The following is a 139,453-nucleotide window of genomic DNA, read 5'->3' as shown; positions in this document are numbered from 1 at the left end:
ATGTTTGTATATTTATTTAGTGCGATGGGCTGGTTTCTTCATTATCTATATGTGGAAAATGCCTTTTTACATTGTGATATGGCTGAGGAGATCTACATGGAGTAACCACCTAGGTTAGTTGCTAAAGGAGATAATGTGGTATGTCATTTACACAAGGCTTTCTATGTACTTAAACAATCTCTTCGTACTTTGTTTCATAGATTTAGTGATCCGATTCTCGAATTTGGATAAAGCGGTGTAAGATAGATCATTCGGTTTTGAGCTCTGTCTCTAGTGGTATATGTGGATGATATCATCATTACTAGTAGTGATGGTATTCAGAAACCCAAGCAATTTATGTATATAGAATTCAATACTAAAGATATAGGACGTCTTTGATATTTTCTTGGTATTGAAGTAGCCTACTCACATTTCAGTATCACTTTATCGCAACGGAAGTATAGACTTGACATTCTTGGTGAGGTTGGATTTCTTGGAGCAAATCCCAATGTAAAACTTGATGTGTAACATGGAGAATTGCTATATGATCCAGCGAAGTATTGGAGATTAATTGATAAGTTAAACTATCTTACAGTTACAAGACCTGATAAATCTTTTGATGTTAGCGTAGTAAGCCAATTCATGAGTTCTCCTATGGATATTGTACTTCGAATCGTCAAATATTTGAAGGGAGCACCAAGTAAAGGACTAATGTTTCAAAAAATTATGGTCATCTAAACACTACAAGCTTCTCTAATGCTGATTGGGCTGGATATCCTATGCATAGGAAATCTACTTCAGGCTATTGTTTATTTTTTGGAGGTAATTTAGTTGAATGGAAGAGCAAGAAACAATCTGTAGTATCTTGATTAAGCGTTGAAGCTCAATATCGAGCTATGGCACATGTGATCAAGTATTCCTTCAACGCTTTTTTTCAATTCAGTTCGTTTTATCCACATATCATGTCTAGTGTAAGAAGGCTTACACAGTGCTTTGGTCGTAGACTTTGGAAAAAAGTCGCACCCGACGGACACAAACTGAATACTCTAGTTTGAGGAGAGTACTGAAGTATATTTATGGATATTAATCCGTAGTTAGTCTGAGGTCATAAATGAAGAAATTAAGATTCTATTAGCGTCTCTCATATTCTATAAGCATAACCAAAACAATGTACTCTTTTATCAAGTAATCGAGAAAATGGTAACCTTGATATTTTTTCTCTTTCAGAAGATCCTCGTCTTCATGGAGCCGGCAATGAGCCCGTTATTTTGCCTTCCAGCTTTATTTGTTTCTTCGATAGAATCGACCATTGTAAGCTAGGAACTTAGATTTCCGAATGTTTACCAAGAACGGATTGATGTGAATGTTTACCAAGCATGGATTGATGTCGTCAATGTTCACGCACAAGGGGGCAGTCTTCTGCTAATTGTGAAGGGATTAGGCTACTGGTGATCCTGTAATGTTAGCTTATTTTCATCGTGTCATTCATCGTCTGTTGGCACTCTTAAATCATGTTTGTTCTTCGATACCGACAGTCAAGAAAAATGAATTTTAGTTTCGCTAGTTTCTTTTGTTTCCCTTTCTTGGATTGTCATAGATTCCGTGCTGCTGCGCCGGCACATAGGAGGCATCGACATCTGTTGTATGAACGAGGATTTTGTCCAGAATATCTTAATCTTACAATCCAAAGTTTTTGGACTTGTCGATGGAGCTTAAAATGATTGCACTGTCACCTCTAACCTCAAGTTCCAGTTTCTCGCTTTCATTCTGCTCTGCTTCTCATTCGTATCTTTGGTTTCTTTGATAATCCCGACACTGTGTTCAAATGGTGGAGTCTTTGCTCTTTCCTTTCCCTTCTTCTCCTGCAATTCTTTTCCTGTTTAGTCGATGCTCAAGCTTTCAATGCAACTGCAGGCCTTTCTACTAAATGGATAGCCTATGATTATTCTCCACTGCTAGGTTGGGGGGGTCCTGGCCATCCATTCTTCTGAGAAGACAAAACAGCTCGGGCACGGCATTCGCATGTGGCTTCCAATTGGATGCCGTCAGGAAAATCTGCTATTTCAGCATTTTTATTGCTCGCACAGTCAAGAATTTTGACCAACTTGTAGATCTGATTGAGGTGTGGTCTGCTAATCGAAACAATCCGGTTGGTGCCAACGCGACCTTGGAGCTCACGGTGGAAGGAGATTTGGTATTGACCGATGTTGACGGGTCGGTGGGTTGGTCTACCAACACTACGGGTATGTCTGTTGTGGGCATGAACTTGACAGACACCGGCAATATTGTGCTGTTTGATAAGAATAATGCCACAGTGTGGCAATCCTTCGATCACCCTACAGACTCACTTGTCCTTGGGCAGAAATTAAGCGTGGGGCAGAAATTGACCCCGAGTACTTCCTTAGTGAATGGGATCGAACAAGGTTTACTTTCACTTTCGCTCACTCCTAGTGGTTTATTTGCCCGGATAGAGACTTATCCTCTGCAGGTGTATCTCCATGTTAACGTAAATTTGCCTAACACAAGCGATGACTCCAATTATATCGAAATTGCTGGAGGAGATTTGGCATTGTTCATGGACTCCACAAGAAATGGGTCTGTGCTTTCTGTTACCGGTCCTGGTTCTGGTGCATCTGTGCAGTACATGAAGTTCGAACCCGATGGACATTTGAGATCATATCAATGGGATGAAGTGGGGTGGAGTGTAAGAGATGATCTTTTTGAACCATATCTTGGGGATTGTGGTTATCCAATGGCTTGTGGTAAATATGGAATTTGAAGCGTGCACGGGCAGTGTAGTTGTCCAACATCAAGGGAGGGGATGAGCTACTTCAAGCCAATAGATGATAGAGATCCTAAACTTGGGTGTGTCGAAACTGTTCCTTTGTCTTGCGAAGCTTCGCAGTTTCAAACCTTTTTTGAGCTTAATGACTATTCTTACTTCACCTATGGCACAGACATTCAAATCATCCCAGATCTAGCAAATACAGATAAGGAGAGTTGCAGAGAGGCCTGTGCCTGCAACTGCTCATGCACAACAGCATTTTACCTGTATCATTCTGGTTCGTGCTACTTAGTGTCTCCAGTAATTTCGCTACTTATAGATGAAATTCCTTCCCGTTCCGTTGCTTTCATTAAAGTACAGAATACCTCTAATGAAGTTCCTTCTCCCTCTCCTAATACCAACGAACCTCGTGTTTCTCTTGAAATGAGCAAAAAGTCAAAACACTCTCGAGGTAATAATACTCAGTTATAGTGCTGGATCCGTCCTTGCCTTGATTATTCTTAACGTAGTTTCGAATTCTCTAGTTCTCTGGAGGCAAGAAGCCGATGAAGTTGGAGAGGAATACCTAGAACAACTGCCTGGCCTCCCTACAAGGTTCACTTATGATGATTTAATAGCCGTCACAGAAGTGTTCAGTAAGAAGCTCGGTGAAGGAGGCTTTGGAACCGTCTTTGAAGGTACTCTGAGTGACGGCACAAAAGTTGCAGTGAAACGCCTTGGCGGATTACGCCAAATTAAAAAATCTTTTCTAGCCGAGTTCGAGACTATTGGTAACATTCATCATGTCAACCTAGCAAGACTCCTTGGACTTTGCTCCGAGAAGTCTCACATGCTGCTAATCTATGAGTACATGTCTAGGGGTTCTTTGGATGAGTGGATCTTTCACAAATCTAAAGGGTCGTTCGTGCTTGACTGGAGAAAAAGGAGGAAGATCATCTATGACATAGCCAAGGGCCTAAACTATCTCCATGAAGAATGTACATGGAAGATAGTTCACATGGACATCAAACCGCAAAATATTCTCTTAGATGAAAAATTTAATGCTAAGATTGCTGATTTTGGCTTGTCTAAGTTGCTTGATAGGGGCCAAAGCCAAGCTGTGACTACAATGAGGGGAACTCCTGGCTATTTGGCCCCTGAATGGCTGAGCGCAACAATTACGGAGAAAGTAGATGTCTATAGCTTTGGTGTGGTAGTTTTGGAGATAGTTTGTGGAAGGAAAGTATTTGATAGCTCTCAGAACAAGGAAGACATGTATCTAGTTGAAGTTTTTAAGAGAAAGGTCGAAGATGGCCGATTGTTGGACATGGTGGACAACACTTGTGAGGATATGCAACTAAATCAACCCCGCGTGGTCAATATTATGAGGATTGCTTCATGGTGCTTACAATGTGATTTTTCAAAGAGGCCTTCCATGTCGATGGTCATCAAGGTGTTAGATGGGTCAATGGAAATTCCAGAGGACTTAGATAATGACTTTTCGCACAGCATCTCGATGAATTTTCATGTAAGTATTGGTCAGGAGAATATTGATTTTTGTGCTACAACTTCTGTAATACCCTCGGTTCTATCCGGTCCACAGTAATCTCGTATGAAAATGCTACTTATGATTCTGAATGTTGTCATCGGTTTGTCGAATTGGACTGTGATATTCTTGATGTGCCCGATGGTATTTCTGTATGAACTCAGATGAATCTCAGGAACATTTTAGTGGCTGAATTGCATCTACATACTGTCAAGTGAGATTTAGTGGAATCATCCAAACCTCGTATGTTAAAGTGCTTAAAGTGAGCTCAGGAAATGCAAGAGTCATACGGCATGAAGGAACTTAACGTGGCGAATTTAGTCATCATCACTGCCTGGAATTGCCATAAATAATAATCATGTAGAACTTCGCTGGCCATGTTGTGCATCACTTGAAACATTGTGCTATGATGCAAGACAGAAATGCCCGAATCTCTTTGTTCGTGAAGCCGGTTTTGGTTCCTACAATTTTCTGGTGTTGATCTCATTATAATGTAGGAGTCAGAAGGTGTAGCACTACCCTTTTCTCCCCCTCCAGTGAAACTGCAATCTAGTCATCTTATTAGTAATGTAATTGACAGGGTGATGCACTCGAAACAAGAGCTCGACGCAGGCGATGAAACCAGAATAAACTTGAGAGAACTCGTCAAGTTTAATCGGGAAAACTCTTTCAGAGAAATTCACTGATAAAATACAAAGATACACACTATAATCGGAAAAACTCTTTCGCTACTGTTTACCACGATGAAAATGTCGTTTTTCCTTCCGACTTCCTCCTCCAGGGATTCCCCAATCTAGAAGCATGTCAAGTGCTCTGTAGTTCCTTCGAGGAGATATTTCTAGAAGATGGGTCTGGCCATGGGGGAGCCACTCCCCATGGAGAACTAATTGGTGCGGAAAAACTTGTTACGACACTTGGAAATTTGAAGCGACTTGACCTGTATAAGCTGTGTAACTTGAGGAGAGTCTAGACAGATGGCTCCTTGATGGCTGAAATAAAAAACTCTTTCGCTACTGTTTTCCTATTAATTTTCCAAACACAAGCAGTGACTCCAATCATATTCAAATTATGGAAGGAGCTTTGCATTGATTATGGATTATGCACAAAATGGTTCCTGTTTTCCGGTTTCAAGTGATCTGTGCAGTACATGAAGTTCTTGCATTTCCTATCATGTGAGGATGTAATGCCTATGTTCAGCATACCCTGCGGCCGGACTAAATCAGCATTTTGGCTCCCATCGCAATAACGGCCTTTGGTGAGGCTCCAAAAGTTGGAATGTGCATTCCAGAGGTCTACCCAAGGAACGCCATTTTATTCCTTAATCCCGTAAAACAAACATGAAGTCACAACAAACACTATCGATTGTTGTTTTTTTTTTTTTTTTGGGTAAAGAAACACTATCGATTGTTGTTGATATACTACAACCCACAAAATCATGCCGCATCAGCAAACTGTGTTTAGTCAAATGGATCGATCCGCAGGTCATGTTCACTAGCCATAAGCATTCCAGTGCACAGGCAGGTAGGGCACATGACCTAATTGCACCACAGAAATGTAGTTAGTCAAAATACCGGAAGCAAATACAATAGAGCTTTTCCTACTTTTATATCAAGTTTGATGAGCAACAACGAAGCTGATTCACGCCTTTCACCACACTTGGTTAGTGAGTTAGATGATGAAATGCCAATGCCTTTTTTAATAGCCCACTAAGTGACAGAAACTTAAGGCATGTTCCTATTAAGCAGTCATTAAGCCTAAGTTATCCTAAGCTAATGCAATTAAGCAACAGTTAAACCTTGGAACATAAAGCTCATGTATAAGATCCAAGAAAAAATGTCTATGTCTACCTTCCCCGCCCCAGAGCAGTTTGGACACCTCTCAGTTTTGGGAACCTGAAGAGGGCGATCTGCAGCACCAGTCACCAGAATGGGGTTCACACTCAAGCACACACCGCTTGCTGAACATCTGGCACAAGCCAAGTATCCTGCCATAAGACCACAGAAAATGTGACAATAATACAAGTCATTTCACAGAGAGCCAGAGAGAGAAACCATATATTTATAGGGGCAAGCTATGCCAAGGAAAAACTCAATACTCTCAACCCTAGGATCATATTTGGACTTATTACAAGATCTTCATTTGATTTGACAAATCAATGAACGGAGCATGCATTTGGTGGTATCACGTAATAAATCACACTCAATCTTCATAAAGGACCCATCTGATTTTCCATGACAAGCATTCAAATCACTAATTCAAATCAAATTTTAGAACTTTATGAAAATAGTGAATGTTCTCTTTATCTTTAAATGCGGTATTGCTCGAACAGCACAAAACCATATGCTAGTAGCAATTTGCTAAAAGTGAAAAATGTCCAAATCAGGTCAGAAGTAACTGCCGCAAGGAAGTAACACTAACATTCACATTAGCAGATATGCTGTTTATTGACAAAAGAACACTTACCTGTTCCATGGCAATATTTACACCTTTTTTTCTCTTGTTGTTCAACATTATTAGCTTCCATCAACATCAGGGTTGATATGACACCAACAGCCCCGCCAGAAAATGATGCTACAATAGGGTCGACCTGACTGATTCACCAATAGGTTATATCAATAAACCAGCAGAAGGAATCAAGAGTCACATCCCACATGTTTGTTTAATGTAAAATTACAAATTTGAAAAGCAGAGGTTTCATCATCTCCATTATTAGCTTCATATGTTGATCAAGTACCTTAACTGCAAAGGCAAGTGCATATTACGTATGAAATCTTCATATGAGGTACCTCCCAAACCTAGTTTCAGCTCCAGCTGGAACGTAACATAAAACAGGTCTCAGTGTTCGGCACAATCACGCTTTAGGTAGAAATTGACAAGTGTAGCTACTTAGCTCCAAGAAGTAAATCAATCTTTTAGTATCTTACAGTTGGTGCAATGAGGCCACCAAATAGGATGATCCCACCTATGAATGATAAGCTTGTCAAGTAGAGCTGTCTCAGTGTCTTCTGTGTCTGTCAAACAAGCATAGATATGTTAGCACTAAAGAAAAGCTAATAGCTGGGGTACCATGGTCAATGAGAGAAATGGAAGAATGAAGAACATAGTGACTAGTGAGGCATTTCTCCCGTATGTGATTCATAACTAATATCCAGGATGTAATATGATCATTTTTCCACAAAAGAAGAATGTCAGACTAAACAGAGTTAGACTTGGAAGGTTCCTTTTCTGGAACTTCTGGAGAAATATTCTCGCAAGCAACTGGTGCAGGGAATCTTACATGCTCCAGGCAAAATAAAAAAGTACTGTACTTTTTAGACCTTGATAGCTCAAAACATTCTCTCATTCACCAACTGCATGTGCATGCAAGCAAGGATGCTGGATCTAGTGGAGCCCATGAGCGACCCTGCTTGATCCAGGATCTTTCTTGTTTGCTGGGTCGACAAGGCACCAAGTTTGAGCCTGACGCTTAAAGATCTGTCAATCAGGTAATACCTACCAAGTGAGGGAGAAAAGGGATGGAAGATGGAATATCAGGCATCTCATCTGCTTCCTCCTTGCCGTTCTCGTTAATGACTTTCACACTCTTTGTTCGTTGTTGAACTCTCAGTCTCCTCACCTAGGACAATGGAAGCCAAAAACGATAGGAAGCCAATACACTACAACTTGATTGCAAGTACAATCAAGTTAACAGCCACCACAAAACCTGACAAGCTTGAAATGACAAAAGAATGCATGAATAGAGTCTTTGAACATTTGAAGAAACATTACCTCCTCCATGAGAAGAAAAATTTTATTACGCCTACTCCTAATGCTGTCTTGAATGTCCTGCAATTGCATCTGCACGAAATCCTGCAGAGTCTCGGGCCCTTCTATGATGCAGAAATTGCTGCAGAAAACTATCTTGTGTTAGGAACTATAAAGTAGCAGCATTAACAATCACCTTCACCCATGAAACTACTGTTACATACTATGAAAAGAACAGCAGAAAGAAGATAAAAACTTTTCAGAAGAGAGCCACTCGAGGTAGTCACAATTTCAGCAGAAGAGACAGCACTCGAATATCTTCGTTCTGCCATTTCATATATATAAACCCATTTTCCCGTATTAAGCAAGCTTCATTTTAATCCGACCCATAAAAATTTTCACAGGATAAAGACACAACAAGAGGCAACAATGAGGGTAAATTGATGAGAATCTCAAGAAGATCAATCCATTCGTAGCTCTAGGGAAGGAAACTGATCATTTCTGCAAAGATTACAGGCAAACATAAGTCCAATCCTCGTTTAGGCAAGGCCCAGAAGGAAAAGACTACGACTGGGCAGTCCCACTGACAGGGAAAAACTCGTAAATTGAGGATCAGGAAAGAAATGAAGCAAAAATTGAAACCAGAGGGGACGACGAACCTCGAGCTCTGATCGCCGGAAGCATCCCCAGAAGAAGAAGAAGAAGAAGAAGAAGAAGAGGAGGAGGAAGAACAAGCGATTCGGAAAGGCGACGCGTTCCTCGGTAGAGTCAGTCGTTGGGGTGGTACTTCACGGGGAAACGCGAGGAACGCAAGGAAGGTTTTGGTCGGAGGGGGGTTGGAAGGAGAGAGACGCGACGAGGGAAGGCGAGAACAGATAGAGAAGCAAGTCATCGTCGCGCTGCCGTAATTCTCTGCTTCTGCTTCTCGCGAATGGCAGAGAAGGCAGCATCCAGAGCAGCTCTGAGGTCTCCGCAGTGGAATCTACTGGACGGAGCCGTTAGAGCAGGAAGCATCTCTCTCTCTCTCTCTCTGTTTGTGCTGCCTACTCTCACGCCACGACAAGACCAGACCACCCGACAAAATGGGGCAACCGGGCAAGGAAACAATTATTATTTTTTTTTATTAATATCAGGAAAAACCTCGTATTGATACATTTATGATAAATTCACTTTAATTTATTTTTTTAATTATGAAAAATTTCAAACTGATACACGTGTCAAACTATTTTTTTGATCACCAAAAATCCTAAACTATTATATATGTGACATTTACCCTAAATTAATTTTTTTAATCACAAAAAACTTCTAATTGATACGTCTATGACAAATTTACCCTCCGTAAAATTGAGTTAATATCACGAAAAATCTCAAATTGATATACCCGTGACAAACAGAGAGTAAAAACCTTAAACCGATATACCCATCAACTACCACGTGTCATCCAACTCAGTAATTTGATAATTATATTTAACTAAAATTAACATATGATAAATTTATCACATGTATACTAGATTGGAATAAATTTGTCACAAGTATACCAGTTTGAGTTTTTTGTCGTTAAAATATAGTTTTGATTAAATTTATCACGAGTGTACCAGCTTGAGATTTTTTGTGACATTAACCTTTATTTTTTTCGATTTTGGCCATCAAGTTTTATAATTTTGTGCAATTAACAGCTCTCGAATTGTAGATTTTTTTTTTACAATCAAGTCGTTTTCCCACAATTCTACTCGCAAATTGCAAGTTCACGGCAGCCAAAAGCCGAATGTTGAAACAACCGGAATCAATGAGGAAAGAAAAGCTATTGAAATGCTCAATCCTAGCTGGGCTCATTGCCCTTGCAGTTGGATCGGGGCAAATAGATTATCTAGGAGGTTCTTCACCATATTGCTTGTAACGGGGTACCGAAAGAGAAGGGTTTTTTTTTTTTTTGTTATAAAGGAGGAGGGAGTTAAGTAGAAACATTCGACGAGCACAAGGGCTTATATATGCGAGAACGATGACTAAGTTCGAAGAAGACACCACATTACAAGTCTTGGTAAGGTTGGTTTACTTAAGGAGAGAATAAAACGTGAAGGGGTGCTGAAGATTTCTCTGAATAGATCAACATGAATCGAGCTCCAATGGCGTCCTTGGAAGGTCGAGCTCGGTACTTGTTGAAAGTTACCACGTGTGCCAGACAAAAAGAAGGCAGAACAGAAGGAAATATGATCCAATGAATAGCACCTCCTCCTCTGCTTAACAGCATCCTGGTCCCAAAGATCACAGACAATGTGCAAAATTGTTTTTCTTCTCATGTTCTTGGCTCTCCAATTCAATGCATAAGTTCAAGCCTAGCTCTTATTTTCCAAGGGTAAAAATATGCTTGCTTTACAAAGTCAGAGACTAAACTTAACGAATCTAAGGTCCAACTACTTACATAAATGAACTTTTCTCGTTGAGTTTGGTTGTTCTCTGCATATCCCACCAAAGGCGTGGGCGAATAGGCATAAGTCACGGACGACAATGCAATTACGTTCTCGTGCTGATTCAAGGATCCCAAACTTCTGACCCTGCAGATGAAAATCGTGGTATAGGCATTCATAATCTAGCAATTTCAACCGACTTCTTGAGAGCAGCAAGAAGACTTCTCATGATTCTCGGCTCGCCGGGGGGAGGTTGATCCTTCAGCTGTCCGTTTCTTGTGGCTTGGAAGATCGGGACTGAACCATCAGTCGGTGGGAAAACCAGGCAATCTATGTATACAAGGACCTCGGTTTTCCCATCTTCAATTGTAATGAATCCTAGCCTTGCTCCTCCAGGTATTTTATCTACCTGAACCATGGAAAGTTAAATCCTTGCTCATGAAAATTTTAGGCCAACGACAAGATGCATCATATTGTCTAGGCAAATAAGTTGGACTGAACATATAATCAGCATATGCATGACAGTCACCTAATGCACAGTCTAAAGAAGGAAAACCTTGTGTCGCCATATGTCGAGAATAAGAGTTTTGGTACTCCCAGAGAGTTATGACAGAATTGCATTGGGAGGCAGAAGGCGGTCCAAGGACAGAGAAGGAGAAAAAACATACTATAGTGAATCAGATTTTGTCAGAATACCCACAAGAAAATACTTGATAACTAAGAGGATTTATCGCCTTCATTGAGGTTAGACACTGAATCCATCCAAAATGAGTTGGATTTCCAGAGCAATAACGAACCTTCAAAAATGAATTTACAAGTCGCCCTTTCAATGGCACCAGTCCATTTCTTCCTCACTGCCATTTTAAGATTAAAAACGAAAGCTAAAACATGTCGAACATGATTAAATTGCTTTAAGGACCTGATGACTAATGAGCAGCATGAATCAATACATGGCATTCCTAATTGAGACGTCCTAGAAATAGAACTATACACACGCTTTTGCAGAGGAGATCATCACCATCTTCTCTTTCAGGATGATATCTGGCACCTTATTAATTATGGGCCATCATGCAATTCAACCGAATAGAACAGTAACCCGAGGACAGTATGCCGAGGCAAAATGATAAGTCAGGGGGCAAACCTGACCTTGAGAAAGAGTTATACATGATGGTGCTCAGCTAGTATTTCGGTACTCCATTGAACTAAAAGTACAAGCAACAGACAGAAACATGAAAACTCAGATACCTTAAGAACTTACCGACCTTAAGAGGCATCGGGAGGGGCAAATTTGCTCCTTGGCAAAGACTGTTCGCCCACTGTTACATTGTCAATTGGTAACAAAACAGAGTTCAGCTCAAAAGGGACACTAAAAGATCAAGTCCACATTCAGTTGTAACTAATCGAATTGAAATAAGCACGTTTGGACTGTGATGAGGTGATCAAACAAACACCAACGATCCCAAAGAACCAAAATACACTCCCAAGTGAGGACATTGTTCAATTCTATCATTTCGGACTTCGGTTTCTCCCCCATTTCACAATTTATTGCGAATACCATATCCTAACAAAGAACCAAAACTTCATACGAGGACTTGTGTTTGTCGACCAACTTCTTCATTATCTATGTAAATTCTATCTCATCGGTTTTCACAAACGCGAGCCGGAATTTTGAACCATAACTACAGACGCAGAGACTTCAAACGCGGAATCACTGCACGGTCTCGTATCAAAAGACACTGGCGGTTATCATCATCATCATCACCAGTACCTGGAAAAGCAGGGTTTCGAATCTCTGGAGATCGGTGTCTGGGGGCAACTTCATGGTACCCAGAGAGACTCCGTCGTCGTCCCCATCGGACGGAACGATGCCCCTTTCGCCTCCCGGTGAGGCCCTGGCGACGATGCTGCATGCCGACGCCGTCCGGTCTCTGCGGCGAGACAGCGAAGCGATGAGCCTGAGGGACGAGCGAGAGGACGGGGAGGACCTGATGGGCCGGAGAGGAGGGAGGAGGAGATGACGCGGCTGATGCTGCGCTTGGGCTCGGGTGGTTACGGTGGTCGTGGAACTCGTGAACTGCGAGCTACAAGCCATGTCTCTTCACAGCGAGAACGAGAGAGAGAGAGAGGGGTTGATGCTCGGCAATGTGAGTGGATAACAAGCGGAAGCACGTGGTGGAAGGAGCAACGGCGAGGACCAATCTCGAGTCAGAAATGTTCAAATAATTTTACATTTTGGAATGACGCCAATTCCCAAAGAAAGAACTCGTGGAGATGCACGTAAAATTTATTCCAAAGATAATAACATAAATGACCCTTAAATTTTGACCTAATATATAATATGATCTCAAAAATTTTAATTTGACTAATATGATTCTAAATTTTAACCCAATGCTCAATGTGGTTCCTGAATTTTTATATAACCAAGTATTGTTTTTGAACTTTTGGAACATATTCAACTTAATCACTTCGATAGAATGTTTCTATTAATTCAATTTTAGGGATGACATTAGACATTTTCTTACAAATTTAGAGATTAAGTTGAACATATTCTAAAAGTTCGGGGATCACAATCGACAAATTAAAAGTTTAAGGATCGCATTACACATTAAGCTAAAATTCAGAAATCACATTAATCAAATTAAAAATTTAGGAGCCACATTACATATTAGCTAAAATTTAGGGGTCATTTGTGTTGTTTTTTTATGTATTTAAGTCTACGTCATAAATTCTAAAATCACACGTCATACGAAAACCAACCCAAAACAGTGAATTCAATTCTATTCATTGAATTCGACCAAAAAAAAAATTCTATTGATAGAATGTATTTCCGATCGTACATCTATAATCAATATAAAGACCTAAAACATGACAGCAATGGCAATCGTTGTCAATCACCTGCAAATTTATCTGACAAGTTGCACCATTATTTTATTTTGTGTAAAAGACGATGTTATTATAATAAGATATAGGATTAATATCACAAAAAATTTCAAATTGATACATTTGTGACAAATTTACCATAAACTATTTTTTTTATCACCAAGAACACCTTAGACAAATTTACCCTAAATCGGTACACGTGTGATATATTTGCCCTCCGTTAATTTTCGTAAAATTTTACTATCAAATTGCTGAGTTGGATGACACGTGGCAATTGTTGAATATACACGTTTGGAGTTTTTACCCTATATTGTATTAATTTGAGATTTTTCGTGATATTAATCTAATTTAACGGAAATGAACAATGAGTAAATTTGTTACATGTGTATCAATGTGGGGATTTTGATGATCAAAATAATTTATTTAGAGATGTACCAGTTCAGGATTTTTTGCGGTCGAAAAATATAGTTTAGGGTTTTTCGTGATATTAAGCCTAAAATACAAAAAAGTGCACCATTTTGCCATTAAAAATAGGTTTTAATCATGAGACTATTAAAGACCATAGTTCTATTCTCCATTGATACAAAGTGTTTTTCTTTGTTCTCTAAAACTGCTTGAAAAATGATTCTACGATTCTTAGGTAGAATCGGTGGTTCCAACCTTGAAATTGAGAATCGAACTGATCTTATCACGAATTCAAGTTCACGGAACAAGAAACTAAACCGATATTCCCTAAAACTAGGTCGAAGCCTGTTTGGTTCCATTGCCCGATTGAATCTCAACCCAAGACAATTCTGCGGCGCCCAATCCTCAGCCTTTCGATACTGTCCATGATGTCTCCTCTCTCTTTTGGGGTAAGACACCCAAAAAAAAAAAAAAAATCACCTAAAATAGGAAAAATATACTTTTGCTCTCTTTCTCCCTCTTTATTTATTTTTTTTTATAAAAAATGCTTTCATGACAGTTTGTTCGTTATTTCTGACAATCGATGTACAATATTATTACCATGTGTTTTTGGCATAAAGCACTCATTAATTAAAAAATCATGATGTCGAAAATAATGACAAGTCTGTCGGACCGTCATAAGTAGCAGTTCTTTTTTTTATTTGGTAGAAGCATAGGATACAACCATACAATTAATCATGGATTTTTTTTTTTTTTTCTTTTTTTTACCACAGACCAACCATTGGGTTTAAAAAAAAAGGTGAACAGTCATTATGTAAAAAAAAATACAATTCTTGAAAATGATTTATGAATTATATCAAATTTATACATACCATTCGAATTGTTATAACCTCTGGCAGATGATTCAGCCTCTCTAATCTCATCCATCAAAGCTCGATACAGCTTCAAACCTTGAAACTACACCAAATCATACTCGGCAACTCAAGCATGCCCTTAAAGTGGATCTCACTAGAAGTTCATGTAATCCGAGGATGGTTGACATGAATTGAGCTCAAGATTTGTCGGGTCCATGGGATAATAAAAATGCGAACTCTTCCGATCTCGTGGCTCGGCCCCTAGACGGTGATACCGCCACCTTCGGGGACGCGATCTTCTCTTAGTCGCTCGTGCCAGCAGCGGAGAGTGTTGTCCTCTGCAGCCCCGTCGAAGAAGGCGACTTATCGTCCGCGCTGCACATTTGATGCCGCGGACAAAGCCAGCGACGATTCCCCGCTTGACAGATCCTCTTCTTGGAGGGACAATGCAGCTACGCGCCCTCCGGGTTCTCATCGCATCCAACGTTCCTTGCGGACGCATCGTGCTCGTCTGGTCATCTGTGCTGATGTACATGAGCGAGCGATCGGCTTGACATGTTTTTATCTTGTAATTTAGGGTTTTATAGTACACGCCTGCAAGGTGAAGGATGCCGGCAAGAAGCTGAGACTGGAGAGGAACAAAAGGACGGCTTCGAAATGGATTTGATTGGGATTAAGGTAATAGTATTGTCCGACAAGGATTAACCTTATGTGTGTCAGCTGAAAGGATAAGGAGAATATACTTTAATAGTTTAATTCATTAAAAGCTAATTACGGGATTTAAATCCGTTAACGTTGTTCCGATGCTTAGAGAAAAAGCTGCCGGTTCAACTATGTTTTGTACGTCTCAAACTCATCGCTCCATCATAACTTTGATCCATGCACATCACTAAGTGCAAGCAAAACAAATAGCTAAGTGACAAAACGGACACAAACTATTCACAGGCTTGATTTGATTGTATCCTTAATGAAAGATTGAGGGATTCTAGAGGTGTCAAATAGGTAGGTCAAGTCAGATCAAGTTGAATATGGTCCGACCAACCCATCTAACCCCGTTTTAATCCATATTTAATTACTCATATCGACCTGACCCATAATTGACCCATACTCGACTCGACTAGTTTGACTCATATTACCAAAATTTGAATTTCGACAGAACTGTGCAACCACAAACCATGCCAAAATTTGATCTATGAGAAAGCTTTCATCGTTTTAGGAAGAAATGAAGTTAAGAGTACTGTTAGCCGGTTTATGAGAGTGAGAGTTACCACTAGGCTGGTCCCCGTGGGTAAGGCCTTGACCGCCCAATGCAGCGGGGATGAAAGTATAATCGTTACAAGCGAATCAAACGTCGGCAAACACCGCTAGAATTTAATCAACAATGCTGCACCCAAGATAGAGTAACGTGTCGAAACTTAATCGATGACGCTAATCTGAAAGTTATAGTTAAGGAAACTAAAGTACAGTAGATGAAATTAAACATAAAATAAATTTGTTTGATTTTGGCCGGACAATCTTCAAAGAGTGATGTGGCTTTTTAAAGCCTACAATCGACGGTTATCAACGGAGGTTATAATCAGAGGTTACAAAGGAAAGTTATAAGTAAATGTTACAAGAGAAGTCACAAACAGAGATTACAAATGGTTACTGAACGGTTATAGGGACGGTTTCTTCGATTCCACTACATTGACGGCTTTTTTGACTGTATTATGTTGATGGTTTCTTCGATTCCACTTTGTTGGCGGTTTCTTCGACTCCACTTCTTCAACGGTTGCATTCGGGATTGACTCGACTCTTTATCGATTCCTTCAAATTGTATCTTCATCATGTTGTCGATAATTCTATTCATACAAGACCAAATTTTGCTCTTATATAAAAAATCGGCTATTTGTTGGTGCAAATAGATCGGTCATTTTTTGGTGCAAACAGGATGATAAATATATATTCGTTCATTTATTTTTGTAAGTGATACAAGCGAACTTGTTTTAAGAACATGTGTTCCAGATTATACATTTTCAGTGAAACAAAGGGAACCTAAGAACTAATCTACTAACTTACATCTCTATGTCCTTCGTTCTCTTCTCACGTCATCGCTCTCTTTAGCACTCATTTTCGAACACATCTTCCTCTCCATCTTCGATCATAATGCTAACTAGTGAGTTCTTTTTTTTAAGAATATCTAATCTAAATGTCTTGAGAAATTTCGTTGGGAATAGGATGAACAATATAATCACACTTTGAGGTGTGATAGCACTTTCTTTGCGGAATTATTTGTTCCACAACGTTACTGATGGTTACCGGCAAAGATCCTCCAGGATACAACAGAGTCTCAAGCGAGATTATTAGATAGCAATTATAATAATTCTCCAAGAACTCTCTAGGAAACAATCGAAAAAGAAGGTTGTATCTGTTTTAAAAGAAACAAATATCTCAAATTGAAGAAGTAAATTTCTGAAAAAACGAATAGAAAGTTGAATATAGAATGAGAATATAACACATTTTTTCATATCCGAAAAGTAGTTAATTCTCATACAACTTTTCGTGTCCGAAAATAATTTATTCGATCACACATTTTCATTATTTGAAAAATAGTTTTTTCTCATCTAAAAGTTGTAACTTTTCGTATCTAAAAAACTGTTGAATTAGGTCTCAACTCTTCATGTCCGAAAGATTGCAACTTTTCGAAAGTCGTAAGAAATTAATAAATAAATTGAAATTAAGAATTATCAATAAAAATTAACTTCAACTCTTGAGTGAACAATCGCACTATTTCGGTAAAGTTCAACAGTTAATTATTATTATGATTTCAAAAAAAATAATTGCTGAATAGTACCAATTTCGGACCAAGACCACGCAAGTGTGCAAAGTGTTAAGTGCATCTAATAATCGCATCAAGATCACACAATCACACGCCGGTATAGTGGGATCTAGCCCACTTGCCCATTTCTTTGTTTTGAAAGACCTTGTAATCTTCTAACTAATAAAGAGATTTGCACTCTTCTTTCCATATTATGTAGGATTGGAAAAGACAACTTTTTATTTGTTGTGCAAACAAACTTCAACAATCCTCCACTTTGTTTGTAAAACAAAATTACAAAATAAAATTTCTCAAAAAATACAGCCAAAATTTCCATGAAATTAATATACCTACATAAAGGTCTATTTCGAGTCAAACCTTTATTTAGTGCAAATATCTCAAAACTCTATCAAATTTACAAATAGCTTAGCTTTAAACTTGTTACTCTAACTAATAGAATCGGATATATCGCACATATACTAAATTCTTGTTTCGGCGAGAAGTTTATAATTACTCAGCACTATTATGACCTTGTGCTTATTCCTATTTTATGAGATATCTAAAAAGCAACCCCAACTTTCGTAAGAAGCGGCACTATTTTTAAGCCCATATAGGTGAAGTATTACCACGTATTTCTATTACTAATAAACACATTACTAGATCATATTAATACTTCATTAAGAGTATATCTCAGCCTTTAAAACATAATAGACGATACTGACTTCCCATGTCCTATCTAATGTCGATATCAAACAATCACTTTTAATAACTTATTTTTACCCATTAAACCTTATAACAAGTGATGTGCTACTATTAGGTCGGGTTACCATTATTAGTGATTTTAATCAAAAGGTGCAGCCCTATTTTGTTTGAGGCTTACCTTTACCACATTTCTTGAAAGAGCATTTGTAAAAGAATCCGCCAGATTCTTGCTTGACCTCATGTAAGCCCTATTTTGTTTGAGGCTTACCTTTACCACATTTCTTGAAAGAGCATTTGTAAAAGAATCCGCCAGATTCTTGCTTGACCTCATGTAAACAATTGTTATGGTACTATTCCGAATCAAGTATTTCACGTGCTCATGTCTTAGACTAATATGTCTAGACTTACCATTATAAATACTATTATAAGTCTTTACTAAAGTAACTTAACTATCACAGTGAATAGAAATATGAGACATAGGACTAGGCCATAATTTGATGTACATTAATAAATTTCTTATCCATTCAGCCTCTTTTCCACTTGCTGCTAAAGCAATAAATTTGGATTCCATAGTTGAGTGAGTTATGAATGTTTATTTCTTGCTCAGCCAAGAAACAGCACATCCACCTAACTTGAAGATTCATCCAAAAATGGAATATTTATCTTCCACACTAGAAATGCAACTAGCATCGTTGTATCATTTTAATACAGCTAGATAATTATTATAAAACAATCCCAAATTTTTAGTTCTCTTAAGATAACCAAAAATTCTGGTAATGGCATTCCAATGTCTTATACTTGGATTACTAGTGCATCTACTCAACTTACATATGGAAAATATAATAGCAGGTCTAGTACAATGCATCGCATACATTGTATGGGTCTCCCAAAGGCAAGTACTTTCCAGAAATATCGTAGTTTATTAATGTTGTTTTGTTGCTAAAAAGATGAGATGCCATCGATAAAGTGAATTGAACACCGGTTTTCCTTTTTAATACAGCTCATGTCGTGCGATCCTCCTTGATAGTTACGGCATATGTAAATCCCATAATTTTCGAGTCATGAATTTGCTTTTGTAGATGAGAAAAGCACGGCATGAATATGTGAAACCAAACAACGAAGGCTATCCTCGAGTGGGAAAAAACTCGAAATCCTATTGGTTAAGTTAGAAATGGAAATCAAGATTAAGAAGATGGCAACTTTAATTAAGACTCGATGAAACTGACTTCATTCGGTAACAAGACGACTCCGACATGCCAACGAAAAGCCTGCCGAAAGCTTAACAGCTACTATTGTCCCATATATTATGGCAGCACGTTATATTTGAAACAGTTCATTTGAACTTTACCGACGTAGTTTTAAGTGAACCTGGAGTCATTGGAAAGCTAAATCGACATGCTTAAAAAAAGAACTCTCCTCCAACTCAAAAGATGGCCGGAGATGAGCGAAAACTAATGGCAAACTCAGTAATTCGAATTCGGTTCTAGCAGCAGGCAACAAACTTCAAAATTTTACCCTGACCTGACCAACCCTTAATCACATATCGAGAAACCAGCTGCAAAAGAATTAAAAATTTCACGGGCATCAGTCTCTTGGGCTATCTCATTCTTTAAGGGGGCCCATTTGTTGCATGTTACGTACTGTCGTGGACTCGCGGTGGGTGGTTGATGCCCGGGCAGCGCCGCCGCCCTGTCGCCGACGAAGGCTGTCAAACCTCACCAGGACCGCCACCGCTGTCGTTCCATCAAGGCTGGGGCCTCTGTCCCGGCCTTAGTCGAGTCCCCTCTTCAGCTGCGGCGTCACTACAGCGCTAGGGAACCAGATCTGGTTGTCCTAGCTCCGGCGCCTGGGAGACCACCATTAACGCGGTCGGTTGCTCGGGCATTTTTGTCGGGCAAGATTAGATTTGGTCATATTGCTTTGAACATCTCGAGGGAGCCCAGAACTCGATAGAGAAAATGCAAACGGAGGTTCGTTCTGCTTCTTCATGCCGGAGCCATAGACTCGCTATCTGGTCTTCATCTAACTCACACTACGCTTGAAGCAATCCAAATGCCACAAGCTCTCTTCTTCCTTCTACACCCAAGCTCTTTCTCTCTCTACATCCAAGCTCTTTTCTCTCTCTTGAATGTATGCTCTTTTTCATTTCAATCTCTGGTATTGAATTTGTTCTTTCGTGTTTCCAATTTCTAAGCTTCTTTCCTTCAAACTGAGTTGGAGATCTCGATATGAGAGAGACACTGAGACGACATGGGTGGTGGTTGCAGGCTCTTGGTCGCGGTGGCGGAGTTCCTTATGGGCGGCGATGGTGACCGCACTTGTGAAGAAAGGAGCAACAAGAAGAGCGAAAAAATGAAAAAAAAAAAAAAGATATTAACAAAGAAGCATTTTGTATAAAAAGAAAGGCTAATATCACAAAAGAAAAATCATCCGATAAATTTACCCAAAATTAATTTTTTTTATCATAAAAAACTTCAAACTCGTACGCTTATGACAAATTCAGCATAAGGTAATTTTTTTACCACAAAAAAGTCTAAATCGGTAAATCTATGACAAGTTTTCGTTAAGTTAGGTTAATACCATGAAAAATCTTAAACTGATACATCCGTGACAAACGGAAGGTAGAACTCCAAGTCAGTACACCCTCAACTGCCGAGTATTATCTATCTCGGCAAATTGGTAGTAAAATTTATCGGAAAGTAATAGAAGACAAATTTGTCACGCGTGTATAAATTTGATACTTTTGGTAGTAAAAAAAAAATTAATTTATGGTAAATTTATCATGAATATACCAGTTTAGAGTTTTTCGTGATATTAACAAAAAAAGACTTTCGAATTAGCAAACGTGGCACTTGCTTGGATCCATAGTCCGATGCCTTCCTACATCAACAATATAAAAGAGAAAACATTAAAAAAAATTAAGCATTGTACTATTTCGTAACTTTTACATCTTACTTCTATTGTTTGAGTGCTGTGCATTTATGGAAAATATGGTATATGATATACACGCTATAAATAATTTATAGTAGATCGATTTCCACTTTCAAAGTCAATAAGTGAGATGAGAAAGTAAAAGTGCCAAATCGTTCGATTCTGGTCGGGTTCCTCTCCATGCCCGATTGGACCCGGACGCGAAAGCATCATGTTTCTTTCGACTCGGCTCTAGACCCTATTCAAATCTAACCAAATTGGCTTTGCACTTTTTACATATATATATATATATATGTGTGTGTGTGTGTGTGTGTTTTTTTTTTTTTTTGTGTAGTACAACAATTAAAGTAAGCGGATTTTCACTTTCGACTTGAACAAGTCGGATCAAAGAGTGGCCCATAGGGGTTGTGGCCCACGGCAATTCCGGTCCCCATTGACAAATTCCGACCTCACGGGCCCCACAGCGGGGCCCACTGAATACTTACTCATAGAGATTGGAAAAGATAGGCGAAATTAATGATCATTTTGACAGCTGATCTGACCCGCCCAACCCCTTTTAAAACAATAGAAGTGGGAAAAAAAAAAAGGAAATTGGCGAAAAGCCCTTGGAAGCAACGTGTCGCGACGGTACTGGTCGGAGCGCATCGAGTTCATGGCGTACGGGACAAAAACCCCACCGCTAAGAGAAAGCTTGCCCGTAATGCCGGATAAGGCTCTTCGACGGCGACAATTTTGGCACGTGGGGCCCCCGACCCAGGAAAAAGGGAGAGGGAGAAAGTAGATAAACTTTTTGCAATTCAGGTCCCTATAGTCTTAAGAGTTCGCATCTCGGTCCCATTTTCTCGGGGGAATTTTGGAGTCTCCCCCGCCGAACTCCGATTTTTTTAAAATTTTATCCCACCAGACCATAATTGAGATTTGTATTCGACACACCGATGGTGTTGAAGAATTCTTCTTTTTTTTGCTTTTTTTTCCTCTTCACGCCAGCAGTCTCGGAATTGAAATGTTAACCCGCCTCTGGAATTAATCTACTTGCTAAAAAGTGAGGATTGTATTTGCGTCGTTAGGCTTGTGTAGTTACACTTTTGCGTTGTCGGCGTACAGAACAAAAGCCTCGATAATTATCGAGTCAACATTGGCTAGCGGAATGTGACACCTCCCTACATGTTTCACGTGTGTGATTGAGATCCCGCATCTGATCTTCATATCTGTAGGCCCATTAAATGCAAGTTCATGTATTTGCGAAGCGTGGGTAAACATGTATGGGTTTGTCATTAAATTCTTATCTCGAGACCAACCAAAAAGAGGGACCATCGGCCATCATAAATGCGACATCTATGCGTATAGATTTTTGTGGTATACATTGTCAACTCAATATGGATAGCTTGAGGAACTTTTACTTCTCCTGGCTTAATATAAAGGAGTTAATACTGACACTGAACACTGATTATCTCCTTTTTTTTCTATGATAGATCCCCCTCCAATTAATGCGATATTGATTTATTGTGACAATGAGATTGGTAGAATTACAACAAGCTATTTACTAAGTTAGATAAGGAAACTTTTCTTCTGTTGCTACTATCCATATGTGTTTATATGGCGTCTCCATATCGACTTATTTGGGGAGGCCACTGCTACATGTAGTTAAATTGATCTTAGTGAGATTTTTTAATCTAACATTACGAACTTGTAAACTTTCAAGTTTCAACAGTTAATATCGAGCAAATTCAATCTAGAAATGTGATGAGAATTCTCAACTAAACGAGTAGCGCTTGGGCTATTTTTGTCATCGGAGCAAAATACATGTAACAAAAATGAATCCCCGAGAGAACGATATTAAAAATGCACAATTTGTGGTAAGGCACAAGCGTCTCATTATAACGATCAGAATCAGTAATTTGCTTCACAACTTTAATGGAAATTCAGACGACAAGGGAGGACTTAAATGTGGTGCGCCATGAACAAGTATGGTACAAAATCGTAATTTTGCATAGTACAAGGATCAAAATTAAACTTCTCCATTTGCTTTCGAAAAACAGATAAAAGTGCAATTTAAAGAAAGAAAGAAAGAAAGGAAAAAGGCGAAAAGCCGAAGGCATCGGCCACGTCAGAGCGGATAGCGACGAGCGGGCCCCACCTGCACCATTTTATAATTTCAATGATCTCCTTCTCTCCCCTCTCTGCGATGCTATCTGCGACTCGTCGCCACATTAGCCCACCCACCGTGAATCAACACGAACACGCGCCAGCACGCGCGCACGCACAGCCTCTTCTTCTTCCTCTCTCTCCCTCTCTCTCGCGCGATATAACAACAGCAACCACCTGGTCCTTAATGCCGATCTCGTGACGGAAATGGAATCCACCGGCTTCGGCCACCGCCGATCTCCGTCCGGCGATCGCTTGCTCGGCGTCTTCCCATTCTCGCCGACTCCCGATTCCGCCTTCCCCGGAGGCGGCGAGCTCAACGAGGCCGAGGTCTGCTTCTCCGGCGACTTCCCAGAGCCGAGGACCCGCCATCGATCGGCGCTCTTCTCCTCCGACGCGGCCCTCTGGGCCGGCGGCAGCAACAACCGCCATCTGTTCTCCCGGCAGCTCCAGGGCAACGGCATCCTCGCCGCGCTGCCCGGGGGAGCGGGGCCGCCGAACGTCGTGATCCCCTCCATTTCGTCGTCCCCGTCGAAGCCGATCCCGCCGTCGGTGCCGAGGCGGCACCCGGCGGCCCAGGAGAGGGAGTACTCGCAGTCGATGCCGTGCAGGAAGTTCCAGCAGTCGTCAGCCCCGATGAACGTCCCCGTCCCCTTGTCGGCGATGTCGAAGCAGGGGAAGAACAGGTTCTTCGAGGTGGACAACGATTTTGAGGACGACGAGATGCTTCCGCCTCACGAGATCGTGGCTAGGGGATCGGGCATGTCGCCGAGGACGACTTTCTCTGTGCTTGAAGGTGCTGGGAGGACTTTGAAGGGGAGGGATTTGCGGCAGGTGAGGAATGCCATTTGGCGCCAAACTGGGTTCCTCGATTGACGCCACTGAAATTGAATCCTATCGTATGTGGAGATGATACTTTTTGTTGCCTTGGGCGTATAGGACTTGGTTTATGATGAGTATGATTTTGTTGATAAAAACAATCGTGTAAAGGGTTAGTGAAAAGGGGTAATTTAATGGCGTATGGCCAATATCTATGTTGACTCTGTAACTTTTGGCGGTGAAAAAGCTTGATTTTAGCCAGTTCTGCGTGGTTTTTTCTGATGACAGTGTTTAGCATCATTCAGTCTCAGTACAAGTTGTCCGCGGTATAATTTGGTAGGTCTCTGTTAATACTTGAGGCTCAATGTACAATGTTTCTCCAGACAATTGGATAGAATATTCCATGCGAGGAATGTAAGAAAGGTTCTTCGAGTTTAGAGTGTGTACGGTGCTTGCTTTCTGATTATGTTGCGTTTGTGATGCTTAACCTCGCATCCGAGTTATCAATGTTGATGCTGCTAAAATGGATAGTTCCTTGGCGCAATCTAATCTTCTGAAGATCATTTTTGTTGTGTTCCTGTAATTTTTTTCCTTTTAGATGCTCATGGAGACTGTTGTTAAGCTTTAGACAAGTAGATGACTGATTCCGTTCTGAAGTTAGATTTGTTTCTGTGCATAGTTAAACATTCATGAAGGGAGCTTGTCTGAACCGACTGAATCTTCAGTTACCAATCTATGCCAAAGAAATGCAGGGAAGACTCTTTGAAATGTTTGTAGCTAATGTTGCAATTCATTTTTGTAGCCTTTGCAATGTTTGGCTTACATTTATCTTATGTATGTCATTGTCTCTGGAATCCTCTTGGGTTTATCGCAACGCAGTCCACTTCCAAGTCAGTCAAAAGAAGAGAGAAAAGAAAAATATTAAAAAGAAACATTCTCCAAGTTGCTGTTTTTGATTTGATGTTTGAAGCCCTTGACTGCTAGTGCGATCGTCTGAGGTTGTATTGCATAATCCAGAGGGAGGTGAGTTTGCTGACTCCAGAACTACAAGTTGATGTTATATCTCTTATGATTGAATCGGAGATTTTATCTCCTATATTTTATTCTTCTTTTCACATTTTTTCTCTACCCAATTTCCTGTGCGAGAGATGGGTTTAAAACTGACCTGCACTTAGCGGTGGCCATATCCCTTTCGAGTGCTGTCTAGACTCACTATGACTCTGTTATTGAGTTACTGAAGGACATGATACCTGTGCAAAAGAATAGCAGCTGGTGGTCTGTATTCATCAGAATAGATGACTTCATTGTGCACTAAGCCTGAAAGATTTACAAAGCATGCCTTTGCATTCAGGAGTTTATCACATTTCTGCATCACCAAATTGCCTCTGGCAAAATCCCTTTGTTGATTGTGAGCTTATTCATGGATTCTTTTGGTGTGATTTCTGAAGCAGTTGCTTCAATAAGCTGATTTCTGAAGCAGTTGCTTCAATAAGCTGCAAAACATTTAGCTTGACGCTTGGAGCCAAAGTGGCAGTCTAGCGAAGCTGAGGTAGAGAACAGTATATGTCTTTTCCATACATTAATTCTCCAACCCACTAGTGGAGCTTTCTATCTTTGTTGCTTTGTTAAGTTTTCGTGGTACATAGGGAAGCACTAATTCATTGCATTTGTTGCAAGAGAGACTGTCTCTCTTTGCTTTCTTTTTCTAGAATCAATCTTATTGACTGATTTCTCATTTGTCATTGGTTAAAGCAGGGGACTTGTGTTGACATTGGTTCAAGAGCAGAATGCTTTAGCTTTTTAAGGGCATTATTGAAACTGCATATGTTTGAATTTTGATCATTGTGCAGGTGACCCTCTTCCAATTTGGGAACAATGAACGCCTTGACTAGCAGGCAAAGGGCATCGCTTGATGTACGGACCTGCAGTCATTTCGTTGCTGTTTTTTCCAACCATTCTAGAGTTCTATCAGATGACTGTCTAAGTCCTTAGGAACTCCCCGCCAGGAGATCTTAAAACGACAGAAACCCCGGATCTTTTAGTTTGACTGAACCTAGGACAAATGGTTATCTTTGTTGGCTCTGGAGTTGCCGTGAAGTTTGCTCCTCTTAGTTTGCAGAAAGGATGAAAATGAAGTTGTTGACCTGTAGTCTGAACCGAATAGCACTTCAAATCCGATTCCTACTTTGCAATTGCCAGATAGGGTCGGGAAATTGCAGGGTTATGCACCTCCATCTGCTAGGCTATCAAATCTCTCTCTCTTGCCCCGTATCTTGCTTCCCTACAGAGTTTCCCCTCGTGTATAAAAGAGAGTTCTTTGAGCAAACTCCTGCTTGATGAGCATCATCTTGCCAGTAACAAAGAACTGGATTGCAGCTCGCCGGACGCTGTGCAATGATAATCTTGCTCGGAATTGGCGGGCACTTCTATAAATCCCCGAGGATCCTCGGATATCAGTGGCTCGAGAGATCATAAAGAACCCCTCTGCATTATAGAAAAATAAGGCGGTCGCAGCTTCGCTGTCGTTTAAGAAATATATAAAGTGCCTCGACTTCATATACTATGCACGTATTAGACTAGTGAAAAAAACATGGAAAAGGGATACTTGTGAATATTGAAATGTTAAACCATAAATCGGAATCTTATAATTATGAGAAGTGGATATGCATCATGAAAATTCATGGATCTGAAGGTCAAGACAAATGAAAATTACATGGGAAAGTGTTTCTTCAAATCCTTCCTATTTAGCTCCCATCTTTGTTTGGTAACTCATATCCTCTATTAGGTGGGTTGTTATTGTCATCGTTGCATCATTACATGTAAACGTCCCTATCTATACCTATAAGAGAAGGATTGATTCTTCTTCAAATGATGCCAATTTTGGTGGTATGTATCACCATTTATGATTATGACAATACTTCTCTTTTGGTGGGGCCACAGTTGATGAGTTCTAAACGGTGATTATCTAATATGTCGTTATGAACTTCCTCTTTCTTTGTTGGGGAAAATAAGACGTATGCCAATCCATGAGAGATCATTCAAGAAAGGGAGTCATAAAAAACAAGTATAAACTATTGACATTTGAAAAATACAAAGTGGACAAAAATTGCAAACTCTTGAATTATTATTAGACTTTGGAAAATGGATGGCTTAGATAAAATTACCAAAAACTTCTAAACTTAATGCAATTGTGTTAATTTAGTTCTAAACTTTTTTTTGCCAATTCAATCCTAAATGTTTTTACGTTTTGCCAATTTTGACCAGAAATAGCTAACCTGGATGCCGGCCGTCGTACGTGGCATGATCGGCGTTAATATGGACAACTTTTAATAATATCTTAACAATTTTTGAAATTTTCTTATAATTTTTTTCTTTTTCTATTTTGTCCCTGGCTTAGGGCCGGCGAGTCCAGAAAAAATACAAATAAAAGGGAAATAAAAAAGTAAAAAAAAAATCAAAACAATTATTAAAATATTAGTAAAATTTGTCCATGTCAACACCAGTCGTCCTATGTGGCACAATCGACGTATGCATCCGCAATTTTCGGCCAAAATTGTGAAAAAAAAAGTTTAGAATTGAGTTGACATTGCAATAGGTTTAGGATTTTTAGGTAATTTTCCGGATGATTCATAAATATTATGCTAACAATAATCGCTTGTATCGCTAACAAAATGAATAAACATAAACTATTTTCATTGCCTACAGAAATATCTAGATATGAATTGTTATTTATAATGAACATGTTCTTCTTTGATTAATTACTTCAAATGATACAATCATACAAGCGATCACTTTAAGAAAATATTTGTCCAAATAATTCATAGCGAACAGAGTGTAAGTTGGTGTTCGAACTTTCAAGTTGAGCAAGTAACTCAATGCTGCAAATTAACTTAGGTCCTGTTTGGTAAAACTGGAAAATAAGTTTTGAAAATTCAAGTGATCAATTGTAACTGTCAAATATATTAAATGCCGAAAATAGAATCTAAAAGTGGTTTGGTAATAGTTAGAAATTGATGATTTAACATGACTATTATTATTTTTTGTCAAACATAGAAAACAATCACTATTGGTATGTTTTAGCAATGTATTTGGGAAGATTCTAAGCGTGATCAATTATTTTTTCTGTTCAATGAATTAAGTAATTCTTCCCTTACTTATCACATTAAGTTTTTTGTTTCACTTAATTGAGTCCTTTAAATCCATCTTAAGTAAGATTAGGGAACAAGTTTAATTTCATAAAGTGATAAATTTTTAATTTCGGCGCTTAACAATATGATCAAACAGACCCTTAGTTTCTTAACCCTATTTGCATGATTCTTTATAAAATTTTGTATGTCTAAGCTACTAAAAAGGCGAACTGGATTTAGATGCCAATGTAGTCTTAAACCTATTGTATAAATGCCAATTTAGTCCTAAACTTTTTAATTTAATCAATTTAGTCCTAGACCTTTTGACAATTTGTCAATATAATCATTCCGGCCAATTTTGGCCTCCAATCACCGAACGTGGACATCACTATCCTATATGGCACGATCGGTACCGATGTGGCCAAATTTTTGCATTTCTTATACTTTTTTTTTAATTTGTTAATTTCTTTTATCCTTCTAAGGCTCCCAATGGACAACAAAGGTCACCGGCCCTTGCCTGTGGTGGTCGACGACCCACGTTAGACTTAGGCTCTGTTTGGTTCAGCATTTGGCCAAGAGACTTTGAGAAAATGCAAATACCTTTCGGCTAAAGGCCTTTTTCAAAATGCAAGCAGTGTTTGCTAAAGTGTATTTTAAAAACACATTTAAAAAACAACTTTGACGAAAATGTTGTTTGGTGAAAAATGAACTTTGTAAAATATTTTTTCTTTTTGAAAAAAAGGCGGCGGCGGCGACGGCGACGACCGGCGGTGGCACATCGGCGGCGGGCAGCCGGCGGCGGCGGCGACCGGCGGCGGCGACCGGCGGCAAGAACCGGCGAGGTGACCGGCGGCGGCGAGCGGCAACCTGTGGCCGCGGTGGCGGCAAGTAAAGGTGAAAAAATTAAAATAATAAAAAAATTAGTTGCATTTCGCCAAAGTGCCTTAGCCCCAATGCTCATTTGCAATGCTCTGGAGTTGGAGCTAAGGGACTTTGGAGAGCATTTGAGATGCAATTGCATCTTCCCAAAGTGAGTCAAAAAATGAACCAAACACTATTTGCATTTGGCCAAGGGACTTTAGAGCCCCAATGCTCATTTGCAATGCTGAACCAAATAGGGCCTTAGTAGGAAAAAAAAAAGGAAAAAAAATAATAAGAAAAAATAAAGTATTTATAAAAAATTAAAAATTTTGATTAAAAAAATTGTTCACATCAATGGTCATCGTTTACATCAGTAATTTCCAATCAAAATTACCCAAAAGAACTACATTGCAAAATGTTAAAGGTTTAGGATTTACTATTTATTTGGTAATTATTCGGTTAAGGATTTGGATCATTCTAACATAGAAGTAGATTAGTGCTTTCAACTTTGTTCTCATAGACCGGATATTTAGTTTTTTCATTGTCACCTTATTAAGAGCACGACAACCTCGCTCTTGTGTCATGTCATCCCCTTTGCATTCCCGAGTCAAGGGTTTTGCGATCTGTGCGACAGTATTTCGTGAAGTGGGGAAAGATGGCCCTCTTAAAAAACTAATGCAAGAATAGCTTGATTCACTGCACAAAATGAAAAGGTCATAGTCTACAACTTGTGATACTTCTTATAAGTTTTTGTTTGAGCAATCAAATAAAATCAATCGCTTGAATCGCCAATGATTAATGAAAAATTACAACATGGTTTTGATACTTCCGGCTTGATTGAAAATGTTGTCCTTTGATGAACTTTTTTTTTTTAATCAATTTATTCCCCTCAAAGTTCGAAAAAGTGAAACCAATCCATCAAAATCTATCCTCTCAGCTTGGTGTACTTTTGAAAGAGATGAACCAAATAAAATTCGAAATCTCCTCTGTACGTTAGTACTTGTTCTTTAGATGAAAGTATACAAGGACCAAGTGGCGACGTTTGCTGATCGATTGATAGCCATCAAATTATATAGATGGTGACCCCGAACCGATCCAACCCGACCTAGACCGAATAGGAGGGACCCGAGATCAATGGCAACCGAAATTTGGTTTGAGACTAAAAGCAACCGGCGGCGCGAATCTTTAAGTCGAACTTAATGTGATGTCCAAGCCTACCCATGACGGAAAACTTGTTGTCCAAATTTTTCGAGGCGGGCAGAGCTTTTATAACTAAACTGCCTTTACCCAAATCCGGTCAAAGCATTCTTTGCACCCCACATGGGTAGGGCGAGCCCGTGGGCCGCTAGACCAATCATCAAGTTTAGTGCCGACAACTTGACAATTGTCTTAGGACCGATTGATGATGTCTTGCGATGGAATGGACTGTATGAAGACCGATTGATAGGTCAAGTATCATCTTTGGCACGACAACTAAACACTTAAAAGGGGCAATCGCGGACGAACCATTAATCACTTAAACTTTGTTTGTTCCGTTTGGAATAATTTGCCCATGATGCAAGCGATCATTTTTTAAAAATATTTTAAAAATTATTTATTTTTCATGAGACAAACGCATCCTTAAGTTAATATAACTGGCTCAAATCCAATTTATAGTACCCCGTTATAGACATGACCAAATGGAACCGGGAGCCCGGAACCGGCCCGTTGACCGGGCCCGCTGTTCCATAATTGTCGGAACCGGCGGTTTCGGGCCAATTTCAACCCGTTTAAGTTTTTTTTTTAAAAAGTTGGGGGGTTGGGCCCGGTGGGGAAAGACAGCTCTTTCCCCACCGCCCGTGGCCGCCTCCCCCCCCCCCACCCCAAAAGCAACGGCTCTTTGGGCCGTTGCATGTGCCAAAAAAATTTTTTTTTTTAGTTAAATAACTCTCCCCATCTCTATAAATACCTATCACCCCCTTTCATTTTTCTCACAAATCCTTTCAATAATTCTCTTAAATTCTCTCAATCCCGCATCAATTCTTTCAATCGGATTTCCGATCAATTCTCTTAAAAATTGCAAGTGGAAGCGTAAATACTGGAAAGACAAAGATTGCGATGGGAGATTCCGAGTATCCTATTCCTGGATATAATCCTCGTGAGTATGCATGTTGGGAAGACGACAACGATAATATCAACGTTGTTCCTATTCCGACCGTCGAGCACGTCCCAACACAAGAAAGTCTTTATTTTCCTACCGGTGTCGAAAAAATGTTGACGGCGAATGAGCCGGAACGGAAGAACCGAGAGAGTACATCCAACTTGTGGCTGCACTTCGACAAGGTACGTGATAAAAACGAATGTAAGTATAATTTAAATTGTAAATATTGTTTGCAAACATACAAATTTACGAAAGGAGACGGCTACGGAACATTTTGTCGGCATCTAACGAAAGAACATCCAACGTAAGCGAGGATTGACGCTAGACAACAACAAATTTTCGGGTACGCCAATTATAATAATCATCCTTTATTTCGTTACACTGATGTACTTTATAAACAAACATTAGTTGAATATGTTGCCCTTGATTATGCTCCGTTTACTACTAGTGAAAAGTTTAATTTGAAATATTTGATAAATACTGTGTTGATTCCGCAAGCACCAACTATTTTAAAAAGTACTCTTAAACGCGAACTTTTGCATTTTTATAAAAAAAAAAAAAAATCTTTAGGAAAATTTTTTACGGAATTCAATGGACATGTACATTTAGGTAGCGATATTTGGAGTGATCCTTGGTAAATTTATTCTTATATAGGTGACGACTGGACTATTCAAAAAAGACTTATTGCATTTTGAGTTTTTGATAAAAACATTCTTCTCATAATATTTATAGAATAATTATGCAAGTTTTAGAAGAATATAATTTGATAAATAAAGTATTTTCAATTGGTTTTGATAATACCGCCGCAAATACCACTTCTATTCCCGAATTAGAAAATATTTGCAAATCCTCTTTTGGCGGACAATTTTTTCATATTAGATATGCTTGCCATGTTTTAAATTTATGTGTACAAGATGGTTTACGAACTCTTGAGACTTCTCTCCCCCAATAAAAGGTGCAATTAAATTTTTATGAAGTCGTGCCCATTTTATAAAAACATGGGGAAAATTTTGTAAACAACATGCAAAAATGGAAAAAATGTTTCCAAAATATATTCCGACTCGTTAGAATTCTACCTATGAGTTGCTTCTTCAAACTTTTGATTACAAAGATTTATTATGTATGTTTATTTCACAAAATATTCCCGAAATTACTTTACTCCTGTAACATTGGGACGTTTGCAAAATTTTTTTAGATTTTTTGAAAATTTTTAATGATAATACTAATACTTTATCTGGTATTTATTATCCTACTATGCATTTATTTTTAATAGAGTGTGTTAATATTGGTGGTGTTTTTAGTGAATATGAAAAAGATACTGAATTAGATCGGACTATTTTAGTAATGCGAGAAAAATGATTGCATTATTATTTCAAAATTCCTCTTATCTATTCAGTTGATATTATTTTTTATCAACGTATTAAATTAGATGATTTACTAGATTATCTGAATGTGTATTATTATGATTGTTTATATTTGGAAGATTCAATAGATATTTCAAATATACAATGAGATGTTAAAGAATCTATAGTAGTATTATATGGAGAATTTTGTAATAGATATGATTTAAGTGATTATGGATCTTTACAATCTATTGCCTCACGAAGAGAAACTGGTAGTTCATTTAGTAGATGGTACAATATGCTTAAGAGTAGACAAGAAAAAGGGGCAACATGTAGTATTTCCGAGTTAGACAAATATTTAACCACTCAATTTAAGTTTTGTGATGTTGAACATAGTACAGATTTTCAAATCCTAGAGTGGTGGAAGAGTCACTCAATCGATTACCCAGTTCTCGCCCTTATCGCTCGCCAAATATTAGCAATCACTTCATCAACAGTTGCATTTGAACAAACATTTAGCATTAGAGGATTAGTTTTAGACTCTCGCCGTTCAAGATTAGTCCGGAGTCTGTGGAAGCTTAAACTTGTGTTGACGATTGGACGAACGCTAGATTTTAACACTAAGAGCTGGATTGAGAACACGGATTTTTTAGTGATGATTGTGGATATACTATCGCCACGAGTACCACAATGGGTAGCGACGATTGACGATGAGGTAAGTTGGGGTTATCAAAGGTAAAAAAACTACATGAAATTTGATTCTTCTATTCCCAAGAAGATATGTAGGCGCTTAATGATAATTCATTAAGTTCAAACCTATTCCTCCTCTCTCTCTTTTTTCTCCAAATTTTATTACAATGTACAATTTGATTATAATTTATAATTTATTATATTTATTTTATTATTTTAAAAATTAAAATTAAAAAACAGAACCGGAACCGGTCCCTTCAAGGGTCGATTCTCGAATCGGAACCGGCGGTTCTTTTGAACTGGCCATGTCTACCCCGTTAGACCGATCGGCACGTGCGATTGGCTGGCGAAAATCCAAGACCGAGCAACAGTAAATCGCACTAGAATAGAATCGAAATATGGTGGGGGGCTAGTCATTAGAGAACCCAGGGTCAAGGTCAACGCAAAAATGTCTTTCCAGGTGCTTTTTGTAGACGGCATTTCAAGGTGTACTTGGCCTCGCATCGCACTTTTATAATTTAAAAAAGGAAAAAATGTATGGAAAGCCATAAAATTTATTTCTAAAGTGCAATTGAATTCTAGAACTTTCAAAAAGACGCAATTAAGTCTTAAAATTTGTCTAATTGGTACAATCAAATCATTTCGTTAATTTCGTCTAACTTGACTAATAAAAAATGCTTATCTTTTAATATAACTTAAATATAATTTGTATTTAAAAGTCGTATTTGGACAAAAACGATATCGTTTTAGCCATGTCAGCATCACAAGAATAGAGAAGATCATAAAAAAAAAAGGACGCCATGTCACCATTTTCCGTCAGCACGTGGGTAACATAAGGATCCGATCGAACTAACTCGACAAGTTTTATGATTTAGTTGTAATTTTTGAAAGTTTTAAGATTCAATTGCATGTTTGTGATAAATTTTAGGACTTTCAAAGGCACTTATCTCTTAAAAAAGAAAAAGAAAAGAACTCGAATGAGTACATCGAAGTAGAACCTTAGCCTTGAGAGCTTAGACGACCCCCCCTATATTTTCCTTTAGGTCGATATGGGGATCAATCACCATGCAATGTTGGTAAAAACAAAAGAAGAAATCACTCCCGCTCTAGAAAAAGACAATTTGGAATGGAACTTAGCAAAGGAAGGAGTAAAAGACACCTTCCCGGTTCATTCAATGGTATAAAATGCCAAGAAAGGGTGCAGAACAGGGGGAAAAAAGGAGCAAAAGCATCGTCCCCCGCAACTGCGAAATGTTGTAATCAACGAACGGACAGGACCCATCTCTCTCTCTCTCGCGGCGGGTTGGTTTTGAATCGAGCCACTGCGAGTGTCGGAGAGAGAGACGCGTAAAACCCTCAAACCCCTCCGAAACTACTGCTTCTTCTTCTTCCTCCTCTCCTTCTTCGTTGTCGTCGTCTTCGTCGTGCCCTCCTCTCGGTGAAGGGCCTGGTTGGCTAGGCTTGCTGAAGTTGCCAGTCGCCTTTTGATCGCGAACCGTCGTCGCGTGTCTCCGGACCAGGGGAGCTGCGTCGTGTTCTAGTCCGCGTTCGAACTTCGTTTTGCTGAATGTGAGGTTCGAATCCCTAATCTCTCTCTCTCTCTGGACATGGGTGCGCACCAATGTCGGTGCTTTTGCATTTTTGAGCTCCGGGGTGTGATCGTACGTGGGATTACAGGCAGGTTTCGTTCGCGGTCTGTGGTAGAACCCCCTTGGCGTGCTGAATGCACAACTTTGAAAGCTTTATAGGGCGTTGTTTCTTCTAAGATATTCGCCTTTTCTTTGTTAGGGTTTTTTTTTAAGTCGTAGTTGTCGTCTGAGTGGGCAGGTATAAGCATCGAATTAGGTCAGGTCAAGATAGCGAGGGAAAGCTTGAGTTGAAGTTATGTTGTTTGATTTTGAGCTTTGTGGAGCTCATCATTTTGACTATGCATATTTAGAACGTCATTTGTTTTCACAATGATGGATGGCTAGTTATTGCCTCTGGCATGTTTTCAGAAAGGAGTCATTTTCGTTCTGGTTTTGCTTTTTAACACTTTCCGTGCAGGAAAGGCAAACACAAAGTTGTATGATAGATGGCGTGGACAGAAAAGGATGCTGGTAATGGGGGTGGAAAGGATCTAATTGCTGAAAATGGTTTCATGAAAGCATCGGGGTCTTCTCCTGCTGCTGACACAACTGTTTCTGGTGCTTCACCGAAGAAGATATTCGAGGGGAAGGATGCCCTCTCTTATGCCAACATACTACGAAGCAGGAACAAGTTTGCGGATGCTCTGGCATTGTATGAGAGTATCTTGGAAAAAGACAGCGCAAATGTCGAGGCTTACATTGGCAAAGGCATATGCCTGCAGATGCAGAATATGGGGAGGCTCGCTTTTGATAGCTTTGCAGAAGCCATAAGGTTGGATCAGCAGAATGCTTGTGCCCTGACCCACTGTGGCATACTGTACAAGGACGAGGGCCGCCTCATGGAGGCTGCCGAGGTATGCAAGTAATTGTTCCATCCCTGTCGTTGCTGCGGTTGTTGTGTGATTTATGATGGAAATTGTTTTGTCCTAATGTGGTACCACTTGCATCAAGAATGCAAGTAGTTGTTTCTTCCCTGTCATTTTTGTTATTTTTTGCTGTGAGGAGAAAAAACACAATTGCTTAGCATTTTTATGTGGATCCAGAAGTGAAGGGTGTGGAAATTATCGAATAAGTTTGCTATGGCAGCTTTGCCAATTTGGATACATGTCTGAGAAAAGTATGCTGATATTGGTCTTTGTAAAGATGTTAAAAGGCTATTCAAGTGCCTAAAAATCTAATGATCTGTTTTTGTATATCAACTAAGATGGAACAGTAAAAGTGGTACTGGACCAGGATTTTTAACTTGTTTTCACTTGTTAACTGAGGCTGTAAATGTATAACATTTTCGAATATGGCGGGATACACGTTGTTTGCTGCATCTCAGACATCTCCGATCTCTCGATATTCTTATTTTTTTTTTTTGTGTCCTGCATCTGAAACATACACACTTATAGACTAGGGTAGCTTGCTGCAAAGTTTGCTCCTTTCTGTGTTTTTGATTTTGACCTTGTTTCCCACCTTTCTTCGTTCATCTCAGGAGCAGTTGCATTCTAATTGTTTCATTCTTCCCCATTCGTGTGAATACTCGCTTCCTTTAGTAAATTACCCTGATATATAAAGATTTCATTTAAGTATCTGCAATAGTGTGCAAAACAAGGGTGGCAATCAAAGTGACTTGGGTTGGTTTAGGATTGAATGACTTGGGTATAGATCTGCTTTCGTATTTGAGTGATTTCAGTCTATGCTTATTTGGATACAGGACAGTTTCAGATATGCATTATTTGGCTTTGGGTTTTGCTAGATAGAGTTGGTCATTTGCTGGTTGCAATTGGTTCCCGGTCAATCTGTCTTTGCTCCAGATGTTTCCAAGTTTTGTCGGATGAACTCAGGTTTAGCTAAGGGGTTGATCTATCTGAACCGCATCCTTCTAAATTGATTCAAGTTGTATTATGATCATGACATCTTTTCCATGGGAAATGTTAGGGAAAAATCTTAAATACGGTACAACTGAATTATATAATTGATTTAAAGCGGCCAGATACTTCTAGTTTTGTATCTTTAGAATGCAAATGCTTATATATGGTTTGTCAAGAAATAGTACAGCCAAACACAGTACACAGACTATTATCAAAGATCAGAACAGATAGATTCATGAAGAATAAATAGATAATTTAATCAATTAAAGATTGTCGCCGTAATTCATGGCTTTGGGTTTTGCTAGATAGAGTTGGTCATTTGCTGGTTGCAATTGGTTCCCGGTCAATCTGTCTTTGCTCCAGATGTTTCCAAGTTTTGTCGGATCAACTCAGGTTTAGCTAAAGGGTTGATCTATCTGAACCGTATCCTTCTAAATTGATTCAAGTTGTATTATGATCGTGACATCTTTTCCATGGGAAATGTTAGGGAAAAATCTTAAATACGGTACAACTGAATTATATAATTGATTTAAAGCAGCCAGATACTTCTAGTTTTGTATCTTTAGAATGCAAATGCTTATATATGGTTTGTCAAGAAATAGTACAGCCAAACACAGTACACCGACTATTATCAAAGATTAGTACAGACAGATTCATGAAGAATAAATAGATAATTTAATCAATTAAAGATTGTCTCCATAATTCATGTGTATAACGAGATGAGAGATCATGCATCTTCATTTTCAAAATTTAATTCTTTTTGCACCAAAGAAACGAGATTGAGAAGGATCAAAGGTGATTTTCCGTCGACATGATGTAACCTTAAAATTGAACTTAATGCATCAAATATTTTGTAGTAGAAAAACACATTTAGAGGAATTCCGACGAGGAAAGGGAGTAAAAAGAAATTTAATGTATCCTTGGGTTGTTTCATAGTCGTTTGTATCTCAGATTCAGGTTCCATGCCTTTCAGTTCATTTTGGGCACATGGGTCAGGTTAGTTTTGGAATTTCATTGATGGGATTACTTGGATTCGGTTAGTTTGGGCTTAAGTTAGGTTTCCGATTTTGACTCTTGGCTTGAATCAAGTTCTGTTTTTGTTTCCAAAGTAACTCTCATCAACTAGCATCATTCCGATGTAACCTTTTAGGAGTAATTCATCTAACTGGTTAGATCAAATTGGTTAGGTCTAAAATGAGGATATCCTTTCTATATGATCTCCTTAGGTTTTGTTGCAGATGTCTTGCTCGTGTCAGCTTTTTTTACCCTGGTGCTGTAGTAGTGAAGTGATGTTTTCCTTTGCCACATATCCAAGTTAGTGTTCCTATATCCCTGCATAAGAAAAGGAAAGAAAAGGTTTGATATGAGCAAGTTATGAGCCATGGATACGTGGTGCCACTGATTTTGCTTGATCACAGTAAATATGACATCAGAGTCCTGGAATATCGAAACATCGTATACACTAACTTCGGATGGATTGATAGCAGTAGGCTGAATTTGCAATTCGCTGATTCTTTTTGTGCATGGCTTCTAAAATTCACATGCACCTGCTTGAGCTCTGTCTTGTTAACTTTTGAAGGTATCAATCTTATGTTGACTGGTAACAATTGGGTATAGGGACAAGTTTGTGGAGCCACCTTCTAGCCGTCCTTAAAATGATCTAGCTTGGTTATTTACAAGCTTTTGTTCTTATTTTCCTATTTCTTGTCCTTCTTATCCAGATTTTTCAAAATTGCTTTTTCTATTATTGCTTTCTATCATATGCTGTTCAAAATGTGTGTCTCATACCGAAATTTCTGATTGGATGTGTAGTCATATCAAAAGGCTCTCAAAGCGGATCCTTCATACAAGCCTGCTGCAGAGTGCTTAGCTATTGTGCTAACAGACATTGGGACCAGCTTAAAGCTTGGTGGTAACACCCAGGAAGGGATTCAGAAGTATTATGAAGCACTTAAAATTGATCCCCACTATGCTGTAAGCTATCATTCTTCGACACACTCTTTTCCTTATTCTGCATTGTTAACCACAAAGTGTACTCATATTTTCTCTTGCTCTCAAACTTGTATTTGCATGCAGCCCGCGTATTACAACCTCGGTGTTGTCTACTCTGAAATGATGCAATATGACACAGCCCTTAATTGTTATGAGAAGGCTGCTCTGGAGAGGCCTTTGTATGCAGAAGCTTATTGCAACATGGGGGTCATATACAAGAACCGTGGTGACTTGGAGTCAGCTATTGCCTGCTATGAGAGGTATTTGCTTTTGGCAACTGATGGCAGTTGGATCTGTCGTTGCATTTTCAGTTCAGAGCAACTCTTTTGCTGAAGCTTTCCTTGTGTGGTTTCTTTGTAACAGATGTCTTGCTGTGTCTCCAAACTTTGAGATTGCAAAAAACAACATGGCAATTGCTTTGACAGATTTAGGAACGAAGGTGATTACTTGTACATTTTCCTGGTATGGAAGTTTTATTTTTGTTGCTGAACTTGAAGTTGTGGGGGCTGTTGTATTCCCATTGGACAGTAATACAATGTAAGCCTTATAATTTATTAGAGTTCTTTCAATAATTAGATTGGCTAAAAAGGGTCCGATCACTGTTGATTCTTGGTACATAATTGGTTACTCAAGGCATTCATTGAGTCACCTGAGCTTGCATTTTGTGTTAGAATTTATAAAGGATGAGAGGGGGAGGTCTTGTCCTACCCAATTACTAATGCTGACCAAATCTCTCACAAACCTGAACTCTTGAAGGCCTAAGATTGGAAATAATGAAATATGGGAATGCCATTTCGCCTCGCCAACTCTGTTTTGGAGTAATAGTGCTGGGTTTAAGTTCTTATGCTCTCTGGACAGAATAACTTGCTATTACCATTGATTTATTATAGGTTTTCTTTGAATAGGTTGGTAGGCTGAATGTTTTATTTAACCCACTGTCCAAACATCTCAGTTCTGCCTCTGTTACTCTAGGCAATTGCAGTTTCCTTGAGTCAATAGCTGCTACATGTGTGATATGAACTGACAAACCAGATGGAAGCAATTTAACAATGTGGAAAATACTCTTCTATAACACATCGTAGACACTTATAAATACGTTTCTAGACAATTGCATTGCCCTAGCTGGTAAAAGTAAATTGATCTTTTAAGATTTCACCTAGATGCTTTGTTATTTCTTTGCCCGTTGATTGCTTAAAAAAAAAATTTGTTGGAGATAGGAAAGATTTACACTGAATAAAGATAAATCTCCTTTGTATATGCTAATAGTGTATAAGCTAGTGAATATTTTCAACTGCTAATCTAAAGAAAACTGAGCGTGCTTTTCCAGTTTCACAATCATGACATCATTGTAAAGTTTGTTGAGGACTAGCACTCCATGTGATTGTCTGATTTATTGGGTTGATAACATGATTTCAGATTTTGTTTTGTTCATACAGGTAAAATTGGAAGGAGACATAAACCAAGGTGTGGCATATTACAAAAAGGCTTTGTACTATAATTGGCACTATGCGGATGCCATGTATAATCTTGGTGTTGCTTATGGTGAAATGCTGAAGTTTGATATGGTAAGTGATATGTCGAAGATGATATTAGACCTTATGTTCCCATCTGTCCTCTTTCTCCTAATAAAAGATGGGATAGCTTGTAGTCTAGCATCTTGAGCAACTGTTTTCGATGTCTATTTAATTTTGCAGCAATCATTTAAATTCTGAAAATGGTTGGTTTTGGGTAGAAATCAAATTCAATTGAAAGCAAACGTGGCATGTTGAAAGTATGTATATATATATAAATAAATAAATAAATATAATTTTATGATAGACTTTTGTAAGTAGAAGTTTTCTTGGCAACTGCACATTAACATATATGTTGGGACTCTTCCTCATGAAAGCCATTTTAGTATGACTTTTATGTATCAAAAGTTGTTTAACTTATTCTTTATTGTCACCTCAAATGAGAAATTTGTAATATCATTGTCAGTTTACCTTGAGAATGTCAGTCACTGAGTTTGGAAACTTAAAAGATGGCAGTATTTGGGAAATACCATTAGCTATTTTTCAACAATTTTAAGTAAGAGATAGTGTAAGTTGTTGCATTAGCACCCATATCTTTGTGTAAATGACGTACTAGACTTAGTGGGTTAATTGTCGTGTAGATGACATTATAAGCATAGAGAATCTCCTTGGTGCCTTCTTGAAGGAAATGTGTTTTTTTTGCTTTAAATAAAAAAGTAATCCAAGCGAATTCCTTGGCCCATTTAATTGCAAGTCTGTGCTCCTTACCATGCTCAAGTTCCTGGACATTTAGAGAATATACAGAGGCCTTATAATATCATTTCATCTTAGCAGTATAGTTTCAAGCATATGCAAGGGTCCATATTAGCACAGTAATGATGTTATTTTTGTGAATACACCACATATTGGAGTAGAAATTTGAATCTGTAATTGTTTCGGAGAGTACCATTGGACCTCGGTGAGATAATAACGCTTCATTTGCATTTGCAGGCGATTGTGTTCTATGAACTTGCTTTCCATTTTAACCCACATTGCGCTGAGGCATGCAACAATTTGGGAGTAATCTACAAAGATCGTGACAATCTTGATAAAGCCGTGGAATGTTACCAGGCAAAGCTTTTCACCCATTTTACCCATTTGGTCAACCATTATTTATGCTGCTGACATTGTTTACTCTCATTTGACAGTTAGCTTTATCAATCAAACCTAATTTTTCTCAGTCATTAAACAATCTGGGTGTTGTATACACGGTTCAGGTTTGTGATGATTCATAATTGAGATATGTCAATAAGTTTGCTTGAGCTACCTCTGACTTTCTTCTTATTTCTCCTCCCCCTTCTCCTCTTCTTTTCTCGGGCAGGGTAAAATGGATGCAGCTGCTAGCATGATTGAAAAAGCTATTATTGCTAATCCAACATATGCTGAGGCATACAATAACTTAGGTCAGCACTGTAAAAAAATGCTGTCTTTTTCAGTGACTACTGAATAGTATTGCAAGTTAGACACATTGATGATGTGTCATGGCTGATGTTCGTTCTAAAGATCGTAAAAAATATTATGTGGCTCCATAATTATCATATAGCATCTGTTGCTGTTACTTTTCCTTTTTGGAAAAATCCACTTGATGGTGTTGTCCTATTTATTTTTCTTTTTCTTTGCTAAGCTTGTCCTATCTAACTTTTGATTTGAGACAAGGGAAAAAGCATGCTTAATCTCGAAAGGCTTTGATTGAATGGTTGAGTTGCTGTGAAAAGGCTAATATATTCGTGGAAAGTCTACATGCGTTGTCAAGAGAATTCTAGAGGGAGCAGCTGCAAAGTTGTAAATCACTAGAGTTTTTTTTTTTTTTTATCGGCGCAAATCGCTATCACTTCTATGAAGATGGAATTGACAGCTCATTTTGGCGTCTTGCTTTTTTCCTTGGTTGCTTTAAGTAAATTAGACACTCTGGAGAGAATCTGGACCTTCAGGGGCTGTTGCAATAATCATGTCTTTTTAGCAGCAAAAAATTTATGCATGTTCTTGTAAAAGTTCAATTCCAGTTATATGTGTGCCTCCACTGTCTAATACAATTGAGTTATCTGATATCATGTGCATATAGGGGTTCTTTATCGAGATGCTGGCAGTATAACAATGGCAATTAATGCCTATGAGCAATGCCTCAAAATAGATCCTGATTCTCGGAATGCTGGCCAGGTAATGTTTTTCTTTATATACCGAATGGTAGTCTGCTTTTACAATAGATTATTTGATCATCCTTCATTCCTATGACTCTTTGTTTTGGAAAAGGGGGGGGAGGGGATTATATATGCCTTGTTTTGTTAAAGGCTTGAATCTCCTGAAGTAGCTCCATTTATGGTAGTAGAGAGGCATGTGAAAAAAATACTGAGTTTGTTCCTCTTGACTTGAGGATTGAGGGTATGCACAGTTGCTATCTTCCTTGTGGGCTTTCATTGTACAACATACTTGTATTTGCATATCTCTGACTTTGCCTTAAGCATATTTAGTTCTTCAATTTAATGTGAAAGTTATTGTTATTATTATTATCTTTTTTTTCTGTCAAAGGAGCCTTCATACCAGTTCAGTACCCTAATTATCTAGTGATCATGTGGACTTTTGGTCATAGCATCTAAGTCTAACGTTATGCTGCTCCTTTCAAGGCCCTTCCTCAAGGTATTCAGAGCCAAAAGGAAATAAAGAAATATAAAATGAACTACAAGAAACTGATTTGAAGTTGTTGACTTCATTAATAAAACTGAGTGATGTATTGGTTTCCTGTTAATCTGATTTTTGTTTTCTGCCAAATGGATTTTGTGCTATAAGTTCTGTTTCTTCTTCACTTACGGACATTCTTTTGGACAGAATCGGCTTCTTGCTATGAACTACATAAACGAGGGGCATGATGACAAACTTTTTGAGGCTCACAGGTTGGCCTTTAACTTCTTTTAACTTAGCATATATCTTCAAACACTTGTATGATCTCCGAAGAGGCTTTCACTATGTCTACTACAGCACATGCCTTTGAAGCATTTCTACAGTTATACTTTAGTATATCATTGTGATGTAGAAGAAAAGATCTTCTTTTATCTTCTTTAACTGAGGTGGACACATCTTGGTTCACCATATCTCAGCTTTCTTTTCCTCTGTTCATCTGTTATCTTCCTTAACTGCACTTGATTCTTCTCTCTTTGAGGAGAAAGAAAGAGAAGGTCAAAGGCATTGGCTGCACTGCCTTTAAGCACAGTTAGTAGTTAAATAACAAAAAGCAGCTGCAGACACAGTTCAAACCTGAAGAACGAATTCATGTCAGAGAATATACTGCTGTGTTTTAATGCAGTTTCGATCTAAATAATTGCCTGTTGCCCTGTTTCGCACCTTGCATGCTTAAATAAAAGTTTCAGTCCATAGTTGATTGGTGATCATCGCTTCTGAGTGTGGTTGTCTTCTGGTGATTGATATCTAAGTTCGTCTTAATGGGCTAGCATCTTGATTTTTGTCTTGAGTGTATTGATGCCTATTTTACTCTGATAGAGGTCATATTTTTGGAATGAGTGGGTGCACACTTAGCTGTTGACTAAGCAATGGGTCACAGATGATGAATATCTGGCATGTCTTGTGGGGGGAGGTTTCCTATGTTAGAATAGATAGAATTGGGTTTCTAAGAGATCCAAAGGAATTGTAGTTCACAGCGATTTGACCTTGGGAATTAGTCATGGCCGAGCATGGTGATAAAATTTCAAAGCAAAGTAAAGAAAGGTTTTCTAATCCCATTTACTCATGGCAGGTAATTATGTTGGTTCCACTCGGTAAAATGCTAAAATCCTTTATTCCCCTATGCTGATATAATTTACTTTAGTAAGAAGAAATTTATGGATCTTTAAGGCCACCTTGTGTATAGAAAAAATCGGGTAAGTTTTTGTTAAGAATTGTGTTGCATTGTATTGATGGCATGTCTAAAATAGGGGAAATGACACATTCAACCTTTGGAACGGCTTCAAAACTTTTACTCTTTCAAATACGTCTTTATACTTTTGAGATGTTGAAAAAGATCGATGGAACACTGGCATGGCATGCCGAGTGACACATGGATAAAGCGTCACATCGTCATTTGTTATGTGACACATTAGTTCTCTTACTGATGTTTTATGGAGTGGCCTCTATCGCAATTGAGTGACCTGATTAAGGTTTCACAAGTTCAATCATAAAGAAAAATTGAACCTCCATCCTGTCATTTTTTGCTCTCTAAAATATGCAAGAAATGATCCCTTTTGGTGTTTACTGTTGGTACTCTTTACTTTTTTCATGTTATGACAGTTATTTGGTGGCAATCATATTTGGGATATGACAGTTATCTGTTCTAAACTGAAAGTCCACATGCAGGGACTGGGGTAGACGCTTTATGAGGTTGTATCCACAGTACACTTCATGGGAGAACACGAAAGATCCAGACAGACCTCTTGTGATTGGATATGTGTCTCCTGACTACTTTACACATTCAGTGTCATATTTTGTTGAAGCGCCTCTTTCATATCACGATTATTCAAATTACAATGTGGTGGTTTATTCCGCAGTTGTGAAGGTACGGTTCACATTTGACATAATGACTACTTCAGAAACTATGGGTTTCCTCTGTGAGGCATGAGACACATGGTGCATCAATTTATAGATCTTGCTGCTCTAATTGTGTGGTAATATTCTCATGTTAATTTTCTCGTTTCTAGTTTCTCTGATCATGTCTGGATTATGCTGGATGTGATGAAAAGTAAGAAAATAAAAGGCAAGATCTGCTTTTCATCTGTTTTCCAGAATTGAACTGGATCAACTGGCTCAACCAGGGACCTGTCCTTCGTCCTGTCTGGTTTTTATTGTTGGTTTGTTTTGGAAAATACCATTTAAAATGAGTTTGGACCTAGTTCAACTGATCAAACTGATGAACTGATCCACTTGGTCCGACTGCATCTTGACCTTCAAAATTAATATTGATGAGGTGGGACTTTGATCTCCTGACCACTTGGAAGGAGCAACAATGCATAAACCACCTGTGAGCCATCATTTTTAATCTGCACATGTTAAATGATAATACATGACGAACAGGAAACATCCCTGTAAAGGCATTACCATACGGAATGTGAGTGCATTTTCATGATGAGTTGGGAGTGCTTCTTTGCCCTTCTAGCTAGGAAGGAAGGATGCGTCAGTCGCTACATTCCTCATATATATTACTACTTTATTTGATGACATCTCTATAACTAATTGTCTAGTTGAATTGGTTAAACCAGGAAATGGGAGTCTCACCATTTATTGTATGCATCCCTTTTTGAGAAGACTATGTTGGATTTGATTGTTCTTTGTTCATGGGCAGATAGCCAAGGGATGCTCTATACTTCTCTCAAAGTTCTGATAGCTTTAGAATCTTCTTCGGAAACTTGATTTCTTTCGTCTTTGGAATCTTCTTCGGAAACTTGATTTCTTTCGTCTCCGTTATTTACTGAGAACTGCTTGGACTTCGTGGATATGTTTACTATCTAGATTTTATTGTTGAGTCATCACAACTGGCTGAAAATTTTATTCTGGCAGAAGTAGTTTAGGGAAAAGCTCTTTGATATAAGTTTATAAGTCCGTAGCATCACGCTGTTAGTTTAAATCACTTTGTGGTACCACTGCGGCATTCGCCTATTTTCCTGCACTTATGTTCTTCACTCTTATTTCTAATGTGATTTTTTCTATGCCATTGTTGGTTTGCTGTAGCTCTTGGTATATGACAGAGGTACCTTTCACACTTTGATAAGTAGGGGAGAATTCTCAAAAAGGAAAAAAATTACCAAGGTGGGAACCCTGTATGAAATGGTTAAGGACCAAGAGTAAAGACCACAGAGTGTCACAATTAAAGAACTAGACTACTGACTGTCAGGAATTGTGTCCTATATATGGCTGTCCTCAAATTGAAACAAAAGAGAATCTCATGCAGCTATATGTCTCACTGAAAGTGGTGATAGCTCAGTCCCATTTAAAATCCTTTTTTGTTGAGGTTTTAGGGGGAGGGTTTCTCCGAAGTCCCTAATTAAATTTTGATACCAATAGACGTGTGGAGGATTATCCTTAAAATAGTCTCCTCTCTTTGAGAAAAGCTGTAATTGCAATAATCTCGATACTAAAACGCTGCATAATTAACTAAAACAATAGCGACTCGGTGTACTGTTTGAGGCTCTTTTTCGCATAGAGAACTTTTGGTATCTGGTTCTCCGCTTCTCTGCAACACGTTGAAAAGACTGACTACTCTGCCAAGAGGGGTCTGTAGCTTTATTGAGTTCTGGACTGCTGTACTAGCTTGCACTGATTTCAGCATCATTATCCCTCTTCTACTCAGCCATACAGTGTTGAATGCTTATCCAACTTCTATATTTTCTTGCAAAATCAATACTTTTATCCATTTTCAGTTTGTTTATGATTTTACGAAACTCGTCCACTTTCTGATGCATGGCCACTCTGAGCCATGGACGGCCCTTATCACAAATGGTTACTGTCGTTAATTCTTCACTTGCTATCCATGGATAATTTGAGGACTGATAGGTATTTGGTTCCCTCCACACTTGACATATTTTTTGTATGCTACACAGGCAGATGCAAAAACTTTCAGGTTCAGGGATAAAGTATTGAAAAATGGTGGGATATGGAGAGATATATATGGAATTGATGAAAAGAAGGTTGCCAGCATGATCAGGGAAGATAAAGTTGATATCTTAGTTGAACTCACTGGTCATACTGCCAATAACAAGCTGGGAATGATGGCTTGCCGACCTGCTCCAGTTCAGGCATGTTGTTCTTGACTTGAACGCCACTTTACTAATTTCTACTCTGCTTCTTCTGTTACACATGCTATTCATTCGTCTATTCAGCTACAGTTATCCTCTCCACCCATGCTTGATTCATGGACACTTAAAACGATATGGAAGTTTGCTTCTTTGGTTTTTCTCATCAAATAGAATTTTTTTCCTTTTTTTGCTTTGGCGGACTTGTTGCAAAAACTGCTTGATTAGTTAGACTGTCTATTTCTTTTCCTGAATGGTAACATCAGCCAATTTTAAACATAATATGATCAAATGAGTTTTCCAAAATGGAGTGTTATCATGTATCGTTGAGCCACATTTAATGTAATTTGGTACTGCAAAATGGTGATTTTACATGGTTACATGTTATAGTGAGAATGGTAACCCTTCTTATTTGATGTCTTCAAGTTTAAGCATAAACTTTGGTATTATTAGAACCTTTATTGAAATTGTTTATCATTACATTTAAGGCGTGGTTGATGCAATTTGTGCAAATTTTCTGATCTCAATTTTGGTTACAATCTCCAGATTAATAGAATGAAAAGCAGTTTTACTTTATGAACTGATGTAAGTGTGTTTTAATTAATTTTGTTGTCACAAGTTTATTCTAAATAGTTAGCGTGCTGCACCAAAATTGACATCACAAATAAAGTTGAATTTCATTGTAAATACCTATAATGAGATAATATGGTTTGTTTAAGCATAACTGGACTTCAATAAGACATTTATCTGCCATTTTGAGTCTATAATTACGCATGAGAATTAGGCATGTATGACCAGTGAAGGGTCTTTGTTTTGATATTCTTGTTGGCATGATATTTGTCTGATGCATGATGTTTTAGCTATATGCATCTGAGTCACAATGATAAAACTATCTGGTAGCTTTTCCATGGTTAATGTGATTGTCCTCTGTTTTAGGTAACTTGGATTGGCTATCCAAATACAACTGGTTTGCCTACTGTAGACTACAGAATTACCGACTCCCTTGCAGATCCTCCTGATACAAAGCAGAAGTATCTCCTCTCTCTCTCTCTGTCTCTCTCTCTCTACGCGCGCACACGCACTCACTTGACCTGTATCTTTGTTGTTGCTGGATCTTATAATTGTTGGCTTGATATTTGAGTCTCTCCCCCAGGACATCCTCAAGGGCAAAATGCTATTCTGCGTAAACGATATGAGATGTGCTTGCAAATGTTTCGTTGTTCATGGCATTTATGTAGTGGCAGAAAAAAAAAAGCGTGGAGTTTACTCAGTTATCTGCAGGCACGTTGAAGAGCTGATCCGGTTACCAGAGTGCTTCCTTTGTTATACACCTTCCCCTGAGGCTGGGCCTGTTTGTCCGACTCCTGCGCTTTCAAATGGCTTTGTAACATTTGGTAGCTTCAATAACTTGGCAAAGGTATTGATTAACATGCTGCAGCGACTGTTGTGCTAATATGTTGAATTACTTGTTTCTGCCTTGCCTCCATGCGGGGGAGTGTTAAGTATCTGACATTGTTAATTGTTGCCCCTATCTCTCTTCCTCTATCAGATAACTCCTAAAGTGCTGCAAGTTTGGGCAAGAATACTTTGTGCAGTTCCAAACTCTCGTCTGGTGGTAAAGTGTAAACCTTTCTGTTGTGATAGTGTAAGGCAGAGATTCCTCACAACTTTGGAGCAGCTGGGATTGGAACCTTTACGTGTTGATTTACTTCCTCTAATTCTTCTTAACCATGATCATATGCAAGCATATTCTCTCATGGATATCAGGTAACATATATATTCTCAATTAGTTAGATGCAGTTCTAGGGAGCTCTGTCCTTACTCTCTTTTCCAACTCTCTTTCAATTATAGCTATGTATCATTCTTTATTTACATGCTGTTGGGACCTGTATCTTTCACTCCTGCTCAAATATCATTTTTCCATGTCTACAAATTTGTTGTACCTTTCCATTACTGCATCCACAGTTGTAAATGTGCTGCTCGATTGTTGGGTCCTGTATCATATAGCAAACTAAGAGCAAAGCTTATCAATAAAGTAAAATTTAAGTAATTTGCTTGTCTATGTCCTCATTAAAGAGGAACAGAATGGAAGTTCTACCGACTCTTCTCGTCCCTTTTTAAATTGTATCCATCCTGTTTTCAGTGTATCTTAGAACTGTCAAGATTTTGATTTGTAAAACCGAAAGTTTTTAACTTTAATGCGTTGGCTAGATAATGTCTAATAGACAAAGGAAAAATCGTTTTTTGCTCTTCTACATCTTCGGTCAGTTGGCTGCCTACATCATAATCCTGAACAAGTTTCTGGATGCATCAGATTTGCTGCATATTTTGGTTACAGATAATAATTGTGTTGTTCTTTATGTTGTAGCTTGGATACTTTTCCTTATGCTGGAACTACTACAACATGTGAATCATTATACATGGGGGTCCCATGCATTGCAATGGCCGGTTCAGTTCATGCTCACAATGTTGGTGTGAGTCTCCTGACAAAAGTTGGTGAGCATTTTGATGCCTATTGCTCGTTTTGATAAAATGTGCCTGTTCAATCATCTTTCTTCTGCGTGACTGATCAGGGTGCCGATGTGCTTGTTTATGGCTATTTACCTAATGTTCTTCACTAGTTACTGTGTGTGAAGATAAGGAATTTGTTCTACATAAATGTGTGTACCATAACTACTTCATTGTCCCCTTCGATGAAGGATCTGTAATTTTTTGGTTGTCATTTGGGTTTCACTATAAAGCAACCTTACAACTAGCTTTTGTTGAAAAAATATCTGCTAGACGATAATGGGCACAAACTTCATGTTTTGGCTGCCTTGAAAGATATCATGAATTGTGAAAAGGAACTTTTTAGAGCTCCAGGGCTGGAAAAGATAATTGCACTTTCACAAGGGCTGTGGGCTGAAAGCTCATCTTGTCCAGCACCTTCATATGCCAGGAACAGAAAATGGAATATTTGAGAAGGGTCTTGTTATTGAGAGGGCACTAGTTAAGTATACTTTATTTGGTACAATTCAATTTTCAAGACACCGATTGTGCATAAAATGAGGACAATAAGTGCATTGGAAACTATAAAATTTCCTTAATTGGTACCAGTGGCCCTAGGGCACTCGTTAACAAAGTCCAAATAAAAACAAGTAAAATATGACCTTCCATGATCGACTCGCCATAATATAGAAACAACACAATCTTAAACTAAGGTGGACTAAAATATCCAGACACTGCAGTCCATTTTTCTTTCGAAGTCATATTTCATACATGGACACCCAATTAACAGTTATGGTTGCTGGTCATTCTAAAATTTTTAGAGGAATCTATTGTGTCTTTCAATGTCCAGTATTAATTTCTGTCTTTGTTCTCGTGGGTTCTATACATTATCACTTTGTTTTCCTGCATTTGCTGTTCCATTATGTAGAATATTGTGTACATGGATTTACAGTATAGTTCTGACTTGGTCTTCTCTATACTTTTCTGCCTGTGTTTTAACGCATTCTTATATTTCTTTTGGCTCATCAGTCCTGATGGTTACCTTTGCGATCTGTTTGGTTTGTGATGTAAGCCTTTGTCCTTCATTGCAACAGGACTAGGACATCTGATCGCCAAAAATGAAGATGAATATGTTGAGTTGGCTCTGCAACTGGCATCCGATGTTAATGCTCTCTCAAAGTTGAGAATGAGTCTCCGGGAACTGATGTCCAAGTCTCCTGTATGTGATGGGCCAAAATTTGTCTCCGGTTTGGAATCAACATACAGAAGTATGTGGCATAGGTACTGTAAAGGTGATGTACCGGCCTTGAGGAATTTGGAAATGCTTCAACAACATGCAGCTTCCGAACCTTTGAGTGCGCCTGCTACAAACATCTCAGTTTCACTGGAAATCCCTCCTGAGTCAACCAAAGTGAATGGATTTGCACAGGTGGCACCTGTTCTGACTCTATCCTCTAGTGAAGAAAATGGTCAGGCGAATGAAGCAGCCAAAAATGGGAAATGAGGTGTATAGTGGATTTTTGTGCTTGCTGGGGAATCCGGGTTATAACTTGAAAGGCCACTTTGAACAAATATGCATTCTTAGAAGTGTCAGTGTATGCTTATTGGGCTTCCGCGGGTTGAGCCTCGCAGCGATCCTTGAAAAGAATTGCATTGTTTGGGAAATCCTGATATCCACGCAAGTGGACAACGAGAAAGCGATTTGAAGAGGTTTATAGGTCGTCGAACCCCCCGAAAGAGATTATAGTGATGGGCTGTAAAGTACAACTTGTTCTAGTTGCATAGTTATTATTCAATTTTTCTTCTTTTGCCTTTTCGGGTATGGGATGGTGGGGGGTTGGTCTTGGTCATGGTTGTATCCTCAGTTACATAGATCTGATGGTAACTTCTCTCGATCTTCTGATAGAAAAAATTAGATTTTAGCCATTTATCATGATCGTTTTGTCGTTGAATATGTCCATCGAGGAGCTGTGGTTAGAACTGAGTATTACCCTCTGTCCGAGTGGATTGCAGTGAATTGTTCTAGTCTAGAAGTTCATGGCCTAGACTGAGTGCATATACATGTGTATGTACATGAGACGATGATCGAATAATTTATCTTATTAAGTGGTTGCCGTAGTCAAATTCATGATCTATACATTTAGTTGGAAAGACGAGTCGACAAGAGTGTGACAATTGTCAAATTTGCTAATTTTTCCATCAGATCAAGTATGTTCCGTATTATATAGGAAATTGTCACGGTAACCATTGTATGAAAATTTCAAGAGCATAAAGTTAGGTTCCTACTTATTCTAAGACAAACAATTAGCGTAAGTTGGAGTTTGCCAATTGTTTCGTCAAAGCGAATCATGATCTCATACTAAGCCGTGCTGCACCATTGCCCTTTGTGCAAAGAATTGTCTGAGTTCAGCAATCAGAGATGAGATAATATGGCTTTCATGGGGGTGTATGGCAGATGGCACTCGAGCGAGAGATTGGATCAACGATGGCGGCGGCATCAAGAGATTGGATCAATGATGGCGGTGGCAGTGGCGTCACCGAAGGATACCGTATGGGGCTTTTAGACATGAAGCAGCAGACCAGAAGGGAGAATTGTGGGGATGTGAATTTCTAGACAAGGAAAACTACCGGTATACGCACATATCCGATGTCTTGCTCGAACTGGTAGTATTCACTATTTTTCTGGCAAAACACTAAAATCAGACACATCACCCCAGGAGAAAAATCAACAATCACTGCAAAAGTAGATCCCGTTGAGTTACAATGCCATGGGATTGCCCCAAATTTGTCCCAAGTTGACAGAATCCTGACGAAGCATCAATGCATTGCCTAAGTTATTTTATGTTGGCGAGAAGTGACCGGCAATAACATGCATCTGATGATACTAACGCAATTGCACAATATTACAGAAGTTAAGACAAATATAGCTCCAGTGTCAATGTGCAGTTGAAAGACGGCATCGCATAACAACCAGTTAGCGAAAATTAACTCCTCCCTTGAAATCAATCTTTCACTGATGTCCGCAATATCTTCACATCATGGATTGGCCTGCAGAAACAGAGAAAGTACATAAACTTTGATAAACTATAGTCTTTCCACAACTATCAGCCCATCTTCCTTTCAAAATGAGGACCAATGAGTTCTTCTGAGCATAAATGAAGCCATTGAAAACATTGAAGCTTTCAGCTTCTCTTTAGAAAGTGAAGTTAAAGGAGGACTCCGCCAATATTCATACTTTTCTCAAACGAATTTAAGCACACGCACTACAGTATGATCCGGTAGGATTTGCTTTCTCGAATGCATTACCAATTTTCAAATCAAGGACCGCTAAATTCTGTGCTGAAAGAGCTAGCATTACCAATTTTCTATTCAGAAAACCATCAACAAACTAGAATTCCTTATTGGCTCCCAAAATATAACTCGGGAAAGCCCAAAACAGATGTCACCCCTCATTTCTGACAATTTTGGCTCTATTTTCCTTATTGAAGAGTACTTTTTAAATAGTCACAGGTACCAAAAATTATTAAAACAGAACTGAAAATACTTTGAGCACAATATTACTCTAGTTCAGGCATGTTTAGGAGATACAAATTGTTGGAGAGAGACAAATGCACGAACAATTGTCAAGGAAAGACATACCTATCATTGTTGTCTGTTTGGACACTCCCAAGCCTTTTGATAATCTCCATTCCTCTGCATACGCGTCCAAATATAGTGTGTTTTCCTGAATGGAGGTGTGGGAACATCCTTAAATCATCAGCTACTCAAATTTGATGGCAAAAGAAGGAATTGTGATGTACAAAAGCAGAAAGATAAAAGGGAATCTTGGTTCCTTCCCATACAGATCTGAATGAAATAAGGTGTCCTGCAGGTACTTTTCTCATCCTATAAAAAAGTTCCTAAAGTCTGAAAGAAAATTAAATGCTAATCCCACTAACTGTGCTAATAAGAAAAAAATAAGGATTTTAATGTATTCAGTTGATCTTAGCTTCTATTGAAGATGATTACAAGATTCACTGTATAGTCAAGTGCATTTGGATGACTAGAGGTTTGAACAGTGCAGCCGTAAATATGGCACACAAACATGACACCCACACTAATTAGAGAGCCAAACTTCAGAGTCAGACGGTCCTTTTATCATGAAAATGGGCTTTGAAACATGTATCTGGCCATGAAGCTCAATCTCATGACTGAATCAGCACATCTTAAATCAACATATACTGCTAATCCATGGATGTCTGACCAGCTAACCTGAATCACAAGAGGGAGTTCATTACAATCAAAAGGTCTATATCAGTTTTAGGCCATATACTTCCAGACTAGATTTACACTTAGATGAAGATGCATTTTTTAAGGGAACGAAATTCACTCTTCTACATCAAGTTTAGGGAATGAAATTCACTCTTCTACGCCAAACTTGATGTCGCTATATAAAAGATGTATTTGGGAAATCTTCTTCCAATTCGAAATCCTTCGATCCTCTGAAGAAAAAAATTTCAAGACTGCTGTTGTCTTAAAGAAAAAGGCAAAGTGCTTGGAATACGCAAGACAAGCTAGACCGAAGAGGGATGTCCCAAAGGCAAATAGAATGACCAAACCCATCACTTGCATTCACAATCACAACTTGCAAGTATGCAATTATCTCAAAGGCTCTCAGAAACTCGCCTTATAAAAGGATCAACCAATCAAATGCTTCAATGAACCATCAATACAAACTGCAATAACGACTTTATTTAAGTAATAACATACCATCAAGTGAAGGGCATGGTGCCAGAGTAATAAAAAACTGGCTACCGTTGGTGTTTGGTCCAGCATTTGCCATGGACAGGATACCCGCACCCGTGTGCTTCAATTCCGGTTTTATCTCATCCTCAAACTTTTTACTGCAACATGAGACACACCATCTACAGTGAGGGTCCTTTAACAACCAAACAAGGAGCAGAACAGTACTCTAATGTCCTACTACTTCTTTGCCGGTGCACCCAAAGGATCAAATACAATAAGGAGCTCAAGAAACGCATCTTCTTATTGCTCTCATTTTACTGATGCTTGAGAAGTGAAAACCCACAGCTCAGTAAAGAAGAACTTCATCAGGTAAAAACCACTCGAAACCCGCATGATCGTCAAGTTAATTAGTTCTCGAACAAGAAAAAAAAAATGTCGCCTTTACCCATAAATTGATTCTCCACCCCTTCCTGTCCCAGTGGGATCCCCACCTTGCACGATGAAATCCTAATATCAAGGTTACGAAAAACAAACAATTAGAAAAGCGATCATACGAATGCACCGTCGTGATTTCTGGGTGTGAATTTGTCCAAATCCAATGGTAATTTTCAAGGGAAAGAAACGAGAAGGCAAAGAACGAGCGATTACCTTTATGATACGGTGAAACTTCACATTATCATAGTAACCTCTCCGAGAGAGTTCGATGAAGTTCCTGCAAGTTCTCGGCGCATGCTTGAAGTATAGCTATAAAACAATCCAAAAATGACACAAAAAAGAAAAATGAAAACTTTCACCACCCGACGCATCACAGAAAGAGAAGAAGAAGAAGAAGGAGGAGGAGGAGGAGGAGGAAGAGAGGACCTGCCTCGACAGTGAAAGAACCCATGGAGGTCTCAAGAGTGACCTCGGGAGGACCTCCTTCCGCACTTGCCCACATCTTCTACCCACAAGCAAGCACGAGGCCTCGCCAAGAGGGACGCCGGGGATTTTCTTGCAGAAAATGGAGTCGACCTCCAAATGCGCGACGAAATGCGCGACGAAATGCGCTCTCGGCAACTGGAAAACTCGTGGGTTTCCGTGGGGTTTTGAATCTTGATCTCGAGAGAGACCCAGAGAGAGAGAGAGAGAGAGATGGGCCTACAGAGTACATAGCCCACATTGCCCAGTCGGCCCAAAGCTCTTCGGCCTGAACTCTCTCGATTGATTTGCCAAAAAGCTAGTTACTTGCTCTCTGTAGCTGGTGAATGAGCACGAAGAACGATGGGAATTTTCTTGTATGGGTCTCCCAAATGCAAGTACTTTCCGGAAGACGATGCAGCGACAAACCATTTCGCAGGAAAATAAGGAAGCCAGAAGCTGTACGAATCGCCGTCGCAGCCACGAGAAGGCAAGCTCATTGTCCTTGGCCGTGTGACCGCAATGAGACCGATAAGGCTTCCCGAGCCGCCGTCCGGATTCAGTGGCGTGCCTGACATCCTCGATGGTGCTATCAGGCGAGCTCTTGTTATCGGCAACGGCTTTGCCGGCGCCGAGAACCAGTGCATCGGTTTGGTTCGCTCTCTCGGCCTCGCCGATCGCCACTCTTTCCAAGTGAGCGATTGACACTGCGGAACTTGATTCTCTGTGCTTACTCTTTTTTTTTGCGGCGGCCCATCTCTTTAGATTGTCATGCTTCTATCTGTTTCTGTTGATGTGTGTGTCTGTGTTCATGGTATATCAGTTAAAAATCTCTGTTTTGGATGAAATAAGGTTGTCTCTGTGTTGCCTTTAAGATCTGCGCAGAAAACAGAATTGCAAGGGATTGGTTTTATCTGAGCAGTTGGAACAATTACCTTGCAAACATGATCACGTGAATGGCTATCAACTTACGTCCAGTCCTAGTTTGTCACTATCACAGATCAACTGGGTAAATGTTAGTCATTTGCTATATGAAAAGCTGAAATTTCTGGCGGAAAACACACAAATTTATGCACTGATTGTGATTCAACTAGCAATAGACCGATAACCTAGACATCCTAGTAGCTCTGGTTGTTCATCGGTTCCAAACAAATTGGTCCACATTGGATTTGCTAAACCAGGAGAGTATTTGTTTCCTGTGAAGATTAAGAGTGGTTTACTATACAATCAGCAATTGATGAATCCTATTTTTGTTTTCTCTGCGCTAGCATGCTTTATATCCATTTAGATGGTGGGATGCACACTCAAGTACACATGTTGGTCTGGTCCCTTTGTGGTTGATTCCTGGATTCATTGCCTTTGTAATTGTCAATTAACTTCCTTCTGATATCATGCACTTCGTTACTTGTACAGCGTGTTACTAGGCCTAGAGGTGGGATTAATGAATGGCTTCATTGGATTCCGATTTCCCTCCATAAAAAAATTAATTATGTTGTGAAAAGCGTTTGGGGTGATTCAAGGTTTCGAACGACGGTTGAAAGCAATAAAGTCATGCCTCTTTCAGCTGAAAAAAGTGGTAGGAGGCAGGTTTAGAGTGGTTCTCCTTCAATGCTTCTAGTTATCAAACTTTAGTCATGTAGTGAACTTATAGTGTGGTGGTGACCAAGTCTTATGTTGGAATTCTATCGTTGTTATCCCTTGTAGGGGAAATTAATATCTCTGTATGCCTGAATAACTTTTGTTAAACGGCTTTTTGCAGGATTATTGAATGTTTTGGAAGCTGATCCAAAGCAGATTGCAGTAATGGCTCGTGAATCGTTTGAAAAGTATGTTTTTTGATCTTGCTCCTATTCTTCCTGTCATGCTTCTTTTTGATGGATATCTATATAATTCTCACATTGAATTGTGGTCATGCTAAAAAATGTCCCATTTGAATCCGGGATACAGAAGATGCAAGCAAATTGCCTAAGTAAATAATTTCCAACATTGTCAACGTCTTTAAGTTCGGTTTAGAGGTTCTAGATGTCTTGGAACAGTCTAATTATCAGCACGTAGTGGTCATATTGAGCATTTGAATTTGCGGAATATGGGTTGCTTCTGTCCGTACAAATTATCTGCTAAATCCAAACAACCATCTACACTTGTCATAGGGAGGGCCCACTGTTGGTGATTGCATCCGGGCGGGACACTATTCCTGTTGCAAGCACAATAAGAAAGTTGGCTCCAGAGAACGTTTTTGTTATTCAGGTGAGTATGAATATGCTCTCCTTTTGAGCTTCTTGTCACATGCTTGACTTGATAATTGACTAGTTTCTTAGCCTTCTTTTATTTTTCCTTTTTCACATTCAATGGTTGGTTTTAACCTTGCCATCGTTTTACTCTATGTCTAATGTTTTAAAAATTGAAAAGATGAGTTTTAAGGAGAGAAAAGGAGAGGAAATGGCAGAAGGAAAAATAAAAAGGCAAGAACTTTAGCTGGAAAAGTATGTGGCCATGAAATAGGGATATGACAACCTAGACTATTCACTTACTCTCTCCCTTAACAATCCTTCAAGAAGTTTCTGTACATTTAATCACAGGAGATTCTTAAGTAATTAGCCTAGTTTTTGTTTTTTTACTATAATCATGGTGTTTGTGCAATGACCAATGAGTGCTACATGTAACTTGGTTTTATTGGGAGTGCTAATATGCATTAGTTCTGCTTCCTTCTGGCAAGCTTTATGTCCCTTCCAAAAGCTAGTTGTTCTGTTCACATCCAGTTGGTCCTTTTACATTGATACTTCTTACTTGTCTGTCACCAGTTGGAACGTAGTTATCATGCATCGATAATTTTTACTAGCGTTCAATTTTAATTCGTCTTATAATTCATGTCATCTCCCAGATACAACATCCAAGATCCCGTCTAGATAGGTTTGATTTGGTGATTACTCCTCGTCATGATTATTATCCACAGACAGCTCAGGCGCAAGAGCAAATTCCCTGGTTTCTTCAGAGGTGGATAACTCCACGTGATCATCCTGATAGTCATGTGGTATGCACTGCAGATGGCAAATACACTTGATTGTTGGGAATGACCAATGTGCAATTAAGTTACTAGTTAGTTACTGCTATTACGAAACAATCTCACAGGTGTAGAAATTTGGATTTAGATTCTCACAGTGGGCGCCCTTCATCATGCTGATTCTGCCGCTCTTAGAAGTGCTGCCTTCACCTGGCATGATGAGTTGGCATATCTTCCAAAGCCCTTGCTTGTGGTCAATATTGGTGGTCCCACAAGTAATTCACTTTTTCCTTAGTCATTACATACATTCAAGCTTGATCTAGCTAAGTTTATGCAGACAGATTTAATGAATCTTGTGGTCGAAACTAAACAGTCTTAGCTGATATAACTGACTAAGAGCATCTTGTCTCGAGATGATAAGAAAGACGGGTTTTGATACATTAGTTTTCGTCCTGTAGGAATTATTTTATCATCATCACATAAGTTGGCTAATTATTTTGAAAAATACATGTGGATCTATTGTTTATTTTGATCAGTTCATAGAAGAATCTCACTGCTTTTGTCTGCGTTCTGATCACAGGCAATTGTCCCTATGGTGCTGATCTTGCAAAGGAGTTGATAGCTAAGCTGCAGGATGTACTGTGGAGCTGTGGAAGTCTCAGAATATCTTTCTCTAGGAGGACTCCTCTGAATGTGCGTATGCATTGTTCAATTCATATTATTTCTTGATGAAGTAAGTGATAAACTGTTTTTTTTTTTTTTGGGTCCTGGAGCCATGAACTATTTACTTCTCTGCCTTTCTATCTGCAGGTGTCTGAAATGTTTCTTAGTGTATTCAGGGCTAATTCTAAAGTTCACATTTGGGATGGTGAAGGTAGTTATATAACTGATCGTTGAAGGTTTTTCCGTTATGGAAAACACAGTAAAATCATCATAATGTGATAATGAACTGGAATAATTTCTGGTGTGTTTCTAGGTTCAAACCCACACATGGGACATTTAGCTTGGGCTGATGCTTTTGTTGTAACAGCTGATTCTGTGAGCATGTTGAGTGAGGTCTGCAGTACAGGGTATGCATGAAACGTCAAACATTGTGGACCATCCCTAAAGTAGAAATTTCTACTTTTGTTTGGCCCAATAATTTGAACCACTAAAACTAAAGATAGAAATTCTCTCTCATGATGCAGGAAGCCAGTTTATATTGCTGGAGCTGAACGGTGTAGGTGGAAGTTTGCTGACTTCCGGAATTCCTTGCAGGAACGAGGAGCAGTTCGAGCTTTCACTGGAAAAGAAGATGTAGGTTACTCACTCTTATTTAAATTCTGTTATCTTCTTCTTTCGGAAGTAAGGGTAGAATCGATTGCCAGTCAAGATGAAGTAGTGTCTGGCTCGAGCTTAACTTGAAAAGGCTATTGAGATACTCGAGTGTGACTCGGCTTGGCTTTACTGTTATTGGATTTTTCTTTTTTCTTTTTTTGTACAATTACACGGATAGGTTATTGAAATGAAAACACAAGGTGTAAATTGTATTTAGAGTTAATTTTTGTAATGTGAAGTGATGCATCAACATAGAATGCTACTATGAAAGTACCTTAACGTGTCCATAGCTCAAATATGTAAACTTCAAAAGTAAATTGTAAAAATTACAAGATCAGAGAATTCTTCAAGCCCTAACTTCAGATAACCTAACGCAATGAAGATGAGCTTTAGAGACACAAAGGAACACCATGTTCGTCAAGGAGGAGCCAACTTGGTGAGTCAGTTAATAATTCATCAATCCAATACTAATTGGAAACCAAAAAAAAAGGTCACCGGAAGTCGCTTATGAAAATTTGCACACAATGGAAACAGTATACAGATATGAGAAAGTGAAACTTGCAAATGGTAGATGGGGATGCACATTCCTGGAAAATGAGGCGACAAATTGAAGAATATTTTTCAGTGACTCTGGATGATAGAAGCAAAGGAGCAAGAACCACGAAAGCTGGAGAAAACCTAAGCAATAAGAGGAAAAGAGTCATGACCAAGAGGAGAGAAAGAAACAGAAAAAGTTAATTCTCGATTGAGAAGACAGGTCTACGTTTCTTGGAAAGTGAAAAAGTGAGGGTTAGAGTTTCTAATGATTGCTAAAAGCAGATATACACAACATGAGAAGAGCTGTATAATTTCTGAAAATTCGACACAGTTGCTTCTTAGACAATTTTTTTTTTTTTTTGTTTGAAGAAACTACTACTCGATTAGGCTTGTGATACTCTATTGAAGAGTTTGTGACCTTAAGCTTGATTGTAAAAGCCATTTCTATCTACTTGAGCTTGAGAAATTTGAGTCAAGTTTGAGTAGATATCGAGCCTCTCCCAAGTAAAGCTGACTCTGTCAGACAACTATGAGGAACCAATGGTTTTTTATTCACTATTACTGAGAAAAATACAATGCGAGTTGTAAGAGCAAAATAATTGAATACGTATTATGTATTTGCATCCGTGGCAAGTTCACGGTTTCTTTTATGTGAAGGTATATTAACCTGCCTCAGCCTTTGCTCAACTCAGTTGAACTTATTAATGAGGTTTATGCTCACTTATATATTTGGGTATCGATGTACAGATATCTGAGACCTGGAGCTATCCTCCACTTAATGACACCGCCGAGTCTGCTGCTCAGGTGCATGAAGCACTTGCCAAGCGCGGATGGAGGATATGCACGTGATGGGCCTTCTGTTGTTGAGCCAATGTGGCCTTGTCACTCGCTCTGCTGTGGCACGTCTAGTGCATGTCATTTGGGTTGGCTAGTACCCACTTGGTAACCCCAGTGAAAGTATGTAAAGATAGCTTCCGTTTGCTAATGTTCCAAGTAGTCCAATCTTGTTCTGTGGTTATCCATTTCTGCGGAGCACAACTTTAGGTTGTGCATTTTTGAAGAAAGAGTAGCTAATTGGCAAGTACGTCGTTATTATTATTTTTTTTTTCCAATCTTTGTACTGTTTCCAGATCTTCCTGTTTCATTGTAAGTTTATTTGTACCGACTAGGAAATCGGTTTCCTGTTACATAATGCCCTCCCGAGCTATATACTGTATGAAGTTGCCCGCTTGTTCGTTCCATACGTGAGCCAATTCTGATAGCAAAAGCAGCATCTATGGATTCATCCTACAGTTCATCTTCTTAAGATCCACTGGAACTAGTTTATAATGGGCTGGAACTAAAACATCATGGCTTTGCTGAGTTCTGATGCATTTTTGTTTTCAGTTGGCAGCAGAAGCTCCCATCGGCCATTAACATACTCGATTTACTCATTAATCCGCGGCCGTGAGAAAGCCAAGGCACGTGAGATTTCATTTCCTTCCACTTTTAGTTGATGACAGAAGCAGCACATGATACCTACGAATGTCCTAGGGAAGACATTCCTAGTACAGAGGATTCCTGACAAGACATTGATCTTTATGAAGTAGGAGAAACTGCTCCACGAAACATCTGTCACGTCACATACTTATTCTCTTGGAAACATAGGCTAAGAAATAAAAGCTACAACGTTGGAGAAGTTGGCAACAACTCCTCTGTCTCCCTTGCTTCTACCACACGTCCTCCGTGCTCTGCTCTCGTCTCTTCTTTATAAAAGACTTGCCTGCCCGTCAAGCTCTTCAAGTCACAAGCTTCAAGTCTCTTCTCTAAGCACATTGAGCCTTCTCTTATCCGGTAGCGGAAAAAGGATGAAGAGCGGCGACTCAACCGCCATTGATGTTCCCGACCCAGCTGCCGGCGGCGGTGCTGCTGCAAAAGGGAAAGCAGTACCGGTTGTGGCAGCTCCGCTGCCGTGGCCCGGAGGATGGAAGAAAGGGGTGGCCATATTTGACTTCATACTGAGGTTGTGCGCAATTGTGACTGCACTGGCCGCCGCCGCTACCATGGGAACAAGTGACCAGACTCTTCCCTTCTTCACTCAGTTCTTCCAGTTCCAAGCTAGCTACGACGACCTCCCGACTTTTCAGTATGTTCCCCTCGGCTTTCAGATTGCTTGCTCATCTTATCCTTCATCCCAATGCTGTTTATTCGGTCGAAAAACTCATCATCTCATTATTTCAATCATTCCAGAACTTGATGAAGTGATCACTCCTAAACTGTAACATTAAGCATCTTGATCATGTGAATCGCGAACAACGTGTATATATGCAGGTTCTTCGTGATCGCAATGGCAATAGTCGGGGGCTACCTAGTCCTCTCGCTTCCCTTCTCCATCGTATGCATCGTCCGACCCCACGCGATCGGCCTCAGATTTCTCCTACTAATTTTGGACACTGTGAGCACTCTCTTCGTCTCTTAACTGATTAATATTAATCAGCATTCCCCTGTAAGAACTATCTCCTTCTCATCGTATGTTCCCAAATTCCAATCACCTATTCGTCCCCTCCCTTTTTCCCCCTCTTTGTGCAGATGGCGCTTACCCTGACCACAGCAGCCGGGGCCGCGGCCGCAGCCATAGTGTACTTGGCCCACAATGGCAATCCGAACACGAATTGGCTCGCCATCTGCCAGCAGTTTGGCGACTTCTGCCAGAAAGCGAGCGGGGCTGTGGTGGCGTCGATGATCACGGCCCTCGTCTTCGTGGTGCTGGTGCTTGCCTCCGCCATGGCTCTTCGCAGGGTCTGAGACGATCCAAGCTGACCGGTGGACATGGGAGGAGTATGCAGGCATTTTCGTTACGTGTGTCTCATGATGTTGTTGGTGTGTGTGTAGTGGTGCCTTTGCTTTACATGAAGTTATTCCGACAAGGGGGTCATATAAAAATCTTGCGAAGGCATTACTTGATTGGGAAAAAAAGAAAAAATCGTTCCTTTCTCTGCTGTCGTAAGTCACAGGCAAACTTCATCACAAAAACAAAATAAATAAATAAAATTAAAAGTTAGTTTTAAGGTGGCTACTATACCAACCTAAGGGTAATTGCCTACCGAAGCCGACTTGGGGTCTACCTTCCCTAGCTACTGCCCCAAGTTCCCTCTGAATGTTTTTCTTCCCCAGATAGAGGAATACAGAGAAAACTTATGGGGACATCCCTCCACCATACCGGAGAGTTCCTTCCCCTATCTCTCTTTAAGTCTTTTAAGGTCTTGCTTAGGACTTGCATTAGTTGATAGTGAAAAAAAAAACATTAAATCAGTATATTCATGATAAATTTACTTAAAACTAAGTCTTTTATCATCAGAAACTTCAAATGGTATACATGTGACAAATTCTCCATTAATTCCCATTAATACATCCATGGTAATCATAGGGTAAAAATTTCAAACCGGCACATCTATCAACCGCCACGTGTTATTTAACTCAATAATTTGACAGTTAAATTTAACGGGAACTCTAAATTTATCACGGGTATACCGGTTTGGGGTTTTCCCTGGTATTAACCTTTTTCCTTTTCTAACTTATCCGACGGTCCCAATTTTTCCTGTTGTAATCCTATGACTCAAAACCGATATGGGACCTTAGATTTTTTCTTGTTATTCCTGCGGGCAATTGAATATTGGAATTGGACCAAAAAAAAAAAATTGAATATTGGACAAAAATATGGATACTAAATTGAAGGAAGCAAAAATTCATAAACTTTAAATAAGTATGTTACATGACAAATGTCCGAATTAATTTCTAACACCATCCCATGTTTTCTAACATGCAAAATGAATCGGAAGTTCGATTCGGCTATCTTGTTCTCAGTATAAACCTCGGTGAAGATCGAAACGAACCCCGACCCAGGAACAGCATCAACCGAAGCCATCTTCTTCTTCTACCCTAAACCTCTCTACCTCTCTCTCATGGCGGCTCTCATTAGAAACCTTCGGTCCGGGAACAGCCTATCCAACTGTTCTCTCGTTCCTCCACACCTGCTCACAAGTTGCAGAGGAATCGTTTCGAAGCTTTTCGTTGGAGGTACCCTTTTATGTGCTCGGCCAGTTCGTTAATGACTTGTTCAGTTTTGGGATATCGATTCCAAATGCCTGAAGCGATTCTCGAAGTGTTTTGGTCTGTTGTCGACGCTGATTTTTCCACGTCCCTCGGACGTAAAAGTGATTCTTTTTGCTGGATTGTGTACGTGTAGCTGTGTATATGCTATTGTTATGATGTGGCCAACGTGTTTGAAGAAATGTCTGTTTGAAGAAGTATGATGTCTTGACGTTCCTGTAACTTATTGTACAGCGCCATCGTGTGTTTGAAGTAATGTTCATTTGATTATTTCTTAAAGTTCTTGTTTGGGGGACTGTGGAGGGTCGAAATGCACAGTAGGTGACGGTTCTTGATTGATCTTCTTCTTACCCCATTTCATTCGCTGCTTAGAATGTTGCATGACCTGTCGAGCACTGCTCTGCAAGGGGATTCGAGATTGTAACTTATTGTGGTCCATCACACTTAAGGTGTTTCTTTTTCCTAATGCCGATCGAAGAACTAATGAAAAATTAGATCAAGAAGATCTTATATATGATGCAGTTTGTGAGTTTGGTAGAAGAAAGGGACTGCTAAAGGTTCCTAAGCTCGAGCGGACTGCTAAAGGTTCCTAAGGTCAAGCAATGAAGGCCCTTTGGGTCGAGTCTTAGATTTAGAGGTGATTATGGCTTTGTCAGTACAATGATGTTGCTGGTGAGAAAATATAGTGCTTATATTGAGCTGACTTTGTTGCTTCCCAATAAAGAAATACCGCGACATTTGGCCGGTTCACTTCTCATTTGAGATTTGCAAGCGTGGGGAGTATTAAAGCCCGGCACATTATTTTTTGGCCCTCTATTGTAAGTATAGACATGCATTAGTGGCCATTTATTCAATAGGTGACAAGTTGGTGGAGGCTTGACATATGGGTCTCGGAAGACACGAACTCATACACCCAACGATTGATAGTGAGTGCTGTTCATACACAGCGATTTGTATCCTCTCACAATTTAATGATCGTCATCATTAGATTCAGTGTTCATGTTTGTTTTGATTCAGCAAAAATTGGAGATTTCAGTAGTTAGCCAAAACCAGCTGTTTATCTCGTTTTAAGCAGGCCTGCTTTTTTGAGCTAGTTTCTCACTGTGTCTCAGGATTGTCATTCTACACCACGGACAAAATATTGGCTGAATCATTTTCTCAGTTTGGTCAAGTTGTTGAAGGTACCTTAAGGCCATCTCTTATCCACGATTAGATCTGGCTTTACTTGTTTGTTCCGTATATTCAGTAAATTAAACCTCTTTATTTCTTTCTATCCAGCCAAGGTTGTGATGGATAGAGTGTCGGATAGATCAAAAGGATTTGGATTTGTAACTTTTGCATCCGAAGACGAGGCTTGTAGAGCTGTGACAGAGATGAACGGAAAGGTAAATTGCTCGCCTTCAAATTCTCAAGCGACTCTATCTAATTAATTGATTTTTTAGAAGGCCTTCTCATTCTCACAGACACTGAATGGGCGAATCGTTTTTGTGGACTATGCAAAGCCTCGGTTAGGCGAAAAGCTTGGAATGCCAATTGCAAGAGGACCTCCTGAACCGAAAGTTGATGATAATTGACTCCTCTTGCAAAGGTACAGATATAGTGAAACTCACACTGCAGGAAGTATTGGTTCAAGCACAAAGTGAATGGTACACTCATGTACGTCACTCAGACAACTTGCGACCGTACCAATGAAAAACACAAAAAAGAAGAAGAAGAAGATAGCTCGACATTTTAGAATGAAGGGAACAAGGAACGGATACTCTCATTTGGTGCCTAATGTGGATCCATTGATTTGCAGATTTTAATATAGTCTACTGTTGTAAGAATAATCTGTTGTGATCTAAAAAGCATGCTACTTGGCATTGGATCCGTGACGAGAATGATAATTGGCTACATTGTTCTCTGTCTATGTTTTCTTCAACCAGTGTAAGCATCAAAACAACACCGATGATGCTGGAGGCTCTCAATTACTGCTCGTCGGAATGGAGCTTTTCCATAATGGTATCTGTTGTCATATTCTGTTGCTTATAATTATGTCTGCGAGGACCGTGGTCTATGGAAAACAGGTTTTAGTATGTGCTTGGCATGCGTTTTAGGGAGTGTATGGCAAGAGAAAGGCCGCTTCTGCTAGCAGTGGGAGGGTCACTCTGCCTTGTACTCTCGGGTCTGCAACTCTCTAGTGCAGTGTTATCCGGCGGTGGTGGGTCGGGTGAAGAGCTGCGTGCTACGAATGGCTGCTTGGATTTTTGACATGACCCTGCAAGTAATTTGGCTCAATTTTACGTCTTTCTCTGGTGGGGATCTCCGTTTTACTGTCAATAATTGTTGGGTTACTCACATTCCCAGGATTGATTATTTTTCTAGGGAAAATGTCAACTACTATTTTCACTTTTATTCCATACATGGATTTGCTTTCCTACTTTTGCCAAACAAATATTTTTCTTTCATGTAAGACAAGAAATACCCTTGAATTTTTACGTTCCAGAGTTCATACAAAGTAATTTTAGGACTTGCTCAGATCCAAAAAGAACTGTATTTGACATTTTGTGTTTTGTTACTAGATTTCAACTCGCGTCTCAGACCCATGATCCTTATCTACTTTACCAAACTGCCATTTTCGATTCCGAATTAGTCTCATCGCTGTTTTGTCCCTCCTAGGAAGAAAAAACCGTAACTCCAAAAAATTCCCTTCATCTTTCCTCCTCTCTTCCCCCACCCTCTCAGCCGCTGCCACCCGACTTTCCCGTCCTTGCTGGTGCTTTCCCAATTCGAGCTGTCATCTCCAGTGGTCCGTCCTCCCGCAACACTCTCTAGTCCCCGTTGTTCGCTGCATCCCAAACCCCCTCTCCTCGTCACGCTCGGCTCCCTAGCTCCGAGGACATCACGACCACTGCGGACCAGACACATTGCATAAATCATCAAATGAGCAACCAATGGCCAAGAAACATAACGATTACGGTTCAATAGCCAGTTGGTTTAATTTCACATTAAACTTAGGAATTACAATGGACTTTGACTGTCTTTGCATTTCCCATGGGGAGAAGTGTAAAAAAAGTTATAAACCTATTGCATTAGTGCCAATTCAGTCCTAAACATTTTGTATTGGTGCCAATTAAGTCATAAACCTTTTATTGATGCTAATTTAGTCTTAAACCTTATGCATTATTGCCAATTCAGTTTTAAATTTTTTATATTCATGTTAATTGAGTTAATCCGGCTAATTTTGATCGAAAATCGTTGACGTAGACATCGATTGTCCTACATAGTACGGCTAGCGCTAACTTCGACATTTTTAATATTGTTTTAATATTTTAAATAATTTTTTAAGCATTTTTTTGGTTTTTCTAAAAATTATTTTTAAAAAGTATTTAAAATGTCAAAAAAATATTAAAAAAATATCAACATTGGCGCTAACCATACCACTTAAGATAATTGACGCCCATACCAATGATTTTCAATCAAAATTGGCCGAATTGACTCAATTGATATAAATGTAAAATTTTTAGAACTAAATTGGCACTATTGTAAAAAGTCTATGACTGAATTGACACCGATAAAAGGTTTAGGACTTAATTGGTATAAATATAAAATGTTTAGGATTTAATTAATATTAAAAAAAAATTTAAGATTGAATTGACATTAATGAATATATATATATATTTTTTTTACATTTTTCCCTTTCCCCATGCAACTGTTTTAAACGACTAACAGTCATGACAAGTACTACTGTTTGGGCCGCACGAGAGCTTCGTCCGAAGGCAGGTGGATCCTGTTTCTTGCGCCAATGGAGATCCGGGGGACGGTCAAGTCCAGTCCCACGTGAAAATACCTCAGCCCTCAAGGAAAGGCAAGACAATTAATATTCTCCAGGCGCTTTGATCTCACAGCTCAGCCCTTATAGATGATTACAAGTCAAAATCACCAACCGCCATATAGCAATTATGGAGCCGTCGAGGTTGCGGGAAAAGTGCGAATGTAGGTGAGGCGTTCGATGCCTCGAAGGATCACCTTCTTCTAAATGAATTCACGTCATGATTAGTTTTCGAAATTGAGTTGATTCGAATCGTGACGTTAAGGACATTTTCAGTATTTGGTCATATGATACCTCTCTCTCTCTCTCTCTCTCTCTCTCTCTCTCTCTCTCTCTCTCTCCTAAAATTTCCTTTCAAACTATTCAACTAATGGCGAGATAAAGATAGCTGACATTTCAACAACCTTCAATAGATATGCTCAACAAAATATGAAGAGAGCGATCTACGACTCTCTTTGGAAGCATCTTAACTATTTTGCGCGCTTGCCAATATATTACTTCTTTACGAGGAAAAAAATAATAAATTGAGTGGATTGATATGTGGTGTGTAATTCGAGATGACTCAATAGAGCCATTACAAGTTACTAAATTAATCTCGTTTATTTGAATATATTAAAATCGAGCATATTATTGTCATGGATATTGTTAATTATCTGCCGGAAATTCGATACATCATTTCTAAAACTCAAATTCAACAGAATTTTGGGCTCCCCTAGCATTTTACTCCTATCTAATGGCAGAGAGTGGAAATACAAAAGAAGGGGTAATTTTTTTTTTTTTTTCCCTTGAACAATTTGAAGAATTCACTTCGTACAATGAGCATATATTTAAAGCTCCTTTTTGAGGTAATGGTCTCATTGGCCCCACTCCACCTCCCCGTGAATTCATCTGCACAAAATGAACAACCAGAAGACCACGAGCGCCGCCGATCCGAAGCCCACGCACACGGCGTCCAACGCCCATTCCGCCCTCGCCCTCCTCTCCCTCCTCTCCCTCCGCCTCTCCAAGAAATCCTCGTACCTCCTCCTCCCCTCCTCCTCCTCCTCCTCCCCCCTCGTTTTCTTCCCCCTTTTGCCCTCCATGGCCCTCCGCAGGATTACCAGACTGTTCCCGCCGTTCAGGTACGTCCCTTCCATGTCCTCCACCTGCACGTTCACCTCACTCACCTGCATGGTCCCCCTGCGCGACCCCCCGCACGTGACGGCGATCGTGCAGGCCACCCGCTCCGCCGCTGTACCCCGCTCTCCGGAGGACAGTACTGTCGCGAACCGCGCGTGCACCTCCCCAGTGAGCCAGTGGCGTTGGATGGATACTGGGGCGGTGCTCGAGAGGTCCATCGCCCGCCGCCCCTCCGGGTCGATCAGGACCCAGCTCAGCCTCAGGCTGTCCCCAAGGTCGCCGCACGCCTCGTCGGGGCTCGGGAATGGGACAGGCGTCGGCACCGCGTCCTTTGGCTCCAGCATGTTGATGAGGAACGGGGAGCACCGGAACCACCCGGTCTCTGTCTCGGTCTCGGCGGTCTTGCTGAAGATGAGCTGCCCGCGGTAGCGGATGTCGACGGCTGAGATCAGCTCCGACGAGCGGCGACGGAGATCGGGTGGAGGGGGTTGCGCCGTCGAAGGAGAGCCCCCGCCATCGGCGAGGAGGGGGTACGCGTCGGCGAAGAAGGAGCGGTGGCCGCCGGGAAAGGAGGAGATGACGCGGCAGACGCGTGGCGCATTGATGGACGGCCAAGTGGAGCGGGAGACGTCGGCCCAGAGGCGTTCATCAGACGAGAGCGCGCGGAGGTGAGAGCAGACGCAGGAGGCGGAGGCGAGGGCGGGGCCGTCGAGCCGGATGAGGATGTGGGATCGGAGGATGTCGTGGTGGATGTCGGAGAAGGAGGTGGCGGTATCCTCGCCGCCGGTGGTATTGGCGGAGGATGGGGGCGGAGGTGGGCCGGAGCTGGGGGAGGAATAGCCGAGAACGGGTCGCATGACGGGACTTGGTTTCGGGGTCACTTCAAGAGAGTCACAGGACTCGACTCACAGACGAAAGGAGTTGGAGGAGGTCTTTTATATATTGGCAAACACGAGAATATCATGACCATACTTTTTTGTTTTGCAAAAATGCGTCTACATCATAGTTTATTTACTGTTTTACCCCTCGTCGTCGCATACCTTGACCGACTGCTTGCTTTAATGCTTGGTTGGACTTGGGGACCGGGAGTTCTAATTCCTTTGACTTTAGATTTGGGAAAGGATTTGACTTTGGACCGTCCATTTCTTTCGACAAAGAATACGAATCTTGCTATCGTTCGCCTCGCTTATAAAAATAAATATGCCAAAAATATTTTAACCGTCCATAAAAATATATGAACATAAATTATTATTGATAGTGAAAACACATTTCTAGTATTTATAGATTAATTATTAATTTTTCACGAAACAAGCACATCCGAAATTACAAGAGTACGCGTACAAATAGCCTAAAAACGCAATTCAGGCTAACTCAATTATACCATGTCATCGCGTCACGTGACCACGTGGTCTTATTACGAGCATATGCTTTTAGATTAAGAGGACAAGGTCGTGGAGATTTTGCACATTATTGGCACACGACCGGAAAAATTAAGAATTTTTAGAAAATAGGTGTAAAAATTGTAATGATAACAATGAAATTGCGCTGAGCACCCCGGGCCTATAAGGAGGACGGCGTCCGCAATCCCTCCTTAGCTTAGGTCCGATGCCTATGCCCCTATCATCATACATCCCCTATAGTCAGGTCACACTATTCGATATGTCATATCGATTACGACATCATTAGTTAGTAAGTTCGTTAAACAGTTGTTATTGGCGATGTTTCGCTCTAAAATTGAGAATCATTATGCATATTAGACAATCAGTTTCATTTTGGTATTCATTCTCTTTTTAATCTCTCTCTCTAACCAAAATTATAAAATACAGTTGAAAACCAGGTTGAGGTCCAATTATTGAGTTTTGTGACATCGCTAAGCACGAATTATTTAGATGACTAAGAGATTGTGCTACCTTCCAAGAGCTAGCCTCGCTTGTAGTATTTCACATATTTACAATTCAGTTAAACTAATTACGGGGAACACATGAGGCACCACGAAATGTAGGCATCACATCTTCCGCATGGAAAATTGCCCAGTCAGTTCAAAACCTATTGTACGGATGCCTATCTCGTTAGTAAATAGAGTTGATAAAAGACATATGGAAGGCTACATCGGTAAATAAAATATGAATTATACAAAGATTCTTTATTACATGCGACTTACTATGAATGCAGATATTCCGAATTAATCATACAATCGGAAACTTGCCATGTCATTTTTAAAAAAAAATCAATAAAAATTTCAAAAAAATTGTAAAATTTTATTAAAATTTATCCAAGTCAGCTCCGGCTGTGCCACGTAGGGCGAACGACATCCATGTCGGTGATTTTCAGTTAAAATTGATTGGATGGACTCAATTGTTAAAACATGAACACGATGGTGACTCGATCGATAAAATTAAAAGAGTTCATGACTTAATCAGTGAAAGAGCAATAAGTTTTGAACTTTTCAAGCAATATTCCTAGAAGATTCTAGTACCCTTTATCGGCACAAATGCCCTATCGGTTGTGCTCCGCAGACTTCTAAAGTAGCATCAATGGATGCTTGGAATTGTCGCGTGCAGCTGGGGCCAATGCACAGGTTAATCACCCCCATGGTTTTCTCGACGCAGTCCGATAATATCAGGCAGGACTGGACGAGGAGTTACATCACGAAATCAATTTTCAAATCCTGTAGTGGATCTTCCCCCTTGGAAATTAGTGCGCAACATGGTCAAGGCTTTCGCTTTCTATTGAACTGATGCTTGGACTCCAGCTCTTTCGTAGTGAGTTAGGTTAGGGCATTTGCCGGGGTTTCTCAATTGCTTGCCTTTGCCGTCATGAATTGATTAATATATGTTTAAAGCGTGAATATGACTCGGGGCACGTTTTGACTTGTTGAGGAGCAAGTCAGTCGTTGCGGATTTTTTTCCGGCTGGCGGTCGATTTGAGTAGCAAAAACTATAGCACGTTCACTTTATAAAGAGAGTAATGCCCATCTAAGTACACGGACAGATGAAGGTTTGAAGAGCCGGTTCCAAGGTAAAAATGGTAAATTCAAGTTTAAAAAATTAGGGGGTGAGCGTGATCCGAACAGGGTCAGTTCCTGAGCAATCCAATGAAATCGGTAAACAGAGAAATCAACAAATTGAGTTCCCGTGATCGCCCAAACACTTTGGATTTCAAGTTTGGCCAATGACCAACCAACCAACCAAGCACACAACACATGCAGCCGCATTTTGTATATGAAAAGTGAAAACAGGGCCTCACCATGGTAAAAAATTTGGGAGGCCACCATCATATAAACATATCATCAAGGGAAAATGTAACAGTTCCCAAACGGAATTAAAGTCATCACTATTCGCGCCCAGAGAGGAGCGATCAGCATCTACGTGAAATGGCTCCCACGTGCTGGGAAGTCACCGTCTTCGTCGGATGAAATGGCTCCCCTTGTTTCTTTAATATTATTATTATTTTTTCAACAAAAAAAAAAAAAAAAACACGTTATCGATCCGGTTGGACAGTCCAGTCGGTCTGGTTTGCTCTTGGAACCGGAATGGTCCGGACACTAGCTACACTTTGAGGAACCAAAGATCGGACCGATGATCTCTAGAACTGGACCAAACCGGCCGGTTTAGTTCGATCTAGGCGATTCTCGGTCCGGTCAGTCAATTTTGCTCACTCCTACCAAAAGCTGAAAATTGATTCTAATAAGATAGGTCCCCGATCTAGAATATACCTATCCCACAACCGATTAGCCCTAACTTAGGTGCATGACTTTAATTATTTGGTTACCGAGAGGAGAACTAGTACGGTCATCTACCGCCATGACATCCTATTTAAATTTGAGCTCCTCATGGTAGGCATCGAACCTACAATCATTGATTCATGACCCCCGAAAATAAAAGGGGCGGCAAAGCCCTTATGATCAAGTCAATTCGAGGTTGGGTTGGTGGAGCTTAACTTCACGTACAAACTCTATTGACATATGAGTTGGAAACGTGGATCCCAGACCTTCTTCAATTGAATTCGTGTGGATTTGCCCTCCCCGTTTCTCGATGCTCCAGCCATTATTTCGTCTCTTCTTCCTTTTCGGTCGAGATGGGACGTCGACGTCGGTCTTAAATGCCTCCAATGTTCGTCGGCGAACACGACGCCATGGCCTACTCCCTCTCTTTAATCATCTCACTTCCTCGGTAACGTGAATTGGGCCCTCCGAAATAAGATTTGCGTCGCTTTCTATGGAGGGCCGAAGAATTGCAAGTACGGCTTTCGTAACACTCTTGTCGATGCGCGACGAAGGATCATCGAAACGATACTCCAGATTTCCTTTTTCTTTTCTTTTTCTTGTCTTGCCTTCCTTCATTTTGTTTTCTTCTTGCTGTGGAAATCCTCAGTTCAGGAATGAAGATGCCGTGTTGAAGAGTTATAGGGAGGCCTTTCCGGCCAATGGGCCGGAAGATTGGCAGCCTCTAAATTTAACAGATAACAGTCTTTAGGAGGCCGGCGTATTAGCATAAACCAAAAGAGGCGGAGACACGGGGAATAGGGGCGAAAGAGCAGCAGCCGCGAGGACTGGCGTCGGTGAAGGTACGGCACGGGGGCGACCGAAGCGGTGCTATGGTCGTGGAGGGAGAAGAGGGGAGGGTGGGGCAAATGTTTAAGTAGAGGGTCTAGGAGGATATATCGAAACACAAGTACACTATGGGATAGCCACTACACTAGAAAATATCAAGGGTTTTAAAATCCGAAAATATTTCTAGAGAAAATGATATAATCTTTTTGAAAGCATTTAGGAAAATCAGGGCATGCGTGGGATCTCATCGCTGATGTGGACAATTTTCCTTTTTAATTTTTTAATATTTTTTTAATGTGTTAATTATTCATTTATTCTTTTCTTTTTCCATTTAGTTGGTAATTTAATTTGATAAAAGTTGGGGCATCGCTTAATTTAGGTTGGCAATTCGCCTACCATAAAAACGAAAAAAAATTGCGAATAACAGTAGAAATTTGTAAGGTCTTGACATTCATCCAAGAAAGATGAAAAAAAAAAAATTTACGAATAACATCCTCAATTTTGCTCTCCATATCAAATATCATTCTCACATTCCAGACCTATTGTCATTTTCTTTATCGAATTACTCCATCCTTAATGTCGGATTTCATTTTTCAGGTGCAAATTTCGGGTGTGCTCGAAGGCGAATAGGCGTGTTTAGATTGGGGAGACACAATGTGTAGGCTTTTGAGGTATGGCCGTACTGGGAAAGGTATTTGATATGCAGAGTAGAAAGTTTCGCGATTATTAGAAAGCTACTTTGCTAACATAACAATATCCGGGTGATTGTGAGAATAATAGTATGATGCGAGCCACAAGTTCTTAAAGAGTAGGCCTCACAATTTTTTTTAGTTAATTGTTATTTATTTTTTTATGGCTAGAAATTTTTAGTCTTACAGTCACCCAAAAGCTATTTGTTTAATCGGAAATGTTCGCGACGAAAGATCTTCCACCGAAGGTGTAGATCCTCGGCTTTGATGTTTAATCGGGATCTTGTTGCGATTCCGAGCATGAAGTAAATAGGTAAAATAAAGATAACCTGAACGGTAAAGGTAAATACAATGCGATAGTAAAAGAAGGTAAAGTAAATCGTAGAGGAAATTAATAAGTGTTATTGATTATGGATCATTTACAAAGATTCGTCTCCGACTATTTATAGTTGAGTACAAGGGACACTTGTTGGTAGTGGTTACTTTTGTACATTCTATCCCTATATTATCAGGTAGGCTTCGGTAATCGCTCATCTTGTTAAGCGGAAACCGATCCCATTCGGAGTTGTTGATGTTTATACAAATCGATCATAGAAGAAAAATTAGTATTTATTTCAATTAAGCTTCCTTCACATTAATCTGGAAGTTCTTCTCGGATACAAGGAAATGATTAAGTTCTAGGGCCAAAGATCGTAGTTCTCGAACGAGCAATCGAAAAATTTTTGGAGCATCTTCAGGTTTAGGTATTGTTACCTCAATGATTGTGGTACCAACTATTTTTTTTTTTTTTTGGATTCAAAATCAGTCATTCATATATCAGAATAATCAAGAGGTATATAGAAGGTTTTCGATTCTAGCAAATCCCAAATAACTACAGAAGAAGTCAAAAGCTTAAAAGCACGGTTTGCAACTAGAAGCACGCCTCAACCCTTGAGAATGGATCTGTCAACATAAACGTTCAATGGCCAATTACCAAATATAGTGATAAGCACACGTTGAGCTTTCTCACTCCATTTTCAAAGGCTTGCGGTGCGTGTCTAGAATTGAATCCACCATCACTATCACATTGCAGAAACACGAACATCAATATGTTGAAAAAAACATATATCAAATATCCGTAAGGAACTTCCAAATCTATATATGGATCTAGCTCAGGATGGAAAAATCCCAAAATTTAACCCAAATCTAAATTGGAAGAGAAGAGTGGCCTAATCTCGAAGAGATTGTGGAGCCATGGCATGAACATCCTCCTTGCTAGTTATCGATCGGACGAGTGGCCGAACTTGTCTTCACGTGCACCTAAGACCAGCTGTAGGAATTTATGCAAAAACACAAACTCTCAGAGCAAATTGGGAGAGAAAAAAGGCATGAACAAAAGAAACATAAAAGACAAATCAAGCTACGAAAAAGGTAGAGAGGAAGGGGAGGAAGCATCTCTTGTAAAATATGATTGGACACCAAATTCCTCAAGAGCCCAAACCTCCATTTCTCCTACCCGTTGCCCTTCTTGCTTGGCCTTTACGGTTGAACTTCTGACTTATTTGCTCCGCTTGATTTCGACATCACACACCAATCTCATGGCATCACCGACGCTTCATCTGTTTGAATGTCGACCACGACATGTCATTGGTCGCCGACTTGTCCTGCCTATTTTCTGCCTCCATTCCCGTGATGCTCTTATGGGCCTTCTGGCTTATTGAAGCCCGGGTGGTTTTTAGTGTCTTGTTGTGCGACGTCTCTCCATTTGCGAGGGCATGGACTTCTACCTTGGAAATTTATTTGAATAAAGAAGCTGCCCACATTGGCTTCGTTCTCTCGCCATTTCTTCATTTTGACTTGTGTTTTGCCATCTCTTTCCTCGGTATCTCATAGTCTTCTCTTGTCCGAACATACTTCTTGTTTACAAGAGCGCTTCTTTGTCCCCTTTGTGCATCGTATTCTAGTTCATCCAGCCGATCGTTGCATTGCGTTGCTTTGGACGTTAGCCATTGTCCATGAAGTCGAAACCCTTTTAAAAAATCGTTTGAGGATTGCCGCCGGCTCGCTCCGATCAAAGGACAATGCTCGGGATCTCCGGAAAAAAAAATGGCGAAACCGCATTATGCTCTACTCCTCCTCATCTCTCTCGGTTCCCACGCCGATGCCGATATCAAAACCCTAAGTCTTGTTAAGAAGTGATTCAAAGTTGAGTTCCTTGTTTTTAGGAGGCAGTTAGCTAGTTCTAGTCAACAATAAATCAGTTTGTTAGCTGATTTTTAGGAGCCATATCCGGCTTAGTTGCTGGTTTTACGCTATGTAATTTCTATTTATTGCTGTTTTGTATTCTCAAAAAAGTGAGCTGAATAAAAGTCCTCCACTTTCATAATCTCCTCTCTTTTACGTGTAGTTTCTGTCTAGTGAGGTTGATTTGTATTAAGTGACCTTCTTATTGATCCAACAGTGTGGTATCAGAGCCAGGTTCAAGGTCTCTACTGCAAATCAACATGGCAGCAAGTGGATCCAACTTGCAGCAATCGATGATACCCATTTTCAAGGGTGAAAACTATGAGTTTTGGAGTATTAAGATGAAGACTCTCTTTAGGTCTCAAGACCTATGGGAGATTGTGGAAGATGGTGTGCCGGAGAATGAAGAAGAGGGCAGAACGCGGGAATTGAAAAAAAGAGATGCCAAAGCTCTTTTTTTTATCCAATAGGGGCTGCATGAAATTGTCTTCTCTAGAGTTTCAGCCGCGGAAATAGCAAAAGAAGCATGGGAGGCTTTGAGAAATGAGTTTCAGGGGACAACCACGGTTAAGGCGGTGAAATTGCAAACCTTGAGGAGAAATTTTGAGACGTTACGGATGAATGGTGGAGAGTCCATTCAAGATTTCTTTTCAAGAGGCATGACAGTGGTAAATCAAATGAGATCGTATGGAGAAGAGATCTCGGATGAAACCATTGTTTGCAAAATACTCAAAAGCTTGACAACAATATTTGATCACGTAGTGGCAGCAATTGAGGAATCAAAAGACTTAACAACCATGTATGTTGATGCCTTGATGGGTTCTCTTCTTGCTCATGAAGATAGAATCAACAGAGCTGGAGAGAGAATTGATGAAAGGACATTCCAAGCTAATTGCAATTCCGGAGGAAATTGGAGAGGATCGGGAAGCTCGGGGAGAGGAAACGGAAGAAGTGGGACGCGAAGCGAGATAGAGAGCAGAAACGCACAACAAGAAATGAGAAGTTGTTTCAATTGTAACAAAGTGGGACATCTTGCAAAAGTTTGCAAGGCAAAGGTTAACCGGACAGAATTTGCTGATGCTGAGGAACAAGAAGAGGAGGAAGAAGAGTGTTATCTGTTTATGGCATATGAGGAGACAACGCAGAACAAGAGCTCCATTTGGTTTGTGGACAGTGGCTACTCTAATCATATGACCGGAGTGAAAGAGCTATTCAAGGACTTGGATGAGTCTCAAAAACGAATAATTAGTCTTGGGAACAACTACAAAATTCAGGTATAGGGAAAAAGCACAATACTTATCAAGACACATCGGGGAAGAAGCAAGTTGATCGGGGATGTCTTGTATGCACCTCAATTGGCATACAACTTGTTTAGTGTAGGCCAATTGCTGAAGTCGAGATTTAAAGTTCTCTTTGACAACAATGCTTGCACCATCGGAGACAAAGAAGGAGGACAATTGGTGGCTTGAGTAGCCATGATAGAAAATCTTATGTTTCCTTTTGAGGTTACAGCGGTAGATGAGCTCAATATGGTAGCAATCAGTTCCTCGGAGCAATGGCACATGAGATACGGCCACCCGAATTATAGGAATATGAAGGAGCTGTCAATAGATGAAATGGTCAGTGGAATGCCAACGATAGGTGACAAATACAAGCAGTGCGAGGAATGTATTTTTGTAAAACATAGCAGGAAGTCCTTTCCAAAAGAAGAAGCTTGGAGAGCCACCGACACGTTGAAGCTGGTACACATGGATCTTTGTGGACCAATGAGTACAACCTCATTGGGTGGAAGTAAGTATTTCATGTTGTTGATTGATGATTTCAAGAGAATGAGTTGGGTTTTCTGCCTCAAAGTTAAGTCCGAAGCATTTGAAACATTTAAGAAGTTTAAAGCTTTTGTTGAGAAGCAAAGTGGGAAAAATATCAAAGGGGTAAGATCGGATAGGGGAGGTGAATTTCTTTCCACAGAATTCAATCATTTTTGTGGAGAAGCAGGCATAAAAAGGCAACTTACAAGACCTCATACACCGTAACAAAATGGTGTGGTGGAGAGGAAAAATAGAACAATGGTGGAGATGGCCGGGGCCTTGCTGAAATCGAGAGACATGCCTAATCTCTTTTGGGCAGAGGCGGTTCACGTTGCTGTCTACATTCTCAACGTATCCCCAACCAAGGCGGTGATAAAGAAGACCCCATTTGAAATGTGGTATGGCTTTAAACCTACTGTTAATCATTTGAGAATTTTTGGATGTGTGGCATATGCTATGAAAAATCAGCGGGATAGAAAGAAGTTGGATGAAAAATCAGAAAAGTGTGTGTTCATTGGGTATTGTACAGAAAGTAAAGCATATCGATTGTACAATCCTGAATCTGGAAAAGTGTTCATTAGTAGAAATGTGAAGTTCAATGAGGAGGAACGGTGGAATTGGAAAGGAAAGGAGAAGAAGGAAGTGATACAACCGATAGATGAAGAAGGTACTGAAGATGAGGAGCATGAAACTCAATCGGAAAGTGGACCCGCACATAGCGGCGATGTGCGGGTGGATCTTCAACAAGCTCGGATACAACGAGTTCGGATGAAACACCGCCAAGGAGGATGACCACAAGAAGCTCAAGACGAATCCAAGAAGTAGCAACTTCTACTTCAAAAGAGACACCTCCACGAAAGGTGCGCTCCTTGGGGGAAATCTTTGAGTGTTCCACATTTGCTCTCTTTACAGCTGATCCGGGCTCTTATGAAGATGCAGTTGGTATAAAAGAATGGGAAGATGCAATGAAGGAAGAGTTAGAAGCTATTGAGAGGAATCACACATAGGAACTTACAGATTTACCACAAGGAAAACAAGCATTTGGATTAAAGTGGATTTTCAAGACAAAGTTTCATGCGGATGGGAGAATTCATAAGCACAAGGCAAGGTTGGTGGCCAAAGGGTACTCACGGATCCCAAGTGTAGATGTAGAGGAAACGTTTTCACTTGTAGCCAGATTTGAAACAAGAAGATTAGTCATGGCATTAGCAGCTCATATGAGATGGAAGGTGAATCGCTTTGATGTCAAATCTGCCTAACTTAATGGTGAGTTAATGGAAGAGGTATTTGTTACACAACCTAAAGGATTTGTTGTGAAGGAAAAGAAGGACAAAGTGTACAAGCTTCACAAGGTTCTATATGGTTTAAAACAGGCACCGAGAGCATGGTACTTGAAAATCCATGAATATTTCATGGAGTGTGGCTTTGTGAGAAGTTGCAGCAAACAAACGCTGTATGTGAAGAGAAATGGAACCGCAGATCTGTTGGTGGTGTGTATTTATGTGGATGATATGGCATATTGTGTGTCAAATGCTATTGCAATTTTAGACTTTAAGCAAGCAATGAAAAGTAGATTTGAGATGACGGATCTTGGCCTTCCTCATTAGTTTTTGGGAATTGAAGTTCAGCAAATGGAAGGTGGCATATTCATAACCCGTAGAAAGTATGCGAAAGATATGCTCAATAAATTCAGCATGAGCAACTGCAAATGGTCTATAACCCCTATGAATATGAACGAGAAATTGCAGATGGAGGATGGTTCACCAACAGAACTGATGGAAGCATGTTTAGGAGTCTTGTAGGAGGGCTTATGTATTTGACTCATACTAGGCTAGATATAGCCTTTCCCGTAGGTGTTGTATCAAGGTTCATGCATAATCCTTCACAACATCACCTTGGAGCAAGAAAGAGGATTCTTAAGTATGTTGCTGGCACCACTGATCTTGGAATTTTATACAAGCAAGGGTCCGAGTTAAAGTTGCTGGGGTATACGGATAGTGATTAGGTTGGGTGCGTTGAAGATAGAAGAAGCACATCCAGTTATTGCTTCACCTTGGGCTCGGGAGTAGTAGCATGGAGTTCTAAGAAGCAAACAACGGTTGCCTTGTCCACTTGTGAAGCTGAATACATAGCCGGAGCTGGAGCAGCTTGTGAGGCAATTTGGTTGAGGAAGGTCTTGAGTGAGTCGGGTCAGAAACAAGTAGAGGCCACTGTTATAAAGTGCGATAGTGCTTCAGCCATAGCTTTGAGTCAAAATCCAGTCTTCCATGGTCGATCCAAGCACATAGAGATTATGCATCATTTTTTAAGGGAGCTGGTAGCTAGAGATGAAGTTAAGCTGGATTTTTGTGGGACAGAACAATAGGTAACTGATGTGTTAACTAAAGCTTTATCACGTGGGAGGTTTGAAGATCTTAGAAGTCAACTTGGCTTAACCAACTTTGAATCAAGGGTGGATGTTAAGAAGTGATTCAAAGTTGAGTTCCTTGTTTTTAAGAGGTAGTTAGCTAGTTCTAGTCAACAATAAATCAGTTTGTTAGCTGATTTTTAGGAGCCATATCTGGCTTAGTTGCTGGTTTTACGCTATGTGATTTCTATTTATTGCTGTTTGTATTCTCAAAAAAATGAGCTGAATAAAAATCCTCCACTTTCATAATCTCCTCTATTTTACATGTAGTTTCTATTTAGTGAGGTTGATTTGTATTAAGTGACCTTCTTATTGATCCAACAAGTCTAACCTCCGATCCTCTTTCGATCATCTTCCTCCATAGATTTGCCTTCACAAGCCGCGGCCGGGTTACGGTCTTTGTTTCTGATGTCTTCATCGCTTTGCGTGCCAAGGCGAAACCCTTCTACTTCGGACATTTTCCTTCTCTCGGAGGAAGCTCTTCCCCAAGTCCTTCGCGAGGCGAAACAGAACACCGACTTCTGCATCCTCGACTCCTACTATGTCATCTCTCTCTTCACCCTCTGTGACTTGCCTCCGCCGCCGCACGGCGTCTTCAATGGAACCTATCCCGTTACTCATCTCGGTGGATACTCCATGTTCTTCGCCAACTGCGATCCATACGCCCGTGTATCCATGAATGTCCGCACCGAGTTGTACAATCCCGATTCGGATGGCGCCACAAATTATCTCTCGAATGGAAAATCGAGGCTAATTCCACTCTTCTTCGAGTTCTCTATCATTTTCTTCCTCCTCTTAGTTCTCCGGGCCTATTACTGCTATTGCAATAGGGAATCCCCGAATACGGTTCATCTCTTGATCACCGGATCAATTACCGTGAAAATGCTGAGTCTCATCCGTACCGGGCTGGATAATTACTTTGTTAAACTTACGGGACACGTCACGGTTGGGAAATCATGTTCGAAGTTGCTCGAGCCATGTCATCACTTATCATCATAGCATTGGTCATGATCGGATTCTCGTTCTTCAAGCCGCTCTTGCAAGAGAAGGAGGCCAAGGTGGTCATTGCCGTCATTGCCCATCGGGTTCTCCCCGGTGTGGCTTTTCCTTTTGCGATGACCATGGGAGACACTTGGCCCGACGTAGGAATGGTATTGGTCCGGTTGCACACGATCCGCACATGCACCGTCCTCGTTATCATAGGGAGATCTCATTCGTTGTTGAGTAAGGCCGCCAAGACAGATGAGAAGGCGGTGACGTTGTTGGCGAAGATTAAAAGATTTGCCTGGCTGTACGTCTTGGAAATGGGTTATTTGTATGAAGTAGCGGTGTTTACGCACCTTTTGAGGATGGTCATGGCATATGAGTACAGTTGGGTGAGCAATGCGATGGAGGAGGGTGCGAATCTATCAATTTTCGTGGCGGCGCTTTGTATGTTTAGGCCTATCAATGAGTACACCATGCTTGACGCACATGATGACAAGGAAGAGACAATGTGGTAACAAATGAAGAGTCCAAGGTTTGAAGGAGAGAGAGCTATTACATTTGAAACTAGGAGCCAAGTGCCTGTTTCTCGGTGAGTATCCATAGCTTCTCTACGGAGATTGAACTGGCCGTGGTGAATCTTTTCTGTGTGTAGATATTGTTCACCATAAATAAGGAATCAGTAGAGAAATGCTGCAAATGGAAAGAATCATGCCTTTTGACATCCGTGTAATAACACGGTTTCGGGTATGACATATAATGGTCTTATCTTAAGGAGAAAATAACAAGTCTTCTTGAGTAGTTGACCAAAGAAGTTATCAGATAGATTTAACCTATGTAAATCAACACCATCATAGCCATGACATATTCAATGGTGTTAGTTTACATAAACTCACTCTACTTTAATAATTTTTCGATAAACCAAGACGATTCTGTACGTCCGTGATTGAGAAATAAGGAGAGCAAATGACCATCCATAAGAATCTCTATCCGGAGGAAGTTTCCCTATTTGGATTGAAGTTAGAATACGAGCACCACCAATCAAGGGTATGGTCGAAGAGTGTAGAAATTTGGAGCTCTGATACCATGCGCAGAAGCATGGTTTTGATATCAATGGTAGTTTGTGGTTTTAGTGTGTGCAAGTGTATGTGTATATTGTCTAGCTAATGTAGAGGAATGGACAGGGGTAGGATACGCAGAGGAATATGGGCAAGGTTTATGGGACAAGGATAATTTCACTAGTTCATAAAAAATGGACAAGGGTAGGATACTACCGCTGCAACGTGCTTTTCCTCCTCCTCCTCCTCCTTTTGTTTCTTATCCTTCTTCTCGGTGGAGTCCTAAGAATAGAGCATAGCATGCGCGACATAACCGTGATGATCACATTGGTCATCCGAGTCTAGGTTGCATGAGAACAAAAAGGAAATCATACAAGCTAGCTAGGAATATGTGTAGTCGATCCGATGTACACAAGGTAGGGTAGACCGTGCCAAAGACTCTAACATGTTAGTAGGCTCGACGGAAGCGTGCAGACCTACCTTATCAATGCAAATCTCCCCGCAACAAAGGCAATGTCCATGTTCCCCGATGAAAAGGTGCCAGGAGCATCCCCACGGCTACTCTAAGGAATTAAATAAGCAGAGGCAATTAAAGTCGGAATCAATAGCATGGAGGCCTTCCAAGCCCATGATGGAATGCCTCGATGACATGTCCGCATGTAAGGTTGTGGGGCCATGGGGCAAGTCGAGGAAGACGAGGGCGGTTCCTAGCCGCTTGTCCTAGACGTATAACTTCCGGCATTTGGTATTGTTAGAAAATGAGGGTGCATGGGAAGGATCGTGGTCCGCCCATGTAGGCTATCACAGCCCTTAACCCATTATAGATAAACCGCCAAAAAGGCGCTTATCTTATTCAAAAACTTTAGACGTTGTTTAGACGTTCTCTTAATAAAGAACAAAGAACGTAGAAAAGTGACGAGCGACGACGAACTCCCGATCTCCTCTCTGGAACGTCAAACGGGCGACTCAATTCTCTTGAGGCTGCATTGTGTACATTTAATCTGTGAAAACCCGAGGTACGTTCGTTACGTGATGCATTTCTCCAATCAGTGATTCAAGATTAATTCTAGGGCTTGTTGATTCGGAGTAATTTCGCTGTGCATTTCTCCGACTTGTCTATGTTTATCGTTGAATTATCCGTTTTCCGGTGTTTTTTCGTGGGGTTTTTTGGAAAAATTGTAAATTGGGACTACTCGGGCTGGGAGAAAAGTGCCGATTCCGACCAAATTCCGGCATATCACGCGCCGGCTTGGACCGGGAGGGTTGCCTCTCTATGGGAAACAAAAGCCCTAAAGTTTCTCGGCTTTTAGTTGTTCGCCGGAGACAAATTTCGCGAAGGAAGTTCGCGGGTTAGGGTTTCCACGTCAGAGTGATTTTCGCTCGATTCCGGGCAAATTTCTTCACCACTTTTCTTGATTCCCGCATCTATGTGATCGTACCGATGTCATATTCAAAACCCACTATTAAATTTGGATCGAAGTGGGCCGTCGGACCGGAATCGAACCGTGTTTTTCCTTGGTGGAAATGGCGAAATCGGCAAAGGCGTTACGTGCGCGGAGGTCTTCGCGTAAGGAAGAAGACCAGCGATCGCTTGGGCGGCGGGCAGCCCACGTTGGGCAACCCATGTGCTTCCCCCTCCATTTAATAAAATAAAATATATTCAAAAAAATAATAATAATAAAAGGGGGAAGCGAATCGTGAAAAGAGGGAATGCTGGTGGGAGGCGTGGGGACACCCACGTGGGCAGTCCATCCCTTTTATTTAAATTAAAAACAAAAAAAAAAAAGGAAGGAAACTGCCGGTCATGGGATTTGAACTCACGCCCACTCCCAAGAACACAACTTGAGTCCGACCCATTCGACCACTACGCCACCAGCACGTGAGCTGTTTAAGGTTTGAACGTAAATGCTGTTAAAGATGATGATCCAAATTTGCGTTTTGTCTCGACCTGTGACCCAAGAAGCCGGTCTGGTCCATGAGTCGGGTCCCGACCCATGACCGTTGACCGGTCAGACTAACTTTCGAAAATTGCATTTTGGTCCCCGAATTTGACGAAATTGGAATTTGGTCCCCAAATTTTTGAAAATTTCAATTTTGTCCCCAAAGCTTTTAGAAATTGCAATTTGGACCTCATATTTTTTTGGAAATTACAATTGAGTCCCTGAATTTTGTGGAAATTGCAATTCGGTCCTCGAGTTTTGGGAAATTACATGTTGACCTCGTTGATCGACCGTTGACTAGTCAAAGCAGAAACTTTGACCAGCTCGTGTGGATGCGTATGAACTCCGTTTGGGGCATATGAGGTACCGTTGCATTCGTCTCGAAATTATCTTCGATTTGATATATTATTTGGACATATTTTCTGAATATAAAATTATTAAAATGCGTATGAAAGTCCATGATGTACGTTTCTTTTTTTTGGGCGATTTTCATGTTTAAAAATATAAAATGGATGATGGCTTAGATATAGATAGACATATTGTGTAGAACATATTTTGTTGATAGTATGTATAATGTTTAAGGTACTTGCTATTTGTATCCCGTAATCTATATATGATTTGATGTTTAGATTATTTGTGTATAAGTTCAAATCATACTATGCCATATTATGACTGTAAAATATAGAGATCATTATTTGATTTATGAACTTCATTCGAGTGGGGGAGTTTTATAAAGTTTTTAGTAACTTTAGTGAACTCGATTTTACATAAATGATTATATTAATGATAATTTCAAGCGAGGATTCTTAGGCGATGATTGGAAACATAGTGAACTTTCTAATAAGAGACCTTATGTGAAATTACTCATTAATATAATTAGTTAGTGTAAAATAGATGCATAAATGTTAGGTATTGATAGTTCGTGAATACATGTCTATAGAACTTTGTGTTCGGATACAATGGCTATAGCTTCTTAGAATATCATAGTTGAGCTTGACTAAGGAGCGAAATTGAATGGCGAAAATTATAAAAACTGGAATATGAGAATCCGAGATGTGCTAGAAGAGCAAGAAGCACTATGAGCTCTTAACCTACGTATGGAAGAACATGAAGATGTGAATACCGCACGATATAGAAGAGAAAAAGAAGCATTTGCTGCATGGAAAATGATGAACTCCATTGCTCGCATTATATTGTTGAGCAATATGAAGAATGATTTTATGCATGAGTTTAAACAGTTCTAAAAATGCCAAAGTCAAGTGGGAGTCATTAAAAACTAAGTTTGGTTAGACATCGGTCACCAACTTGAGACAGATCACTATAAGATTTGACACTTATATGATGCCTCATGGGCAGAATATAAAACCACATTTTGAGGCGTTTGTCAAACATGATAAGTGAACCGTAAAGATACATGCCATATTTTGAAGACCGATGAGTAGCAAATGCAAGCAGTAATATATTCCTTACCTCATAGCTGTGTGCATATGAATATCTACTTGATCCACAATAAAAGTTAAAGACTTTTTAAAATGCTATGCGACGCCTTGAACTAGAGGTTAATTGCCTTCCGGTGGCGAAACCCGAAATCAACATTTGTTATGCTAATTCTAGTTCAAATGAGCTTTGTGTTCCAAGTGTAAGCGTCAAGGTGGCTTTAAGAAGTGGAAAGGATAAAGGAACAGATCCTTCCGGATAGAAATCTAAGTTTAATCGACATTAGAAAGGAAAACGTCTTTTCAAGAAAAACATATCAAATGTGAAATGTTTGAACTGTGGCAAAAATGGTCACTTTGTTCATGACTGTAGTGAGTCAAAGAAGTTGGAAACCTTTTGTACACTTAAGAGTATACATAATCTCCAATTCAGTTTTCGTAACTAAATCTCATCTTTTGTGGATTGTAGACTTAGAGACTATAGGCCATGTAGTAAAAAAAAAAAATGCCTTAGTGGAATTTCAACGGGTTCCACTTGGAGCAAAGTCGATAAATGTTAGAAATAACTCCCGAGTGGAAGTTAAAGGGATTAGCACCTGCCAATTGAATATGCGCGTTGGTCGCACCCTATTCCTACATGACGTATTATATGCTCCAAAAACTCGACGAAATTTAATGTTCGTGTTAGTTTTGGTTAAACTTGGTTTCAGTTTGAACTTTCATAACGATGGTGGTGACTTGTCGTTTGGAATAAGTTACTATGATTCTGGATGGTTTCATTGTGCTAATTGTTAAGTACAATAATGTAAATGTAAGTTTTTCCCTCTTTTCATCTTTTGTGATGATATGAATATGTGGCATGTTAGGTCAGGTCATTTTGGCCAATAGCAAATATTTACGTAAGCCAAATATGGCTTATTGGGCAATATTGAAAATGTCGATTTACCTATTTGTGAGCATGCCTTGTGGGAAAAACAAAGAGGAAACCATTTGGAAAAGAAACAAGAGCTGAGTTTCCTTTGCAATTAATCCATTCGGACATATGTGGTTCAATGAATGTAAGAGGAGGGCATGGAGCTGTTTTAGTCTATGATAGCATATGCTAATTTGCCTATCACCTTTTGAGGTAAAGCTTTATTAATTGTTGTCTAGATACTTAACCGTATGCTTTCTAAATCAGTTACTTCTACTCCATATGAGTTGTGTAAAGATCGATAATAAGATTTGAGTTTTCTTAGACCTTGAGAATCTGCTGCCTATACTTATAAGTTCTCCCGCATGTATGGAAAATTAGGCCCCGAGGCAAAAAGAGTATCTTCATGAGATACCGAGAGCACTCAAAAGGGTACGTGGTATAGGTGAGTAAGAAAGTAAAAGTGGAACCGAATATCAATCACGAGATGTCACATTCTTAGTGAATGAATTTTCAAATAAGGGCGAGCTAAATAAAAAAAAATCTATGTTTCAAATCTTGGACAGTGATAATGATTTTACTAGAGCATCTCATCCAAGTGGGAGCAATGTTAGAAGTGGGGAATTTGCTTCGAACTAGTCTCAATTGCAACCACTTGATGTAAAAATGTTGTCATTATCTAATCCAGGTTGGAGCATAATGGAGAATGATGTACTAAGTGTACAATTTCCAATTTGGCGAACAAGTCGCAAAAAGCTTTCTCCGTCGACTCGTCGATATTTAGACATTGAAGTTAAAGCTTTTATGGTTGCTCCACAAGAAGAGAATGAGCCAAAGAATGTAAATGAGGCTCCGACTTACCCCGATAAGGAAAAATGAATATAAGCAATGGAAACAGAGATGGAGTCAATAGGATCAAATCAAGTTTAGAAACCGATTGATTTTCTGCATGGACACAAAGCAATTGGGAACAAATGAGTTCTCAAAATAAAGCATAAAGCCGATGGCTCGATTGAGAGATATAAGGCTCGCCTTGCGGTGAAATGGTATAATTAATTCACCTCATTCCGGTAGTGATTAGTATAGATCTTGAATTACGTCAAATGGATGTGAAGACTCCTATTCTCAATGGAGAATTAGTAGAAGAAATCTATGTGAAACAACCTATTGGGTTTGTTATAGAAGGCCAAGAACAAAATGTATATTGACTTTTGAGATCGATATATGGCCTCAAGTAGTTTTCGAGATAATGATATATACTTTTTCATAATGCCATAGTGGTATATGGTTTTGTAATGACTAATGATGATCATTGCGTATATATCAAAAGATCCAAAGATCAATGTGTGATCTTATCATTATATGTTGATGATATACTAATTGCTGAAAACAATATGAAGTTTGTTAATACAGTCAAGAATTGGTTATGTTCCAATTTTGAAATAAAAGTTATGGGTGAATCTGCATACATTCTTGGAGTTAAGATTTCAAGATATTTTTCAAAGAGATTATGATTTCTTTCACAAAAGACTTATATAGATAAAGTCCTTGAATAATTTCGTATGCAAGAGAGTAAATCCAAAGATACTCCTATTATAAGAGGTGAATGCCCGAGCCACAAAATGTGTCATGAGGCTTCATAAATAAATGAAAAATGGAAAGTGTTCCATCTGCTAGTGCTGTGGAAAGCTTAATGTGCGGTATGAAGTGTACTATACCTAATACTTGTTATGCGGTTGGAATGGTAAGTGTACCAATCCAATCTAGGTCAAGCACATTGGATTGTCGTCAAGAGATTCTTGAGGTATCCGAAAAGTCTTGCTGATTTTTTTTTTCCTGAGTTATTAAAGTAGAAATCTGTGCTTTGAAGGCTACACCGATGTTGAATGACGAAGAGGTTTAGATAAGAAGAAATCTACCTCTAGGATTGCATTCTTACTTAGCAATGGCGCCATATCGTGGAGTAGTAAGAAACAAACGTGTATAGCCTTATCCACAATAGAAATTGATCTCGTGGTGTTATCGGCAGCGGTACAAGAGAGTGTTTGGCTTAAGAGACGTTTGGATCAATGAGGTGTTAGTAAGGATGCTATAGGTCCAATTATTGGTTAATTGTGATAGTCAAGTAGCAAAAGCTTACACTAAAGATCCACTGTCAAACTAAATATATAGACACAAAGTATGATTTTGTGAAAGACATGTTTATATGAAAAAATGTGAACATACAGTACATATCTACGCATAGAATAATAGCAGATTTTATGATGAAGTTAATTCCTAGAGATATCTTCCTTGGTCATGCGTTGACAAAGGGATTAGTTCTCCGCATTGAAATCTCTAGAAGTGCGTAGAAGTGAGAGTACTGGATATTTATATTTCCCAAAGTTCACATCTAATGGTATATGTTATTATTATTAATGCGTATGAGTTTGTATGACATTTATGCATATTAATGCTTAGTGCATTATTTAGTAAGGTATGTCGAGCAGATGGAGATTAGCCCACTTACACGAGTAATTGCCTCTATTTACTTTGTGATAAATAGAGATGAGACAATTTTAAGCTCATTATCTAGGTGATAATTGAGAACTTGAGCTTAAAGTATAAATGTCGCCTTAACAGAGTGTCAAGATGAGGTCATAATATTTATTATGTCCGAAAGTGAAATAACCCACATATTTCACTTTATCCGTCTTTAATGCCAGATATGAGTTCCGATAGATTCTTTTAAAGAAAGTAGATTTGTGAACTCAAGTTAGACATTGAGTATGTCCGAACTATCGTCTGTATGGTATTAAGAGAAAAGACATACACTCCATGGGAAAGGAGAGAATACCGTAGTACGTACTTCATATTACGTATGCATGAGCCGACCAAAAAGAGTTTGGCAAGAGTTTTGATCTCAACTCTACAGCCGTGTGAGACTCTTGAGGATAAAAGTTCCTCAATTTAGTCCCCTCACGACTCTTACTTATTCTCAAGATTTCTTTTTCGGTGTTCGCTATCTTAGGGTGTTACCAATGGTCATGAGATTGATTCGATCTAATGAGACATTTCTAGAAAAGTGAGCTGAATTGAGATTGAGAGGTTTAAGGGAAGAGGAAGATCAATTTATTTTGATGTCACATTCAATCTTTGTATTCACAGGTCGACTAATTATGATTATTTGAGTTTAGTCATGATTGTGAATACAATGTATTGTATTTGAGTACTCAAAGAGATCGAGAGAGATATGATGTAAATGTGACTGATTGATCTAGGGTACTGCATCTTGGATCTACTCTGAATTAATATGCCTATTTTGAGTCATTATATACTCCTAACGGATGTATGGCAACAAGCTCTCAAAGTATGCTGGTCGCACAGATTATTTGCCAATATGAACTTTGCGAAAAAGAGAGAGAGTTATGTTTAACCCTTTGTGGGTGAGTAGGAGTCGTTGATCCTTTGTGGGCAAATGAGAGTTATGGATAGCCCTTCATGGGTGAGTGGGAGATGTTAGAAAATGAGGGTGCATGGGAAGGACCGTGGTCCGCCCATGTAGGCTATCACAGCCCTTGACCCATTATAGATAAACCGCCAAAAAGGCGGTTATCTTATTCAAAACGTTAGACGTTGTTTAGACGTTCTCTCAATGAAGAACAAAGAACATAGAAAAGTGACGAATGACGACGAACTCTCAATCTCCTCTCTGGAACGTCAAATGGGCAACTCAATTCTCTTGAGGCTGCATTGTGTAAATTTAATCTATGAAAACCCGAGGTGCGTTCGTTACGTGATGCATTTCTCCGATCGCTTATTCAAGATTGATTCTAGGGCTTGTTGATTCAGAGTAATTTTGCTGTGCATGTTTATGGGATCGGTTCCCTTTCGGGTATTAGAGAAAGGAAAGGTCCTAGAGCCCGTTAATACTGGTGCATGATGATCTTAGGACCCTCCGGGAAAGGAAGGGAAGCAAAGAGCAAGAATCTAGGACATAACGTCCCGGAGGTATGGGAGGGACGACCACTCTCCCGAGTGCATTTCGTACACCGAGCCCCGGATCAAACGGGTGATCATCGATGGCGAAGGCCGCAGGAACTCCATGACAAGCGACCATACTAGGACCAATCCTCTAGTCAATCTTACAATCACCCGACTAAGAATAGGCTTCTAGATCTATCCAAATCATATAGAGAGAGGGATCAAACCTCCGGTACATGCCACCAGTGTTAAAGATGGTGGATCTCACTCTTGCATAACCAAAAAGAGGTCGATATACACAGTACATCCCAGGTTTCAACGTATAGGAGGTGGGGCTCCTTCTGCAGGCTATCTTGGTAATCAATTTGCGACTATGGAAGCTAGCATATACTTCGTCAATGAAGAGCATACCGATGTCGAACAGCTCCCCCCGGTCCTCCACCCTATCTTGAAGATCGCTGAAGGAACAGAATCTGCAAGATATCAAATTGGTCTTCTCTGCATCTTCTCTGCATACAATAGTAAAACACAAGTAGAAAAGACTATATATCATACAACTCGTAACCGGCTTGTGATTGTTTTCAATTATAATGTTAAATGAAATGATGCCTTTGGCTTTTGTAAAAGGAAGCCGCTAGCCTAACGATCTGACAAGACTGTCATTATTTCTGATCTCACGATGTTCCAATTAATGAGTATTTTGTACAAAACACTCGGTGATGGTGTATGTATCTATGATCAGAAATGATCGACAAGATTGTCAAATTGTTAGAAAAACGTTCTCCTTTGTAAAAATTATGTCAACTGCCAAAAACTTGACTATAGAAGCTAGCATATACTTCATCAATGAAGAGAAGGCCAATGTCGAACAACTCCCCTTGGTCCTCCATCCTATCTTGAAGATTATCGAAGGAACAAGAATCGCAAGATATCAAATTGGTCTTCTCTGCGCCTTCTCCGCATGCAATAGTAAAACACAAGTAGAAAAGGCTATATACATACAACTCTTTACCGGCTTGTGATTGTTTTCAATTATAATGTTAAATGAAATGATGCCTTTGCGTTTTGTAAAAGGAAGTTGCTAACCTAATAGTCGACGAGTATTGTCATTATTTTTGATCCCATGATGTTCCAATTAATGAGTATTTTATACAAAATATGCGGTGATGGTGTGTGGATCTATGGTCAGAAATGACTATCAATACTGTTAGATTATTAGAAAAACATTCTCCTTTGTAAAAATTATGTTGACTGCCAAAAAATGGACTATGGAAGCTAGCATATACTTCGTCAATGAAGAGCAGACCAATGTCGAACAGGTCCCCCCGGTCCTCCATCCTATCTTGAAGATCACCGAAGGAACAACAACCGCAAGATATCAAATTGGTCTTCTCTGCATCTTCTTCGCATACAACAAGAAAATACAAGTAGAAAAGATTATATATCGTACAACTCTTTATCGGCTTGTGATTGTTTTCAATTAGAATGTTAAATGAAACGGTGCATTTGGCTTTTGCAAAAGGAAGTCGCTAGCTTGATAGTTTGACAGTATTGTCATTATTTTTGATCCCACGGTATTCCGATAAATGAGTGCTTTATGCAAAAAAATGCGGTGATGGTATGTTGATATATGGTTAGAAACGATTGACAATATTGTCAGATTGTTAGAAAAGTATTCTCCTTTGTAAAAATTATATCGACCGCCAAAAACTTGACTATGGAAGCTAGCATATACTTCATCAATGAAGAGCGGACCGATGTCGAACGGCTCCCCCTGGTTCTCCATCCTTTTTTGAAGATCACCGAAGGACCAACAACCGTAAGATATCAAATTGATCTTCTCTGCATCTTCTACGCATACAACAGTAAAACACAAGTAGAAAAGACTATATATCATACAACTCTTTACCGCCTTGTCATTATTTTCAATTATAATGTTAAATGAAATGGTGCCTTTGCCTTTTGTAAAAGGAAGCCGCTAGCCTGACAGTGTGATAGTACTGTCATTATTTCTAATCCTATGATGTTTCAATTAATGAGTACTTTATGCAAAACACGCGGTGATAGTGTGTGGATCTATGTTCAGAAATGACTAACAAGATTGTCAGATTATTAGAAAAGCGTTATCCTTTGTAAAAATTATGTCAACCGCCAAAAACTTGACTATAAAAGCTAGCATATACTTCATCAATGAAGAGCAGGCCAATGTCGAACAGCTCCCCCCGGTCCTCCATCCTATCTTGAAGATCACCGAAGGAACAACAACCGCAAGATATCAAATTGGTCTTCTCTGCGCCTTCTCCGCATACAACAGTAAAACACAAGTAGAAAAGGCTATATACATACAACTCTTTACCGGCTTGTGATTGTTTTCAATTAGAATGTCAAATGAAACGGTGCCTTTGGCTTTTGTAAAAGGAAGCCGCTAACCTGACAATCCGACAAGATCGTCATTATTTTTCATCCCATGATGTTCCAATTAATGAGTGTTTTATACAAAACATGCGGTGATGGTGTGTGGATCTATGGTTAGAAATGACTAACAATATTGTCAGATTATTAGAAAAACATTCTCCTTTGTAAAAATTATGTTGACCGCCAAAAAATTGACTATGGAAGCTAGCATATACTTTGTCAATGAAGATCGGACCAATGTTGAACAAGTCCCCTTGGTCCTCCATCCTATCTTGAAGATCACCGAAGGAACAACAACTGGAAGATATCAAATTGGTCTTCTTTGCATCTTCTCTGCATACAATAGTAAAACACAAGTAGAAAAAATTATATATCATACAACTCTTTATCGGCTTGTAATTGTTTTAAATTAGAATGTTAAATGAAACGGTGCATTTGGCTTTTGTAAAAGGAAGCCGCTAGCCTGATAGTGTGATAGTACTGTCATTATTTCTGATCCTACGATATTCCAATTAATGAGTACTTTATGCAAAACATGCGGTGATGGTGTGTTGATATATGGTCAGAAACGATTGACAAGATTGTCAGATTGTTAGAAAAGCATTCTCCTTTGTAAAAATTATATCAACCGCCAAAAACTTGACTATGGAAGCTAGCATATACTTCGTCAATGAAGAGCATACCAATGTCGAACAGCTCCCCCTGGTTCTCCATCCCTTTTTTGAAGATCACTAAAGGAACAACAACCGTAAGATATCAAATTGACCTTCTCTGCATCTTCTCCGCATACAACAGAAAAACACAAGTAGAAAAGACTATATATCATACAACTCTTTACCGCCTTGTGATTATTTTCAATTATAATGTTAAATGAAACGGTACCCTTGCCTTTTGTAAAAGGAAGCCGCTAGCTTGACAGTGTGATAGTACTGTCATTATTTCTGATCCTACGATGTTTCAATTAATGAGTACTTTATGCAAAATACGCGGTGATAGTGTGTGGATCTATGGTCGAAAATGACCGACAGATCTTGTCGATTATTAGAAAAGCGTTATCCTTTGTAAAAATTATGTCAACCGCCAAAAACTTGACTATGGAAGCTAACATATACTTCGTCAATGAAGAGCAGACCGATATCGAACAGCTCCCCCTGGTCCTCTGTCCTATCTTGAAGATCACCGAAGGAACAACAACCGCAAAATATCAAATTGGCCTTCTCTGCATCTTCTCTGCATACAACAGTAAAACACAAGTAGAAAAGACTATATATCATACAACTCTTTATCGGCTTGTGATTGTTTTCAATTAGATGTTAAATGAAATGATGCTTTTGGCTTTTGTAAAAGGAAGCCACTAGCCTGGCGATCCGACAGTTACATTATTATTTCTGATCCCACAATGTTTCAATTAATGAGTGCTTTATGTAAAACACGCAGTGATGGTGTGTGGATCAATGGTCGAAATGACTCGACAATACTTGTCGATTGTTAGAAAATCATTCTCCTTTGTTTAAATTATGTCGACCACCAAAAACTTGATTATGGAAGCTAGCACATAGTTCGTCAATGAAGAGCATACTAATGTCGAGCGGCTCCCCCTGGTCCTCCGTCTTATCTTGAAGATCACCGAAGGAACAGCAACCGCAAGATATCAAATTGGTCTTCTTTGCATCTTCTCCGCATACAACAGTAAAACACAAGTAGAAAAGACTATATATCATACAACTCTTTGCTGGCTTGTGATTGTTTTCAATTAGAATGTTAAATGAAACGGTGCCTTTGGCTTTTGTAAAAGGAAGCCACTAGCTTGATAATTTGACATCACTGTCATTATTTCTGATCCCATGATATTTTAATTAATGAGTGCTTTATGCAAAACACGAGGTGATGATGTGCGGATTTATTGTTCGAAATGACCGACAAGATTGTCAGATTGTTAGAAAAGCATTGTCATTTGTAAAAATTATGTCGACCCCCAAAACTTGACATTTTCAAAACTTTGCAAGAGCGTCATATTGCGAAATACTTGACTTATCAATGAATATGAACAAAAAAAAATCGAGTACCATTAATATAGTCCTTACTTTTTAATTAGCAAAAAGAAAGTAGTATATCAAACCAAAAAAACAGACATTGTTCAGCAGTTTTATGTTGTGAGCTATGAATTCTTAAAAAGAGTGGATTCAACAATAATTTTTACTCGGTACTTATAACACAAGTTGTTGGAGAGTTCAAAAGAAAAATAATAAATTTGAGATCCAAAACAATGGCAATGCCGATATTATAGTTTCAAACATCACTACTAGTGGACTGATTTAGTTTAAACAAATTTAAGGTTGAACCGAATAATTATATCAAGCGGACAAAATAAGTGTGAGTGAAAATTTGTTTCCGCTACCCTGTGACAGGATTTGCCTTTCGGAGTGTGGAAGTCGTGATCGTTTGTCATGAATACGATAAATCTCTAAAGTGTTCGCCTTAAAAAGGCTAGCTATGTTTCATACTGTTTGAATGATTCATAGAGTGGGTTTGGTTCAGCATTTTCAAAGCTTTTTGGGACCCCAAAGCCCATTGGGGTAAATATTGGGTGTTTGGTAACTATTTTAAAATAGCTTCAAGATGAAATTAGCATTGAAAATGCTGAAAGCTCAATGTTGGTAGACCAGCATTAAGCTTTCAACATTTTCAGAATGCTAAAGCTCCAATTAATGAAAATTACTTAATTGCCTATTTTGTCCTCACAAATTTAGTAAGAATCCATTTTTTCCCTTTTTAAAATACACAACCCTAGATCTATACTGCACACTTTCCATTACCCTTCACACGGCTCTCGTCACGCTCTGCACTTCGCCTCTTCGCCTGCTCGTTTCTTCGTTCGTGCCGCTCACTCTGCTCGCTCCACACCCTTTGTTCCATCTCCTGCTCCTCTCCAGGTAAGATTTTCTAATGCCCTTCCATCCGAAGAAACATCGTTTTGGAGCTTGGACTCACGTTCTCTGTTCAAACTCTATGTTCGTTAGAAATAGATAGTTTGCATCATTTTTATGCCCATCATAATCACGAATGAAAGATGATGGGTCACCGAATCGCGATCGCGTCAAGTATGGAATTTCTTTTAATGTGATTTTTGTCCTTTTGGATTTTTTTAGTAAAAAAAAGAAATTAATTTTATTTATAAATTTGCTAATACATATCTTTAACATTGTCATTAATATATAACTTAAAAAAGTTGCAGATGTGTTTATTTATTTTATTTATTTTGCTATTGAACTAACATTGTCTTTTTTCAATTTTAAACCAATTAAAAATAAAAAGCTTAAATTAATTTCCCAAAGGCACATTTCAAATGTGTTTCTACCAAATAGCTTTTCTCTCGAAGTTGCTTTTAAAAGCAAAGTTCACCAAACGGTATTTGCATTTTTCCATAGCCCTTTAGTGTCCTAACATCAAAGTTTTATCTTGTCGGTCGCTTTTTATGTTGTGATTTTGTCTTTATAAGAACGATGATATTCATATAAAATGGTTGGGGATTGCCATAGTATTTCGTAAGCATATTTATTAATTGTGTCGTACTATCTTACTGTGCTAATTCAGAAAAAAAAGAAGAAGGTTGAATATGAGCATTATATTCTGGGAATAATTTTGAAAAAATTATCCAATCGATACTAAACCTGTTGTATTGGTACCCTTTTTTCTTATACCCATTTAGTCATTGAATTTTTGAACTTTGACAATTTAGTCATTACCATTTGCCAGCAACTAATTTCTGTCGGAAATCGCTTACCACATGGGACGGTTGGCAATGACTGGACCATTACGTCAGCAACTTTTTACAAAAATTAACCAGAAGAACTACATCAGAATTTCGTGCCAGAACTAAATTGACTAAATTGAAATGTTTTGGACTGGTATCTGCAAATAGATATAGGACTGATTGGGTAATTTCTCTATAATTTCTACCGGAGCAATTCGTTAGGAAGAGTCATTGTTTTTTAAAACAATACCATAAGCAGCCCTTATCCCTAATTTCTTTCCACACATTTTTCTACTGTTGTCTGTCAATTCTCCGCAACAATTTATAAAAACAATTCGATTTTCCCGAAACTCTTCTTCCTAAAAAAACTCTATCATTGAATAGTAAGTACCACGTGGCAGGCTGAAACGATGTCACGTTATAAGTATTTGTATTCGCGTTCGCTGTGATTTTCAAAATGCATTGAGAAGGATGAACAAATCGAATCAGCCTCCAGAAGCGAATCGTCATGGCAAACCTCTCGTCATCGGCGAATATGTCCACAAACCGGAACAAACCGCCTCCCTCCGCGACGGGATTGCTTCCCGGCCACAGATATTTCGCGTGCCATCGCATGATCTCTCTCTTCTATTTTTTCGTTAAGTTCGCTCGCGCATGTATCTTCTCGACACAAGCTGAGCATAGAGAAGCTCGTTCCAGGTATCCGGCACGCCCGGCAGGCACCAGTGGCTGCAGTCCTGGGCGGCAGTAGGGGGAGTACCGGGCTCGCGGTGGCTTGACGGGTGGCCATCGTTGCGGAACTCCGTCATGCGCGTAATGTTCAAGAAGTGGACGTTGCTGCCGCCGTTTCTCTCCCCCATTTCTTTGATCGCCTCATGGATGAGCGGGTTATACAAGGGCTCTGAACGTGGCCTTGCGGAGTCGGATTGCGGTCCTTTGCTGATGTTGCATTGCCCTCCTTTGTCCCACGAGCCATGACTGCAATTCAACACAGTTCCTGAAATGTCAGATGATCATCTAACGCAGAGATCTTGAGATATGTTCCTTTAAAGTTTTAGGAAGAAAAGACCAGAAAGATGGGCAATGATTCTTGTCAATTCTTGGGAAAGGACCTATGGTTACTAAAGTAAACTAAAGCGAGTAGTTAAGAAAACTGTGATTGAGTTTTAATATTTTTCTTTTTGGAAATTCCAAGTGGCAAAAAAATTTGCTCAATGTTTATCCTTTCAAAAATCTTTTCCCTACCGATGCAATAATGACTTTCATTATTTTACACATTGATTCACATGAAATTCCCTAATAAAATTCTATTACATTGAAACAAATGACGTATCATATTATTGGGGTGTAGTTCACTCTCCTCATCGACAGGAACGACATGAGACTCGGGGGCAGCGCCCTCGGTCCACCCGATGGCTTTTATAGTTCAGATCCATATCTTATTGATAGTTTGGACTTGGGGCTATGAATAGCTGAGTGGCATGCATGTAATCTATTTCCCTTGTAATTTAGAGTAGTAATAAAGATATAAGATGTACTAATTATAGTGGAATCATGTGCTGAATATAATCCCAGTTTAAGGGCGAACCAGGATAAATCTTGTGTCTCGATTTCTCTTTCTCTCCTCTACTCTCTATTTTATTGGGTTCATGCACCTAATCCTAACACATGTTAAGAGTTAACAATTTAGCTCCACGAATAAAGAAAATAAGTCGAAATAATTCTGAAATATTAGTGTTTTTATTTCTATTAGTTATATAAGTAAGTTGTAACAATCTTAAAATGAACAAGGGTAGCTTGTAATGAGTCACTTGATAATGTAATGACCATGATTACGTACGTGTACTGTTTGGTTGATAAATACGTACTGTTTGTGTAACTTGTAACTTTTATGCATTATATATTCTTATATGACCATATCACCGAAATGAAAATGTTCAGTGAGTCAGTTTTCAAATCCTTCTTCAACTTGTACAACCGTTTTCTTCATGCTTCTCAGAACACTACTGACCTATAATGCGCTGGGGAGTAGCTTCGGAAGAACACGTGACTTGTCTCGAGGTCCAAATTCCGCTTTGCCCAAAGCTTCCATGTCTGAAGAGACCTCCTGAATGCTTCGGTTGAATCCATAGTCATATTGACAGCTCCTTTTTCCTCAAAGTAGAATCCCCTGAAGAAGAAGAAGAAGAAGACGGCATCGAAATGTCTTTCAATGAATCGAACCGAAGGACCAAACTATAAATTCGCTATGGAAAACGAGAAGTTCGATCTGTCTGGGGTTCATACATCTTTGACGTCTTGTCTTGGCTCCACCAATGCCCGGCATTGAACACGATCACGTTCGCGCCAACCCACATCCTCGAGAACCAATGCAACTCATCGACCCGGATCGTGCCCCGGACGCGGGCCAGGGAGTTCCGGGGGGCTCTGGCCGTCGTGACCAGGAACGGCACCCGGTAATACTCGACGGTGAGGTTGTAGTCGCGGAACCGGATTGAGAGGTAGCCCTTGTGTTTGGTTATGGGGTTCCCGTTGGCTTCGTAGATAGTGGACGGATCGAAGACTGCTTGCGAAAGCATGCACACCAAGGACTCCCACTGGTTTCTCCCCAAGGAGTCGCCGGCGAACACTATTCTTCCATTCCGGCTACTTTCTAAGAGCTTGCTTGCATCAAATCTGCGACGTTACAAGAATGGAAAAAAGAAAACAAACTTGAACGAAATCGGACTAAACAGTGTTCGAATGCCGCAAAATTAGACGGGGTCACATGTCTTCCATGACAAGAAAAGTTTGAATAATCGAATCCTTAGACAACTCTCCATCTTTTGATTAATTCAAAGAGGCTAACCATGTTTGCGAGACCATCAGAAAACCTTATTCAACGCCTAAAACCAAAGTCTCGTATGTTCAAACTAGGAAACAATAAAATTGACATCAACTAGGATACTCTAGATATGCTATAAGTTAAGCTAATGAGATATCAAAATTAAGAAAAAAGTTTGTAATCTCACTCAAAATCCTAGAGCATCATCCGTCCTTCAAACTTACGTACCTGGGAAGATGGCAGCGATAAGGTTGCCAGCGCCACTTGAGATAATCGTCGTCTCCCCGTCCATTCTCGCGGCACCGGAACCCCGGGTCGAGAAACGGGCAACTCTCGTTGTAGTACCCAAAAGCGTTGCCTTCGTCCCTGACCCACCTGCCTCTCCAGTAATCACACTCCCCGGCCGTTGCCGGTGCGACCCTTCCGGCTTCGCCCGGAGAGAAGAGGCCTAGGCGAAGAAGTGACGACTGGTACGGCCCCAAAGGGCTCGGTCGGTTGAGCACGACGTAGGAAGAGATGAGGAGGAGGAGGAGGAACGGCAGCGCGGATTTGAACTCTCTCTCGAACTTGCTGGGGAAGGACAGAAGGTGAAGATGATCCACAAAAGGGATGATCCCCATGGAAAGAGAAACTATGTCAACGCCTTGGATATATCCCTTCAACAGAGAGAGAGAGAGAGAGTGAGAGAGAGAGAGACAGAGACAGAGAGAGATTATATGGTTCAGCTTGCCGGCGAAGCGGCGATTTCTCGGTTTATATTATATGGGGAGTTGGACTCCGTCGTGCACGTCTCGACGACATGCCGGCATGTAATTGCCGATTTCTTTCTCTCCTTGATGGATTCCAACGGTTTGGTGCCAAAAACGGAGGGAATAACAAGAAGAAAAGCACTGGATGTTTCTCCTCTCTCTCCGGTAGATTCCACGCGGTTGATATCATGAAAGATTTTGTGAGATTAATGAGAACTGTTCGAAAAATTCTATGCTATTAGATGAAGCTTAATTGGACACTTGGATATTCAAATAATTTCATTGAGGATTAATATTGTGATATATAGTACCTTATTTGGTAAGATGAGAATATCTTTTGACCCAGTATGGGATCCACCTTTCAATTGTACTAATTGAGTCCTAAACTTTTTTACGTTTTGCAAATTTTTGCCGAAATTTGTTGATATGGCACGATCGACGCTAACATGGATTTAATAATATTTTGATAAATTTTGAATTTCTTATATATATTTTTGTTTTTGTGATTTTCTTTTCTTTCCTCCTTTTTTTTACCTAGTGTGGGCAAGGGCCGACCTTACCTGGGCAACTGTCGTCCTCGTCGGCCGGTAGGAGGCAACCGTTGTCCGGATCTGGTGAGGGCGCCCCTCGCCCGTGGCCGTTGAGGACAGTCTTGCCCGAATACGGTGAGGGCCGCCCTCGCCCATCCCTCTCCGGCCATCCCTAGCGGCTAAATGGACAGCCCAGGCCCCTCGGGCCACCAGCTTCATTCCGTATTTTGTTGAAAGAAAAAAAACCAGAAAAAGGAAAAGAATGATACAAGGAAAAAAAATAGAAAATTTATAAAAAAAAAAAGTTGTCCACGTCACGCCACTACGCCACAACATAGGAGGACCGGCACTAACTGGACCTCATGTCAGCATTTTCCAATCAAAATTAGTAGGATAGACTCAACTGGAAAAACATGAAAATATTTAGGACTCGACTGGTACCGTTGAAAGGTTTGTGATTGAATTGCCCGAAAAGCAATAGATTTTAGGACATTTTAAGACAATTTTCCCTAACAATAATGACCAGCAATGCTAGGTACACTTACGCTAAAAGTACCCAAAATTTAAGCACATATACTATTGATTTAGTATACTAGATAGTACGGTTCACTCTAAATTGGCATTCTAAAGGAATTGAAACACGAGATAGTGAATTTATGTGTTGATTGATGGCTAAACGAACTCGTACATGTGCATATTTGATCCCATTAATCAATTACACTTTCTTAAAATATACATATAGCGTTGCTCAGTAATGATGGGTAAACAGAAACGAAATTATCAAAGAAACCTATATGTCTGTACTTATATATGTAGATAACATTAAAGGGTAATTTTGACAATATAAATGATGTTTTAACTCTAAAATTTACTAATTACAGCATATTTTAAGAAGAAGTCAGTTTATTTTACCATTTCCTCAGGACGATTTATCAAGATAGTTTCACAAAATCATATACTGATTTTTTGGATTGATTTGCCAATAGATATGTTGTCTTGATTATGTTGTGATGAGCATGAGCATGCACATCTTTTATAGTAATCATATCAACTAATTATTGGTTACGGTATTCACTGTATAGATTTATTACTGATTTGCCTTAGTTGCTTTTGTAAGCGGAAATTACAATCGAACAATATAAAAAAAAAAAAGCATCTTTATTTTAATTGATAGTTTCTAATTCATCGACTAGCAATTCAATTGCTTCGAACTAATCCGTTTACGGTTGATTGTTTTATTGACAAATCCTTTTATATTGAAATAGGTGAAGAGTCGAATATTTTGGCACTTCTTCGTAAGGATGGATCGAATCTTTCGGATTAAACCCGGTCACGTGTGCCTATATATTTTTGAAGGCCAAATCTAAGATGGAAATATTAGAATTGAGCGCATTTTTCATTTCGTAAAGATTTGTTGTGTTCTTTGGGATATTTATTCTAAGTAGTGGACTAATTATCAACTTAATTGATTCATTAGGCCACAATTACGCGCATCATTTTTCGTAAATATAGAATTGCTCTGAAATATAATTTCTCCCTCTCTCCCCATCCGTTCTGTATAAATTGAAGTTCCTCCCTTCCTCCGCAAACACGCAAACCAGCTATACAACTGAAAACACAACGGTCACTTCTCTCTCTCCTCTCTCTGTTTCTCCCTGTTTTGAAATCGGAGAGCGACGAGGAAGAGACCCACCTGCATTCCCCTCCGTGTGCTCCGTCTCTCTCTCTCCGTTGAAGCTCTGGTGGGGTTCAATCGAATTGCAGAGAGCAACGAGAGATCTTGGTCGACGGCATTGTGAAATCGGTGAGTGCTTTCTCTCTCTCTCTCTCCAATCTCCCGTAGCTACGCAGTGCCCGATTGTCTCTGTTCTCTGTCTTTTAGCGTCATTGACTCCGGTCGGCGTGCGATCATCCAATTCTTTTCTCTGTTCTCTGTCTGTATGCGATCTCAAGACGTCGATAGAATTCTTTTACGCTTTTTCCGAAGATCTGATGAAGAATGGCCGCGCACACCTTTCTCTCTGTCTCTCCTGCAAATACTAGAATTCCTCGACTTTATGGAGATTCGATGTTCCGTTAGGGCAACACATAAAACATTCAACCAACTTCAACCGATGTTCTCGATGTCATAAACCCGCTCCAAAGGACCATGGTTGTTGCTTAAGGTAACACTGTACTGTACTATCAGTCCACTGTTAAAAAAAAATAATTAAAGAAAGCCCTAGACAATTAAATTAGTAATTATGTCTAAATTGATTTAAGAAAAAGCCCTAGAAGAACAGCTTAGCAATTATATCGAATACAAATTAATTTCGTCGAGAAACAATTGAATCTTTATCATGAAGCCAACGAAAGCCGATATGCAGGGAAAAAAAGAGAGTAAACAATTGAATCTTTGTAAACATTAGAGTTGCTCTAAAATATAATCTCTGTCTCTCCATCCCTTCTATATAAGTTGACGTGCCCTCTCATTCCTTCCTTCCACAATTAGACGCGCAGACCAGCTACACAACTGAAGCGCAACGGTCACTTCTCTCTGTTTCTCTCTGTTTTTGAAATGGGAGAGCGACGAGAACAGACCCACCTGCGTTGCGTTCCCCTTCGTGCTCTCTCTCTCTCTCTCTTTCTCCGTCGAAGCTCTGGGGGATTCACCGAGTTGCAGAGGGCAAGCAGAGATCTTGGTCGACGGCGTTGTGAATATCGGTGAGTGCTTTCTCTCACCAATCTCCATGGTTATTATGCAGTGCCCGATTTTCTCTGTTTGCTGTATTTTAACGTCATTGACTCCGATTGGCGTCTGACCGTCCAATTGTTTTTCTGTTCTCTGTCTGCGTGAGATCTCAAGTTCTTGTTAAATGCTTTTTTCCCTTTTTCCAAGATCTGATGAAGAATCGCGCACGACTTTGTCTGTCCTTTCCTCTCTCTCTCTCTCTCTGTTCCGTTAGGGCAACACAATTTTTATTCTGAATCGCGCACAACTCTTGCCCTCATCTGTGCAAGTCAATTTTCCTTTTCTAATTGTTGCTGTTGCGATTCTGTTGCAGGATTTATACGCACAAAAAAATCCAAAACGTCGAGTCATGGGTCGTCGCAAATTACCTTTAGAGCTTATCACCAACGAGAAAGTTCGTAGGATCACCTACGAGAAGAGGAAGAAGGGCCTGATGAAGAAGGCCCAAGAGTTGGCCACCCTGTGTGGCGTCGACACGTGCATGATTATCCACGGCCCTGCGGGATCCTCAGCCTCCGCCGCCGCCGCCAAGCCCGAGATCTGGCCCGCGAGCCCGGAGAAGGTCAAGCGCATCATCAGGCAGTACATGAGCGAGGGTGGGGACCGCCGTGCGAAGAGGACGGTCGGGCTGGCCGAGTTCTTCGCGAACCAGAAGAGGAAGGTCGACGCGGAGCTGGCCAAGGCCCGGTTGGCGAACATGGAGGCCAAGTATCCGATCTCAGAGGCGCTGATTGGGAACCTCTCCAAAGCCGACCCGACGTGGCTATACGGCTCTCTGGGGCAGAAGCTCGACGAGGCCAAGGCGAGGCTGGCGGTGGTGAAAGAGGACGCAACGAGGAGATCGAGCCGTGCGTACGATCATCACGTACAGGCAAATCATCATCACGTGCTCTCGGCGGCGGCGGCGTCGTCGCACGGCCCCTTCATGGACAACATGTTGCTGGAAGGAACTCCAAGCTTCAAGGCGTGCTACGGGGCGCTGATGGTCCAGCCAGTCCCGCCTGGGCAAGACTTCCACTTCGCCGCCACCCCGGAGGAGACGATGCGCTCGGAGACGTCGTCGTACGGCCTTATCGTCATGGACGACGTGTCGCTCGAAGGTAGTCCAAGCTTCGAGACGTACCACGCCACGCCGATGTTCCGGCCAGCCCCGGCCCCCGAGCCGCTCTGGACAACCCCATATGATGCAAGCTTCTTCTTCGCGGGAGGTCTTTCGGTTTATTGATTATCACGGAGCTTCGCTTCTGAGCATGAAGAACAAACAGTTCGGCAAATCATTGGTTGAATTTCAATGTGTAGATACGTCAAACATCTTGACCTAGGGAGGGGACTAGGGGGATTGATGCAACGTTATTTCCATAGTTTCTTCAGATTTTTTTTTTTTTTTTGTTTCTTTTTGGATTTCCATAAAAGATGGAAATAAAAGGAAAATAATAAATGATATTCGAGGAAGATGTGCTTTGCTGGCAAACTTTGTACCCGTGCCATTCTGTTATTTTGCCTATTTCTTTATTGTGTAATAATCGTAGGCACACCATCCGGTTATTTTTTCGTCCGAACTCTGTAACGTAAAATTTGAAAGTATTCTCTGGGATAAAGAAAAAAAAAAAAAAAATTTCTCAACTTAGGGAGTGCAATGGTGGGGAGGGTAGACTCCACGTCATCTTCGGACGGCTATCGTCGGATAGAGTCGTGATGTAGCATCCCACGCTTGGGGTGAATTATCAGAGTTTCGACTTTTGTGTTATCGACTTGTGCTTCACGCAGTGTCTTTGAACTAACTTGTCGGCGACGTATCCCTATTTGGTTTGTAGAAACTATTAATGATGCAAGACAGGATAAAATGAATCTGTTCCTCCAATGATTTGCCGAGTTCCTTAACGCGAAGCGAATCTACGCCGGTCGAACTCGGGCGGGCTAGGAATGAGAGGACGAGATGCTGCATCCAAAAAAAAAACAACTTATCTTCCTGAGATGCGACGCCCCGTAGATGGATGAGCAACCAGACCGACATTGTATAATTATAAGTTGTCGGCGAGACAATAGCTTCTTTACCAATCACCTCGTGGAGCTCCAACTATTCCAGACTTTCCAGTAACAGTAGAGGTAACAAGGCAAGAGCAGTTGATGTTCTCCTTCGAGAAAATATTGCATACGGACTTGGTAAGTCTGACGTGGTCCAACTCACCATTTAGAGTGCGACACGTGGTAATTGTGGGGCCACTTCTCAAAAAAATTGAAACGAGCGGGCGTCTCTCTCTCCACTGTCACCAAAAAAACCAACTCTTTCGGATGTACGACACGTGTCCGAAACGGGCCCACCCGTTCGTTAGCCCAAATTTTGAACTCTCGCTCGCGGTCTCTCTTTTCCTCTCGCCTTATTCATGAGACGCGCTCTCTGCCCTCCCTCAATCTCTCTTCACTATTCACTCTTCGCTCTCTCTCCCTCCCTCCCAAACACGCGATTCTGCTCTCCTCTCTCCGTCACTCTTGAATCGTGATTGAGAAACCCTACTATGCTCTCTCTCTTCTCATCTCATGCCCAGCGACTACTCCCTGCTCTCTCTCCCTCCCTCCCTCTCGACAACAAGCGATTCCACTCTGCTCTCTTCGTCACTCTCGAATCGCGATCGAGAAACCCTACTCTGTTCTCTCTCCTCATCTCATGCCCAGCGACTACTCCTCGCTCTCTCTCCCTCCAAAATCGACTCCCGACCTAACAGAGATAGCTCTGGTCCGTCGAAAGCCGAACGATCGGCTGGGGAAGAAGGTGAGGGTGAAGTGCAACTGGGACGACACCATCGGTGACCTCAAGAAGTTCGTCGCCGCCCGGACCAGCACTGGGGCCAACAAGACCAGTCCGCTCCAAGCCCGACTTGTTCGGATTCTACTTCCCGCTTGCTATCGTTGGAGCCATAAGTACGTGCCTGAAAGATTGCTCTGTCTGTGTCTACATTATGGTTATATGGGGAATTTCCTTTTGGTTTAGGTGCATTTATTTGGATTTTAGCTATTGTTCAAGGTAGACGGAAGACTTTTATTTCTGTTGTACATGGAGTGCAGAGCTTGCAAAAGAGCGAATGGAGGCTTTTAATTAGGCTGATGCGAGGGCCTTTGTGTTTTCGCTGCTATGGTTGAATTTTCTTTGATGATTCTAGTGTTTAGATGTTCCTTTTACTTGAGAAAAGAGAAGCCTTTTTGCTTGAAGCGAAAAATTAGCACCCGAATGGTTCGAGTCAAAGAAGGTGACTGTGATGATTGATGATGATAATCATAGATTATAAATACTTGGTGTTCATTAGCCCCCATTAGAAATATGATTTTGGCCAAATTAGAAATGCTTAGTTTGCTCAACTAGTGGCGTAGCTTTTGCCAAATGATTGGTTAATCATGAAGTATCCCCTGTCTATCCGTGTTTATCTATGTGTGTACCTATCTAAATGGACGCAATTGTGTGTGTTACGTATATGTATGCATATGCATTAGAAAACTTAAGCAACATCTCCGATGAAGTGATGCTGTAAGTGATGGTGTACACTAATCTATATTCAACTATGTGCTTTGCATTTTGATTTTTGAGCTAACATAAGTTTACTTTTCGAATGTTGAGCTTCTAGCACGCTTCACCGTCTAATACAAGTATTAAGTACTTAAGTGTTCTCTCCAATCCCTGTTGTTAACCAATGAATTTCAGTTTTTTTTTCCTTTCTTTTCTCATGCCGATTTACTCCTCTTTGGGTAATCGTAGTAGTTGGCTACACCATTAGTGCGTGGACTACCCGTAATCCCTTTATTCTATGGAAGATTATATTTTTGTTTTCGGTACTTTTTATTGTAAAGTTCTAATTATATCTAAACAATGTTGGCTTGGACTAAATCTCCGTGCATCTTATAGGTTTTCGTTATTGTGGGATGCAAAAGCGATATTAGCTCACTCCTCGACCGAAGCTGGTGAGAGTTTTGTAAAGACCATTATTCTGATTAGGGAAACAAAGCCATTTACCCTTTACAGCATGCTTGCATCCGAAATTTCTACCACCGTTTTTAGTTGACTTCGAATTTACGAAATTGGGGTATCTTTTTTTTTTTTGGTTAGATCTGAAATAACTCATATGTGTGTTGTGATATTTTGGTCATCGGAACAATTGTTTCGTGCCTTTATTAGATCTAAAATAACGCATGTTCTTAGTTGTTGCTAATTGAGTTAATAATCATCATGATTTAGGGTAATTTGTTTGATAGATGTATGTTTCTGCGAGTGCTATCATAGACTGCATAGTCACTACAATTTTTCTTATTTGGAGTGAAAGTTGCTGCCCGTGTTATACCGAATTGGTTGGGACTTTGGGCTGGCAATAAAATCAATATGCTCTGCATCGTTCCTACGCAAGCAATTGAGCTTGGAGAATTTGAGTGTGTCAAACGATCAATGACATCTGCACAAGAACGGTGGAAGCAGAATGAGGGTGGTTTCAAGGTGCAATTAGGTAGTTTGAATAGTGTCTCTTGGATCTCTCCAATTGTCGTTGCCAATGCAACCGTCGGCATTGCTAGCACTCTTGTGTATTCCTTTGAATTTCCATAGGTATCCAAACTTATGCTTCCATTCTGTGTGCATCAATGTGTTCACTTACTTTTGCTTTTCATTGTTTGAGTTGTGTGTAGATGATTATTTGTTCTTAATTCTTATGGTCTCACGATGCCATATGAGCTTTTCAAAACCGATATTGTCCTACTTCTCTTGTAGGATCGCTTGACTATAAGTCCGATCACTAGGGAGGAGGGTCCGATAGGGCTGTATCGGAGGGTAGGGCGTAAATTGTTTGAAAGTTATGCCCTCCTCAAATATCACCTTGATGCTCTACGAAACTTGGGAAGATATTTTGGTTGTCGGTAGTTGTCCCATGGAATAGCTTGAGAGCACGTCAGCTTTACGGCGTGAGAACAAGTTCGGCCATATTTTTGTTGATTTAGTGGGCACTCCTTTTTGAGAATTCTATTGATGTAACATGGGTCATTTCTTTTGCCCATTGAGTAATTTGTTCCAGCAATTGTTTATTGGAAAGAATTGTTCTGTTCTCCAATTCTTCTTTTGCATGATTTCCTTGCAATCCATAGATCTTTAGCGATGCTTTCTGATTGATTTCATACTTCTCCAAAGAAGGAATATGTGCTCGGTGGTGGGTACTGTGTTTGTTTGTTGATCATGTTACCTACATTGGGTAAGCATAATATTGGAAAAGATTGAATGACCTTAAATTTTAATTATGCACCTTAGTTTCTCTAACCATAACTTTTTGTTCATAAAAATCTATTTACGAAAAGAAAAAACTTTAAAGTGCTAAGAAATCATGGTTTAGAAGATGACTGGGCAAACGCAGGAAAAAAATATGGTGATGAAAGCGGAGGTGACATACTGCCAATTAATTACAACAATTGCAATTGGTAAGTCGTCAATGTACTATTGCCTATATTTTCCTTTTTTGATGGGTCAACTTGGACTGGTAAACAATGGGTGCAATTTATTTCAAGAAGCAATATTGATTTTCTCTTCTTGAACAAACCATCTTTAGAGATAAACAGTCATATTAGTTAGCTACGCAAAAAGGAAATGGCTCAAAAGTAAAGATTTGAGAAAGGCATGGAAAGATTAACATGCTTTTTATTGAACAAGTTCCTCATCTCTACACATGAAAGGTCAACCTATTGGGACATTGCCTCTCTCCCTCATTTCCCCTAATTCCATCAAAATTTCAAGTAATACCCATCGGGGCACTTGCATTGACTCGCCATACTCCACAGACATAAATGTTAGACAGCTGTTGTCTTGGCCATTAAAATAGAAGCAAGACTTTTCTAGTATTTCTGTCTCTACACTAAGTATAATCACCTAAACAATCTCTGCTATGGTACTCAACAAGGAAAAAGAATAGAAAAGGGATCCATATGCAACTTCCCATCAGACAAATCCATTTTCTTCATTTTTTTTTTCACGCCGTAACCATCGTCGTGGTCTAAACACAAAGGGTTGACGTCATAGAACCACCACCGCGGTCTAAACAAAAAGCATTGGTTGTGGATTTGGGTGGGAGGGAGAGAACCATCGTTTTCGTCAAAACCCAAGGTGTTGGACGTCGATTTATGATAGGTCCGGCACTCCAGTCACCTGTAATTTTGTGTTCATAAACATAGAGTTAGCCACACCTGTTTCTTTAGGGCATATAGATCGAGCCACTAGAAAAAAAAAGGTTTTGAAGCAGAGGAATAGAGAAATCATCTAGAAAGCTGTTATAGTGCAACTTCAAAGCACCTACACTCATTTTGCAAGAAGCAACGATACACTTATCTGAAATTCATTGCAAGAAAGCACATGCTAAGCAATTATCATGGGTGCTTCAAAGCTCCTGGAGAAGGGAAAACATAAAATGGGAATTCGACCACCGCATAAAACAAAACAAGTCGCGAAGCCTGTATATGTTAAGACAAAGTTAGAGGCATGTCCATTCAAGAAGAAGATACATACAAACTGTGCAACAGTGCATGCAATTACCAACAATGCGAAAACTAGGATTCCGTGTGAAATTACTCTTATAGAAAGCATTACTATCAAACCGGTAGCCTCTTGATCCATAACCCATATCAAGACTCTTTGACACAAGCAAAATATACCTTCTCAAGTGGATAGGCGGTTTTGCCACAAGTTGCGCATTTACCTTGTGTAATAGAAAACATAACAGCAGCTCGACAAAGGCCTTATGAATTGCCCTTCGACTCATCAAATAGTTCTCTGTGTCACCAAGAGATAACAAGGACTAACAACTATCAAACTCAATTGCTAAAACTAGTAAAATAAATCTGAATAAGTTGTATTTTTACCTTCTTTCATTGGTAAACAAAGTGCAACCTAAGTTAAGGCTATACAAACATTTCTTAAAGCAAGATGGTCTGTTCCAATATTGTTCATGCATATAATATGGTTCTTTGTACAATACAAGAACTAGACAGAATTACAATCCTTTGCTGAATCTATCAAGATCGCCAATAGAACACCGCAAGAAGTTTGATATAGAAGTAAACCTGAGCTGAACAATTTTCCAATATCAATGTCATACCTATTGATATAGAAGTAAACTGGAGTTTGATGACCCCTATACAAAGAATAACGAATTTCTTTACATTTTACGAAACAACATGCGAAGATAATTATGTCTCAAATAATCCGTTGTCAACATTACGGATAGTGTTGAATTGTGAGTCCACGAGAGAAAGCGTTTGCATTACGTAGATGAATTCTGGTTCGTAGTTCTTTGGAAGAGCAGAGTTTACTTTTTTGTACAAGAGCATAAAGCCAACTCCTGCATATTGTAACAACAACAATTTAATGTACCACTCACCGACTGGGAAAAAATAAAACAAGACAAAATAGTAGGCGGTTGTATATACTTGCAGTTTTACAAGTAGAAAAATTGCGTCCCAGTTCCCCAAATATATAAGAGAGGAACCCCCAATCCAACTTCAGATATCCGAGAACAAGATATCAAAAAAATTCAAGGCCAATAGTTCCTCTTTTCTCATAGATTCTATTATGCAGGAACTCACAAATGAATCTAAAACAAAAAGAAAGGAAAAACGAACTCTCTCGAGAGTAGAAGCCAAGTCAAGGACTAGTCTCATGAAGTCATTTTCTACCCCCGAAGAACTACGAATAAGAATTCATCTAGAGATCAAGTCAACTCCAAAATAAGCAATAAACAACTGGCATTCAAGAAGTTCTCGCAGGAATCTACCACGTAATACTGAAAAAATCCATGCAAAAGAGATAATCTTGCATATCATCCACCACATCTACGTAACTGTAATCCCAAAAGAAGTTGACCTTTTAATGGATATCCGACATCTAGCACAATGTATCCCCAAATTAATGAAATTCCCCATATAACCATAATATAGACACACACAGAGCAAAAAGGCTTCTCTTTTCTCAAGTAAAAGGAACATCTAAACACTAGAATCATCAAAGAAAATTCAACCATAGCAACGAAAACACAAGGGCCCTCGCATCAGCCTAATTAAAAGCTTCCATTCGCTCTTTTGCAAGCTCTGCACTCCATATACAACAGAAATAAAAGTCTTCCGTCTACCTTGAACAATAGCTAAAATCCAAATAAATGCACCTAAACCAATAGGAAATTCCCCATATAACCATAATGTAGACACAGACAGAGCAATCTTTCGGGCACATACTTGTGGCTCCAACGATAGCAAGCGGGAAGTAGAATCTGAACAAGTCGGGCTTGGAGCGGACTGGTCTTGTTGGCCCAGTGCTGGGTCCGGGCGGCGACGAACTTCTTGAGGTCACCGATGGTGTCGTCCCGATTGCACTTCACCCTCACCTTCTTCCCCAGCCGATCGTTCAGCTTTCGACGAGAACAAAACTGTCTCGTTAGGTCGGGAGTCAATTTTGGAGGGAGAGAGAGCAGGGAGTAGTCGCCGGGCATGAGATGAGGAGAGAGAGCATAGTAGGGTTTCTCGATCGCGCTTCGAGAGTGACAAAGAGAGCAAAGCAGAATCGCGTGTCGTCCCGAGGGAGGGAGGGAGAGAGAGCACAGAGTAGTCGCCGGGCACGAGACAAGCAGAGAGAGAGCAGAGTAGGGTTTCTCGATCACGACTCAAGAGTGACGGAGAGAGCAAAGCAGAATCGCGTGTTTGGTAGGGAGGGAGAGAGAGCGGAGAGTGAATAATGAAGAGAGATTGAGGGAGGGCGCAGAGCACGTCTCATGAGTGAGGCGGGAGGAAAAGAGAGACCGCGAGGGAGAGTTCAAAATTTGGGCTGACGGGTGGGCTCGCTTCGGACACGTGTCACACATCCGAAAGAGTTGGCTTTTTTTGTGACAGTGGAGAGAGAAACGGTAGCTCATTTCAATTTTTCTGAGAAGTGGCCCCACAATTGCCACGTGTCGCAATCCGAATGGTGAGCTGGACCACGTCGGACTTACCAAGTCTGTATGCAATATTTTCTCGTTCTCCTAAGCCGTTCCGCCACGTGGGATCCGAAAACAAGTGCGGCGGACGAAACCGACTCTAGTCAAGGATCATCCTCCAAAGCTAACGTGGGGTTAAAAATGAGAATTAATGCAATAGGTGGCAAAATGTAATTAATGCAACACGTGGGGGGTAAGAATGGAAAATAAATTTCATTTTCGCAAGAAATGCTTCTTCCGTCCAAAGCTATCCTTGCATAAAATGGTAATAGAAAGTGGACAAATAAATTTCATTCAAGCCCCATTGCTTACGTTAAAAGAAAAAGCATGATCTGCCACTCATTTTTTGTTATTACCTTTTTTTTTTCAAAAATAATAGAAAATGACACAAATGGTCCCTAAACTTTGGCCTAATATTGCAATGTGATCCCTGAAATTTTAGTTTGATCAATATTGTCTCCGAACTTTAGCCTAATGTGCAATGTGGTCCATAAACTTTCAATTTATTCAATATGGTCCCCAAACTTTTGGAAAATATTCAATTTAGTCCCTAAAATTTTTTTTTAAAAAATTGTCCAATGTCATTTTTGAACTTAAATTAATAGAAGGACTACATTGAACATCTTCTTATAGTTTAGAGATTAAATTGAACATGTATCAAAAATTGGAGAACCATATTAGTCAAGTTAAAAATTCATGGATCACATTAGATATTAAGTTAAAGTTCGGGGACTACATTGATCAAATTGAAAGTTAAGATATCACGTATATATTAGGTTAAAATTCATAATCATTTATGTCGTTATCCTAAAGATAACTCTCGATCTGTTAATGTCTTTCTCCTTTGCATGAATCCATGCAGCTTCATCGTCACGGTTGAGTTGAGTTGAATGTACGGCACATGCAAGCTGGGGGGGTCCACCTCGGCTAATAATACCGCGATTCGTGCGAAACATGCGAAACTTGTTTTAAGAAGAAATGACCGGCAACAGCAATAATTTCCAAAAACACGAAGAGTTTGCAGCGAACGGGTCTTTCTTGTCCGCTCCGAAAGGGCAATTCCTCGGATTAAAGAACGACATCCCTCTCAATCTCTTCGCCTTCTTGTCTCCGCCAGGAAGGGACAAGGCCAACCGACTCGCTCGGAGGAATCTTTGCTAAATCCAGAACGTCACCCTCGATCTCCCCTCTATTTCATCGCCCATCCGGTTCCTCGCTTTTTTCAAGTACTTCGCATCACCATTCGAGTGTCAGAACCGTTCTTCCACATGGGACTCGCTCACTTGCTGCTGTTGTCGCTCTCCCTCTTTCTCGTCCGCGGGTCGTGCACTGTGGAGCTCAAATCCGAGCCTGAGCTCAGGTCTTTGGCCCAGGACTTGCTCGAATCGGCCAAGGACCCGGAGTTCTTCCGATGGATGCGGGACATCAGGAGGAGGATCCACGAGGACCCGGAGCTCGGGTTCGAAGAGCATCGGATGAGCCAACTCGTCAGGGACGAGCTCGACGCGCTCGGGATCAAGTACAAGTGGCCCGTCGCCCGGACTGGCGTCGTCGCTTTCATGGGGTCCAGAGAGAAGCCGGTGTTCGCTCTCAGAGCCGACATGGATGCTCTACCATTGCAGGTGAATCGGTCTTTAATGACGCACCCGAGTCAATTTATGAAGTACTAGGAACTTGGGATTTCGTGTCGCATTGTTCCAAGGCCCAAGAGGGATTTTTTCCAAATCAGGTGGAAAAAACAAAATAATTACCAAATCGGGGGTTGACTTTTTTTATTTACCAAATCAGGTGTTGCTTGGCAGTCATAATGCCGAACGGCACCGGCTCGGCAACATCCTCTTGCCGGTCTCGGGGGAGTGGTGCCGCGCCCCCGCTCGGCACTTATAGTGCCGAGCGGGTGCCGAATCGGCTCCGCGCTCACCCCAACCCCACACATTGGACACATAACGTAAGATATATTGGTGCTTTGGGACAAATTTTAGGGGGTGCAATTGTGTTGACGGTGGATGATATGGTAATATCCCCTGTTTACGGAAAACGTCTCTCTCACCGAGAGGGAATGATTTGAGAGTAAAAAGACGAAAAGGGGGTCATTCCCGAGAAGTGAGCTTAGGTTGTGTGAATGATGGAAGCTAAAGGGGCAAAAAGGTAATTTTCGTATGTGCATGCATTTGGACTTGGTCGGGGGTATCCTCGCACTCCAAAGGGCTAGGTGATTACGAAAATTCACGTGTAATTGACTAATCTTAGGGAACCAAACTCTTAGTTAGGGCTGAAGCTTGAATTCATCCAAACAAAAAAAAAAAAAATCACGCGACAAACTAAGAAGTCTCACAAGCAATCGGTTAATTTAACAACCCGTGGATTAAGGGCATAGCGATTTCGGCGCGTCGCGAGAATTCTTATAATTATGTATGTGTATGTAGCCACCGATATCACACGAAAGGATATGATATTCATGCCTCATGTTTGAATGAGGAGGGGTGCGAAAAATAAAAAAATAAAAAGGTATTCTCTTGTCAAATGAGACTCTCATCACTTGCACGGGCCTCCGAGAAACCAAGCAAAGGATTACCCAAAAAAAAAAAGGAAAAAGAAAAAAAAGGTCATCAAGACGATTGGCTTTTGACTATGCATGAAAATCAAAGATGGTGCAGAAACTAATATGCCTCTTCGGCTATTCAAAGAATGGCTTCTTCAGAACATGCAATTTGCAAATTTTTATTTTATTTTAATCATGTTTTGTCAATCAATAGTTACCGAAGTTGCTTTCTTGTGTAAGTGGAGCAAAAAAAACATGGCTAGTGAACAAACTGAAAAGTTCAATGTACATGATATTGAAGAGATTAATTTACATCGAAAGGACATTAAGGCCGTCTTTTTTCTTTTTGGGGGGGTTGGTCGAAGTTCATTTTAGTACTTGGAAAGAGGCAAATTTCGCGAGGCGATGTTGACTTTTTGAGTAGACCATAAAGCTCATTAGGGTTCAAGTCATTGTCTAGCTTACGTGGATTGGAGTAATCTCGTATTAAACAACAGATCGGGGTGTAGAGCGATATAAGATGGATTCCAAATACGATGTTTGCTACGTTTTAGGAAGAATCTTGAGGAGATTAGTGACCGCGGAACGACTAGAACCGCTCTTCTTCCCACTTAAAATTGATTAGAAAGCGTAGGGTGGGTAGAGCAAAATAGATGTTGTTAGAGAAATGCTTTCAGTTGATGGTTGGAATATATGAAAGTGGGGACAAGAAAAGTCCCGAGGTAGATAGACAATAATGATTTGGGGCTATTGAAGTCGTCTCTTTCCTCATCCCTTTTATGCTCATGGCTTGAGCATTTTCTTATTTCTTCCATTCTTCACCCTCGTTCACTTCTGGTTCTTAGTCCTCCTCTTCTTCTTCTTCTCGCCCGTGGGAGTAAAGCCTTCCCCATTCGTGTCGGGCTTTCCAATCTCGGGTTGACAATCCTCGCAGAACCAAAGAACGTCCCCATGGAAAACTACGGTCTCTAGGCAATAGCTGAAAAACAGATAAAAAAAAAATGAGGCCGACATTCCAAATTTTTAACAATGAGCATTCTCTTGCATGCATGCATACGAGGATGCACATGTATCATTATGTGATGTAATTATAGAGGGTGTGAGGGGCGAACTTACCGGTGGACAACGTATTCCTTACGATCGTTACAATAGATCAAAGTCTCCTCAAAACCAGTATCTCCGCATTGGAGGCGGACAATCACCCGCACGAACATAAAATCAGGGTAGACCTCAAACCTTATTTGGATTTTTAGGCATTTAAAAATGTACGGCCTTGAAAATCGATTAAACCAATTCTCACAAAATGGAAACCAAAATTGTGATGGTTGTGAAAAACAGCGATAACGAGCGAACCTTTACGAGAAATTAGCTACGAAAAGTCTAGGACGGCTAGAGTATGCGTACCATTTCCTTCGCTGGATTCACCGCCACGAACGTAGAATCCTCGTCCCGGCTGTGGCAGGGGGGTACTCGCCGCGCTCGGCGGCTCGGTCTTGTTGGACGAGAGAATCCATCATGTCCTTCCTTTCTTTCACGAAGCACTTAAGAATGAGAGAAAAATAACCGGGACTAACTTCGTTTTTGCGCTCCGAAACCGACTTCCGTCCCGTCCAATTTATATTGCGAGATTTGGGAGGGGGCTCTACAGCCTCTATTTGGGGGAGGCCCCCTCCCCCCGGCCGCGGCTCTACAAAGACCCGTGGAGGTGCTGCGGAGCCGCAAACGGGGGGGGGCCCTCCTCCAAATATAGGCTGCGAGAGAGAGAGGTCATGTCACTTCAAATTTGAGAGAGAGAGAGAGAGAAAGAGAGAGTGAGAGGGAGAGGTCATGGTAGTTCCCAAAGCACAGAGCCGAGTACTTGGTTGGGGGGGCCTCCCCCAACCAAGTACGTTGCGGTGCCAATAATAGCACTGCATGAACAAAAATAAAGAAAGAAAAGCAGTGCGTTGCGGTGCCAATAATAGCACAGCAACGCCTATGGGAGGCCTCCCCTATACCTTATTGTGTGCAGACGTAGCTTCTGTTGCGTCTGCACACGGGGGGCGTTGCAGCGCCATTCACGGGTTTGATTAATTTAGTTTGAATTATTCTCTTTTTGCATTTGAAAAGTTCATGATACCCAAGTTTTTTGGCTCCATACGAGGTGGGAAGGGATACTCCGACGACGTGTATATGTGCAATTACATGTAGTAATTATATGTGCACAAAGTAGGAAACTATTGGCCGTAGATTAATTAAGTAATTATATGTACACATAAATGATGAAATATCGCGCAATTGAGATATTGTAATGTCACAAAAAAAATTACACATGTAATATAAAAATCAATTAAAAAAATGAACGTAATAAATATGATCGTTGAACGGTATTATAACATTACAAAAGTGTCATCAAACTATTCTACATAATTGACACAACTGTCATCTAATCCCGGGCCGATCCGTGCGCACATGTTTGCCTGTTGTGCCCTGATTTCCCGCAGTTCGTGCAATGGTTACGCGAATCGCTATTGCTCGGGGTTCTCCGGTCCATCTCATTACGTATCCGAGATGCACGAGGCCTTCATTTCTTCCTAATACGCCTTGGATCCGGAACTAATGGCAACTCATTAGCTTTATCCCAGTAGTCATGATGCCCTAACGGATCAAACATGTACCGATAGCACCGAAGGGTTTTGTCCAACCTATAACATTCATCTACGAACCCGGTGTAATCAATTGCATGTAGTTGGCATACTGCAATTACGTGGGAACAAGGAATTTTCAACTGTTCAAATTTCCCACATGTGCATGTTCGCTCGTGTAGATGCACTTTGTATTTGTTACCCCTAGATCCTCTAGTTCTATCACGTGCGGTTTTCACTTCGTAAATCCCTCTTTCGTAGTCGAAACATCTTACTTGATGTCTCTTTGCCTTTTCGCTATTTTTGTGGAGCGTTTCACCCGCAATTTGCGTAAATTGCCATTGGTTGGCCTTACGTATCGTGTACATCGTTCTCCTCGTGTCAAAATAATGAGACAACCGGTAGAATATCTTTTCCACCATGGCTGTTATTGGCAAACCACGAACGGTTTTCAGCATCCCGTTGACCGATTCAACCAAATTTGTGGTCATCGACCCATATCTCTTCCCTCCATCATAAGCCTTTGTCCATTTCTCCCTTGGAATCTGATCACACCATTCACCAGTGGGTTGATCGACCTCCCTAATTCGGCTCATGATGAAATCGAACTTCCGTCGTTGATTCGCGTAAGCTGCACATTACAACAATAATTAGTACAGTACATTATAGTAAAAATTTTTAAAAAGTTTTGAGGTGGGAATTAACGAAATTCAACGTTTACCCGCCATTTGAACATGTTTTATCCTGTCGGCATTTTTGAAATATTTTTTGTAGTTGCCGACAATATGAAGAATGCAATATCTATGGTGGGCATGTGGAGGACGCCACTGTGCTGTCTGCATTGCTTGTTGAATCCCGATATGTCTGTCTGATATCACACAAATATCATCCCTTCTGGTGACATATCTCCGCAGCATATTCATAAACCACCGCCAGTTGTCAACATTTTCCCTATCAATCACAGCAAATGCCAATGGGAAATTATGATTATTCCCATCAAGTGAGGCCACACAAAGGAGCGTTCCTCGGTATTTTCCATACAAGAAAGTACCGTCGACAAATATAACAGGCCAACAACATTTGAAACCTTCAATTGTTTGCCCGAAAGTCCAAAACATGCGGTCGAAAACCGTGCAGCTCTCATCCTCGGCCATGTGATCCTCGATCACGAAATGAGAACCTGGATTCTCTTTCATCATTGCGTTCATGTACCTCCTCAACCTACCATATGACTCATCCCATCCTCCAAATTCTTTGGCAATTGCCAATTGTTTGGCCTTTCAGATTTTACGGTAAGTAGGTTAGAAGTTAAGCTTGTCTTGAATCTCCGCCATGATCGCCTTGATTTTGATATCTGGTTAGGCGGAGACCATTTGTTGGATGAAGCTGCATATGTACATTTGATCGAGGTGCGGATGATCTGCAGATGCATGTATATTACTGCATGTATGTGGGCCATTATACTTACTTATTTTCCAAAACATGCCACCCACTTTTGTGATCACGCGGAGCCTCCAACCGCATAGTCCATTCGAATTACCACACTTGATGACATATTCTCTCTTCTTCGTGGTATCATAGCAAAACCTATGATTTCTTCTCATTGAGTACTCTTTGGCAGCTAGTCAGACCGCATCCCGTGATGGAAAAATCTGCCCAACAGCAAATTCTTTCGACGAATCAAATACCGTACCGCCCGGCTTTGCTCTTGTTTCGTCTTGCATCATATCAAAGTCGATCTCCAAATAGGGCGGTGGATGTACCAATGGCTAAATGGGGTTACTATACTGCGTGTTCTAGTAACTCTCCATATTGACATATTCAACAGCTTCGGCATCACCATCATCACTGTCCATCCAACTATCATTGTCTTCATCGCTAACCTCATCATGGTCATTATCATCATTATCACCATCATCATCATTATTATCGTTATTATCATCGGACTCACCCGATCGATTACGCACAGCATCTTCTTCTTCTTCTTCTTCTTCTTCTTCTTCTTCTTCTTCTTCTACTGCTTCTTATGCTTCTTCTGCTCCTTCTTGTTCATCTTCTTCTTCACAAACATTGGACCCTTCCCCCGTATGGTAATCATGTATCACCTGGTGTTCATCTACAATGACATAAAACACTACAAACCCCATTCCAGCAGTCTGATTGGCAAACCGTTGGATCATCCGAACAGTATTATCATCACGCACGTCCATTATATCATACATGACAAACCCTTGTGTGACATTTGGGTATCTATAGATGATGCTATGAATGTACTGGTTTCCGGTAATATTCAACGCGCTCTCAATCGTAGCACGTAATGCATCTAATGTCCATATGTTTGCAAACTCGAACCAGGTAGATTCTCCGTCTTCGTAATCATTTCCATAATCTTTTTGCACTATTCTACCTCCTCAATGCACAATCGCAATAGATGTAGACGCCATTCTGTTAAACAAATTATAAATTATTTGGCGGCTACATTTTACGAAACATTAGAACAAGCAATATATCAAATGAAAAAAACATTCTGCTAAAGAAATGTTTCCAAAAATAAAATTCAACAAATTTTAAATGTTGCAATTATTTCACATATAAATAACAACCCAAAAAATAAATCGATACTTACGAAACTGTAAAAAAAAGGTACAATGAAATTAACATCAAACTATCGATGGAGAGCACGTGCCGAATGAATGATTATTCCCACCAAGAGAATGCACCGAGCAACAAGGTTGGCTTTGCACCAAATCACAACTTCCGGAAAACAAAATTTCAAAAATTAATTTCAATATAACGCATATATTAATAACAAATATAAAAAACACACACCGTAATATACACTTACCGAAGCAACGGAGAGTGCAACAATTTCTGAGCCTAAGGCAATTGAGAGGGTTTTTGTATGAAATAGAGGAAATGCGAGATTTGGAACACGAGAGAGGGAGAGTGCGAGAGTGATATGAGAATGCGAGAGTGAGAGAGAGAGGGGCTTCAGCTGTGCTTTAAACACAGCCAAAGAGAGGCTGTAGCACTCGTGAATGTGCTTGAGCGCGAATAATGGTGCGGTAATAATAGAGGGTGGGGGCACCCCCTCCTACGGATGGCGAGCGCCGCAGTCCGGGAGAGGCCTCCCCTTAGCGCCATTATGGCGCCGCTGGGGAGGGGGGGGGGGGCTACCCCTTCACATGAGCTGCAGTGCCAATAATGGTGCTGTGCCCGTGGGAGGCCTCTGCATCGCCTTCACGGGCGATGCGAGGGCCTCTCACGCTCTACTTTTTAAGTAGAATCGAAGGCGCTCTCATTCCTCATCATCGGTTATCTTCCTTGCATTGCTTACTCAACTCTCGCGCTCTTCCTTGATCACTCACTAAAGTTACGAATTTTTGTCATTCTTCTCAATTCGGTTGATATGGCACGTAGGAGTCACATTCAGCCGGGGCCCGAGGTTGATTCACTACTTAGGGGGCAGGCCGGACACGGATCACAAGTTTTATGGGACGCCGAGGTAATTGCGGAATTTAGCATGTTAACTGTCATTAATTCGGCTCATTATGAAAATTGTCACTAATAGTTCATGTGACAATTTTTCAGATACCCGCAACTGCAGTTCTTAGATGTCAACGAGCGGCGCAACACGTAGGTGAACTTGATTCGCGAATTGTCCCTTATCTGCAAGATTCGGGATTTTACGGTGTTTATATAATGGGGTTTGTCCAGCTTGATTGGCATTTGATTACAGCATTGGTTGAGCGATGGAGGCCCGAGACCCATACCTTTCATATGCCGGAAGGTGAAGTTACGATCACGCTACAGGACATTGCGATGATTACGGGTCTTCCTATCGAGGGACTTGCGATTCTTGGCCCTACCGATTGGAATTGGGGCGCACTCTGTGATCAATCGCTTGGTGCTCGGCCAGCTCAACTGCGCGGCACACAAATAAATTTAAGATGGTTGAGTGAAAACTTTCATCATCTTCTAGAAGATGCCGATGAGGTCACCGTACTATATCATGCTAGGGCGTTCGTTCTCCGCCCGATTGGAGGATATATTTTCGCGGACAAATCAGGTGTTGGAGTTAGTTTGCTATTTCTCCCACTATTAGCGAACATCGAGGCCCCTACACAGTACAGTTGGGGTTCAGCAGCACTAGCATGGTTTATCGGGAGCTATGTCGTGCAACCGATCCAAACGCGAGGCAAATGGGCGGTGCCCTACATGTACTCCAGATTTGGGCGTGGGAGCGTTTCAAATGTGTCTCCCCTAGTCCGACTTCCGCTGCTCCTTTCCCAGATGCACCTTTCGGTAGTCGGTATGTCATGTATTGCCTTTTTTCATTTCGTGCGTCATTAATTTTTTTGCAGCACGTATAGTACATGAAATCTAAAATTTTATGTTTCTGCGGTTGGAGTCGAGGCCGAACTACAACCGACGTCCCCACGCATACTGTGACACATCTGCGCTACCAATTTGATCGAATGGGGACCGATGATGTAAGTAATGATAGCAACGAGTGGGTTCAATATAATGTTAATCTTTAAATTTAGCTTTGGTGTAATTTGATATATTTCATTACGATAACGGATTATTTGAGAGCCGTATGACGAAATTGAAGAAGATGTACCAGACATCTGCTTTCACGGACAAAACTATTGGAGGGCGAAAGTCCCACTCATCTGTCACTAGATAGTTGAGTGGCACTATCCGGACCGTGTACTTCGGCGGTTTCGGTTGCGGCGGCCGATACCTAAGAATCCTCACGATCATAGTGGCTTGCATGGTCTTGATAACACATCACCCAAGACCGATTGGGAGAATAAGCACAGACGGTGGATCGATTTGTGGAACAGACGTGCCGAACGTATAGTGCGGGGTAGACATTCAACGAAAACACTCCACTTTCATTCCGGATATATGGAGTGGTTCCGTCGACATACAAGGGAGTGGATTTCTGTTGCGGGAGCTGCAATGGGTTCAACGGTTCGTGCATTTTAATTTCAATTTATTTCACTACTTATTTTAAGTAACATAAATTATTGATATATTGATAACTTTTGTTAATTTTGATATCATTACTAGGGTGACGGCGTCGAACGGATCGTACATATCATGGATTTGGTCGGTCCATCTCCTCGAGCTTGGGAAGAAGTGAGGACGATAGCTAGGGCAATGTTATATGCCCGGAATGAGGAGCGGCGGCTAACAATGATGTCGGTACCTCAACCAAGAACTACGGCAACACCCGTTGGGCCGGACGAGGAGGATGACCCCCCGAAACCTGTTCACCCGACCAGGAGAAATCCTCGAGCTCATACATATGATGATGTCGTCCCATATTCCATGGAATATCATACAACGGATTTCGCTCCCGAGTTCACTCCGGGGTTCAGCCAGCATTTCGATGCAGGGTTTACCCGGTTCGCGAGAACATTTGATGATCAACATCCGCAAACTCCGGTTAGTTCTCCTTCAGAATATGGACCCGATTTCTCTCATTCTTATCCAGTCCCTCCTACAGAAGGATATGACATATTTTCACAAGATATGCCTTCGTCATCGAGACATCCTACTCGGTCGGACCCTCGTTCTCGTCGGTATGACACTAGGCCTCCCGATCAACGGAGACAACCTCATTGCGGAACAGGAGGTCATGTAGGAAGACGACATCGTTAGTACATGTAATTGCAATTAACTTGTTATCTATTATGAAGATTTCGTGTTTTTGTATATCTTATGCAATTATATGTCGTGTTTCCACACGTATCCATTTTTATTTATTTGAAGAAAACACCAAAAAATAAAAATAAAAAACCACGGAAACGGTGCCCATGGTAACACAAATATGTAATTTTTTTGTTCATCACTAAAACCTTAAAAATTGAGCTACCACCAAAAACCGTAAACCCTGTGTATCAAAAGGGGATGGTGGAAGAAAAGCATTAGATTGAGCAATTTTAAAACACTAATCTCTATTCAAGAAGATCGTATAATTATTCAAGAAGATCGTATGATTATTGGAGAAGCTACTTTTCTACGTTTCTCCCCAGTTTAAACACACGTCAGAAGTTTTCCAACATGCAAATTTCATGTTCACTTTTACCCCGGCAAAAGTACACTTTTAGTGTCATAGTTGTGTATGAAGATTACTTTAGTGCAAAAAATTTCAAACGGATTACTTTAATACTAAGTCGAAGACAAAAGGATCAATTTGGTACCTCCGGCAAAAAATTTTCGGTGAAAATTAATACATGGCTTGAGCATTTTCTCCTTTTGAATTTCATCCAAAAGGAGCTTTTGGTGATCAAGTCAGTAAATCTTGTGGAAAATTATGTGAATTCCGTCATCAGATTGTCTCGCGATGAATTGTGAGGACTATAAAGAAGTGAGAGTATTTTAGTGACTCAAGTGTAGTTGTAATTTTCGTTTTGTCGCTTGATTAATGGTGAATCATGTGCTGCTCCTCATGGAGTATGTGTCGCCAATCGGATCGCGTAAATCCAGTGTCCGATATATTTTCTTGTTTGTTTATTATTGTGTTCGATTGCTTTTTCTTTTTTTCTTTTTTTCATTTTTTGAAACAACCGTATGAATAGCTTCAAATTAACTTCATCAGCGGAAAAAGAAATGAACTCTCATTTTTGCAGAGATATTATCGGTCCGTATTTCCTTTAAAGTAGTATATATATATAGGGGGTTAACCCTCAAAAGATTCTATGCATGTTTCTATCCAAGATGAAATCACCGGTCCAACTACCCCGGCGAAGTCAAATTCCTATTTTGTTTCCCAATCAATGTTCGAGATAATTTTGATGAAATGTCCCGATACAATTTATCCTTAAAAAAAAATATGAATCCGGTCGCTTCGTTCTCTCATAATTATTCCAAAAAGAGCTAAAGACAACATATCGTGCAGACACATATATGAGCTCAACTTGCATCTTTCGAGCAACTTCATAGGATGAATGCTTTGACCAATGAAAATAATAAATTAAAAAAACCAATCGATCCCTTAAAAAAAATATAATGCCTACTCATATAGACACTGGTAGATGATAGTTCAAAGTAACTTACAAAATGCATAGAGAGTGTACAGATATACTAATTATGTTTGAGAGTGACCACGGAATTCTTTTGTCTGTTAAAATTTACAACCCTAGAGCAAAGAGGAAAAATCCTTAGCCAGAAAGTTACAACCGTCAAGTTACGCCGCACCATCTTGTGTCCAGTGCTTCTTGTGAATTGGTATCACAATTTGCATACAAACAATTTTGACTCATCATCAATGTATTTGCAAGTAACGCTCTCTTACATTTGATTCAACGATAACAATTGCAGCTAGCCATTTCAAGTACGCGAAACACAGGGTTGACGCTCCGGACCAGGAGAAACTCACATACAGCTACAGCTGGATCGAGGGCAACGCCCTGATGAACATATTCGAGAAGATCTCATACGACATCAAGATCGAGGCCAACCCCGAGGGAGGGTCCATATGCAAGAACAGGAGCAAGTACTACGCCACTGGTAACATTCGGTTCACTAAGGAGCAAATCAACGAAGGCAAGGAGAAGGTCTTGGGCTTGTTCAACGCTCTTGAGGGTTATCTCTAGGCCAACCGTAATGCTTGCTAAGAATGTCAGACGTATGAGGTGATCACTGTCTATTACCACAAGATTGTCGATCTTATGATGATGTCTCTCCTAAAGGGTGTGTGTCTCTTCATGGTTGTTCATTTTTAATCTTGGGTTTATGTTCGGATTAAAGAGCCTCGGGCTTGCCCCGTAGCAAGTCTCCGAGATCGTTACGTTGTTTTGAGTATTTTGAGAATGGTGTGATGTCAAAAAATAAATACGAAGGAAATCCTCTTTCTATTTTCTTAGTATGCGCGTAATTTATTATTCCTTAATTTGATACGTGAAAACTAAGGAGGGAAAACGTCAACCGTCGAAAAGCAACATGCTCTTTATTTCTAAAATAATTGGTGTCCGCACTATCATTATTTGGATAGTATATGACACCTCAGCTAACAATTTATTCTACAAAAGAATAAATCGTTAAGTACTTAGCTTATAAAGAACTGGCTAGGTGTTTGAGGTCCCGTATGCTCGATACTTAAAACTCCAATTCGTTTGCACCTTCTTAATTACAATGTACTGAATAATCGATATCAATTTTGTGATCAACCCAATTTGCCTACTTAATTATGATTAATACATACTCTTGCAACAACTCTGTCATTTGGATCAAATGAAATTAGCGCATGCCATGCGAAGTCAATCCAATTATAGACAATATGAAAATGATAGGGGTGTAGTGTTGTACATTTTACAATCTAATTCGTCCATAATTTGTAAAATGAAAACCCATTGACCATTTAGACGATGCCTTTTTCTTCCCCAACCTTGACCGCTTTCATGTGTCGGATAAATTATTTCCTAATCATTCCCTCTATAATACAAGTCATGTTTCGACCATTGAACGAATCCAAATATATAATTATTTATGATTTGTTTTATTTCGCGAAGCCGGTCGGCACTAATATCGCCAAGCAGCAGTCCGTTCGGCACTATAAGTGCCGACCGGACTCTGTCCGCCAATCCCCCCGGCAGATCGGCGGTGTGATCGCCGAGCGAAGTGTCGCTCGGCACTATGACCGCCAAGCGACACCCGATTTGGTAAATAAAAAAAGTTAACCCCTGATTTGGTAATTATTTTGTTTTTTACACCTGGTTTGGAAAAAAGTCCGGCCCAAGAAGTTTGTCTGTCAATGTTTTGGGTAACGTTCTTTGGTGTGTAGAGAAAACGGAGGTCAAGTGTTTGCTCTTCTGTTAGAACGAGTGAAAGCATGTCAACTGTGAGCAAGTTATAGAAGAAACGGGTCCATTGGTTTCGGGTATATGCATGGGGCTAATGTGATTGATTTACCTGTAAGAATCACGAGTAAACCTAGAGTAAAGGCGGGTCTTTGCCGACGTTTAGTGATTTGTAGGAGGGTGTTTGGAAAATTTGATGTTAACCATGAGTAAATGCAGAGTTATTCTTGTTTCGATTCCTTGCTGTATTTAAGAATATGGATTTATGATCACATGAAGGAACTGGTGGAGTGGGAGCACAAAAGCAAGATCGATGGGAAAATGCACGCCTGCGGCCACGACACCCGCGTAGCTATGCTCCTCGGAGCAGCCAAATTGCTCAAAGAGAGGGAAAATCTGATCAAGGTAACTTCTCTATCTCAGACTTCAATGCTGAAGCGGCTGGCAATTTTCGCCTTTCAAGAAGATTTATGCATTTTGATTGTGAGGTGAATTCTTAAGGGAACCATAAAGCTTGTATTCCAGCCTGGAGAAGAAGGTTACTCCGGTGCTTATTACATGTTGCAAGATGGAGTTCTCGACGATCTTGACGGTATCCTCAGCATCCATGTTCTGCCTAATGTGCCGACGGGGTTCCTTGCTTCCAGGCCTGGGCCAATGCTTGCAGGTGCTGGGCTGTTTTCGGCTACTATTCAGGGGAAAGGCGGGCACGCGGCACTGCCGCATCACAATATAGACCCCATTGTTGCAGCTTCATCTGCCATCCTCGGTCTTCAGCAAATTGTATCTCGAGAGACCGATCCTCTCGAGGCAAAGGTAGTTTTCCTTCTTGTTCGTTTTGTTCATTATCTCAAGCTTCTTAGACGTTGGATGGGAACATGATTATGCATGTGCAAGTGATTGCAATCATGCAATAGTATGACATCTGCAGCAGTTTCATATGACGGCCAAACTTGTCGTCCGAACACACTCCTTTGTCTGTTAACATGCATTGTACTCTCAGAACAGGGAAACAGAAGGCCTAAATCTGTCGTGCCATCACAGACTACCACAGAAAGCATCTCTTGTTTGAAGCTATCAATGTAGAATGCTAAACACCTCTCTATGAAATTTCTTAGTCCTTAGTGGCCAAATGTGACAGACAGTTGCGTACGAACTTCCTTGCGAAATGTTTATCTGACTAATGATTTTTCCGGTGATGCACTCTGTGTTTCTTTTCTAGTCGCATGTTGTGGTCTAACTTTAGCACCATCTGATAAACTTGCACTTCAAATGGACAGGTGGTGACGGTCGGGTGCATCGAAGGAGGCCATACCGCTAACGTGATCCCCGAGTCTGTCAAATTTAAGGGAACCTTTAGAAGTTTGAGTTCCAATGGTCTCTCATCCCTTCAGAAGAGGATAAAAGAGGTAAATCGACGGATTCATCAGCCGGCTTTTTATTTTCACGGCGGTTTTTTGCTTTTATTCCGACGAATGCCCTGTGTTGTGTGGTTACAGGTCATAGAAATGCAAGCGGCTGTTCACAGATGTAAAGCCGTGGTGGACTTCGGCGACGACAAGGTCCCTCTTTACCCAGTAATGGTCAACGACGACGTCCTGCATGATCACGCGAAAAGGGTCGGAGAGATCCTGCTCGGCGAAGGCAAAGTGCAGCTCCTGCCGGTGACGATGGGTTCCGAGGACTTCAGCTTCTTCGCCGACAAGACCGCTTCCTTGATCTTCGTGGTGGGGATACAGAACGAGACTCTGAAGTCGCATCACGTGCTGCACTCGCCTTACTTCTTTGTCGACGAGGAGGCTCTCCCGATCGGAGCGGCTCTCCATTCGGCTGTCGCGGTGTCCTACTTGGATGAGCACGCGGGCGCGGATGGTGCGTGTCCCGGCTATGGCTACCCTCCGGCCTCAACAACCTATGTAAGCTAGTTTTAAAGGGTCTATCCTTAAAATCTCCGGTCGATCTATCTGACCAGAGAGTCCTCGGTTGGCTAGCCCAGCCCGTGGGTTTGTTACCTTTACGAAAGAAGTGGGATCTTGATGATCTCCCAATCGCCGTGAATTTAACGGAGACATATGCATTAAGAAGCAGTAGAGATATAAATTAAGATCGGCAATGGTCTTCGAATCCAGTTCAACAGTAATCTGCGACGAACCCTCTTGTGCATATCAAGCCCATCGCTAAGCTTGACCGGAAGTTGAATCCTTCTTTCCATTCTCCTTCCTCGTCAAGCAAGAATCTTCCCGCGCCAGCCAAACCTGGGTTTTTGTATGGATGTCTATTTTTTTTTTTTGGTTGAAACAAAGCTGGTATCATTCATTTGGGGAAAACGGACTTGTACAAACTAGATTTTGCATAATCAAAACATAACAAATCCCATAAAGGTTGGGGTGGTATGACAATCCCGTCAGACGAGAGTGCATTTTTCTAGTGGGATTTGGCTAGCCAGTTCGCCACTTTATTAGCCTCGCGAAGGGTATGAGCCACGGTCACCACTTTGAGCTGGGCCAAAAGAGAGTTGCAATCGGGTTTTTATATGGATGTCGGATGGAAGAAAAGTAACATCTCTAATTTCAGAGCAATATATAACTCTTTCTAAATATAAATTTTAGAGAATTTATTGTGTAACAGTCTTTGGTAACTATTATGCTAACGATCTGTTTTGGATCACAAAAGTAAATGACGGTTAATTAAAAATTACTATGAAGTCCACTCTTTTAAGAATTTGTGGTTCACAACGTACTATTATTCTCGTATTCACTCAAAGACTATTATGCTAGCAAAGTCCTAAATTTTTAACACATCTTATTCTTGGGCATGCTAGTCAATCTTATTTTACATGATTAAATAAAAGGAAAAATTGTCAAAAAGGTCATGACTTTATTGTATTTTTGTCAATTCAATCATAACTTACATCTTTTCTTTGTTTTTTCAATATTTTCCGTCTACTAGCCTCGTGCAAGGGCCGCCTTTGCCGGATCAAGCGAGGCCGACCCTCACCCCAAGGGCTAGCGAGGGCAAACCTCACTTGACGCTGGTGGGTCATCAATGAGGATTGGCGATAGCCGATGGAGGAAAAAAGAAAAGAAAAGAAAAGAATTAAAAAAGAAGAGAAGAGAAAAGGAAAAAAGAAAAGAAAAGTAAAGTAAAGAAGGGAAAGAAATGAAAAGGAAAAAAATAGAAAATAGAAAAATTCGAAAAAAAAACTGTTGAAACATTATGAAAAACTATCTACGTCAACACCGGTCGTGCCACATAGGACAATTGGCCTTTTTGTTAGCGATTTTTATTCAAAATTGGCGGCATAAACTCAATTGGCAAAACGCGAATAAGTTTAAGGGTCAATTGGCACAATTAAAATATTTATGACTAAATTAACAAAAGTGCAATAAATTTAGGACTTTGGATAATTTTTTTCCCTATTTCGTGCAGATAGCAAAATGTACGTCATAAGGGATTGCAACTGATAATTACTTCTTAACATCCACCTTCTTGAACCACTAAGACTTGGTGGGCAGGAATTCCCCTAGGCTTTATAGCTAGGAGTGATCCACCTAGGAACCTTTGTTCTTGCATCATTCAACTCTTCTAAGATAGAAACTATCTTAGGTGAATATGTTACTAGTGCAATAACATTTTCTATGTATAACACATAATATTCCCCATAGCATATAATTTTACATCGGCCACTAGAATTATAAGTACATGGTTCGTTTGGGATTAGGCCAATAATTGAATTACAATCCAAAACAAAATCACCAATTATAGAAAATATTGATATATTTAATCTAACAATTTTAGTTACTTGTTATTAGGAAACCATCGATCATGAAGTTTCGACTTATTGTTATAACCGATGTTATAAATTTGGTTGCACACGATTATTCATGATCTATTTTAAGCTTAGATGTACTCATTTTTAAAGCTTAGCCTATAGTTAAGAACCCAACTTGTAGATACTTTAAATATGCACTACCTTATAATCTGAAATAGTTAAAATTATGATTAGCATATTGTTATTATATAATTCTTACAATTAATTGCTAATGAATAAAAATTGAAATATACTTTTAATCAATATCGCACTTAAATAACACAGTGTTGGATTAGTTATATTCATCGAGTAATATTATAAATATATCAAATAGACAACATTATGAAGAAAATATTATGAGTTTCAGATTATGAGCTTGCATGGTGTAGTTGTAAAAAAAAATTTTAATTACGTATATCTATGTAGAATAGAATGATGAACATATAATAATGACCATTCAAAATGAAAGTACCATAATTAATTTACAGCTTGTAATAATATCTCATGCCTGATTTGTCCCTGTTAACTGAAGGAAATTAGGCCATGGTTGTATCTCATCAAAGTGTATCAAAAGGTATAATAGGTAATCTTTACCATGGGTAATTAGGTAAATTAAGTCTGGGAATAATATTTTATTCCCCAAACCCAACTATAGAATAGCTAGCTAGTCAGTACTGAATCGGGGTTGGCCTACCGAGCCCAATCCATTCAATAGGGGCCGAAAGCCTTCTGTTCGGACCGGGCCTTTAATGGAGCTCAACATCTCGAGGCCTGATCGTCTCGGGCGGGCTTAAATTTTTACTGGAGCCCGGCCCGATCGGCCCTTTTATAGTAGATGACATTTGGCGAACCCCGAGTAGAGAACGAGGAAGAACGGTAATGTGGGCGTACCCACCGACGCGGAAGCAACTAGCGGTGACCATCGGCGTTTTCGCCGCCGGCACCGCTCTGATCGCCGTCGGCATTCACCTCTCCTTCGCCAACGTCGCCCCTCAGCAAGCCCGTACCAAAGCTCGCAGCGACTTCGTCAAGTCTCGCCTCCGGAAGTACCTCGACGATTGACCCTCCTAACCCAGCCCCCCCTCCCCCGCCAACCCACAAGTAACGATTCCTCTCTTCCGGTGAGCATTGCCGTCTTTCAGTTAATCCCCGGCGAGCTCTGAATCTGTTCATGTTTCTGCTTGTTCAATGGTATAGCTTGGATATGTTGAATTGACTCTGTTTTCAATGTGGAACTTGATTGGATCAGCTCCAAGTTAGCTTTTTTCTGTTTTTGTTTTGTCGAAGAATTTGGAAACCATCTGTTGAATCACTGTGCCTTCAGAGGTGTTCTTCGTATACGCGTCTCTGTCGTTTTGCTTCAGTCGATTTCGTCTGACATGCCAACTGTTCGATAAAATTATCGAGTCAAGTGATGACACTGCAACGACCTTGTTATCTCTGGTTCCATTTTACATTTTCGATGACAGAGAGGATCATTAGGTGTCTTTATGTTTTTGAGTGCATCCTGTCTTTAATGACTTCTTTCAGCATGACCATCATTTGTATAGAGAAGCAGATCATTGAGGGAAAAGGAAGAAGGTGGTTGTAACGCGCAGAGATATTGAGGGTTTTGTGTCTCTAGAAGCATGATGTACTGTTTGTACCCATCTTAGCTTTTCTAAGAATGGCGGTTATTATCAGCATATGGTCAAACTGCTTTTGATATAGATATGACCCAATTGAGCGGTGCTTCTCTTTCATCTTACAATCGAAGGCAAGCCAGTTTCTCTGCTTCCTTTGATATGATAGTGACACAGACAGTATAAGCACTTTCTGGTGTTCTTGTCACCAGTCAAGACCCTTTTATTTGTGGATTTCATTGCTGATATAAGCACTGATATTAAAATAAAAATAATATATATAAAGGTTAGGATCGAGAGGAATGATCAACGGAATCTCCCATTAAACATGGATTTCACCTTGTCAACCTTCTTGGGAGAATCTCTACCAGAGGTACTTATTTTGGCTATTAGAACCTATTGATCCTTCTACATTCTAGTGAAGAAATTGATTCACACGAAGGATGGTCAATTGAGCATCATAGTTTGACATCCAAACTTATTAGACCTATGGAATGTCTCCACCCCTTTCCACTAGAATATAACCCACAGAATGTAGCCGGCAGTATTGGATCTTTATCTACATTAAGTTTGCCATTGAACCCTGTTCAGGTGCACCTCAAATAATGAGGAGGAACCATAATAAATTGTACTAGTCACGATCTAAATTCAGTTGAATGCACGCATTTGGTTGCAGTGCTCTCATTCTAGCTGTCACAGACTCACATCAAGTGTGTTGCGTGGTGATCCTGTTAGATTAACACTCATGTTGCCCTTAGGCTTAGCTTTGCTTGCTTGAATCACGCTAAGTTCAGCTTGAGTATGGGACTGAAGAAAGGCTGAACTTATTTTGTTTTCAAACAAGTCAAGAGAAGATCAACCTTTGACATTCTCACCATAACTTATAATGAACTTCCTTTGCTTATAATGTCATTAATACAATAATGGTGGTAAGCAGTAACTCGAAAGATTTCCCAGATTGCTGTTGAAGGTTGTATTGTTGTCTGTCATGATTCTGAACCTGTGAGAAGGAACTCTTTGGTTCTTTTAAATGTTCATTTTTCAACTACATTCTCTTGGATGAGTAATCTCCAGTTCTTTCTCAGAGTTTGGAACTTTGCACAACTGACAAAGATGGCCATTTAGATCTTTGATGTATGCTAACATTTATTGTTTTCAGAATTTATTGTGGTACTCTTGTTCTTTAATTTGCACACATTTTCTGGCTCCAATACTCAGTTTCGAACTTTTGAGCACTTGGTTACCTGACATGATGGTTCATTTTTTGTTTATTTTCTAGGAAAGATCTATGCTTTATTTGGTATTGAAGATTCTTATTTTTTGCCTTATTAACCTACAGTTGATTCGGTGCGAAAGGACAGAAAGTGACTGTTAGTATAGGGTCCATGGATTCTCCAACGCAAAACACATCGCTGCAGCGGCTTCAAAATGTTGAGAAGAGAATTATAAAGGTTTTGGAGCTAGCCGGTGGAGTGATGGACGAACTAGCTAATCCTGCTGGTCCCAGAAAGGAATTTCTCAACAACCATTGCCGTGAATTCATGCAACTGATCAAAGACATCCAAGTAACATTGAGAGATGAAATCAAAAGTGCATGTGAATACCGCCCGTTCGAGAAGTGCGATTACAGTTCAAGAATAGCTGATGAGATTTGTCTCAAAAAGCTGAAATACATCATTTCTCAGCTGGATGTAATGAAAGAATCAATTGAAGAGCACGATAGTGAAGCTTGACCACCAAAAGTTCAACCCTATTAATAAGTACAAGATTAGGTAAGACCATTAAGGGAAATCATTGCGGAATATCTATTTTTCTCAGATCAGGAGCACTTAAGGTAATAAGATGGTAGTTCTACTATGTTTATGGATGATGCTTTGGTTTGGCCTTTGTTTTTTGACTTGTGTAAGTTGGATATTCCCTACTTAGCCAATCTCAGTTTCACTAGGAAGACTAATTTCTGAGCACAAACCCATTATTGTATTGGCAGGTCCAGAAAAGCACTCTATGGCCAAAACAGACCACATTAAAGCACTGCACTCATCATTTGCTCGTGTTGGTATAATGCAGTGTTGGATTCGCCGGTCAGGTATACACGAACAACACAGGATGAGAATGAGATTTTCAGTTCATGGGAAGAACCATGCAACATCATGACCCAAAACTCATGTTGTAGTCATTCAATCAATAAACAAGTGATGGTATGTGAGCAGTTAACTCTAAGTACATTAATAGAGGGCAAATCTAGAATCGTCGCCTGCGTGTTGCTTCGCATGTTGTCTAAAAAGAACAAAGAGAGCATCATTCCCTGAACTGGAAAGGTATCCACAAGAACCTTCTTTTTTTTCTGGCTTCTACTCGGTATGCTGTGGTTACTTAATACTTAATAGCTATTCTCTTGCCAAATTAGATCAATCCAAGCCCATAGTAAGCTCTTCACCCCACCCCCAAATGACTAAAGATAAGCGGCAATGGCCTTGTCAGCATAGCTCAAATGGACTTTAGACGTTAATTTTGCTCGATTCGGCTCGGCCAGGTCCAAACAAGTCTGAACCGAAGAAGCGTCCTCACTCCAAAGGGAGTGCCAGGCCAGAATCCTCATCTGATTTTATTCGAGTACTCGGAGGGAGAGAGAAGCGACGACATGACAGTGACATGCGAAGAAGCAAATGACTAATAGGCTTCCAGTTATATCATGCCGTGAATAATACAAGTAGAATACATTTTCCCCTTCCTCAGTGTCTCTTGCTGACCCTCGAGTCTCATCATCTCCATCAAAATCACATTCTGATTACATTCTCCTGCCAAACATTTAGCCAACTACTCTACTCCTCCTCATCCTCCTCCTCTATTTGTCGACTAAATCATGTAGGTTTGAGCAAACTTTAAAAAAAAACAAAAGTTTGCCTTTTCCGGTCAACATCCACAGACCCATCTGCCTACAATCCAAACAAACCTAACCCAGCAGCAATTTTGACTTTGATTTTGTAAGCACCGGCCTGTCATTCCATCTCATAATTTTTTTGTTTTTTGAGAACGGACGTGTGTGATTTTTCCAAGTCCTTTTGACTATTTGAGTCGCGTGAACATGAGGGGGGAGGAGGATGTTGGCAGGACGGGAGATATGTCTGACCAGCTTTGGAAAGTTGAGGGGACGGGCAATCGAGCATCGCGCGTGATGTTAGCCCAACACGTCTCAATCCCTTCTCTTTCTCTCTCTTTCAAGTTAGGCAACAACGATAAGGACAGCTCCAATTTGATCCCACACTACGCTCAAAATCAGTCATTTTTGAAACATTGGTGTTATCAGATGAAAATTTTAAATTTCGCGACCGGGTATCTTATCTCGAGTTAAAAGAAGTCTCTCAATAAGTATAAAACCCCGATACGCGAGAAGCCTTCAGTTTCGAGAACACCTCAAAATTACTATCGATGCGGTTTTCACTTCCTCGCACGCAATTTACCCGACTCTTCACGAGATTATAGGTTCCCCATGCGATGATTTTTCGGGTGATTCCACGCAAATGCCAATACGAAGTTCGGGTGATTGGTGCGTTTGGTGCGTCTTGTTAGTCTTGGAATCCCATGAATTTTTTATTTTTATTTTGTCAAAGAAAGCCTAACATGTTTACTAAGACTCAGGTTTAGTGTCATTATTTATGTTATCTTCCTACCTACTTAGTCAATCGATAGCTATCATTTTGAAGACTAAACTACATTCTCATTGAGGATATGCTTTATCTCCATTAAACATGCAGATGGTGCCCTGGACCACCATGACCGTGGAGGTCTAATCAACAATTAACTTTGCATTGAAAGACGAGGCAGTTTGGCAATTCGTGCATGACCTGACCAAATATAATTCCCAGGCTATAATTCAACGAATTTCACTGTTAAGAAAAATAGAGAGGTTAAACAGAAGTGACCGACTCGTCCTAAGGATTTTGTGGTTTATACTTACTTCTATTGTGGTCCCTGTAATGGATGCACGGAACACAGAAAAATTACCTAATCACTCTTAAATCTGCAGCACGGATGCCAATTTTGATTATAGATATTTTAATTTTTTCGAATTAGCCTTGAACTTTTGCCGGAAATCACCGACGTAGTGCTTCGATCGTCACAGGTCATCCTACACGGCACACCGCCATGTTGGCGAATTTCCCGATAAAGATTGGCTGAAAGGACTATGTTAAAATTTCACGCGAAAGTCTTGGACTAATTTGGAAAAATCGCAAAAATGTAAATTTGAATTGAAATCTGTGTTGCATGTTTAAGATTGATTGGACAATTTTTCCCATGAAACTCGACTCAACTAGGCTCGATTCTGACCCAAAAAATGAAAAAAGAAAAAGCGCGGCCTGATTACAATTGAGCAACAACCGAGGCGACCGGACTTAATTCAAGAGCTGGAATAAGCTATAAAGCAAAGTTCAAGAGCTGCTTAATCCACTAATCCTTGTAAGAATATCCAAGGAGTGAATTTTTCTTTTTTTAATTCAAGACGTTGGGCAAGAATTCATAGCCATGGAATCTCTTCTAATCAACTCCGCACATCTCGCTCCCGGCCCCATCGATTACTTTCGAAGTGGAGCCAGCCGAACTGAAACTTCGGTTCCACAGAGCAATAACGTCGAACAAGTTACGGACAGTAGACGATGATGGACCACGGATGACGCGCGCACGGAACACGCCCGACATCGAACGCAAGAGAGTCGCACGAGCGTAACAGACGACGGCCCTCATCTCCCGCCAGCACGCGCGCACCGGCGACCGGCCCACGTTCTGCACCGTCTTTTCGCTATCGTCCTCGCGGTTTCTTCGGCATCACGTAGGAAAGCGTGCGGGCGAACTCTCCCCCCTCCCCCAAACGCCCACCCCCACACCCCCGCCGGCCCCCACCCCGCGTGGGAAAAAACACGCGCGGAGGAGATTCGGTGGACAGAAGAATTCTGGGCCACCCGTCCTGGCCCTTGGTGATTTTGTTGGTTTTTGGGGGGGTTGGGTTGGGGGTGGTGTGTTGGTTTGGGGGGTGGGGCCCATCTCTGCCTCAGCCCAGCAAGATATTCGACACGTGCCGGGGCCCACATCTGAATTTCAGCACGCGTGCGGGTTGCGATTTATTTTCCTTGGCACCACGTCTCATTTTTGCTGCCACTCTTGGCACGAAAAGCAAACGGAAATTAAAGGGTTTTTTTTTCAATTTAATTTTTTTAAAAAAATATTTTTTGATTTGGGTCTCTTTCCGCAATGATGTGTCGAGCGAGGCCCGCTTGACAACTGGGTTGCCAAGCAAGGGCCGGGAGGGCCCCTAGCCCCTCGCTCGGCAGCCAACCGTGGAGCGACGGGGGCCCCCCCGCCCTCTCTGCCTTTTTTGGGGGGGCTCCCCCCGCCACCCTCGCTTACTATGCCGGGGGAGGGGGGGTCCCCACGCTCGGCAGTTGAATTGCCAAGCGAGAGTGGGGGCTCCCGGCTCCCCCACATTTTGCGCACTACAACGTCAAGCGCCGTGGGTGTACGACCGCTACGGCCTTTGCGCCCGGCCCCCTCATCTCCCTATCGTTTTCTCATTCTAAAAATTTTCTCTCTTCTTGAGTGTTTTCTCGCTCTTCCTCTCCTTCAGACGTTTTTCCTCTATCTCAGAACGTTCTATCACTTGTTCTGTCCTTCATACTCTCCCTCTCTCTCTCTCTCTCTCTCTCTCTCATACGCTTTGTCTGTCCTTTAAACGCTCTCCCTTAGATGCTTTTCTTTATAGTTAAGTATGAATTTTTGTTTATATGATTTATATGTTGTTAGTACTATATTTTTATGTTAATATTTTCATAATATGTAAATTAATTCGGTACTTTTTCTTGACAGTTTGAGCTCCTCATTCGAGACGTGCTCTCCCTCGATAATTTGAGGTAAATTTTATTTTCATTATTTTTTGTAGTTTCGTAAGTATAGATTTATTTATGTGATTATTATTTATATCTGAATTATCTATGTTACATATAGGTTGTTAGTAATTTGTTTTAAATTTTTTGCTAATGTAAATATTGTTTAAAAATATTTACTGTTTTAGGAGTTTAAAATGAATTTTTGGGAAAATAACAAAAAAAAATGTTATCGGATAGACAACACGAGAAGCGCGGGCTGGATTTGACTCGATTAAAAAAAAATTAACGAGATTAGGGCGAATTTTTTTATTTACCCTATATCCAAGTATGATATCGCGTTCTCCTTCATGACTTTCTGTAGCGGATCTATTTTAAAAAAAAAAAAAGTTAACAGCTAGAACCGCTATAGAAAGCCATGAAGGAGAACACGATAGCGTACTTGGCGACAAGGTAAATAAAAAAATTCCCCTTAATCTCGTTAAATTTTTTTGGGACTTATTTTCGCAATTATGTCCATATTCATTTCTAGGTGACCAGATGACCCGAGAATAGCAGGCCGAATTTGACCCGATCCGAAAAATAGTTTTTTAAAATAATTTCAAAATTCGAATAATAAAAAATATAAAAATAAAAAATTGATTAAAATCATAGAAAAGAAAAAAATCGAAAAATTCATTGAAAATTCCAAAAATTCATTGCTCCAATGGTTACAATCAACTGACAATGGACTATTGTGGGCATTTGGCCCACGATTTAAAAAAAATAACAATTTTTCCCTTTTGGCAAAATCCCCCAAAAAAATCAAAAAAATTTCGAAAAATCCCGAAAAATAGTAAATGGCCACAATTAACTGGCCAAATCCTAATTTCAGTAATTTGACTTCCCATGCTTTTGAAAATGATGATTTTTCCCTTTTTGACAAATTGGCTCTCAAATTTTTCCTATTTGCTCATGCACTTTGATCACACATTATCAAAGCCCTTAGGATTGTACCATACATTTATTTCCTTTGATATATTGATTGTTATAATATTAATTTGTTAATGTGTTCGGGACAATGTTTATTGAATTGTGTGTGCGAAATAATTTGTAATTTCTTTATTTAACATAATGTCATATACATTATTTGCAACTGTATCTTGGGGAGGTAGAATAGTGCAAAAAGAATATTGGCATGATTACGAAGGCGAACAATCTATCATGTTGGAGTTTGCAAATATATCAACATTTGATGAGTTATGTGCTACGATATAAAGCATGTTGAATATAACACCCAATCAGTATATTCATAAGC

At 40.3% G+C, this 139,453-nt stretch overlaps 16 protein-coding genes and 1 long non-coding RNA gene across 23 annotated transcripts; 11 read left to right on the top strand and 6 right to left on the bottom strand.

The window, feature by feature from the left end:
- The first annotated feature begins 2,224 nt into the window (after nt 1–2,224).
- Nucleotides 2,225–4,975, top strand: LOC115741878 (G-type lectin S-receptor-like serine/threonine-protein kinase SD2-5). The gene is made up of 4 exons (XM_048282608.1): nt 2,225–2,741; nt 2,937–3,064; nt 3,216–4,271; nt 4,787–4,975. Exons 1-4 carry the CDS (start codon nt 2,225–2,227, stop codon nt 4,973–4,975), a joined length of 1,890 nt encoding a protein of 629 aa, XP_048138565.1.
- A 372-nt stretch (nt 4,976–5,347) lies between these two features.
- LOC115741940 (protein ORANGE-LIKE, chloroplastic-like) lies at nt 5,348–9,063 on the bottom strand. Of its 2 annotated transcripts, none has more exons than XR_004015505.2 (9): nt 8,693–9,063; nt 8,058–8,175; nt 7,786–7,905; nt 7,214–7,300; nt 7,024–7,100; nt 6,753–6,880; nt 6,137–6,273; nt 5,690–5,824; nt 5,348–5,648 (listed from the first exon to the last, which is right to left on the bottom strand). XR_004015505.2 is itself a non-coding variant. In XM_030675983.2 (9 exons), exons 1-8 carry the CDS (start codon nt 8,923–8,925, stop codon nt 5,747–5,749), a joined length of 978 nt encoding a protein of 325 aa, XP_030531843.1. In that variant the 5' UTR covers nt 8,926–9,063; the 3' UTR covers nt 5,348–5,659; nt 5,702–5,746. The 2 variants fall into 2 exon arrangements, 1 of the variants encoding a protein (XP_030531843.1); XM_030675983.2 differs by having other exon boundaries at nt 5,348–5,659; nt 5,702–5,824.
- Nucleotides 9,064–10,307: 1,244 nt separating this feature from the next.
- On the bottom strand, nt 10,308–12,607 carry LOC115741943. Of its 3 annotated transcripts, none has more exons than XM_030675987.2 (3): nt 12,207–12,606; nt 11,697–11,754; nt 10,308–10,843 (listed from the first exon to the last, which is right to left on the bottom strand). In XM_030675987.2, exons 1-3 carry the CDS (start codon nt 12,528–12,530, stop codon nt 10,614–10,616), a joined length of 612 nt encoding a protein of 203 aa, XP_030531847.1. In that variant the 5' UTR covers nt 12,531–12,606; the 3' UTR covers nt 10,308–10,613. The 3 variants fall into 3 exon arrangements, with proteins under 3 accessions (XP_030531847.1, XP_030531846.1, XP_030531848.1); XM_030675986.2 differs by having other exon boundaries at nt 10,347–10,847; nt 11,701–11,754; nt 12,207–12,593; XM_030675988.2 differs by having other exon boundaries at nt 10,710–10,847; nt 12,207–12,607.
- A 10,577-nt stretch (nt 12,608–23,184) lies between these two features.
- On the top strand, nt 23,185–24,354 carry LOC115741941. The gene has a single exon (XM_030675984.2). The coding sequence runs from the start codon at nt 23,360–23,362 to the stop codon at nt 24,026–24,028; it is 669 nt and encodes a 222-aa protein (XP_030531844.1). The 5' UTR covers nt 23,185–23,359; the 3' UTR covers nt 24,029–24,354.
- A 10,070-nt stretch (nt 24,355–34,424) lies between these two features.
- Nucleotides 34,425–51,341, top strand: LOC115741937 (probable UDP-N-acetylglucosamine--peptide N-acetylglucosaminyltransferase SPINDLY). Of its 3 annotated transcripts, none has more exons than XM_030675978.2 (18): nt 34,425–34,701; nt 35,179–35,614; nt 38,429–38,590; nt 38,693–38,868; nt 38,972–39,047; nt 40,045–40,173; nt 41,110–41,229; nt 41,307–41,375; nt 41,480–41,561; nt 42,221–42,315; nt 42,982–43,046; nt 44,500–44,698; nt 46,737–46,931; nt 47,865–47,959; nt 48,210–48,345; nt 48,478–48,695; nt 49,297–49,424; nt 50,510–51,341. In XM_030675978.2, exons 2-18 carry the CDS (start codon nt 35,207–35,209, stop codon nt 50,917–50,919), a joined length of 2,763 nt encoding a protein of 920 aa, XP_030531838.1. In that variant the 5' UTR covers nt 34,425–34,701; nt 35,179–35,206; the 3' UTR covers nt 50,920–51,341. The 3 variants fall into 3 exon arrangements, with proteins under 3 accessions (XP_030531838.1, XP_030531837.1, XP_030531840.1); XM_030675977.2 differs by having other exon boundaries at nt 34,425–34,706; XM_030675980.2 differs by lacking the exon at nt 34,425–34,701 and having other exon boundaries at nt 35,492–35,622.
- Nucleotides 45,820–46,078, bottom strand: LOC125316054. The gene is made up of 2 exons (XR_007199367.1): nt 45,942–46,078; nt 45,820–45,890 (listed from the first exon to the last, which is right to left on the bottom strand). It is a non-coding gene; the product is annotated as an uncharacterized LOC125316054 (long non-coding RNA).
- Nucleotides 51,342–52,132: 791 nt separating the features above from the next.
- Nucleotides 52,133–55,209, bottom strand: LOC115741944 (peptidyl-prolyl cis-trans isomerase CYP18-2). The gene is made up of 6 exons (XM_030675990.2): nt 55,006–55,209; nt 54,789–54,884; nt 54,586–54,647; nt 54,165–54,298; nt 53,055–53,139; nt 52,133–52,463 (listed from the first exon to the last, which is right to left on the bottom strand). Exons 1-6 carry the CDS (start codon nt 55,075–55,077, stop codon nt 52,418–52,420), a joined length of 495 nt encoding a protein of 164 aa, XP_030531850.1. The 5' UTR covers nt 55,078–55,209; the 3' UTR covers nt 52,133–52,417.
- Nucleotides 55,210–55,297: 88 nt separating this feature from the next.
- On the top strand, nt 55,298–66,268 carry LOC115741939 (mitochondrial fission protein ELM1-like). Of its 2 annotated transcripts, none has more exons than XM_048283030.1 (12): nt 55,298–55,730; nt 56,451–56,613; nt 56,797–56,863; nt 57,188–57,284; nt 57,925–58,068; nt 58,187–58,313; nt 58,619–58,731; nt 58,849–58,912; nt 59,015–59,108; nt 59,226–59,334; nt 60,640–60,980; nt 66,199–66,268. In XM_048283030.1, the coding sequence occupies exons 1-11, from the start codon at nt 55,560–55,562 to the stop codon at nt 60,739–60,741; spliced, it is 1,251 nt and encodes a 416-aa protein (XP_048138987.1). In that variant the 5' UTR covers nt 55,298–55,559; the 3' UTR covers nt 60,742–60,980; nt 66,199–66,268. The 2 variants fall into 2 exon arrangements, with proteins under 2 accessions (XP_048138987.1, XP_030531841.1); XM_030675981.2 differs by having other exon boundaries at nt 55,299–55,730; nt 57,919–58,068.
- LOC115741942 (casparian strip membrane protein 1-like) lies at nt 61,468–62,808 on the top strand. Its single transcript, XM_030675985.2, has 3 exons — nt 61,468–62,017; nt 62,203–62,326; nt 62,461–62,808. Exons 1-3 carry the CDS (start codon nt 61,740–61,742, stop codon nt 62,674–62,676), a joined length of 618 nt encoding a protein of 205 aa, XP_030531845.1. The 5' UTR covers nt 61,468–61,739; the 3' UTR covers nt 62,677–62,808.
- LOC115741945 (small RNA-binding protein 11, chloroplastic-like) lies at nt 63,766–66,054 on the top strand. Its single transcript, XM_048283035.1, has 4 exons — nt 63,766–63,948; nt 65,094–65,162; nt 65,260–65,366; nt 65,445–66,054. Exons 1-4 carry the CDS (start codon nt 63,834–63,836, stop codon nt 65,553–65,555), a joined length of 402 nt encoding a protein of 133 aa, XP_048138992.1. The 5' UTR covers nt 63,766–63,833; the 3' UTR covers nt 65,556–66,054.
- A 2,211-nt stretch (nt 66,269–68,479) lies between the features above and the next one.
- Nucleotides 68,480–69,798, bottom strand: LOC115741898 (probable F-box protein At2g36090). The gene is made up of 2 exons (XM_030675913.2): nt 69,765–69,798; nt 68,480–69,731 (listed from the first exon to the last, which is right to left on the bottom strand). Exons 1-2 carry the CDS (start codon nt 69,766–69,768, stop codon nt 68,677–68,679), a joined length of 1,059 nt encoding a protein of 352 aa, XP_030531773.1. The 5' UTR covers nt 69,769–69,798; the 3' UTR covers nt 68,480–68,676.
- Nucleotides 69,799–81,567: 11,769 nt separating this feature from the next.
- LOC125315978 (protein CANDIDATE G-PROTEIN COUPLED RECEPTOR 7-like) lies at nt 81,568–82,092 on the top strand. The gene has a single exon (XM_048282607.1). The coding sequence runs from the start codon at nt 81,568–81,570 to the stop codon at nt 82,090–82,092; it is 525 nt and encodes a 174-aa protein (XP_048138564.1).
- A 15,599-nt stretch (nt 82,093–97,691) lies between these two features.
- On the bottom strand, nt 97,692–100,497 carry LOC115741877 (protein trichome birefringence-like 9). Its single transcript, XM_030675892.2, has 4 exons — nt 100,106–100,497; nt 99,340–99,729; nt 99,065–99,223; nt 97,692–98,031 (listed from the first exon to the last, which is right to left on the bottom strand). Exons 1-4 carry the CDS (start codon nt 100,495–100,497, stop codon nt 97,692–97,694), a joined length of 1,281 nt encoding a protein of 426 aa, XP_030531752.2.
- A 2,322-nt stretch (nt 100,498–102,819) lies between these two features.
- Nucleotides 102,820–105,112, top strand: LOC115741876 (MADS-box protein FLOWERING LOCUS C-like). Its single transcript, XM_048282606.1, has 2 exons — nt 102,820–102,960; nt 104,201–105,112. The coding sequence occupies exon 2, from the start codon at nt 104,237–104,239 to the stop codon at nt 105,110–105,112; it is 876 nt and encodes a 291-aa protein (XP_048138563.1). The 5' UTR covers nt 102,820–102,960; nt 104,201–104,236.
- An 8,941-nt stretch (nt 105,113–114,053) lies between these two features.
- Nucleotides 114,054–128,787, top strand: LOC115741905 (IAA-amino acid hydrolase ILR1-like). Its single transcript, XM_048283029.1, has 5 exons — nt 114,054–114,490; nt 127,127–127,252; nt 127,349–127,663; nt 128,128–128,256; nt 128,347–128,787. Exons 1-5 carry the CDS (start codon nt 114,137–114,139, stop codon nt 128,770–128,772), a joined length of 1,350 nt encoding a protein of 449 aa, XP_048138986.1. The 5' UTR covers nt 114,054–114,136; the 3' UTR covers nt 128,773–128,787.
- A 2,720-nt stretch (nt 128,788–131,507) lies between these two features.
- LOC125316053 lies at nt 131,508–131,981 on the top strand. The gene has a single exon (XM_048283036.1). It carries the CDS (start codon nt 131,538–131,540, stop codon nt 131,718–131,720), a length of 183 nt encoding a protein of 60 aa, XP_048138993.1. The 5' UTR covers nt 131,508–131,537; the 3' UTR covers nt 131,721–131,981.
- A 737-nt stretch (nt 131,982–132,718) lies between these two features.
- LOC115741907 (mediator of RNA polymerase II transcription subunit 11-like) lies at nt 132,719–134,169 on the top strand. The gene has a single exon (XM_030675931.2). The coding sequence runs from the start codon at nt 133,666–133,668 to the stop codon at nt 134,011–134,013; it is 348 nt and encodes a 115-aa protein (XP_030531791.1). The 5' UTR covers nt 132,719–133,665; the 3' UTR covers nt 134,014–134,169.
- The last annotated feature ends 5,284 nt before the right edge of the window (nt 134,170–139,453 follow it).

The sequence above is a fragment of the Rhodamnia argentea genome, chromosome 7, assembly GCF_020921035.1.
Source record: "Rhodamnia argentea isolate NSW1041297 chromosome 7, ASM2092103v1, whole genome shotgun sequence".
Classification (NCBI taxonomy): domain Eukaryota; kingdom Viridiplantae; phylum Streptophyta; class Magnoliopsida; order Myrtales; family Myrtaceae; genus Rhodamnia; species Rhodamnia argentea.
This window is presented reverse-complemented; position numbering and strand designations above follow the sequence as displayed.

What these genes read in the sequence shown, in the direction of transcription:
- LOC115741878 (XM_048282608.1), top strand. Translation starts at nt 2,225, where the DNA reads ATGTCTGTTGTGGGCATGAACTTGACAGACACCGGCAATATTGTGCTG. An exon ending in TGGTTATCCAATGGCTTGTG is followed by an intron (nt 2,742 to 2,936) that starts GTAAATATGGAA and finishes CCTATGGCACAG; the next exon opens with ACATTCAAATCATCCCAGAT. An exon ending in CGTGCTACTTAGTGTCTCCA is followed by an intron (nt 3,065 to 3,215) that starts GTAATTTCGCTA and finishes AACACTCTCGAG; the next exon opens with GTAATAATACTCAGTTATAG.
- LOC115741940 (XM_030675983.2), bottom strand. Translation starts at nt 8,925, where the DNA reads ATGACTTGCTTCTCTATCTGTTCTCGCCTTCCCTCGTCGCGTCTCTCT. An exon ending in CACTTGCCTTTGCAGTTAAG is followed by an intron (nt 6,881 to 7,023) that starts GTACTTGATCAA and finishes TTGGTGAATCAG; the next exon opens with TCAGGTCGACCCTATTGTAG. An exon ending in TAAATATTGCCATGGAACAG is followed by an intron (nt 6,274 to 6,752) that starts GTAAGTGTTCTT and finishes GTCTTATGGCAG; the next exon opens with GATACTTGGCTTGTGCCAGA.
- LOC115741943 (XM_030675987.2), bottom strand. Translation starts at nt 12,530, where the DNA reads ATGGCTTGTAGCTCGCAGTTCACGAGTTCCACGACCACCGTAACCACC. An exon ending in TCGAAACCCTGCTTTTCCAG is followed by an intron (nt 11,755 to 12,206) that starts GTACTGGTGATG and finishes ACAATGTAACAG; the next exon opens with TGGGCGAACAGTCTTTGCCA. An exon ending in CCCGATGCCTCTTAAGGTCG is followed by an intron (nt 10,844 to 11,696) that starts GTAAGTTCTTAA and finishes TGGTTCAGGTAG; the next exon opens with ATAAAATACCTGGAGGAGCA.
- LOC115741941 (XM_030675984.2), top strand. Translation starts at nt 23,360, where the DNA reads ATGGAATCCACCGGCTTCGGCCACCGCCGATCTCCGTCCGGCGATCGC.
- LOC115741937 (XM_030675978.2), top strand. Translation starts at nt 35,207, where the DNA reads ATGGCGTGGACAGAAAAGGATGCTGGTAATGGGGGTGGAAAGGATCTA. An exon ending in GTGTTGTATACACGGTTCAG is followed by an intron (nt 41,376 to 41,479) that starts GTTTGTGATGAT and finishes TTTCTCGGGCAG; the next exon opens with GGTAAAATGGATGCAGCTGC. An exon ending in TATTCTCTCATGGATATCAG is followed by an intron (nt 48,696 to 49,296) that starts GTAACATATATA and finishes TTTATGTTGTAG; the next exon opens with CTTGGATACTTTTCCTTATG.
- LOC115741944 (XM_030675990.2), bottom strand. Translation starts at nt 55,077, where the DNA reads ATGTGGGCAAGTGCGGAAGGAGGTCCTCCCGAGGTCACTCTTGAGACC. An exon ending in TGGGTTCTTTCACTGTCGAG is followed by an intron (nt 54,885 to 55,005) that starts GCAGGTCCTCTC and finishes ATTGTTTTATAG; the next exon opens with CTATACTTCAAGCATGCGCC. An exon ending in AGTTTCACCGTATCATAAAG is followed by an intron (nt 54,648 to 54,788) that starts GTAATCGCTCGT and finishes CCTTGATATTAG; the next exon opens with GATTTCATCGTGCAAGGTGG.
- LOC115741939 (XM_030675981.2), top strand. Translation starts at nt 55,560, where the DNA reads ATGAGACCGATAAGGCTTCCCGAGCCGCCGTCCGGATTCAGTGGCGTG. An exon ending in GCTCGTGAATCGTTTGAAAA is followed by an intron (nt 56,864 to 57,187) that starts GTATGTTTTTTG and finishes CACTTGTCATAG; the next exon opens with GGAGGGCCCACTGTTGGTGA. An exon ending in CAATATTGGTGGTCCCACAA is followed by an intron (nt 58,314 to 58,618) that starts GTAATTCACTTT and finishes TTCTGATCACAG; the next exon opens with GCAATTGTCCCTATGGTGCT.
- LOC115741942 (XM_030675985.2), top strand. Translation starts at nt 61,740, where the DNA reads ATGAAGAGCGGCGACTCAACCGCCATTGATGTTCCCGACCCAGCTGCC. An exon ending in GACGACCTCCCGACTTTTCA is followed by an intron (nt 62,018 to 62,202) that starts GTATGTTCCCCT and finishes GTATATATGCAG; the next exon opens with GTTCTTCGTGATCGCAATGG. An exon ending in TCCTACTAATTTTGGACACT is followed by an intron (nt 62,327 to 62,460) that starts GTGAGCACTCTC and finishes CTCTTTGTGCAG; the next exon opens with ATGGCGCTTACCCTGACCAC.
- LOC115741945 (XM_048283035.1), top strand. Translation starts at nt 63,834, where the DNA reads ATGGCGGCTCTCATTAGAAACCTTCGGTCCGGGAACAGCCTATCCAAC. An exon ending in GTTTGGTCAAGTTGTTGAAG is followed by an intron (nt 65,163 to 65,259) that starts GTACCTTAAGGC and finishes CTTTCTATCCAG; the next exon opens with CCAAGGTTGTGATGGATAGA. An exon ending in TGACAGAGATGAACGGAAAG is followed by an intron (nt 65,367 to 65,444) that starts GTAAATTGCTCG and finishes TCATTCTCACAG; the next exon opens with ACACTGAATGGGCGAATCGT.
- LOC125315978 (XM_048282607.1), top strand. Translation starts at nt 81,568, where the DNA reads ATGTCATCACTTATCATCATAGCATTGGTCATGATCGGATTCTCGTTC.
- LOC115741877 (XM_030675892.2), bottom strand. Translation starts at nt 100,497, where the DNA reads ATGGGGATCATCCCTTTTGTGGATCATCTTCACCTTCTGTCCTTCCCC. An exon ending in TATCGCTGCCATCTTCCCAG is followed by an intron (nt 99,730 to 100,105) that starts GTACGTAAGTTT and finishes GTAACGTCGCAG; the next exon opens with ATTTGATGCAAGCAAGCTCT. An exon ending in CAAGACAAGACGTCAAAGAT is followed by an intron (nt 99,224 to 99,339) that starts GTATGAACCCCA and finishes CTTCTTCTTCAG; the next exon opens with GGGATTCTACTTTGAGGAAA.
- LOC115741876 (XM_048282606.1), top strand. Translation starts at nt 104,237, where the DNA reads ATGGGTCGTCGCAAATTACCTTTAGAGCTTATCACCAACGAGAAAGTT.
- LOC115741905 (XM_048283029.1), top strand. Translation starts at nt 114,137, where the DNA reads ATGGGACTCGCTCACTTGCTGCTGTTGTCGCTCTCCCTCTTTCTCGTC. An exon ending in TGGATGCTCTACCATTGCAG is followed by an intron (nt 114,491 to 127,126) that starts GTGAATCGGTCT and finishes GATCACATGAAG; the next exon opens with GAACTGGTGGAGTGGGAGCA. An exon ending in TTCAGAAGAGGATAAAAGAG is followed by an intron (nt 128,257 to 128,346) that starts GTAAATCGACGG and finishes GTGTGGTTACAG; the next exon opens with GTCATAGAAATGCAAGCGGC.
- LOC125316053 (XM_048283036.1), top strand. Translation starts at nt 131,538, where the DNA reads ATGTGGGCGTACCCACCGACGCGGAAGCAACTAGCGGTGACCATCGGC.
- LOC115741907 (XM_030675931.2), top strand. Translation starts at nt 133,666, where the DNA reads ATGGATTCTCCAACGCAAAACACATCGCTGCAGCGGCTTCAAAATGTT.